The sequence below is a fragment of the Tamandua tetradactyla genome, chromosome 2, assembly GCF_023851605.1.
Source record: "Tamandua tetradactyla isolate mTamTet1 chromosome 2, mTamTet1.pri, whole genome shotgun sequence".
In the NCBI taxonomy this organism is placed as follows: domain Eukaryota; kingdom Metazoa; phylum Chordata; class Mammalia; order Pilosa; family Myrmecophagidae; genus Tamandua; species Tamandua tetradactyla.
Genome location: NC_135328.1, coordinates 221,366,823 through 221,485,177, shown reverse-complemented (window position 1 = coordinate 221,485,177; position 118,355 = coordinate 221,366,823). Strand labels below are relative to the sequence as shown.

At 48.1% G+C, this 118,355-nt stretch overlaps 3 protein-coding genes across 6 annotated transcripts; 1 reads left to right on the top strand and 2 right to left on the bottom strand.

Annotated features, from left to right (window-relative positions):
- Positions 1-1,982: 1,982 nt before the first annotated feature.
- CEP104 (centrosomal protein 104) lies at positions 1,983-47,861 on the bottom strand. 3 transcript variants are annotated; one of them, XM_077151518.1, is made up of 22 exons: positions 47,765-47,861; positions 43,311-43,437; positions 38,651-38,824; positions 38,115-38,253; positions 36,717-36,779; positions 36,336-36,412; positions 33,643-33,811; positions 32,997-33,152; positions 31,655-31,876; positions 29,673-29,873; positions 28,933-29,100; positions 28,103-28,276; positions 25,739-25,915; positions 19,140-19,346; positions 18,638-18,745; positions 16,153-16,186; positions 15,866-15,932; positions 15,143-15,251; positions 13,240-13,378; positions 12,563-12,630; positions 5,611-5,701; positions 1,983-4,731 (listed from the first exon to the last, which is right to left on the bottom strand). In XM_077151518.1, the coding sequence occupies exons 2-22, from the start codon at positions 43,421-43,423 to the stop codon at positions 4,616-4,618; spliced, it is 2,772 nt and encodes a 923-aa protein (XP_077007633.1). In that variant the 5' UTR covers positions 43,424-43,437; positions 47,765-47,861; the 3' UTR covers positions 1,983-4,615. The 3 variants fall into 3 exon arrangements, with proteins under 3 accessions (XP_077007633.1, XP_077007632.1, XP_077007634.1); XM_077151517.1 differs by lacking the exon at positions 47,765-47,861 and adding an exon at positions 47,552-47,651; XM_077151519.1 differs by lacking the exons at positions 1,983-4,731; positions 5,611-5,701; positions 12,563-12,630; positions 47,765-47,861 and adding an exon at positions 47,552-47,651 and having other exon boundaries at positions 13,256-13,378; positions 15,162-15,251.
- A 66-nt stretch (positions 47,862-47,927) lies between these two features.
- On the top strand, positions 47,928-78,271 carry DFFB (DNA fragmentation factor subunit beta). Of its 2 annotated transcripts, XM_077151515.1 has the most exons (7): positions 47,928-48,197; positions 50,365-50,491; positions 55,273-55,461; positions 55,977-56,056; positions 58,194-58,364; positions 59,043-59,143; positions 74,451-78,271. In XM_077151515.1, the coding sequence occupies exons 1-7, from the start codon at positions 48,075-48,077 to the stop codon at positions 74,683-74,685; spliced, it is 1,026 nt and encodes a 341-aa protein (XP_077007630.1). In that variant the 5' UTR covers positions 47,928-48,074; the 3' UTR covers positions 74,686-78,271. The 2 variants fall into 2 exon arrangements, with proteins under 2 accessions (XP_077007630.1, XP_077007631.1); XM_077151516.1 differs by lacking the exon at positions 50,365-50,491 and having other exon boundaries at positions 48,080-48,197.
- A 4,393-nt stretch (positions 78,272-82,664) lies between these two features.
- Positions 82,665-88,914, bottom strand: C2H1orf174 (chromosome 2 C1orf174 homolog). The gene is made up of 4 exons (XM_077151514.1): positions 88,795-88,914; positions 86,235-86,348; positions 84,370-84,846; positions 82,665-82,997 (listed from the first exon to the last, which is right to left on the bottom strand). Exons 1-4 carry the CDS (start codon positions 88,807-88,809, stop codon positions 82,887-82,889), a joined length of 717 nt encoding a protein of 238 aa, XP_077007629.1. The 5' UTR covers positions 88,810-88,914; the 3' UTR covers positions 82,665-82,886.
- Positions 88,915-118,355: the final 29,441 nt, after the last annotated feature.

Sequence of the window (118,355 nt, the reverse complement as noted above, 5' to 3'; positions counted from 1 at the left end):
GGACAACCTCTAGACTCTATTTGAAATCTCTCAGCCACTGACACCTTGTCTCATTTCTCTCTTCCCCCTTTGAAGGTTTTCTCAATCCCTTGATGCTGAGTCCCAGCTCATTCTAGGATTTCTCTCCCACGTTGCCAAGGAGGTTTACACCTCTGGGAGTCGTGTCCCACATAGAGAGGGGGAGGGCAGTGAGTTTGCTTGTTGTGTTGAGAGAGAGAGGCCACATCTGAGCAACAAAAGTTCTCTGGGGGTGAGTCTTAGGCCTAATTTTAAGTTAGGCTTAGCCTATCCTTTGCAGGGTTAAGTTTCATGAACAAACCCCAAGACTGAAGGCTCGGCCTCTTGATTTGGTTGTCCTCACTGCTTTCAAGAATATCAGGGATTCTCCAAATGGGGAACCTGAATTTTCCCTTTCTCGCTGTTCCCTCAAGGAATCTTTGGAAATACTTTTTCATTCACTGTTCACATCACTCTGGGATTAATTGGTGCATCACTCTGGATAAACCTACAAAATCTCATGCCCTATCCAAGGTTCCATGTACTTATGGTGTTCAATTAAACTGTCCATATAAGTTATATTAAAAAATGTACTAGTCAAAATATAAATTTTGTACCAAATAAACATTTTTTGCTTTAGACTCACACATAAGTTAAAGTTTTAAAATATGAATTGCCATCTATTTTCAACACACCGCAATACTGACATTCCTTTGTTCTTCCTCATGCAAAAATATTTTTTAATTTGTACATTAAGTCACTCACTGTACACCCTAGGCATTCCTCGATTATACCATCTCAGTCTTTGTCTTTTCTTCTGATTTCATTTCAGCCTCCAGCCTTCCTCCCTCTGTCATTCTCACATTCAGCTTCATTCGGTGTACTAACATTATTGTGCTACAACTAGGTAGTATTGTGCTATCCATTTCTGAATTTTTACAATCAGTCCCTGTTGCACAATCTGTATCCCTTCAACTTCAATTACCCAATATCTACCCCATTTCTATCTCCTGATGGCCTCTGTTCTTAACTGAAATTCTACAAATTCATTCATTGTTAGTTTATATCAGTGAGACCATACAGAATTTGTCCTTCTGTTTCTGGCTAAATCTCACTCAGCATAATGGCCTCAAGATCCATCCATGTTGTTACATGCTTCATAACTTTATTCTGTCTTACAGCTGCATAATATTCCATTTATGTAAACACCACAGCTTATTTAAAGGCACTCGTCAGAGCTTCTAAGTTCTTTTGTTGAACTCAGAAGTTCAACAAGACTTTTGAACTTTTTTGTTGCTCTTCTCCTATGAGTGTGGCCCTCCAGCTGCCGTGTCTCCCAGCCTCTCTGTCCACTCCACACACCACCCACTCTCCCTCCCACAATGCAAGGGTTCTATTTACCAGGGTAAGACACATCTTAAAGTAATTTCTGCTGTTCAAACTGTAATGCCTTAAATTTTAACATACTATATGTATGCAAAGGACAACTGTATACACTGTAACTTCAAAATGGAAAGTGATAAAATCGTTATCAAGAGACATAAATGTAACAGAACCATATTACAAATCCACACAGAACATGCTGCATTTTTACTTGTTTGAACAGCAAAACACACTTGTTGACTAGTAAAAATCCTCTTCTGAAGGATAGAAAGACACATGAAGAGGTAAGAGTATAATTCTGAACTGTGCAAAATTAGAGAATTTATAGAACATTTTGAAGTTATTCTCCAGATAAAATTGGTCAATAATTTCCTCTAATTTATATTTAGCTTAAAATCTTAGCTTCTTCAGCAGTAAACCCATTTTGACAAATATTTTAGGAACCGAACTCTCTTATGGCAACAACATTTACTCCCTCTTTTCTTGGCAATCTTCAGTCTAATTTCTTAGGTCTCAGAGGTGAGCTACAGCTGCAGGTTAATGGAAATAAATGTAATTCACAAGTTTCTTTTTAATTATAATCTTGAAATAAAAATGACAAAACATTTAGTCATCTTTTTATTCCATTAGTATACTCAGGATGAATTAACCCCTAAACCCTAAGAAAACAACAACAAAAAATATATTAAATATTTTATAATTCTGGTATCTGAAATAAAGACAAATGGAAAACTATGTTAAAGCTTTAAAAAGTTGCAAATTGTCATTAAAATTATTTACATTTATATTGCAATGCCAGATTTACAGGTACAATTCTTTTAAATTAGATTAATAGAATATTTTGATATGAAAATAATATAAATATTAAATAGGCACAATGTATTCATGAATTGAAAATTCAATTATAAATGCTCCAAATTTAGATATTGGTGGCCAAGGGATTTTATGGTCCTTTTATATTTTTAATCCTTTATTCTTAGTCCGTTACTAGTGTATAACTCTGGGCTTTTAATAGCAACTAATCACTGCCAGTAATCATGTCAATGTAGATGAGTCTTCCGTAACTGGCACAAGACGACTGTTTAAAATGCACCCAATTTTGTTTTTCAACCTCATTAAAATTTAAGTATTTTTACCAAAATCTTCTTTGAGTTTCTAATAGGTAGAAAATATTATACATAATATATAGATATATTTTTAAAGTTTTGACTGGAATGAAAAGAATTCCTTGGCTTTCTTCATCATTGTCCCATTTAAAGAAGTATTTTATTTTTACTTTGAAAATAGATTAGAACTCATGGATTATATTTATTTGACACCAGAAAGGATTATTTTATAAATATCTTGATATCTGAACTTTGCTTTTGTAAAGCTGTAAGTTATTTCACCTTCCCACACTAAAAAGATTTTTAATACAGTATTTTTAAAGGTAATTCTCTTAGTAGGTTTTATTCTTGCTCAATATTTTGAGTCAACCAAATGAGGTATCAGTTAACCAAAAATGGAGATGGACTGCTACAAGTACTCATGGTTGCCCACGCATCCAGGCAGTGCACTGCCCAGAGTTCTTAGTTTTTTGTAAGCTTTGTTGTTTCACATGGTTGAGAATTAAAAAACTGTATTGATATTAGCTGTGTAACACAAATGCTGTGAATCCCACCCATCTCTGCCTGGCCTCTGGAAACTGCCCACATGACAGTGGGGGAGGAGGACGCCCCGTTCCCATCTGTCATGGCCTTGGCACTTGGGGTGCACAGGCACTGATGGGAGGACCCCAGATTTCTAAGCCACCCTGGCATGGGCTCCTTCCCCACAGTGATGCAGGGCCTCCCAGAGGCTGTGAGGTTTGGTTTCCCCTGTTAAACTGCAGTTTGGTGTCCTAAAACCATCTGGAAACAAGTAAACGTCCAGTTCCCTTTACACATGGACTTGAAGTGGGCAGGACCGCAAACCCAAGCCCAGCCCTTCCGAGTCTGCAAATGCACGTCCAAGACCCTTCTGTGCATCTCAGATATGCTCAGAAGCTACTCTGTGTGGAGCAGAAAGCAAACCCACACTCTGAGGTTTGAGCAAAGGGCTGGCTCTCACGTACACGTGTGTTCAGGTGAGCACACAGAAAGTCATTCTGTAATTATGTTGAGAATGACACAAGGATAGTGCTATTTAAGAAAGTTCTGGAAGTTGACTGCTGAAGTGGGACCAATTCTCAGTCGCTACTGTTTTGTTAAAATTTTCTTTTTTACTTTTATTTCTCTTGAAAGTGGGAAACACATGTTCCACAGATACTGAAAATGCTCGTATCCTGAAACTGAGTGTGCTGGGCAGAAAAGCGAGCACACAGTGCCTGTGGGGAGAAAAGGCAGTTAGACTGTGCAGCCAAAGTCCTGGTGAAATTCTACCGGGGGGGGGGGGGGGGCCAGAGGCAGATCTACAGTGAACTTCCCATGATAATCAACTTGTACAATTAAGAAAAGAGGCTTCTCTGCTCGTGTAATCTGATCCTGCCCATCAACTGCTTCCATTAAGCTTCCTGGGCAAAGATTTCTGATTCTATTTAAACAGAATGATTACGCTCCTGTTTATAATGAAAGCCTGGGAAGTCAGAAACCTGAAAGCTTCAAAATAGAGAGCAGGTCCTAACTCCGGGATACAGGTTCTTTGGTCAGTTCCACGCATGTCATTTACACAAGAGCTGACAGAGCACCAACAAGTCAGAGGAGGGGTGTAGCTGGAGGGCCATGGACAATGGGGTCAGAGAACGGGGACAGCAGGGACAGAGAATGGGGACAGCAGGGACAGAGAATGGGGACAGCGGGGATGGAGAACAGGGACACCAGGGATGGAGATGGGGACAGCGAGGTAGGAGAACGGGGACAGTGGGGACGGAGAACGAGGACAGTGGGGATGGAGAATGGGGACATCGGGGATGGAGATGGGGACAGTGGGGAGACAGTGGGGATGGAGAACAGGGCTGGGGGATGGAGAACGGGGACAGCAGGGATGGAGATGGGGACAGCGAGGTAGGAGAACGGGGACAGCGGGGATGGAGAATGGGGACAGCGGAGACGGAGAACAGGGACAGCGGGGACGGAGCACAGGGCCAGGGGATGGCGCATGGGCACAGCAGGCATGGACACAGGGTGCACATCCACAGACGGTTTTTACAAGCTTGGTTTAGATTCAGAAAATCTGCTCAGTCACTTATGGAGACAAAGGAAAGAAAATATTTGTCATGTCATCGTTTTGCGAATGTCCTGTTAGAGGTTTTATTCAGGCCTCCCTTTGGGGTGGGGATCTTGCTTCCAACTTTGGATCCTGAAGCACCTGATTTGATGACTGCTGAGCCTTTACCTGCAGCGGAAACACAGACAGCAAACATGGGAGCTGTTTCAGAAAGGACACACACAAGAGCGAGGGCCCAAAAAGGACAGTGGCAACACCAGGGGCCAAGTCTCGGGAACAGAGATTGAGGCGCTGGTGGTGAGTCTGTGGCCCACTAGGGGAGTCAGATCCACATCCACACCTGAGTGGAAAAGGCGAGGAGGTGAGGGGAGCCAGGCAGCTGTGAGGGGCGCAGCAGCGGGGAGGAACTAGAGGAGCCGGGAGTGAGGACAGCTGAGCCAGTCAGCCGTCTGCAGCTTGGGGGTTCAGCTCTGGAAAGGGAGAAGCAAACACCCTCAGGGCTGGCTGTTAATTTGCTGGCTGAGGACCTTGGCACAGGCTGCCTCTCTAGGAATTCTTTCCTCATTGTTAAGGGTCGGGGAGGACTGAACTAACCCATGCATGGTGCCCAGCAGACTGAGCACTCAAGAAACACCAGGTCCTATTTCACCATTTCATTATACAGGCATTCCTCCTAAAATAAAGATATGTGTCCAAAGGTCTTTGGGCCAGGAATAATTTTTTAATAATAAATATCAGCTTTTCCTGTAAAGAAATTTGGCATGAAATAGCTAACACCAGGGCTCAGCAGTCAGCGGCAGTGTTCTGGGTCTGAAGACCAGGGGCCACACATGTGAAAGGGCGAGGACACCCTTCGTGTTTGGTCTGGGATCCCTGAGTTCATGCTGCCCTGAGACCTCGAGAGAGCAGCATAGGGGTGCACGGGGAAAAGCATTTTAGTCCCATGGTTTCTGCCTGCTCACTAAAGAGCCACAGAGGTGGCAGAGAAAACCCTGGTGGGAATGGAGCAGGGACGCTGGTGGGCGCCCGCCAGCAGAAGTGCCTTACCCGGCTGTAGCGTTTGGGTTCTGTGCAGGAGGTGTGTCTTGCGCAGGTTCATGGTACAGCCAGCTGGGCCCATGAGGTGAGCTTTCCACGCCTGAAAGTAAAGAAAAGGCCTGTGCATGGCGACCTGGCAATGGAGGGGGACTTGGGAAGCCTGGCTCACCATTAAAGACAAAACCTGAGGCAGCCACCCCAGCAGGCACTGGAGGAACGGCTCAAGCTCGACAGACACCTGGGGTTTGTGCCCTCTGCTGCCCGCATGCAGTGGGCAGTGGGCACCAAGTGGGCATAGACGCCACCTCAACAGTCACTCTGGGTCTTATAATCTGTCGAGCCTGAATTCCAAACCAAAGCCCAGCAGATACAAAGGGCTTGGGAGTGTGCAGCTGCAGAACGGTTTGCAGCACAGGAAGGAGAGCACCCCGGGAGCACCCTGATGTGAACAGAATACCCCTGTCCTTGGGAACCCTCAAGATCCCCTTTCCTCAGTGCCTGGCTGAGGCTGCTGCCCTCCTGACCCCTGCTTACTGCCGGCACCTCAGCGTCTGCAGATAACCCTAATGAGCATGCTATTATGAGGTTTGGCTTGGAAATTTCTGCCCATGGAATTATACTGCATGTGCTCCTCCTATTACCTGCTGCTCTCACACAGGGTCACGTGTGTCTCTGTGCTGACATACGGAGCTGATCTCTGATCGCCGCTGCAGAGTTTTCCATTACATAAATAAACAACAATTTATTTATCAAGTCTGTCCCCATTTCCCCTCCTTTTCCAGGTAGCACCTCCTGAGGGAGGACGCTCCAGCAACTACCTCCACGTTTTCTCCTACAGCGTCAGTATCGTTCTCTACTGGATCATCTTAAAACAAAACTACCTGTCATCTAAACTTAGTTACTGTGGTAATCTATTGTCCCGGTTTGACTGTTGTGTACCCCAGAAAAAACATGTTCTTTTAATCCAATCTCACGGGGCAGACCCATTGTGGAGGGACCTTTTGAATTGGTTGTTTCCATGGAGATGTGACTGTGCCCATCAAGGTGGGTCTTAATTAGCTTACTGGAGTCCTTTAAAAGGGAAATCTTTTGGAGAAACCTCAGACACAGACATCTGGAGATGCTTGGTGAGCCGACATAGAAAGCCACTGTAATCAGAAGCTGAAAGTAACAGCAACACAGGAGCAAAGGACCAGGAGATGCAGAAGGAAAGCCCCTGGCAGAAGCCAGAAGGACCTACCAGTGCTATGAGAGCCTTTCTGAAACCAACCCAGGAGAGAAAGGTCAGCAGACACTGCCATGGGCCTTTCCCTGTGGCAGAGGAACCCAGATGCTGCTTTTCCTCTGAGAAAGTGTCCTCTCGGTGCCTTGATTTGGACATTTTCATGGCCTTAGAATTGTAACTTGTAACTTGATAAATCCCCTGTTGAAAAGCCAACCCGTCTGGTATATTGCAATCCAGCAGCTTTAGCAAACCGATACACCTATCTATATACAACACTAGATTCTCACTGAACCACTTTGAGGTTACAATCCAGTAAACATCGTTGCTTGCGCCCACATGCATGACCTTCAGCTGCCCCACCTCTCTTTGTGCCCTTCTCTGCATACCTGGGGATGGCCGCCTGCACTCGCTGCCTCCAATTCTTCTCCCTTTGCCTGTTCCTAAGCCCCCCTCAGTCAGGCCTTCACAACCACTGCCAGCAGCACCTGCACACCCACTCATGCCCTCCTCCTTGGTAGCTTACCCACTACACACCCAGGCCCTGCTTCTTCCTGCTTCCCAAAAAGGGGGGAGCCTGCATCTTCATCTGCTGAATCTGGTGACTTGGGACTTAGCTCTGGCCAGAGGGACAAAAACAGATACAGAGCAGGTTTGAAGGGGCCTTGCTCTTGCGTCTGAGTGTCACACCCAGGCTACTATTTGGTCAGAGGCATGGGGTACAGGCTGCTCCCACCAAGACTCTCCTAGCTCAGCCAACAACCAGTGGCCCCAGACAGATGCATGAGTCCAGCCAAGAGCAGCAGGGCCCCTGCTAACCTACAGCAACTGCAGAGGCAGAAGCAATGGGGAACCCTGCCGGCTCCTGAGCTCAAGGTCCTTGAATGACGTAGGCCCCTGAGTTTTGGGACTGTCTGTTACACTTGGTGACAATAGGTCTCTGACATGCTCCTCTCTGACGTGCTTGCTCCCTGGGCTCCAGAACACAGCACCGACACGCTCCTCCCTGACACAATTGCTCCCTGAACTCTGGGACACAGTACCAACACGCTCCTCCCTGATACATACACTTCCTCAGCTCTGGGGCACAGCACTGACAGACTCCTTCCTGACACGCTCACTCACTGGGTTCCAAAACACAGCACCAATATGCTCTTCCCTGGACTCTGGGACACAGCACCGACTTGCTCCTCCCTGACACACTCCCTGGGCTCTGGGACACAGCACTGATACACTCCTTCCTGAAACACTTACCCACTGGGCTCCAAAACAGCACCGACACACTACTGCCTAACATGCTCGCTCCTGCCTCCAGGACAGCACTCAGCCGATTTCCCTCCACCTCACTGGTGCTCTCACAGCGGTCTCTGCAGTTCTTCTTCCTTGCCCCTACCTTGTAACAGGGGGCCCCGGGGCTTAGCCCTCAGCCCTCTTCTCTCCCTACTCTTGCTTTTTTGGCCATCCTATCAGCGTTGTGCTCTTAAATATCACGTATACGCTGACAAACTCCAAACTGCCATCTCTGGCCCAGACCGCTCCCGACTCCCCAGTTGATCTCACACTCCAGGGCTACAGGCTGTGTGCCAAGTCTTCCCCTACAACCTGCTGCCCTGGGGAGGCTCCTCTCTAAGGGGTGGCAAGTCCATCCTTCCTGCTGCTCAGACCAAAGCCCCTGATGCATCCTGACTTCAGTCTCTCTCTCATTACCTGGGCTCCATCAGGATATCCTTCCTGAGGACAAGATGTTCTCCTGCTTATAACCTCTTCTAAAAGCTTTATGATTTTACTTGTCACACTTAAATCTCCAATCTACCTGTAACTTTCTTGTACACAGCGTGGAGGGAATCTAATTTCATTACTGGCCCCTTCTCACAGGACTCACAGAAACTCCTGATTCTGGAATGAGCAGACAAAGACTCTAAGGCAGATATTATAAATATGCCCAAGCACTTCAATAAAGAGATGGTCTGACTATCTGTCAGTAATGAATGGATAATTAAAATAAGGCCCACCCAGGCAGCAGGATGATCTCTGGCAATAAAAAGAGATGAGGGCAGGCAAAGGTGGCTCAGTGGCAGAGTTCTCATCTGCCATGCCGGAGACCCGGGTTCGATTCCCGGTGCCTGCCCATGTAGAAAAAAAAAAAAGGAAATGAAATACTATCACACACTACAACATGGAGGAATCTAGAAAACATCATGTCAAGTGAAACAAGCAATCACAAAAGACAACATATTGTATAATTCTATTTACATGAAATGCCCATAATGGAAAAATCCACAGAGATAAAAAGGAGACTGGTGGATGGGGAGAACTGGGGGGTGACTGCTAATGGACAGGGGATTTCTTTTTGGGATGATGAAAACGTCCTGAAATTGTGGTGACAGGTGCACAACTCTACGAATATACTAAAAACCACTGAAGCGCATGCTTTAAAATGGATGAATTGTATGTTATTTGAATTGTATCTCATAAGATTATTTTAAAAAGCTGATTTTAATGAGTGAACAGATGTTAGGTTTCAACAGAGAAATAGAAGCTATTAAAAAAAAAGAGCCAAATACAAATTGTAGAAATGAAAGCATAATATCAGAAGTGAAAAATTCAGTCAACAGTAGGCTGAAGGAAGGAAAAAGGGCCAATGGACCATCTAATTCGAACAGCAGAGAGAGAAAAGAAGGGAAAATGAACAGAACCACAGTGACCTGAAGTCTAACATCCTGCTTGAAGGTGGAGTTCCAGTAGAAGACAAGGGAGAGGAAGGGGGAGAAAACATATTTAAAGGACTAGCGGGAAAAAACGTCCTAGATATGGTGGAAAGAACCTTGAGGCTAAGTGCTGACGCAGATCTGAAGCTCTGGGGGGGGGGATGGGGGGGGGGGCAGGCACCCCAGAGAGTGACCCCTAGTGAGTCACACCTGTGCAGAATCCCCTGCCCTGGGATCTGGCTTCCAGCCAATTGAACATGGCAACGGCGATGGCACAGTCAGTGGCTGCCGTGATTAGGTAACTAGGTAACGTAAGCTAAGAAAGACTCCAGAGTGGGAGCGTCTCCTGGTAGCCTTGGAGAAGTGAGCTGCCCCATGAGGGCCTGTGGGAGGGCCATGTGGCAAGGAGCTGAGGGCAGTGCTGGCTCAGAGAGAGTGAGAAGCTGGGGGCCTCACAACCCCAAGACACTGAATTCTGCCAACAATCCATGGGTGCTTGGAGGCGGACCCCAGTTCCACAAGGGAACGCAGCCCAGTCAACATCCTGCAGCCTGGGAGACCTCAAGCAGAGGACCCAGTTCTGCTGACTCAGGCTCCTGGCCCACAGCAACCAGGGAATTATAAAGGGGTGCTGTTCGAAGCTGCCGCTCATGGTAATTTGTCATGCAACAAGAGATATTTACTAGGTGGGGAAAGGAGATGAAAAGTAGAATGAGCTTGTTGATTACCTTGCAACTATTAACTGTGAGTAAACGGCTATCATTCGCACCAGGTGTTGTGGGATGTGGCATGGAGAAAGAAAAGGTGGGTATTGCTCACAGTAAGAAACCAATAAACAATGACCACAAAAAGAGGGAATAGGGAATATGGCTGTGATATGAAAGTAGTGGTGCAAAGAAAACAATTACAACAAAAATACAAAATTTCTTAAATACTAAAAATAAACAGGATGAGCCTGGCCCTGGCACCGTGGGATCAACAATGCCATCCTGACCAAAAGGGGGAAAAGAAGTGGAACAAATGAGGTATCAGTGGCAGAGAGAGTTCAAATATAGAGTCAAAAGGCTACTCTGGAGGTCACTCTTACACAAGCTTCAGTTAGACACTGCTACCCAACACAGCTTGCAAACCCCAATCAAAACCATTCCAGCCAATCCTAAAGAACACCTAGGGTATGATATGAGATTCTACAAAGGTTCCATGCATTAGGGTAACTTTCCAGAAACCAACAACTTCCAGTGGGTCCCTGGACCAGACTAGTCCTGAAATGCTGAGGGCCCAGCTTCTCTAGAACATCGAGCAGTTCCATCCCCCTATCTCATATTATCAATAGCCCTTTTCAACATGAAAAAGCTAGAATGGGCATAGTCCAAATACCCCTAAAGAGTGGGAGAAAGATCAAAGGTAATGGTGGAATTATATAGAGAACATCAGGTTTAACAAATGAGTATGATTGCTGAATCATTATGATATCTCTTTCAGTCTCCAGTATCTAAGAGCAGCTAGAATTTAAACCTAAAATTGTGGAATTATAACCCATACCAAATTCTGAAATCTGTTCTACAACTAATTGTCATGATGTGCTTTGAAATTCATTGCTTTTTTGTATATATGCTGTTTTTCATAAAAAATAAAAAAGTTGATTGTGATGGTAAATGCACAGCTATGATGATATTGTGAACCACTTATTGTACACTTTGCATGATTACATGCAAAGTGAATATATAATATACATAAAAAAAGTAAAAAAAAATTGAGAGAGAATATGTGTGTGTGTGCATGCTGCTTGTGTTAAAAAAAGTAAGGATAAATCATAAAATTAAAAAAAAATCAATCTTACAAGTGGAGGGAGTGCATGGTGATGGGGATAGCGGTAATACTTCTCTCTTGTCCTCTTTGAACACACCTTGTTTTATAGACTTAAATCATATAAATATTTTATATAATTACAGAACTTAATTTTACAACGGTGGCATAATGAATGGAACCCTTCCAAATGATTTTACATACAATAATTTGACTGTACATCCTTAGTGGAATATGCTGGGGGGCAAAAGCATTCAGGAAACAGTTTAAACAACTCTCATCATCTCACTGCTGGTGGTGCTGGTGTTGCCACTCTGAGACTGCCCTACGTGTCACATGGGGCAAACAAGCAGTCTGTGGCTCCAGAACCACACCCAAGAAGGTCTCGACAAGGAGAGCCCAGTGCTAGACACACAGTGAGCAGACTACAGGTGACAGCAGCTAACGGGGCTGAAGCCAGACATCCACAGGGGGCACTGCATGGTGGGTGGGGCCCATGGGGGTGCATCTGATGCCTGGCACGGGGTGGGTACTGCCAGCCAGCTGCCTTGGCCAGAGAGCCAGGTGAAAGGAGTCTTTCACTTCTTTGATCCCCAATGCCAGAGGAGCCAGAGTACATGGGAAAGGAGAGGAAGGGTACGGCAAACTGTGCCCTCATCACACCAGCACCATCAAGTCACAGGGGCAGCTCACAGTGGGGAAGGAAGACACCTTTGAATAGGACATGAAATAGCATTTTAAAACCAAACTAGGCTAAGTATTTTTTATTTTTTTAACATGGGCAGGCACCGGGAATTGAACCCAGGTCTCTGGCATGGCAGGCGAGAACTCTGCCTGCTGAGCCACTGTGGCCTGCTCCCAAACTGGGCTAAGTTTTATTAATCAAGAGGGACCAGAGTGTTACAGAATCTGACTAATATATAACTGAAAGCAATGGCTAGAAAACATAAAACCATTTCAAGCTTATATACTAGTGAGTTGAGATTTCTCAGATAAACCATTTATAAATGTAATAGAAAGAAATCATGTGACTACATAAGCAAATGGAATAACTATTCAGAGAGTTCAACTATTTCCTCAAAAACTGTGTCCTGAGAACATAAACACAGGAAATTTTATTCCTGCACACAGAGTATTTACTCTGGGTTTAGCACCAGCAGTGGCAGCAGCATTCGAAAGTCACTTATTTAAATGTTAGGCCACATCCATGGCTTAGACCCCTTACCTCTTCTCCAGGTGTGAAATTCTCGTGGCATAAGGGACACCGGTTAGCCACCTTTTCTGATTTGGCAGCTGAAATGATTTCAATAAGACAAGATTTAGTTACTCCTAGGAAACTGAAAGAGCACTTGAGCGAGGAGGGAAAGAGACCACACCAGCTGCCTGCTAGGTGGACACTCCCGAACCCCAGTCAAGCCTTGCCGACATGCCTACCTCAACCACATAAGATCACAGAGGAGGGTTAGTCAAGCCCACGGTACCGAGGGGTGGGGGTGGTCACAACAGGAGCCTGCTGGGGCATGGGCCCGCAGACCCACTTATGGACTCAGACAGGCCTGCAGACACACTTACGGATACAGTCAGGCCTGCAGACACACTTACAGACTCAGACAGGCCTGCAGACACACTTACGGATACAGTCAGGCCTGCAGACACACTTACAGACTCAGACAGGCCTGTAGACACACTTACAGACTCAGACAGGCCTGCAGACACACTTACGGATACAGTCAGGCCCACAGACACACTTACAGACTCAGACAGGCCTGCAGACACACTTACAGACTCAGACAGGCCTGCAGACACACTTACGGATTCAGACAGGCCTGCAGACACACTTACGGATTCAGACAGGCCCGCAGATGCACTTACGGATTCAGACAGGCCCGCAGATGCACTTACGATTACAGTCTTTGGTTTTTATGTGTCTGGGCAGCTCTTCCTTTAGAACAGCTTCACTGCAGCGATAGCACTTCCCAAACTCATCCTTTTTGTCACATTCTGTCAGCAAGTGCTCTGTCAGGCTGGCTATCTCGACCACCTGGATTCCGAAACACAGAATGAAGCATGCTGCTGAGAATGCTGGTTTCCTGCCCCCGCCCACCCACATCCCATGTGTGCTTACTCCCTAAGCCTGTGAAAGCCCAGGACAGCCAGTCTGTGTCCCTTGCATGTGGAATCAGGTATACATGATTACCACAGGTGCTGATTCCCAGAGCTTCTGGAGCCTTGATTGTTCTAAAGATATCCATTCCTTCTTTTCACGTTACCTGTAAAGGCCTTTAAAGTACCCTGGTAAAGGCTATAGTTGAAGGGTGGGGATGGGTGCTAAGTCAATGCGAATGGGAGACCTAAGCTAGGAGGCAGATGATTAAACATGTGGCTTCTGGGTCAAATCCTAGCACCCACTTCTTTCTGAGAATGTGAACAGAAATATGATCATGAAAAGGAACATTACTGAAGTCTCTCGCTACTTCAATATCTTGGGCATGAATGACTCCCACTGTCCTCAAGGCTTCATGTCACAGACGTTTACCCGTTGCTGAAGATACTTGCACCCGTGCCCATTCAACTGCACTGGCTGCCAGCAGTCCACACTGTCAAGCCAAGAAGCGACTGCTCAGAGGGTAGGCCCTGTCCATTCTATTCTCTAGAAGGTTGAAAGAGTCCGAAGCCAGGGAAAGAAGTTCTTTCTCTAAAGTTCTCCTTTTTTATTGAAAGGAAGGCCTATTTTATCAGAGAAAGGATTAAAAATAGGACTTAGGTGGAGACTCCTTGAATAGGACACACAAAAAATTAACCATAAAAATGACTGGGGTGGTGGAAAACATTAAATTAAAAACTTCTGTTCATAAAAGACATATTACGACAATGAAAAGGCAAGACAGAGTGTTGAAGAGAGTTGCAATACAGACAACTGACAAAGACTCATATCCAGATATATAAAGGTTTACTATCAATCAGTGAGAAAAAGATCAACAACCCAATGTAACAAAAAGGGTGGGAGATGACAGCAGGCTCGTCACAAAAAGGGATGGCCAAAAGGCCAAGGAGCAAACGGCCAGGTGCTCCTAGCCACTGAAGCGCACTGCACACACATCAGAAGGTGAAAAAGTTACAGACTGGCAGCAGAGGTGCTGACAAGGGTGGAGTGCTGCCTTTCCAGCTGCTGAGGGCTATGAAGTGGCACAGCCACTTGGCATTATCTGAAGTCCAGCGTGTGGACAGCCAGCAATCCTGTTCCTAGGTGTGCGCCCAGGAAACGTGCTCACAGGAGCATCCGAGGAGGCTTGTTCGGCATTATTCCTAACAGCCCCAAACTGCTCCAACCTGAGTTTCACAAATGGTAGAAATGGTGAATTCAAACAACGGAATACCATAGAGCAAGAAAACAAACTATAGCATGGGGCACAACACAAAAGAGTTAGAAATTGTATAATTTCCTTTTTATAAAGCTCAAAAAAGCAAGAAACACACACTGGTGGTGTTGGAAACTAGCCGAATGATGATGGGGGTGGGGGCTGAGGGATGGTGGCCCTGCTGTCTTCCTTGACTGGAGGAGTGCGGTTACACAAGGGTGTTTATTTTATAATTCATTGAACTGGAACACTTATGATTTTATACAATTCTACTTCAATAAAAAAGACCAAAAACAACCAAATCAAAATGGATGATAGCTCTTCAGTTACTTTTTCCAAAACTATTCCTCTGAAAGCAACCAGACTTTGGGTATTTGGTGTGGGCCTCTCAGCAGTTGCTCACTTGGGCTCCACAGTGGGCCTGGCCCACCCAGGCAGCCCCTGACCTGTTTGCAGTGGTCGCACCTCGCCAGCATCAGACAGTGCTTCCAGTAGTGTAGATCGAGACCCTCCTCGGTGAAGGATTCACTCCTTTCCCCGCAGAAAATGCATAAACTGAAATAAAACAGATAGTAAAAAAAGGATGCAGTCATCCTTGTTTGGCCACATCCATTTTGTTCCAGCTATCACGAGGAGATGCCCCTTTCTCCAGCTCAGCAGTGGCCTTTGCCCTCAGTTTGCTCTGAGGGGCGGCATCCTTCCCTGGAGGCTGGAAGGGTCGTCTGTTCAATGGCCAGAAAACCAGATTCCTCACCAACCCGGTGTTGGAAACACGTCAGCGTAGGGTTCTAACTGAGCTGGCAAAATCAAGCAGCAAGGAAGTTTTAAGTCTCAAAAAAAGATAAGACTAAATCATTTCCCATAAATTCTTTTTAGGTATATCTTGGCCACTGCACAGTAAAAATATTGCTCTGGTACTTTGTGCCTGTAACAACAATTTGACAAATACGTTGCTATCTTCTGCTGGGATAAAGAGAGGAGAAATTACCTTGACTTACAGTTAACGCTGATGATTTAGAAAGCAATTTTATTAGCTTTAAAAATAACTGAAAGAGCCTACTAAATTAAATATTCATAAAGAATGAATGACGGAGAATATTTTACAGATTTTTAAAATGTGATTAGTCCCTTTAATCATTATATAATGTGTTAAAGACAGTTTTACTCACTTATCTAAATAATGATTATCTGGAATTCCTGGAGCATTAGGTGAGGCTGCTTTTCTTCCTGGAGTGTCTGAGGAATTAAAAAAATCGTTTTTGCAGAACTTATTTTCAAATTTTCAGCAACTTAAAAAATATTATATGTTAAAAACATATATTTAGTAAGGACAGTATTATTTTACATTCAGTTCTAAAATGTCTGAAATATAGTGGGTGTACAACAAATATTTGCTGCATGAATAAAAGTAGCTTCTACACAGAGATTTCATGACGTGCATCTTACACTTACATACCTGGATTCTTTGGCTTCACAACATCATCTTTTTCCTTAGACATAAAAAGATAAACGTTAGGGACAAACGGTTGCAATAGGATGTTACAAAGATAATGTCCACTAAGTTTATAGAGACTTAGATTTTTAATGATAGTAGCTTCTCTCAACCCAATCAATGAATATGAAAAGAACATCCCACACAATTTTAGAACTGGAAAAGGACTTAAGAGATTAACATTAAATTTGCAAATTGGGTTTGCATGATTTATATACCTACAGAGTAAAGAAACATAATGGGATTCTAGGGATTCTAGGTCTTGAAAAAAAATTATTAATGAGAGAAAGTTTTATATATTTTGCAGGGACACAATATAAGCAATATGTAAAATGCTAAAGTTTTTAAATTTCACTTTACTTATGCTTTAAACAGTTTAGAAATTTAATTAGCAATTTTTTTATACTCTTTTCTTAAAACTTGGGCACAATCAGGCAATTTAAAAATATTGTGAATTTCTCACACCAGAACCTTCTCTAACAATTGCGTGGGAACTAGAGGGTATGCCCAGCTCTTCAGCTCTGCCTTGCACACTTCTCAGCGCCATCCATGCTGGCACGCGAGCTGTTGTTTTTTCTCTCACTGTTGGCCTCCTCCTCGGAGCCCCGGCTCTGTTTGTTCCCTGCTGCAGCTGCAGAGCCCACACTGGGCCTGGCACGCAGTGGCACTCACTAAACATGACACGAATGACTTAGAGCTGTGATGCCCCTTGAAAAAGCTGTCTGAGGATAAACAGGCCCTGTCCCCTCAGACTTCCCATGGGGAATAGTCTTACTCGCGTCAGGGACTGACCAGAAGACTGGAACTGAGCGTCAGCCACTTCTCAGCTCTATGTCCTTGACTATGCCACTGAAGTTTTCCATATTTATTTCTTCATTTGTATAGAGGGTCGCTGTGAGAATATGAATCTATGTGAAAGCTCTCACTGAGCCACGACTTGCCACACAAACATAAGGAGTTATCACCAGCCTGTGCCCCTACAACTCTTTCCCATACACTTTTTCCATTCCCAAACTACCTTTTTCTTTCTTTTTCCTTTTTGCGATTTTAAACTCAAGCCTTTAGTTTAAATGTTTCTGTGAATTTTTTCTCATATTTTTTTCAATATATATTCAGTCATATTTTCTTTCTTTTTGAAATAAACTTTCTTTCAAATTAAGGAACTTAATCACAAAATTGGTGTTATGGAACTAAGTGAATCACCAAAGCGGGGTATTTTAGAAGGTAGTTTATGCTGGTTTGAAAGGATGTATGTCCCCTAGAAAAGCCATATTTTAATCCTAATCCCATTTTGTAAAGGCTGCTGTTTCTTCTAATCCCTATTCAGCATGTATGCTCGAAACTGTAATTAGATCATCTCCCTGGAGATGTGACTCAATCAAGAGTGGTTGTTAAACTGGATTAGATGGCAACATGTCTCCACCCATTCCAGGTGGGTCTTGATTACTTTATTGGGATCCTATAAAAGTGGAAACATTTTGGAGAAAGCAAGAGATTCAGAGAGCAGAGAGTAACGACAGCCACGAGAAAGTCACAACAGAGAAAGCCGCAGAATGATGAAGCAGAGAGTTCACCAGCCAGCAATTTTTGGAGATGAAGAAGGAAAATGCCTCCTGGGGAGCTCCATGAAACAGGAAGCCAGGAGAGAAAGCTAGTTGATGACACCATGTTCGCCACATGCCTTTCCAGATGAGAGAGAAGCCCTGACTGTGTTTGCCATGTGCCTTCTCACTTGAGAGAGAAACCCTGAACTTCATCAGCCTTCTTGAACCAAGGTATCTTTCTCTGGATACCTTAGACTGGACATTTCTACAGACTTGTTTTAATTGGGACATGTTCTCGACCTTAGAATTGTAAACTAGAAACTTATTCAATTTCCCTTTTTAAAAGCCATTCTGTTTCTGGTTTATTGCATTTGGCAGCTAGCAAACTAGAACAGAAGGGATGTGTTCCTGGTCAACCAAACCCTCTCCGACCATGCGACCTGACGCCACCTGGGCCTTCTGAGTTAGGGTTGACCCCACCTTCCTTTTTTAATGCACTGAAATCAGCTCTCCACATTCTAATTTATTATGTCCCTGGTTCTCTGAGGAGGCCATGACACTAAGGGGAGTGCATTTCTCTTCTCCCCCCGCCTTTACTTAACTCCCGTCCACTCCTGTGCACTCTCCAAGCCCCAAGTGGTTTCTCTCTAAACACCCACAGCCACTTGCTCTAATCCCTACAGATGAAAAACATGGCTGAGTTGACAACAGATAATTTACACTATCTAATGGAGGATTCATTTTATTTATCCCAAAACTAAATTAAAAACAATAAAAATAAGAATACCAATCTGCACAATCTCATTAAAAATATTTCAGCTGTGGTGAGCACCTCCACATGAAATAAACTGTCATACAATTTCCACTTGAATTGTACTGATACAAGACACATGAGCCTTTCCAACCTGGACTTCGACCTGCATCTCCTTTAGTGCTGCCAACTGTCCTTGTAAAACTTTAATTTCTGCTTTCTTTTGTTTTTCTACTTCTTCTGCGGCTGCTTTTCTCTGTGCCTGTTAAGAAAATGATATTTCTATCAGTCTTAGAAATTAAAAGACAAGCTACAGCATATAAATTATATTTCATCTACGTTATAATACTTATAAGACATGATGTGACTAGAGTTAAAAGTAAATTCTTCAGATTAACTTTAACAATGTTTATTGAAAGAGATAACTGTAAATGTCCACATGGCAATCATCATCCCTATTTTGCAGAAGGGGAAACTGAGGCTCACAAGCAAAAGGTGGTAGAGCTGGAAGGTGACCCTGGGGAGCTGACATTCTTAGCTGTGCACTGTGCTGCCTGTCTGTGCAGCTTGCTCCTCGGAACAATCTTTTACTTTGTTCATGCACCTAATAATTTTAAGCATATGATTAGATCATAATTCCACGAATATTAACTTACCCTAATTTCAGCATCTGTAGGTTTGCCATCTATTTTAGCAAATCCCTCAAAAATGGTTTTATAGAGAACATTCTTGCGTGTACTGCTGTCGTCTGGAGGAAGATACTCTAGAATAAAAGTCCGGTGCTGTTTATACATGTCCAAAATAATTCTTACCGCTGTTTCTCGCACCTCAAACACTCTGTGCTCCAGGGCACTCACTGAAAACTAAAAATAAGGTTGGGAGGGTGCTTTTGTTATTGATTCTTAAAATAACGAGGCTTAATTTTTCTAGCACAGAAGAAATACAGATACATTATGAAAATCTGAGAAAGAAAAGAAAAAACACAACGCACACAGCATTCATATATTAAGACAAACAATTTTTGTTCATCTTACATAATTTTGATCATGTTGTGTATAATTCGTGATTTGCTTTTTTCTACTTAACATGTTAAAAAAAACACTTTTTAGGTTATGCCCTCTCTATAAACTTCGTATCAAATAAGAAACATTTAAACATTGAGAAGTGGAACTACAATAAACCCCCATGCGCCCAGCATCTGGTTTTACCGGAGTTACACTTTCGCCATGTTTGTTTCAGATGTTCTTATTTTTCAGAAATAAAGCGTCAGAGCTGTAGTGTAATCTCTCGCATGTGCCCCTAGCCCCCCTGTCTTTGTGTCCCTCTTGGCAGTGGTCACTCTCCTGAAGCAGATGAACACGCGCCTCAACCACATTTTTCATTCATGACAAGGTATACGTATCCTTAAGTGTGCATATATGCACACCGTTTCTCATTTTGACATTATAAATAACATGCTATACTTTTAATTCTGAAAATTTCTTTTTTCTACACAAGAATACATTTTTAAGATCTCTTCATATTCCTTTGTTCTCATCTGTTTCTCTCATTCTAGTGGCTCTGTGATGCTCCATCCCATTTCACCCTGCTGGTAGCATGCTCAGGAAATCTGGCATCCCATGCTGGTCCCCTGAACTTCACACCTGTCCATCCTTGGGTATCCTCATTTCTGACAGCCTCACTCGGCCTAGGCCACACATCCTGTCACTCCCAACCACTGCACTGCCTCCAAAGCACTGGTGTGAGGATCCCAACCTCTGCCACCTCCTACCTGTCCAGCTTACTTTTTCTCCTACCGTTCCTCCTCCTGACAATTATTCAGCCCCACTGGGACCACCAATCCATCCACACTGCCCACGGCCATCTGTCTCTAGCCACCCCTCCCTCAGGTCTTCATATGCCTGTGTGTCTGGCTTGGATTATATGGTCCAACATTACAATCACCTCCTGGCATATATAGACACACCCTCGAAATCCTAGACTTTTCTCCTTCTTGTGTACACATCAGGCAAAGGTGAATGTGACGGAGCACTCAACGATCAGGCTGACTGGTCTTGCCTTAGACATACTGCCATGAATGCCCTGGGGACCCTCAGCACTGCCCAGGAACCTGGTCTGTCTGCTCTCCCAGCCTCTAGGGGCCACCTCAGAACCCCCACTCTCTTCTCTACCCTTCACCACCTCTCTGGGCTTTGTGGTGGCACCCTGCAGTTAGGAGGATGGCTTGACCCTCTCCAATCTGAGGCCAACCCTTCCATTCTACACAGATCTCAAGACTTCTGGCCTTCTCTCTTGCGTTCTCATTTCCTCCCTCTTCTTTCCCCCTTTCCAGATCAGTATCACCATCATTCAGACAGACTCAATTGATCGTGTGCAAACCTGCTTCCCTTTCTTCCTTGGCACAAGGCCACCTCTACTACCTGGCCCTTGGCATTAGCTTGTGGCCATCTTGGTCAAGGGAAATGTGGGTGGGAGTGGCTAGGCCAAGTGAGGCCTCCCTCTCACAATCCTCTAGACCATCTCCTTCACTCAGGGGCAGGGGCCATGAGAGGAGTCTGGTGGCATCATCCCTGAGGGAACACGAATCCCTGCTTGATGCGTGGAGCAAGCGTGATGAGGCCCGGCGCGGCCCCACTCAGCCCTGCTCACAATGGGTTACAGGAGGCAACAGCTTTCTGCTGTTTGTCCCTAAGTAAAGTGGACTGCCGTCTGTCCCTCCCGTAGGTCCATTCCTAGTTCCCCACGCTTTTACATCCTTCTTAGGGCAGGACCCGCACTTCCAGACACCAGCAGGAACTTCATCATAATGAGCAGACCACCGGCCCACTGAGCTGGCGGTGCTGGGAGAAATGTATGCAAATATCAGGGCATCTGTGGTTTGGCTACAACTGGCTGCCTTTGAACAGTTTACAAAAGAAAGAGATGAGCTCAGGAAAGAATTGGCAGTTTGCAGTCAGACACAAAGACTGTGAGGTAGGAAGAATGGGCAGGCTTGGGCAGAAGCGTGACATGGCCTAACACTTACTCCGCAGACATTTCACAGACTGCGGGGAAAGACGGAATGGAACGTCCACTCAGGAGTCTGTTAGAGCAAGCCAGGCTGGAGATGATGGCGGGTGGACCTGGGTGGTGGCAGCAGAAGTGGTAAGAACCGGTGGATGGAGCCCACAGCATTTGCTGATGGAGGTTTGAGGCAGAGAGAAATCAAAGTTGACTCTGGCCCAAGTGTCCATCAGCAGATGAATGGGTAAACACAAGGAATATTATACATGCAAGGGAATATTATTCAGCTGTGAAAAGGAATGAAGTCCTGATACAGGCGACAACACGGTGAACCCTGAAGACATCACGTTGAGTGAATTAAGCCAGACACAAAAGAACAAATATTGTGTTTTTTTTGCAACATGAAATATCTAAAATAGGTAAATCCATAGAGTCAGAATTTAGAATACAGGTTACTACGGGATGTGGTAGGAACAGTGAATGGGAAGTTAAGACTTAAACTGTACAGGGTTCCTACTTGGAACGAAGGAAATGTCTTGGTAATGGATGTGGTGATGGTAGCACAACATTGCAAATGTAATTAGAGGCACTGAAATGTATATCTGAATACGACTAAACAGGGAAACGTTAGCTTGTATATATGGTAACAGAATAAAAATTAAAAAAAAAAAAATGAATCCATGGAACCATGCTACACAGTGAATCCTATGTTAAACCACCAGATTTAATTAACAGTATAATTATAAAAACATGCTATCATCAATTGTAACAAATGTTCCACATGAATACAAGGTGTTGGTGGTGGGTGGGGTATGGGAATCCTGTATTTTATGCTTGCTTGATCTGTAAACCCACAGCTTTTTTCTATTTTATTTTTCTGTTGCATTTTTTGGGTTTTGTTAAAAAAGGAAGATTTTTTCTTATTTATTTAGGCATGTGCAGGCTCTGGGAATTGAACCTAGGTCTCCAGCATCGTGGGCGAGAATTCTACACTGAGTTACCCTTGTACCGCCCCCACAGCTTCTTCAATAAAGAAAAAAAAAGATGACTCTGGGCGGTGCAATGGTGGCTCAGTGGCAGCCAGGGACCCAGGTTCGATTCCCAGGTCTGCTCAAGCCAAAAAAAAAAGGTGACTCTGAGGTGTGAGGCCTGAGCACAGGGAAGAGGGAGTCGCCATTTGCTGATAGGGGGCAGGTAAGGGAGGAGCAGTGGGAGGGCCAGGAGTTTGACTCGGGCGTGTTAAGTCTGCGGTGTACTGACATCAGGCAGTGACTGCGTGCGAGGCAGATGCTCAGGCAGCGGCCCGGGCTGGGTGCTCAGATTCGCACCTGACATCACAACCTCGGGAAAGTCAGGACCATCAGGCACATTTTCATTCGGAGGTGTGATTTAGACCTACGTAACATCTAGTGAGCAGAGAACTTTGAAACAAGTAGCCCTGTTTGAAACCCTTTTCTCCACTCGGCTTCCAGAGCCCTCTCCACACTCTTCAGAGTCCCCCTTGCCCTTGGCCCTGTCGTCTGGGTCTCTTGAACCAACCTTCCCCACCCCCCTGCCTTCCACACTGGAAGGACCCAGACATCCTGGCCTCAGCTGTGTGCACCTAGGCCTTTGGTGGTCCTATCCACTGACTACAGACTCACACACTCACACCTAAAGTCGGGAACGAGACAAGGATGCCCACTGTCACCGCTATGATTCAAAACTGTACTAGAAGTTCCAGCTAGAGCAATCAGGCAGGAAAAAGAAATAAAAGGCACCCAAATTGGAAAGGAGGAAGTAAAACTCTCATTATTTGCAGATGACAGGATACGATACTTGGAAGATCCTGAGAAATCTACAACAAAGTTACTTGTGCTGATAAACAAATTCAGCAAGGTGGTGGGATATAAAATTAATGTGAAAAATCAGTACATTTCTATACACAAGGAATGACCTAACTGAGGAGTCAGTTAAGGAAGAAAATTCCATTCAAAGTAGCAACTAAAAGAATCAAGTACCTAGGAATGAACTTAACTAGGAATGTAAAGGACTTGTACATGGAAAACTATATAACACTGCTAAAAGAAATCAAAGGAGATCTAAATAGGAGGAGAGGCATTCCTTGCTCATGGATAGGAAGGTTAAATATAATTAAGATGTTAATTCTACCCAAATTGATCTACAGATTCAACACAGTACCAATCAAATTCCAACAACCTACTTTGAAGACTTGGAAATGTTAGTTACCAAATTCATCTGGAAGGGAAAGAGACCCCCAAATAGCTAAAAGCATCCCCCAAAAGAAGAACAAAGTGGGAGGATTAATACTTCTTGATTTTAAAACTTATTATAAAGCCACAGTGGTCAAAACAGCATGGTACTGGCACAGAGATAGAAGAATTGACCAATGGAATTGAATCAAGAGTGCAGAAACAGACCATCAAATCTACAGTCTACTGATTTTGACAAGGCCCCCAAATACACTGAACTGGGACAAAATAGTCTTTTCAATAAATGGATATGGGAGAACTGGATATCAATAGCCAAGAGAATGAAAGAAGACCCTTACCTTATACCCTATACAAAAATTAACTCAAAGTGAATCAAACACCCAAATATAAAAACTAGCACCATAAACCTTCTAGAAAAAAACGTAGGGAAACATCTCTAAGACCTAGTAATAGGAGGTAGCATCCTAAACCTTACACCCAAAGCACAAGCAACAAAAGAAAAAAACAGATAAATGGAAACTCTTCAAAATCAAGTGTTTCTGTACCTCAAAAGACTGTGTCAAAAAGGTGAAGAGGCAACCAACTCAATGGGAGAAAATATTTGGAAATCACACGTCAGACAAAGGTTTGATATCCTGTATACATACAGAAATCATACAACTCAAAAACAAAAGAACAAACAACCCCAATTATAAAATGGGCTAAAGATATGAGTAGGCATTTTTCTGAAGAGCAAATACAGATGGCTCAAAAGCACATGAAGAGAAGCTCATTTTCTTAGCTGTAAGGGAAATGCAGATGAAATCTATAAGGAGCTACCACCTCATACCTATAGGAATGGCTGCTATTAAACAGGAAACTACAAATAGCAGAGAGGATGTGGAGAAATTGTGACACTTAAGCCCTGCTGGTGGGAATGTATAATGAATGGTACAGCCGCTATGGAAGGCAGTTTGGTGGTTTCTTAGGAAACTAAATATTGAGTTGCCCTATGACCCTGCAATAGCACCACTTGGTATATACCCAGAAGAGCTGAAAGCAGTGACACACAGACATTTGCACACCGATGTTCATAGCAGCATTATTCACAGTCACCAAAAGATGGAAACAATCAACAGACAAGTGGATTAACAAAACGTATATACATATGATGGAATATTATACAGTAGTAAAACGAAATTATGTCCTGAAGCACAAGACAAGATGGATGAGCCTTGAGGACATAATGCTGAGTGAAGTGAGTCAGACACAAAAGGACAGATACTGTATGATTCCACTTTTACGACCATAGTAAAGGTAAAATTGGAGGCTGATAATACAGAATATAGGGGACGCAGAGATACATAGCCGCTAGAGATGGATGAATGGTTAGCTAATGAGGTTGAACTCAAATGTAAGGGAATAGACAGAAGTGAAAGCAATTCACTAGGGGTCTATAAGTAACATTACCATATTGAAGGTAAAATATGACTGAAAGGGGTTGTCTAGACCTATATGTCCCACTAATCAACACTACAAATAGAAATAAGTTCTTGCATGAACTACAAAAGCAAAATTCCATCACAGCACAACAAGACAGAAAGGAACACAGACACCGAAGTGTGAGGTGGACTGAGAACATAACATTTGCAAGTGCATCTGATCTCCAAGGTTGGCCAAGATGTTGGCTAAATGCACAAGTCTGTGTTTCCAATATATTTGAAATCTGAAATAGGGAATTTTTAATTGGCAGAAAACTTCTCTCCTATAACTTCCATGGTTTAGTTAAGCTGTCCAAAGCACAAAAGATACATCAACTGGCGTACCTGACAGTCTCTACTGTAACACAGGTGTCTGTCACAAAAAGTACTCTTTATAATCCCTGTGCCACCTCTGAACACTGTGTGGAATCAGCAGTCGCAGGGAGGCTTTAGATGCACTTGCTTGGTAAGTCTTACAGTGACTGTTTTTCGAGAATCATCCAATTATTCAATAAACACTGACGAGACACTTACGATGTGCCAGGCCCCATCTGCAGCGCCACCACAAGCTGAGCTTACCTTCATCACGTTGTCGATGGTGAAGCCTGAGCCCCCGGTGCCCAGGTCCCTCAGCAGTCGGGCCAGGAGGTCTGCCTGACTCATTGCCAGGTGGGTCGAGGAGTTTGCTTTTAGTGGCTGTACCAAGTAAGTTGGAATAATTTGGAGAGACTTAATTTCCTTAAACAAGGCCATTTCCTATAAAAACCAACATAATTTGTTAATTTGTACTGGAAAATACTAAAGGCAATTTAGTCTGATTCTTAAAGTAAATACTGGGGGAAAATAATAAGGAAATAAATGACAGAGGCAAGTGGTAGTAAAATTCTTAGCCTATAGGCTCATGTTCCTACTTAAACCATAATACCAATCAAAACCAAAAGTCTCAAGCATAACAAATAAAGCCATGGTTATATGGAGACTGATGAGAGCTACAAAGAAACCATAATAGGAACCTTAAGATTTCTGTTCTCAGTATTCTCCAAACTCAAGAAAAAGATTTTCTAATTTTTTTAGGAAGTGAAACCACAGCTCTGCTGCTTTTCTATTATTAATTAGTATTTATGAAAGGTCAACCAAGAGTATAAAATGTACAAGACCCTAGTTAAAATGCTCACTGATGGCTTTATTGGTTTTTTTTTGACATGGGCAGGCTCCAGGAATCGAACCTGGGTCTCCGGCATGGCAGGCGAGAACTCTGCCACTGAGCCACAGTTGCCACTGAGCCACAGTTGTCGCCTTCACTGATGGGTTTAAGATGAAAAAAATTAAGTACCATTACTTATTTTAATGTCTCTAAACTAGTCTTTCTATCATTAAGATACTTATTATTTTCTTATTTAGGTATATAGAAAGAAAGAAATGAGGAACTATTGAAGCACAGAAGTTGCAATATAGAAAGAAATCAATTTATGTAGGTCTACAGGGCATACCTTCTAAAATAATCTCTAGTTGTGCTAGGATGACTAACCTGCATTTGTGCCTGTGAGTGACCTTCTATCAAAATATCAAAGAAGATGAATGACAGCATTTTTTAGAGCAGTATGAACATAAACAGAATTGCAAATATTTGTATATTTCAATGTCAGCTACTTGGTACGTTGATGCACAAAATGAATTTAAATCCTGTAATGTATTTCCATAAGATTATTTCAAATAAAGAGGAAATTTTAGCATTACCAAACTACTTAGAACTTAATATGGTCTAAAAATAATTAAATCAAGCAGTAACATGTTCTCATTTTCAAAATATCTTTTGAAAGAGGACATCCCCCCTACCCTGAAATAGCAGGTGGCATTTTATAAGAAATAGGAAAGTAGAGGAAATACTTTCTCTGAATAAAAACTGCTTATTCACAATATATGAAAACATTATTTAAAATTAACCTCTTTTGAGTTTGCAACTGTAGTAAAGAAAGAGAGTTTCTCCTTTTTGCTTTATACCTCAGACGGCTCTCTCACTCCATTTCCAATTTATTACATGATTGAGTATCGCCTAATTTTGTCAAAAAGCTTAGTAAAAAGTTTTTCCTTTGCTAAAGGCCTCTATTTCTGTCCCATTAAATAATCAAGAATCATTGGACTTGAGTAATCTCTTGTTGGAAATGTATTACTTTTCTGAATTTCTTTTCCAGAGGAGCCTGTAATTTCTAGAAAAATAATTTTAAGCCATATTTAGTAACAAGGAATATATTATAGGACCTTGTATTACTTATTTTTCCTTATTCATTTTCCCTGAAAGTTTATTTTTAGTTTATCAAATGAAACTTGATCAGTGGTGCTTTATATTTTGGGGAAACAATCCCTTTGAGAAACTTGAAAGCTTTGGATTCTTTCCCAAGAAAGTCATGCAATTTTGTATTAAGATTTCAAGGAATTCACAGACTTGTGAAGTAAGTTAAGAAGCCCTAGAATGTATATTTTAGATAATTTAAAGATAGAAACGTATTTTCACACTGCTCAGTGTAACTGTGTGCCAAAGGCCTGAGACCATTTACTTCTGCCTTAGCATTTCCCAAGCAGCTGAGAGAAGGTTTATGTTCAACGAATAAAAGAAGTTAGATAAGACAGTTGTTTGTTATTTCTTTCCCCTTGAAATTTTCCATTCTGATTTTACTTTCCATATATTTTTTGCTTATTTAAAAAATTAGTAGTATATGTTGAGCAAGAGAAACACGGGAAAAGCCAAACTATACGTTTTAACACAGTTTATGTCTAAAACAAAGTTTCTTTTAAAGCTTATGGGAAGTATGATGGTGAATTGGGAAGGGTAATTTATTATGCTGCTGAGTAGAGACAAAATCTTGTAGGGTGGAAAGAAAGTCACATACCTGTAGGAATGTGTAAACACATTTTAAATTCAAATTTTACAAGTGAAGTTCATACCTGAATAAAATTTGAAGCTATAATACGGAGGCGAGCAGAAGAATCTCCAGTTCTGGTGAGCAAAATGGGAATGGTTCTTTCCACGCAGTGAGTTGCTTCAAGTTTACCCAGTTTATGTTTAGGAATATATTGTGTAATTATCATTTTCAACAATTTCAAAGCAGCCTGAAGCACCTAAGAAAAAAGTGATGAAAAGGAGGAGGTATTATAATCGAATTCCACCAAAAGTAATCATGAATTTACTATACAAATCAGTTGTACTGAAAATTACACGCTTTCTGAAGGGCTAAAAATGCCAAATTAAAAACTGCTTTCTGGATACAGCTCTTTGCAAATATATGTCCTATTTCTCTGTGCTGTAAGTCCTCAGCATTTTCTCTTGACAAAAAGCTTACATTCCCGTTTGAGTAAGTGTCTTTACAAACGGAGACAATCATGTGATTGTGAAATGTTTATTTTTTAAGGCCCTTTCAGTTAGAAAATGCAACAGTAACTCTCAAATTCCTCAGGCTTCATGAAATATAAATATAAACCGGACGTTCATCAACAGTGGTGAATCAGGCCTCTGTAAACCCTGCTTTAAACTGCATGGAAGAGGCAGGTGCTGCTCAAGCCAGGAAGGACTGACCAGCAAAGGCCCTTTGCTTACACTCAACCAGTAGAATGTGTTTCTTGGCTGGTGAACTTTAATTCCTAGTTAGAGCAGTACTGTGTAAGGGCTGACACAGACGCATCTGACCAGACTCTCTCTCAGGCTGTTATGGTCCACTATGGCCCAGGACAGCACTCCACCCGGAGGCGCCAGGGCCCTTCCCGGCCAAGGGACTCACTGAAGTCACGATGTCTCGTGCGGCTCTTCTAACGAGAAAGACGGACGCACGCAGCACGCTCTTCAAGTCTTCCTTTGGCATTCCGATAGGCATTTCCATCAACTTCTTATACAAAGCAAGCAACGCATCTTCTCGATATGACCATGTCTTGGAATAGGCTCCAGCAACCTAACACACACACAAAAATCTTATTTTGTTTAAAGAGCCAGCATTTTAGTGACATCGTACAACCACCCTCCAATACTATATAATTTGAAGGCTTTTAGTTTTTAATTAAGAGGAATCTTTCAAATAACAGGACCTCTATAGAGTAAACATGAGTATTTGGAGATGTAAATTTCCCAGAAAGGAAATTTTAAGACTATATTAAAGTATGGAAAGTACTGAAAACTTGACCAAGCTGGGAACTGGGAGGGGGGTGGAAATCCACTGAGCTCATATCCATAAGAAGGTTATCTTTCAAGTTTTGTTTTGTTTGGGTATCATCCTTCTCTCAGTTAGTGGATGTTCATGGAAGGGAGTTGATTTTCATTACTAGCTCCACAAACATCACAGAGAAACACCCAGTCTTAAATGACAACTAGTTCATAAACTCTTACACTTTTACTGTTTCATGTAGCTAACTACAAACCAAAGCTTTGGGGTGCACCTCCCTTCTTCCTTCTTATGCACATACACACAGATGTGTGTGTATGTATACATAGGTGTGTGCATGTTTTTTTTTTTTGTTTTTTTTTTACCAGGGATTCTCCTAACACGTCAATGGCAGAGCTGGCCTCTCTCAAGGCTTTCTCTGATAGGGGCTCTGGCTCTCCTGAAATGCCCCTTTCTCTGTGGGCATCGCTGACGTCTGTGCTGTGCATCTCTGACTCCTCGCCCACTCTCCCCTGCTGTTTGCGGATGGCTGGAAGAGGCCGCTCATCGTAGGGCACTGACTCAGCCTGGAAGGGAGAGAAGGAAAGCTTCTATAGGGTCTCGGCAAGACACTCTGCCCACATCTGCTGAGCTGTGACTCCTGCCCTCTTTACGCACCAGGTCTGAAAGATGTGGCTTTGCTAAATATCAGTATTATCAGATTAGAATAATTTATACTAATAGAATGTAATTAACAAATTTGTATTAGGGCTTCTATTCCTACGTAAATTCATTATCGACCTAATAAAAAAGTAGTGTAGATTCTGTCTCAATTATTATTCAGGCAATTTCAGTTCAACTGAAATGTGAATTACTAAAGTTAAGGTTCCCCCTCCCCCGACAAAGTCTGATATTTTCTTACTTTATTGTTTAAAAATAAGTATCAAGCCTTATTTTAAATATTTTCATTATGAGGTGGTTTTATGTTTAAAACAGGTAGCCAAAGCTTAATAATCTTTAAATAAACTTTTTCCTGAACACCTAAAAAACCTAGGATAAGCACTTGAGTACTCCATTCATTTATGTCAACAAACGCTTCCTGCCAAAGACTGTTCTTGGGGCTCCACATACAGCAGCGACCAAGACAGACTTCTGTGCTCTCCTGAGGCAGTCAGAGGGACACAATGTAAAGATGTGACAGAATTTCAGGCAATTCCATGAGATCAGAGGGAGTACTTCCTGACTCAGCTTTCAAGGCAGGTGTTCCTGATATGGAAACAGACAGGGTCACTATCATTTCATACTTAACATTTATTGAGAGTGAGCCATGTATGAGAACACATTTTTCATATTCTGAAATGAAGTGAGAGGAGTAAAATACTTTGAGGTGTTCAAAATAGAAAAAATCCAAGTATTTAAAAATTGACGTACCATGTAATTTATAAAAATTAAAATGTTACAGGAAGGGGTTATAGTGGCCAGGCAGAGATGTGCGCTGGAGAATGAGGATGTGAGAATAACATGACGCTGTCTGGAGGCACTGGCATACCATCTTTTGAGCCTCTAAGTCCCCAGGGTCATCTGTCATGCAGCAAACTCTTAAATGGATATTCCTGGGAGAGTCCAAACCCCAGGCATTGCATCAGAGGCTGGAATGCAACTGAGGCTGCTCTGACCAGTGGTGGTTTCAGAACTCCCTACTATGGGACAGATGTGCCTTCTCCAGGTGGGATGATGTGCAGGTGTGCAGCTCAGAGCCACTGTGAGTGGCCAGCCCTGGGGTGACAGGGACACCATGCAAAGTAGAGCTGGTTAACAGGAAGAAACCAGGATTTTGATGACATTGTTTAGCTACTGAATTGAACTGACCCTGAAACCCACATCTCTTAAGTTACAGAAAGCCAGCAAATCCCCCAGTTGAAGCAGGCTTCCTGTTACTTAGAACCCAGATGTTCTAACAGTACACACAAAATCCTTATTGCATTCTACCGTGGGTAGTTCATGGCATTTTACAAATCCAGTCTCATCTATCTCTTGAAATAATCCTTTGAGGCCAGGTATTGTTTATCCATTTTATCTGAGTGGTGAAGTACATGTCCCAACAGTAAGCTGAGGGACAGAGGAGTGGCCTGGCCTGCACAGCCCCTGAAATGGCCCCCAGCCGAGAGGTTGAGCATGCCCACTGCAGGTCTGAAAGTGGCTACCTCACCTAAGTGGCTGCATCCTTCTCCCAGAAGGCAAGCTCTTGGAAAGGGGCTGGGCTATTTTGTATCTGGCATATCTCCTACACCTGACTGGCCTATGCAGCCCTACATAACTGAGGGCTGAGAAGACAGAATACAAGCTTAAACTGATTCTCTCCACTGACCTTGGCATGAAGATCTGGGGCAGGTGGTAATTGCGCTACAGCGGAATGCTGAGGAGAAAGCATTAGAAAATGCGAGGAAGGCTTTTCCTGGAGGAAAGGTTCTGCAAGCCGTTTTTCTGTTGTTCTTTCTTCTTGTTGTGGAAGCGAGGGCACTGGTTTTCGATGGTGAGGACTGCCAGGGTGAACAAGGGGCTGAAGGGGCAAATCAAAAGGTCTTCGCGTCTAAAGGGACAGAAAAGGGCTATTTAACCCCAAATGTGCCGCAATACCTGTTCCATCCATCCTGTTCCCCCAAAGAATAAGTTCAGGAAGCCAGTATTGGAAGAGAATCTATGCACAATGAAAAGTTCCACTGTAAAAGAAAAACTGTAATGGAGAGTTGTAATCTACACCAATCCCGTAATATTCCCTTAGCTGTCTCTCCTAGGTCACTGCGTGGACTACCAAAATGACATGTGTATTAAAAAGATCCCGTGATGATGGGCTTTGTGCAGGGGCTGAATCCAGGCTGGCTTGTGATCAAATCCTGGTTCTTTACTCTGTGTCTGCAAAAGCAAGTTATCTAGTACAATCCTACTGAGAAGAATTTACGCAGCAGGAAGTATGTACTCAGCATGGTACAAAGTGCTTAGACCAATTAGCTCATTGACTGTCCAGTTTTTACCCCCGTTTTAAATGTGCTGGGGAACCTGAAGCACAGAAGGGAAAAGTAATGCCTGAGGCCATACAGCTCATTGATGGAATATTTGAACCCAGGCAGCCCAGCCCCACCCCCCGAGTCTGCAGCTCAACCCTATTCTGTGCCTCTCTATGCCTCAGTTTCCTAACCTGCAGTAGAGGACGCATGGCATCTGCCTTGCAGCGTCAGGTTAAAGGCAGTGTGCTTACATGAAACACGTCCTCAATTAGCTGATGCTGTCAGTCCTGCGAGTATCTCATTTTCTCTTCACAACACTCCTGAGGGGTAAGGGGAGCAGGGGCTATCAATTTATTTCACAAATGAAAAAACGGAGAGCTGGGGAGATGATGGACTTGTTGGCAAAGGTGGTAGAGCCATATCTTCCTGACCTGGACTCGTTTCTCTTCTTCTCTACCCTGAGTCCTGAAAGTGCTCTTCAAGGTGAAAAGCTACCTGGTATGGGCATACAAGAGCTGAGCTTATCCATTACGATGGTCACTTGACCTTTACAAAATGCCTATCTTACACTGACAAAGTACACTTTCTTCCTTTAAAACTGGTATTATGGAGAGAACACAGCAGAATCTCTTTTCTTGCAGACTCAGCCTTGGCAGTGAGCATGCCGGCCCTGGGCAGCCCTGCTTTCCTGCCGCTGCAACCCACCAGCTCGGCATGCATCAGGTCGTGCAGCTCCAGCTGCCGGTACACCTTGGAGCGGTACTGCTCCATCTGCTGCTTCTTCTCTTTGGCCAGGTCGTAGTCTTCCTTCTCCACGGCACAGCGCTTCTCCACTTCGTACCTCCCAAGACGCTCACCAACCTGAAGCACAAAATTTTTGCTTTCTGTTTCAAATTTTCGCCAACTCACATCAAGGGCAAAGATAGTTCTTAAAGCAATTTTTAAACAACAGCAGTGGAGACCACTTCTGTCTCTCTATGGGTAGAAGGAACTGACTGTACTTGTCTGCAAGGTGCTGCATGCTGCTTTACCAGCTCCTAATAATGCTGAGCTCATGGTAAGTTCTGAAAGATTCACGTGTTTCTGGCATTTTTTCATGACTAGAGGGCTTACAGAGTGACACGGCACCTGATGGGTCCCAAGCGTGGGTCTGAGGAGGGGTAACATGTCCTTGAAGTTTTTATTCAGGTGCTCAACTGGTCATAACTTTATTCTGTTAGATCTCTGAACCCATACTAACTTTCAAAGCTTTTAGCAACCTGTTCACTTGTTTTAATGGGCAGTTACGGTCATTCTACATAAAAACTACCACAGGCATAAGACAGGAACTGTTTTTCTCCAGAAGTAATACCTTTTGCAGATCAGCAATAGCTTGTTTCAGTTTCTTGGCATAGTCATAACGTTCTTTGTGGACAGCTTCACGTTTTCTTTCATCTAATTTGCGTATAATCTGCGCAACTTCTGGATCTTGATACATATCAAAAGCTAAATCATCTAGGGGAGAAATATAGTCTGGCTTCCTAAAGGAAAGAAATCAGTATTTCAGAACTAATTTCAATCTCTGTAATGGTCTAGTGTAGACGTTTCCCCGTGAACCAGGCAAGAGGCATTTCCACCTTTCCACCTTTTTCAGTGGAGGGAAAGACACCAGCACCCTCACACCACTGGGCATTTCCTGCAGGAGCCAAAGGAAGTGCAGGGAAGCCATTCGCAAGCTTTGGGTCACACAGCTCTGAAGTGTGGGCTGCTCCTTCTGACTCACCTGTGCCCTTAACCACTGATTAAACCAACTGGCATTTCAGGGCATCTGGATCATTCCTTCATCCATCCATCCATCCACCCATTCATTCATTCACTCAACAAATACTCAGTGCACACACTCAGCGCCAGGCTCTGCTGTAGTAGGATAGGGTTAGGACAGGGGTGAGCCATTTCTAGAACTGGGGAAAAACCAAACAGACAAAACAATCAAATGACCAGGCCCAACCCTAAAGAGCTTGATTTAATGAGTCTAAGGTGTAATCCAGGCATCCTTATTTTATAATACCACCATAATAATTTTGATGAACATTAATGACTGAAAAGCTTTTACCTCAGACTGTCAATGATATTAACCACCAGATTCTATAGGAAATCAGAATTTTTTTTAGGAAGTATATGACCTTTTATGTTACCTGAATAACCCATTTCTGATTAAGCATCACCTCTGTTCTTCTTTCCAAATCAGTTTTCTTCTGGGTCTAACCTTTAGAACAATGACGCCTGCTTAACTACTCAATATACATTTTAACGGGAGGCCCAATTTCCAAGTATCCCCTTTTGTTTGCTGTACTATGTGAAAGAGGCCACTTGTTAATGGTAACTTGGATAGTGTACATATAGGTAAATTTTTATTAAAATATTATTTGTCATAAAAACTTTGGCTGGTAAATTTGCATACTAATACATCCAAAGAGAACATGGGACTACGTCACCTTTGACAATCACTAAGTGTACCTGTAATACTCCGTGAACTCACAGCACTTTGTTCACAGGCACCACCCCCGGGTACAGTGGCCGGGTTGGCTCCGGCAACTGTGGACAATCCCGGTTCATCTCAGATTTGCCAAGACAGTGACACATTTTAGCTGGTTTGCAATGTCACTTTAGCTACACTCTTAAGTCTAAGTCTGTTTGCCTTGATGTTACAGAGATGACAATCGAGATTTTTCACTTGATTATAAAAATCCTCCAAAACAAAGACTCTGAACCATGGAATCCTGGTGGGAGCTCCAGGGCAGCTCAGTGCCTGGAGGGGATTCCGGCACTTCCCACGCAGCGCCCCCTGGTGGTCACCAGTGGAGTTTCACACCTAGCAAGTTCAGCTCCTCACTGTCTCCACAAACCCTCCCCTGAACCTCCTGAAAACCCTAAGGGGTAAAGCAGAGGGGCCTGCCTATAGCCCGCCATCCCATGCGGCTGGTTTTTCTTAAGTTAACTTAAATTATAAATCAAAATAACGGAAAGAACTTCTATTGGAGATAATAAAATGAACTGTCAATTAGTTTTGAGACTGATGTTGTGTTAGCATGAGCTTCAATAAGGGTGGAAGCCAAGGTGCAGTCACCACGATGAGGTCAGGAAGAAGGGGATTTACTTAGCTATACTTTAGCACTTTCCCCACCCCCAAATTTTCAAATCACCACCTTGAAAGATAAGAAGGGTTACTATTACTACTTCACTAGGCAAAGGAAGAATTTGAGGTAGAGACTTGAGAAATTAGTTTAGGTTGCATAAATAAGTTAGGATTATCATTATTGTTATTATTTACAAATACTCTAAGCCCTTGGTCCTCACAACCATGCCCTGCCCTGGTCCATATGTCCTCCACCCCACAGGGCTGCCGGCAGGGAAGGCTGAGAGGCTCTTAAGGGACCCAGCCTCTGAGGACAGGGCGGGCCTCTGCGAGAGGAAAGACTCCTTGTCTACAGGCAATAGAAGGCGACTGAGCAACTGCAGGAAAAATTGACTCCATATTTTTTTGCAAATAGAATAAACCAACTTAAGCATGAGCTCTTTCCCATCGGTAATCTGTGTGTAGGTGCAAGTGGAATTACACCAAAATTGTGGATAAAATTCCAAACCTGTATAAAGATTTAAGTGTTTGATCTTTTCTTTATTGGGAGGCTATTCTCAGAGAAAGGGAAGAGAATATGGTTGTGAGTTCCTCTCTTCTTTCCATCAGGACACCTTAGAAGCATGGATCCTTACTTTCATAAACATGGAACACACTGCGGGCACTAAGGACCTATTTGTACCAACGAGAACCTTTTGGTAGTATCTGACTACCACAAGAAATGGAGTGATTTCTGAAGAGCACTGAATGAAGGTGCACTACATAAAACAGCGACCTTAATCTTTTAGTTAAGAAATCTAATCAGTGGCTGACCAAACTGTAAACGGAATTGAGAGGCCCTCAAATCTAAAACCCTTTGGAAATGACTCACATGTTCCTGACTCTAAGAAGTTACAGAATTTCATCGCCTCGGGAGAGTATCTTCTTACCCCGTGTGCGTTCCATCTAGAGCTGGGTCCTCCGTGTGATGCCCAAGGTAATGGTCAATCAGCGTTTCTCTACAAGACTGAACAAGACACACTCTCAGTCTCTCAGAGAAAAAAACTACAGAAATCTTAACTAAATGATAGTTAACTAGAATCTTAACAACTTGATATAAAGATGTCAGCAAGTTCAATGATCCTAGTTTTTTCAAGGGGCAGCTAAAATTCTTCAGTAAAAGAAGTTTAATATACTACAGCTGCAAAAATTTTATAGTATTTACCTTTTTATAAAGATTTTTAAGATGGCACTTTTTGTGATACAAATAAATTATCACATCCCTATTAATGATCACTTTCCTCCTTAAATATTAAACTTTCCAAACTTACAATGTTGCTTTCATCGCTGAAATCTGCAGGGTCTCCAATGATATTTACTGCAACCAGAGCAACCTAAGAGAGAGTTCAATAATCAACGCAAGTTAAGAATAAAATGCCTGAGATGATTTTATCTCTTGATAACAAATTGTCAACCTGTACTGTTATCACATGGGATAATGTGTCAAAGTGCATTAATTGTAAAATGTTATGTGAATGAATAGACTTTTTATTAATTTTATAAATTATGTAAATTAATATTCTAATGCTGAACTATGTGGCTATTTTAATTGTTTAAAAGATGTTGAAACAATAAGATCTAAAAATCCCCAAAGTTTTAAAATAGCCTCACAATGAACCTTCCTCTCAAGGTTAAGCATGGAGGTTCATGGTCTTTGTAAATTAGATGATGAGATAAAAAATGAAACTAACATAGCTTAGTTTATCTAAGTCAGTGATTCTCAGCTGAGGAGAAGAAACCTTTCCATACTTCTCCTTCCTTGAGGATTACTGCAGCCTAACTCTGCAGCCAGAGTTACTGGCAGTCATCAGTGTGAAAACGTGCAGGAGGGCTCAAGAGAAGGTTCAAGGCCATTCTTTCCGTTTCCTGCCAAGTGATGCCGCAATGCTGCTATAGACCAAGCAACATGACCGTACCATACAGCCCGCTTTTGACTCATATGTTCAGTATAAAAATCTGATATTTTTGAATGTTTACATTCTTTTGGGAGGGGACAGGCAGTATAGTAAATATTTGTGCTAACTAACAAGATTGCTTTGAACACAACTGATTTCTATCAGTAATTATTAAAAAAAAAAAAAGGGAGGTAGAGAGAGGGAGGAAGAGACTGGGAATTAGTTAGCATAGAGCTGGAGAGACTCTGGATTACATGTAATATCTAAACACATTCCCAATTTCTACCAGGAGATAAAATCTTACAAAAGTTTAGTGGGTTTATCTGTTTATCTAGAGTGGTGTTGTCCTTTATAAATATAATGTGAGTCGCATACGTAATTTTAAGTTCTCTAGTAGGCACATTAAAAAAATTAAAAAGAAGCAGATGAAATTAATTCTAGTAATATATCTTAATCCAGTATTTCCAAAATATTATCACTTCAACATGTAATTGATATAAAAGTTTTGATGAAATATGACAAACTTTCATTGGTCTTCACAATCCAGTGTCTATTTTACACTTGTAGCATATCTCCCTTGGATTGGCCACCTTTCTAGTGGACACTAGCACATGCGGCCAGGGCTATTGCACTGGACAACAGAGATCCAAAAAAACTCATCATGTGTCCACAGAAGATACCATTTTAAAAGTCAATCTTGAGAATGCATGTCAAGTACATCATCACACAGAGAGGGTGGGACCCAGAGCCAAGGTGAAGATACATTAATCTCACCTGATTATATATGTTGTATTTATTGACATGGTTTTGGTGAAAAATCAGCTTAAGAAACTGTCCTACGGCATCCACATAAACCGATTTCAATTCCCGGGCTTTGCATCCCGTCTTCTCATTATCACAGAGAGAGACATAACTGAAAGAGACAGACACAGCTGAGGATTCATGTTTAAATGAAAGCATGTCTCATAAAAATGCTCCTCTAACCCTACTGAACTTAATTGGTTTAAATAAAAGCGAAGTTTTAAAATGGGGTAAAAACTAGGAAAAGAGCCAGCATAAAAGTCAAATCTAATCAGTATTCCTAAGAAAAATTTTGCTTCTGAAAAGTAGAGTTGAACATTATGGATAAAACGATAACACTGCATATGAAGCACATTCTGTAGTAGGAAGCAGGTGTTAAGAAATGAGAACTGTAAACCAGAGAAATCATGTAATATATAACCAAAAGAAAAGGCCCATTCATTTGTTTTTAATTGCTTGGAGGTAGATCTAGGCAGGTTGAAAGTTAAAATTTCAAACGTTATTCTTACCCAAGTCTCCGAAACCGTTCTGCTTGATATGGTACAAAATAATCAGGCAGGCTTTCACTAATGTAGAACTCGATTTTACTTGAAATCATATATTGGTGAGCAAGCAACTGTAGTTTTCTTATTCGACATCTTTCTACCATTTGAAGAACTATTTCTTGTGGAAACTGGCAAAATCTGAAAGCAAACACATTCTTGTTTTTTTCTGAACAACCCCTGCAGAAGATCGCTCGATGCCAGTACCCCATTCTGAACATTTGCAAGTGTCTGCCATGAGGGGGGTGGTTTGTAGACATTATTCCTATTTGCTCAAGCTCTTCACAGGTGGCACTGGAGCCGGGAATTAAATTTAATTTGGTCTACCCACCACCCAATGTGAATCATACTTTTGGCAGCTAGTTTAAGTGGTTTAAAGTATAACCTGAAGTTCACCATGTGCTGAACGAAGCAATCTGCAGGGGCTGTACTAATGGAAAAGTCAGCACCTGAGGATTTTCCATAGGAAGCTACAGGTCTAAAGGGCATCCTTGCTTAGAGAGTCCTGAATTGGGAGCTGGGTGCAGCCATCAATATCCAGTGAGTGCCCACCATGCCTGCCCCATGGTGTAGGAGAAAATCTACAATGTGGCCCATGTTGGAGCTTCTAATTTTGTTTAGAAGCGACACAGCACATTAAAGCAATCACAACACATTCACATCAGAGAGCCACAGCAGCCAGCAAAGGTCTCGCACTGCAACGTGTCCTCAGGATTGAGGTCAACACCACATGCCTAGCAGGCAAGCACTGGGTTAAGGACACAGTGGAGGTTCCGGGCCTTCAGGTGGGGCGAGCACTGAAGGGTGGGACAGTCAGAGACAGTCAGGGCAGGCCCAGAGAACCATGCCTCCCCAGGCCCTCAGGTTGTGCAGCATTCCTGTGGTCCTGCTGGCTCCCACGTGTGCCTTCCCACCTGCCCCAGGCAAGGTCCAGTCTTCTCCTATCACCTGCCCTGCTCCTCCCCTACCTCAGCAGCCTTAGCTACTGAAGATGCTCCTTGCATGTCACTGAGAAAACGGAAGCACTCATACGGAGCCTCTTCACAAGCTCTTCCCCAAATGCAGCTGCCCCTACTCGCTCCTGCTGGACAGCACTAAGCCATCTTCCATAGGCACGAGGCAGACTCTTCCAGCTATCTCGCAGGCTCTGCTCCTATGGGCAATCCCCCTGACCTCCGTTCTGCCAGGTCATTCCCATCAAAGCGTAGATGTGCTCTAGAAACCTCCCTTTAGAGAGAACCCTCCTGTGGGCCTGCATCCATCTTCAGCTCTCCCCTCAGCCAAGCATCATGCAGGGGTTGTATGCGGTCACCTGGCCTTCTGCCCACCCCACTCCAGAAGGGATTCAGGTCCCTCACTTCCCATAGGTGACTCTTGGGAAGGTCAACACCAACTCCTGTAGGCCAACCCTGACATTTGCTTCTTGTCCATACCTCACCCAGGCCCTGGATAGAGTCAGCATGACCAAGCCCATTCCTGGAAACCCTCTGCCTGAAGCTTCCAGGACATTGGGCCTGCAGGTCCTCTCCTAACTTGGGCCCCCTCTCCTCTGTCTAGCTTCCAAAGGTGCCCTGGGCTGGGGTCCTGGCTCCCTTTCTCTTCTCTAGCCACATTCACCTTGGGTGATCCAATCAGCCCCACGGCATCAAAAACCTCTTGCTTACAAGGAACCCCACTCTGCATTGTCCTGATTTGACTCCTATATGCCTAGTTCCTATACGACTACCTGCCATCTCCACCTGGACATCTAGAAGGTGTGAAACATACCAGGGACAAAATAGGCATCTAGACCCCAGGTCCACTCTGCCCCCACTGGTGTCCTCAGCAAGGGCACTGTCACCCACTCAGTGGCCACACCAGCCAGAAATCCAGCCTTCTCAAGTATCTTAAAGGAAAGCCGGGTCTTTCTCTGATCCGCCTGGCCTGATGAAGCTTTCAATGGCCATTCCTCTTCACTCACAGCTGTGTCTACCACTGCCGCTCACACCTGACGTACCCAGTAATTGTCAGTTGAAAGAACAGAGGAATAAGGGACGGGGGAAGAGAGGAAGAACAGGTGGGATGGACCTGAGTCTCTTCCAAAAAAAGAGAGATGGCTCTGGGGCAGGAGGCCAGTTAGAAAAGCGGGTCCTGAGATGAATGCTCCTCACAGCCACATGCACGGGTCTTCCCTATTGGCAAAGCCCTGTTTCAGGCAGTGAGGATATTTACTGTTTCTAAATGCAGGATGCATGTGATAAATAATCTGTGGTAAAAGCATTATAGACACAATGACACTTAGTAGTCTATTATTTAAAAAACTGCAATCTATTCCTTAAAAAATAAACAAACACAACTCCAAAACCATCTAAAGAAAAGTAAGATAACTGACAAAATAAAGATGTATATATTTTTAAAGCCTCTGATTTGGTTCTTCCAATGTAGCTAATAAACAGCTTGTAGAGGAATCTAAAAATACTCCTTAAACTGTTACAGAATAAAATATATCTAAAAAGGCTAGTATGTATCTATTCTTTTAAAGATAAAACTAGCAAGAGGTTTCTTCTTGAATACAAATAATTTGGCAATAAAAATCTAATATCAGAGGGTAGAGCTGCTGGTGCAAACTTCATGCCCTCTTGGAGCAGCTGGTCTCACACTGAACATTTTAAGCTCTTTGAACCTTTGGGCTCTAAGGATGGTCTTGGAGGAACTTCCCTGGCTCCCCACTGTAGCCCCATCTCTTTGTGCCCTGGGCACACCTGCTTTCACCTGTGGTTACAGAGTACCTGGTCCTGTTTTTGGGAGACTTGGCTTGAGGATGTAATGCTTTTGCCTTCCTGGGACGCACCTGGCCTAAGGGGAGACGTCTGTGTTAAACCAGGCGCTCCCCAGGTAAGCCCAGCACAATCCTGGGTAGCAAACAAGGGCATATGTAGCTATGTAGCCTTGACTTCGGTACAAGGCCTAGGAGCTACAACTGAAACGAGTATGGGTCAGGCCTTGAAACAAATATCACATCAAAGCTCAAAAGCATCGTGTTAACATTATTTTTATAGATATCACTCAAAGGAGCTCTGCCTAATACCGTGTCTGCATATTTAATCCCCTCTGCTCCACCCCTGAACGGGGGACAAATGAGACTAGGACCAGGAACCTCTGCTGCGTGGTTGCCCTGCCCTGGGAGAAGGTGTGGCTGCGTGGACCCTCTGCCTGCATGGACTCTCTGCCTGCATGGACCCTCTGCCTGCGTGGGCCCTCTGCCTGCATGGACCCTCTGCTGCATGGACCCTCTGCCTGCATGGACCCTCTGCCTGCATGGACCCTCTGCTTGCGTGGGCCCTCTGCCTGCATGGACCCTCTGCTGCATGGACCCTCTGCCTGCATGGACCCTCTGCCTGCGTGGGCCCTCTGCCTGCACGGACCCTCTGCCTGCATGGACCCTCTGCCTGCGTGGGCCCTCTGCCTGCACAGACCCTCTGCCTGCATGGGCCCTCTGCCTGCATGGACCCTCTGCCTGCGTGGGCCCTCTGCCTGCACGGACCCTCTGCCTGTGTGGACCCTCTGCCTGCATGGGCCCTCTGCCTGCATGGGCCTGTGGCTCTGTTCCTCCAGGCGGCCTTGACCTTGTTGATCTGTGGTGTCTGGGGTCAGCGGGAGGCAGTGCCTATTGTGGATAAAGCCCTCCTTCTCCAGTAACAGCTTTACCAGTAGAAAAGGTGCTATTTCATCCCCATCTGCCTACTCTACTGTTGCATTTCTTAGTTCATTCAGAACTCAGACAGGGAAGGGAGTCTTAGTCATTGGACCCCCTCAAAAACTCCAATTTTCCATGTGATACACACTGAACTTTTCAGCAATACATCTTCTGAATAAAAGCAAGACGTCACTAAATGATTCCACTGAAAATGTCACATACATTTATGAGTTAGGAATAAATAGGAACTTCTACTCTGGGTGGGAAAATAATACGTTATATACCCCTGAGGAGGTGACAGAGACTGGGCGGATGAGTCATTTCAGGCTGCTGAGGGTGGAGGAGTGGATACCAATGAAGGGCCCCAAGTTGGATCAGGCTTTAGACGACTCAGCTATTGCTTACATCCCTACCTCTGCTTAAGAATGGAGACTTCTCAGAAAAAAGTAATAGGGCTAAAATAATTCTTAAAATATTTTTAGAAAATCATAAAACTAGCATTCAAATAACAAACATGTTTTTTAAAAAAATATACACATATTCAAGGCAAATCTGAAAGAGATTTTTTTTTCTTGTTAAAGCTCAGGGTGATATGGAAGACAAACTCAGGGAATGTGGCTAAAAAGCTACAGGTGATACTTTTTGTCCTTTCTACTCTTCGGTGTTTGTACATTTTCTTAGGTGAGCATAGGCTACTGTTAGAAGGAACAAAACTCCAGCAAACCTTCTTTACAAGCACATGGATATATGATACTGTAGAACCACCTGACCATCTGGCAGTCAGAGTAAAATTGGCAGCTTAAGGGAAAGGGAACAAACATTCTCTTTAGTTGTTCCACGCTGCCTCTTGGAACCCCCCTTTCAGCATCTCTCTTCTGGCTCCCAGTACCTCAGGAACCTCCATGCTGCCCCCCAGCTTCACCCCAGCATCTCTCTTACAGCTCCCAGTACCTCGGAGACCTCCACCCACTGACGGTCGGTGCGTGGATCATCAGCTCCCTGGCACTGAAGCCATCCTCGTGTCCAGATGAACTGACAACGACAAATCCAATCTTGTGGGGCATTCTGCGCAGCTGGGCTATTAAAAGCACAATAGATTTCTTTAAAATAGAGGAATTTATAAACATATTAAAACATTTCCTATGTTAGCTGATGCCTTGCCCTGACATCCTGGGTAATTCACAGTGTATTCAGAACTTCTCCATCACTTTAAAGAGTCTTCAAATTTTTTGTTAAACATTTTTTTGGCTGCTCTAATTTTACGTAAGATATCAGTGAAGTAATTGTGACTTTTCTCAAATTCGTATCCCAAAAGTTGGATCAGTGTGTTAATACATTATATATTAAGATGCAAACAAAGAGCTGTTTAGCCACTAGGATAGTAACAAGTACCAAAACGGTAGGCGGGCAGGAGAAAAACATGCAGGGACTGCAGGCCAACAGAGCAAGTGTAAAAGTGTTGAGGGAGCTCGGCAAGTGACTTACTTATACGACATGTTTAAAACTTGGCTGAGTGTTTTTTTTAGGTCATGATTTTTCTGGTGAATCTGTCTCTGCTTATAGTTGAATCTCATCACTTGGAGGGTGGCTGTTGCAACGCCTATTTTTTGCCTGCCAGATACCCATCCTCTCCTCGTTTGAAAGCATCAACCTCCTGATTTTCTTTTGATGGTGTGCCCCCACCTCCCCAAACCCGGTTTCGGTGGGACTGGCAACCCACCTCGCCCTGCATCTCTCACCTCCCTGCCTGCGGTGGGCATATCTCCCAGGCCTCCTGGGTCCACGAGTTCCACCACCCTGACCATGGTAACTGCCTGCAAGGTGGGTACATGAGTCCGACTCAAACTGAACAAATGAGACCCCAAATCTGGACTCTGCTGGGACTACGGGGAAGGAGAAGCTTTCTTTCCACTGGGACTGCTAGAGTAAGGCCAGTATTTGGTTGGGACTGCTGGAAGCCGCCACGCAAGGAGCAACTCCAGAGCCTGAAGCTAACCAAGGAAAGCAGAGCTTAGGGATGCTGAGAGAGAGCTTTTGAGCCCTTAGATTCAGCCACATGTAAAGCCAAAACTGTTCACAGACTTATCAGTTACTTTCCAGCTGCTAAATCAATGAAATTCATCTTGTTTAAGCCAGTCTGAGGTGGGTTTACATCATCTGTAGTCAAAAAAGTCCTCACTAAAAACCTAAAGAGGAATTGACCAAAGAGTTCTTGGAGATATGGCTGGGATGGTATTATGTTCCCCCAACAAGTATGTTCAGGTCCCAAACTCAGGTCCTGGGGTGTGAACCCATTTATAAATTGGACCTTTGAAGATGTCATTAGTTAAGACGTGGCCAAACAAAATCAGGGTGGACCCAAATACAGTATGGCTGAAGTCCTTATAAGCAAAGGAAACTGGACATGGGAAGGAAGCCACGAGGAGCAGCCAAAGCCTGGACGTCAATGGAGCCCAGAAGAGGAGAAGATGCTGCCGCATGTGTTGCCATGTGACCGAAAAAGGAGCAAAGATCCCCAGCAGCCAGCCCCAGAAGGCCACAGCCATGGGGGAAAGCACTGCCTTGCTGATGCCTCAGTGTCGGACTTCTCCCAGCTTCAAAACCATGAGCCATTAAATTCCAGCTGTGCAAGCCAGACCACTGTATGGTATTTGTTTCAGCAGCTGGCAAACCAATACAGATAGGATAGACTATTAAATTCTCAAAAGGATGCCATTTAAGCATATCCCACATGAAATTTTGCTTATTTTAACATGCTTAATGCATGATCTAGATCTTTCTTTTACTTTCATTGAGAACTTGAGGAAGTCCATTTCAATAAATTATTAGCTGACACCTGAGATTGTTTTTGGAATGTATGAATGAATGCCTTAAGAATAGAATGATAAACTATTATTACGGATCCTAGGTATTTTTTTACAAAGTTCACTGTAGGATGTCACAGTATGATGAGAAAATTATAGAAAGACTAAAATTAGAGGAAAACTAGACTAATCTAGTCCAGAAAATAATGAAAAGCAGGTGAGGCACAAAAAATTTGAATATGATTTTATTGTCTGCTGGACAGCCCCACCTGTGTTCTGAGCACCCTATGCCATAAACGGAGTTCATGCTCTCCCTCATGCCCTGCAGCTCCTCTCCCATTTCCTCTTTCTGTGACCAATCCCTTTTTCTAGGTCACTCGGGCTCTGAGCCTGGAGTTACTTTTCCTTTGCTACCTGCCCCTATACCGCCCCACTCAATTTAGTGCAAGTCTCACTGAACACAAGGCCTTCTTCCTTGCACCCCCTGCCTTTCACAGACAGCTACAACTGCCTGGTCTCCTTGCTTTTTGAGACCTCCCCCTCCACTCATCCTCGTACTCCTGACCGATAAGCCTTCCTAAAGCCCGGCTCCAAGAAGCTCCATTCATGTCCTGGCCCAAGAACTTTCAACTCTCCATCCTGACCCAATCTGCTTTTCAACCCTTACCTTTTGACATGGATTTTAAAGTCTAGACAAATATAACCAAAGTTAAAGTTCTATTCCTCTGCTCTAAAGTCTCCAAATCCTGTGATCATCATGAGCAGGGCCTGCTGACTCTCTATCCCACCTTGAAAACAGAAGGTATCTACTAGATGTTTTCAGGTGAAGATGAAATTGTAAAGATTTGAACCATGATTAATGTTGCTTGGCATCTGTACAGCACTTACTCCTTTACACGGCACACTGGCTAACACACAAACATACTCTTTACAGCATTTACCACGTGCAGGGACTATTCTCAGGGCCTGACATCTGCTTACATCTTCAGAAACTTGATGGCACAGGCATCACTATGACCCCGACTCTAGAGATGAGGAAACGGAGGCACTGGATGGTCCGTGCCAGAGGCCATAGAGTTAGTCAACCAAGTCAGCAGGGTTTGTTCTCAGACAGGTGGGGCCCAGAATCTATGATCTTGACGACTACACTATGCTACAGAGCTAAGGATGAAACACAGGACTTTCAAGGCCAAAAGGAAGCATGTTTCCGCCATATGTTGTTGCATTAATGCCCCCAAGAAATCCCTTTATGAAGCAGTTAGGGGAGCACATGGACACTGCAGAGGCACCTAAGTGCCCAGTTTGGGTATCTGAAGAGGATCCCCTTTTGGGCCAACCTCCTCCCCAAGGTTTTCCACCTTCCACCCTAGGGTCCCCTTTGTATAAAACTTCAGGTATGACATGTGATATCTGGAGTGGCACCTACACATGCTATTTTTAGGAACTATAAAAATCATCAGTAAAAACTAGGGAAGAACAAAAGCTTTGTGGAATGCTCAGCTGTTAGTCTTCCTGCCCCACAGGCACATGGGATCCCAGGGGTACTTGCAAAGCATCCTCAAGGCTACCGAGCGCCAGATGGCCTTTCTCACTGAACAGTAACTACTCCACCGCCCCCACAGCGCACTTGTGCTGGTGCAGCTGCCGGTAATGGTCAGGCAGGGGTTCCTCGCACCTTTCGGTGTGCCTCAACTGTAATGATATTTGTAATTTAAGTTGAAAACGGAACCTAGCAAACTGCCAAACATTTTGCTACAAGAACAGGAAATAGAATTCGCTTCTAGTTTTCGTCTTAAGAAATTTCAAATGTCGAACAATTAAATCATGATTTTTGGTCAAGTAATCTTAAGGGCTCAAAGCGCCTCAGAGAAAATCTGAAACTGAAAAAGCACAAAAAAGGACCAAACTTTAGCCACTACGGGAGCAGAGCAGCAGCCTTCAATCTTCCCATCAGCAGAACACGTCTGAGATCAGCCGCGGAGCTGCGGTTCATGCTGTCCTGCGTTCAGAGCAGGAAAAGCAGGAACGTGGAAAACACACCTACGAGGCTAAGTACGGTCAACCCAGCGGGAGGAAGGGCGGCAGGGGCAGCGTCCGGGCGCGCTGCGGGGCCGGGCTGCGGCCGCCGTCCCGGCAGCGCCTCCGCCCCGCCCCGCCCCGGTGCCATGCAGGAACCAGCGCCTCGCGGAGGACCGCGCTGGGCCTTCGGGGACAGAGCCCGAAGCCTAAACCCACAGAGCCTGGGCTCGTAGGTCGCGCGCGGCGGGTACCTGCTGCCCCGCGCCGCGGCGGCCGAGCAGGGCTCCGGCGGGGTCCCCACGGGCACCCGGGGCGCTGCGCGTCCGCGCCCCCCGCTAACAGGCCAACCCGGGCACCCGGCAAAGGTACCTGGTCGCGACGGAAAGTGCCCCGGCCGGGGACTCGGGGCGCCCGGGGCCTGGGACCTCGCGCACTGCCCCGCCCCGCGCCGCCCGGGCCGGGCCTCAGCTCCCGGCCACTGCCACGGCGGACTTGCCGGCCCTCCGCGGACGCCCTCGGCCGCCGCGTCTCCCGGGGCAGACTTCAGACAGCGCCTCGGCGTCCGCCCGGGCGGCCCCGCACCTCAGAGCCGCAGCGGCGGTGGCAGCCGAGGAGCAGCGCGCGCCGCCTCCGCCCATCGCCCGCGTCGCACCGCGTCTCTCATGACAACCGGGCCGGGCCCGGGCGGGAGGGCCCTGCGCGTGCGCGGACGCCGCGACCCGACGCCGACCCCGCCGCGCCTGCGCACAGCGCGCCGCCTGGGCTCTTCTGGGTAGTGTGGTTTCCCGCGCCCGGCTTTCGTCCTGGCTGCCCCCGAGCTTCCGGAGCGCACGGCCGGCCAGCGCGGTGGGGCCAGCAGATACAGCGCCCGCGGGGGCCACAGGTCGCGACCATGTTGGCAGCGTCTCAGAAGCCCAAGACCTTCAAGCTGCGGGCCCTGCACACCCAGAAGCAGTTTGGGGTGGCAGGCAGGAGCTGCCAGGAGGTGCTGCGGAAAGGATGCGACAGGTTCCAGGTGGGCCGGTGGGCCCCTGTCCCCGCCCGCTGGGCCCTCCGCCCGGTAGCCGGATCCCCCGGTAGCTTTTGTCTCTCCGGCCAGGGGAGAGCGTGTGGGCCCTTTGCGGGCGGGGTCCGAATGAGTCCAGGTAGAGGCTCCCAGACAAAGTGCTCGCCCGGGGTTGGGGATTTGCTGGACACCCGAGTCACAGGTGTCGGCCGCTTCTTCCAGGAAGAGGAACTAAGTGTCTGCTCATCTTCCTGGAAGAGGATGGAGTTCCTCTGGGGAAACATCTCTCCACCGCTGTGGTCTTTAGGGATGGTGCTAGTGCCCATGGTTGGTTTTCCCCGCCCCCAGGGGCCATACGGAGCCCAGACTACGCCTGGTGGACACACTATATCACGCGGCCTGGTGGACACACTGTATCACGCGGTCCCTTGCGGAGCCCCAGGGTAAAGCTTATGTCCATTTCACAGATGGAGAAGGTGCACAGTTTGCATGCTGTGCCCTACCCGCGTGGCAGGCTGTGTTCTAAACTCTGCGTGGACTGTGCTATCCTGTCCACAAAACTGCTGGATGAACTGGGTGCGGACCCTCGGTTTACAGATGGGGAAACTGAGGCATGGAGAGACAAAGTAACTTACCCGTAGTTACTAACAAATGTGGGCTGCTTATCTCATTCTGAAGCCTGGCAGAGTTGCTTAGCAGGGAGCAGGGCTGGTGCGAAAGGTTCGGGGACCAGCAGGAATGCAATGCTGGCTTGCTTGAGAGAACTGCATTTTAGTGAAGCTGCTTCCCCAGCGTTCAGGGGCTGACCCCCCAGCTGGGGAGAAATGGAGGGGATAATAGGAGGGTGTGGGCCGATGTCTGAGGTGGGGGAGGTCCCAGGAAACCATCATTTAATTGGCCTGTAGCCACAGGGGACCAGGGCCCCCACAGCCCATGGACCCCAGACCCTGGGGCTTACAAAGACCTTCCTTTAGCTCTTGAGTACAGTTTTCGGGAGCAGGTGGGGTTTGTGGAAGGGGTCTGGGAAGACACTTTCCCTCTTCTGACTGTCAGGGTCACGGCAGCTCTGGACTGGCACTCAGGATACCTGGTCCTGGTGGTCTGTGTGCTACAACTTGTGTGTGCTGTTGGGGACACAGCGGGGACACAGCCACTGTCAACTCATGTGCTGTTGGGGACAAGGCCACTGCCAACTCGTGTGCTGTTGGGGACACGGCCACTGCTAACTCGTGTGCTGTTGGGGACACGGCCACTGCTAACTCATGTGCTGTTGGGGACATGGCCACTGCTAACTCGTGTGCTGTTGGGGACACAGCCACTGCTAACTCGTGTGTGCTGTTGGGGACATGACCACTGCTAACTCGTGTGCTGTTGGGGACGCGGCCACTGCTAACTCGTGTGCTGTTGGGGACGCGGCTGCTGCCAACTCGTGTGCTGTTGGGGACACAGCCATTTTACCTCTCTGGGCCTCCGTTTCCCCATCTGCAAAGCTGAGGGGTTGGGTCTAGAGGTCCTTGTGGCATTTCCATGCTAGGGATTTAAGTCCTCATCTGATTCGTTTTCTTGAATGGGCTCTGACTGGTCCTTATGTTGGGTTGTATATGTATACATGTGGGGAGCAGCAGGGGTGGGTGCAGGGTTGCCATAAAAATGCCTAAAACTGAGCACTGTCAAGCAGCAAAGAAGCAGGGCCCTGTGAATTTAGGGAACAGTGTAGTCACACTTGTCTAGACGAGGCCATGAGTCCCTTTTGGTGTGGTCGTCAGTGCCTATGACAAATGGAGATGCACTGAAGCGGGTGTGTCCTGTAGGGCTGCCTAGTGGCAGGTGGTTATTGGCAGAGACGTCGACAGGCTTCGTGGGGGCAGTTAGGCATCCTCTTTGAAATATTTGTTATTTTACGTGTCCTCAAGGAGCTCACTTTTAGAGGATCTGCGTGGGGAATCTTGAAAAGTCAGCAGTTGCTGCTTTGCACGTGTGTGTTTGGGACTTTTTATATTTTAGAACGACTTAAAATCAACCCACTGACTTTGAGGCACTGTAGGCTTGTCTCAGGTGTCAGCCAAGCCATAGCATACAGCATCTGCAGTCTGAACCTTTGTATGAAAGCTCGAGCTCGTTCTTTGTGAGGAGGGTGGATGAGAAATCATAGGTTGCCTCCCCTCTCTGCTCCCAGCTCCCTGTTTCCAGCTGCTGGCTGTGCCTATATGAGGATGGCACTGAGCTGACCGCGGACTCCTTCCTGAGTGCTCCCAACAACTGCGAGCTCCTGCTTCTCGCCGTGGGCCAGACCTGGCAGGGCTGTGAGTGGCAAAGCCCTTTCAGGTGGGGGGTCGGGAGGAGGTGGCACCACTTTGGAGGTCCTGGGTGCTGGACCCGGAGTGGAAGGCAGGGGAGGGTAAGAGTCCTAACTTGGCTCTAAACTTGGCAAGTCTCTTGGGTCAGAGGTGGGTGATGCCACTTAGATGACAACGTCCTCATCCTCTTGCCCAGGGACTCTGCTGGAAGGGTACGGAGAGGAGAGTCGAAGCCTAATGCCCCTGCCCCTGGCCACACCGCCTGGGGCTTTGGGTCTGCAGAGGGGGGCCGGCCGCTGACCTGTGCTCACAGGCCCCACCTTATCCTGGGGCAGGTGGCTGGGTCATGGGTCACTGTGATGCCACCTGGTGGCCCCTGGTAGGAGGTGGCTTCTGGGCTGGAAGATGGCTTCTGTTTTGAGAATCTCTGGTTGCTTCCTTTTCTTTCCCATTTCATGGTGTAGCTGAAAGAGGTTAGCCAGGTGGCACTCCATTCCTCTCTCTGTCTCCCTCCCTCTCCTTCTTTCTCTTCCTTTGTCTCCCTCTCCCACTCTGTGCTGGTTTGGAAGTATTATGTACCCCAGAAAAGCCAAGTTTTAATCCTGATTGAGTCTTGCGGAGACAGTTGTTTCTTTGAATTCTGAGTCAGTACCGCTGGTTGGAATCTTCTGATTCGATCATCTCCACGGAGATGTGGCACCCAATTGTGCGGGTGACCTTTTAATTAGATGGAGATGTAACTGTGCATTCAAGGTGGGCCTTGATTAGTTCACTGGAACCCTTTAAAAGAGGAAACGTTTGAATAGCACTTAGAAATAACAGAAGCCTCTGAGCCTACAGAGAGCGCAGATGTAGACACTTGGAGAACAGTTGCTTCAGAGAACAGAGACACGGGTGTTTGGAGATGCTTGGAGCCCAGCAGACGTCACCATGAGATGTTAGGCAAGCCAGAACCTGGAGGGAGCCAAGGGAAGCCAAGAGATGAAAGCCAGCCCTGGAGAAGCAAAGTGAGGAGCCCCCGCCGCAACAGAGGCTGAAAGCACGGAGCCCAGGAGCAAGGGACCAGCAGATGCCAGCCACGTGATTACGCAGCTGACAGAGGGGCTCCCGACCTATCAGCCTTTCTTGAGTGAAGATGACCTCTTGTTGGTGCCTTAATGTGGACACTTTCACTTCCTTAGGACTATAAACTTATAATGTATTAAATTCTCCTTTTTAAAAACCATTGCAGTTCTGATATATCGCATTCTGGCAGCTTCCAAACTAACATACCCTCTTTCTTCTTTTTCCTTCCTCTCTTCTTCCTTGTCACTCACTATCTCCCTTTCTGTTCCCAACTCCTCTCTTTTTCCACTTCTCTCTTCCTCCCTCCATCCCTCCCTCCTTCTGTGTCTCTCCCTCCCTCTCTTTCTCTACTACTTTATCCCTCTCTCTTCACTGAGACCACTAGTCCTTTCCCTCAATAGACTTCTTTTTTTAATATCAAAATGTTGAAATAATGACAGATGCACTGAAGTTGCAGTGACAGTCAAGAAGGCCCCGGGTACCCTCCTAGCCCCCAGGGGTTGTAGCTCACTCACATAACTCACCTAAAACTGGGGAGCAGTGTGGTGCCACACACGTGTTTTTCTCTCTTGTCTGACCATGTGTCTGGATTTGTGTCATCACACAGGCTCGAGACTCGGCACGTACCATCTGAGCCGCAGAGCTGGAACCCCAGCACCCGCCTGTCTGCTTTCCCTCTCTATCATTTTGTCGTTTCAAGAATGTTAGATAAGTGGCATTACACAGATGTGACCTATTTTTTTTAACTGCAAGAAGTGGGGGGCTGTTTTATGAAGCAGATGGGTGCACTGTCTGTAAATGGTTGCTCTCCTTCCTCCCCGCTGCCCGGCTCCAGAGGCCACCACTACAGCACCTCTTGTTCAGTCCACGCAAATGCCCTTTCAGCAGCAGTCTGGCGAAGATGCTGGAGAGGAGTGCAGCTCTGGGAAGAACCCAAGTGGGATTGTGATCAGGGCGAGGCTGTGGGCCTCTGGCCAAGGCTCTGCTCACAGGCCCTCCACCTGCTCCTCTGCTCTCGGCAGGAAACACTTCAGGCACCGAAGCTCCAGAGCATGAACTTGGGTCATATTGCCCATCTCTCTTGGAAGTGTCTCTTCCAATTCCATCTGACCTGCAGATCTAACTGGCTTATCTGTAACTTCTTCAAGAAATTCAGCCTGGATTTATATCTCGGCTAATTGGCCATCTTTCTCTGAGCTTCAAACAAAACAGAAGAAAACAGAACCAAAACAAGAGCTGTAAGTTTCAAAAGGGTGTCACTTGAGACCTTTTATAGATAAAACCTGCTGCCTAGAAGTCAGCTGGCCAAACGTGCGAAGCAGGTGACAGCGGGTGGTGTGGAGAGTCCACCTGGAGGTATCTCAGGCACCCTGTTTGATCCAGTTATGGGGGGTCCGTGGATTGAAAATGGCCATCACCTCCGAGGAACTGATGTGCCCCTCGTTGCTTAGTTGAGGCTACTCATGTGTTGATCCTGAAAGTTCAGACCTTCAGGTCTTGGGTGAGTTTTGATGACTCTCAGGACCTGGTCTGGGGCCACAGGAGCTCTTCCCCCCAAGGTCCCTGCCTTCCTGCTCCTGGCCAGCTGCGAGGCGCTCTGCCCACGAGGGCGGCTGGTTGCATCTGTTCAGCATCGTGGGCCCATCGATGCTTCTGGAGTTCGTGCGGTGAGCTTGTCCCTTTCCTCCACGGGCATGTCCTTAAAGGCTACCTGGCTTTTTTTGTTCTGAAAGGGTATCAGGTAGCCGGCCCCCTTCAAGAATGTTTCCAGAGGAACCACAAGAGTTTCCCTGCTTGTGTTACTGTGTCCATCCACTGGTGGACACTGTGGGTGCCGCCACCGTGTCATCAGTTTTGCACATGATGTGGTTGGAGGCTTCTCTGCATGCCTGAATGGGCTGCAGCAGTGTCTGGTAAAGTCCCTGCATCCCCACCCAGGGTGGTGGAAAGTGACTGGGATGTGGCACGATGTAGGGTACACTGGGCTTGGGTTTGGATTTCTTTTCAGAGGAGGTGTTGGCGATCAGAGCCTCTGGGGAGGGGGGCACATGTATCCCCAGCACCCCCATGGGGGGGAGGGGGAGCTGCCCTAGTCTCAGATCCACTGCGATTCCTTCAGTAAAGAGGCCCGGGCACTCTGGTCTCGCCTGCGACCTGTGAGTTGGGCCTTTTCCCTCAGTGTAATGCCCTCGCCATCCCACCGAGCTGTGGTGCAAACCTTTCTGTTCTCTGCTGAGCCGGGTCCACGTGCCCCCACAGTTGTTTCAACTGCAGCCCCTCTGGTGGCTCCCAGTTTGTGCTGTTACAAGGAAAACTGCTGTGAACAGGCGTGTGCAGGTTTTTGTGGGGATCTAAGTCTTCACTGTTCTGGATAAGTGCCCAGGAGTGCAACTGCTGGGTCGTAGGATAAGTGCATTTCAATTTTTTTAAGAAACTGCCAAACCATTTTCCAGGGTGGCTGCACCACTATATGTTCCTACCAGCCTTGTGGGAGGCTTGGTTTCTGCATCCTGTGTTTGGCGGTGTTACTATTTTTAATTTGAGCCATTCTGTTCCACGTGCAGCTGTATCTCATTGTGGGCGTCACGTGCATTTCCCTAATGGCTGATGGTGAACGCTTGTCAAGTGCTTCCTTGCCATCTGAAGATCATCTGCAGTGAAATGTCTCTTAGAGTCTTTTGTCAATTCTGTTTGGATTGGCTGGCTTTTGAGTTTTGAGAGTTTGTAGACATATAGTCTAGATATCAGTCCTCTGTCAGTATGTGGTTTGCAAATATATTCTTCCACTCCGCGCTTGTTTTTTCATCCTTTACTTCTGCTCCGCGCTTGTTTTTTTCATCCTTTTCTTCCGCTCCATGCTTGTCTTTTCATCCTCTTCACAGGGTGTTTTGCAGATCAGAGTTTTTGTTGTGTTGCGATCCAGTTTATTGATTTCTTTTGGTATTGTGTTTTTGGTGTTGAGTCTAAGAACTCCTTGCTGAGCCCCAGCTGGGCACAAGGTCCTGAAACCTGCAGCACTGGGGCCACTCTCCCAGGGCCAGGGGGTAGAGCAGGTGGTCTGTGAAGGCCCCCAGACCCCTGGGCATGGGGGACACATCCTGTGCCTTGCCACCTCCCAGGAGGACCTGGACAGGGTCCCGTCCACCTCCCAGGAGGAGCCAGGGCTGCTCCAGCCTCCAAGGCACAGACCTGGGACTCCCTTGGGTGATGGAGGCTGTTGACTTCAAACTCAGGGGGAGTGGACAAGACACCATCCCGCTGCCCCAGCTGGAGGTCTGGATGCCTGAGGCTGATGCTTGGCTCTCCCCCATCTGACCCAGCACCCTGAGAAAGCAAGCCCAGGCGCAAGTGCCTGCTGAGGAAGCGCCCTTCCCCTGACACGAGAACGACGACTTCTGCCTCCCAGTCGCAGGGAGTCTCTCATGCCTGCAGGCACTTGAGGAGGACCGGGGGTGCTGGGGTGGGCGCCTGTTCCCACTGTGGCTGGAAAGCACAGGCTTCCAGAACGTGCCCTTCAGAGTAGCTCAGGGGTGGATGGCAGCCTGTGTCGGTTCTGGGCGAGGACGTGGCCCCAGGAGAAGTGGCGTGCCCTGACTGGGCATCCCCTGGACACCTCAGCCTGGGCAGCAGCTCAGGGGAGACACAGTGGGAGCCTTTCCTGACGGCAGGGCGGCTTTCTCAAGACCAATCGCTTTTCTGTTTGTCTCCCCTTTGGGTGGCAGACGTCAGCGACATCGGGCGCTTCCTCAGCGTGTTTCACAGGCCCCACGCGGGCGTCATCCGGGCCGCACGGCAGCTGCTGTCCGATGAGCAGTCCCCGCTGAGGCAGCGGCTCCTGGCGGACCTCCTGTGCACCGTGAGCGAGAATATTGCCGCTGAGACCAGGGCTGAGGACCAGCCGTGGTTTGAAGGTTCGTGTGGATTTGGGGCTCCCCGGGAGCGGGCGGGGGCTTCCTCAGAACCACTGACGCGGGAACAAATCGGTCCAGAACACACAAGTCCAAGGTGCCTGTGAGACAGTGGCGGGTGGGTCGAGGCTGGGCTGGGGGGACACTGAGCAAAGCGCTGCTGAGCGGGCGCTCCCGGGGGCTTCATGGGAGTTTACCCAGCAAGGCTTTGGAGCCTGCCCGGCACCAGGTGGGTCAGAGTCCAGGGTGGCCCCCTGGCAGGAGGCAAAGCCCCAGGAGGCTGCATCTCTCGGAAAAGGAGGTGCCAGGCTACCAGCCTGGCATAAGGCCCCCTGGTATTGTTGATGTGCTCTGGGAGAATCCTCCAGTGCTGAAAGCAAGCAAGCACAAATCCAGCAGAGGTTCTGTGCACAGAGCTGCCGGGACTTTCCCCCTGATGAAGGAGTTCGCCCTCTCACCACACCATCCCACTGGCCTGCTTCCATGGACTCCACCAGGGTCTCCCCCAATTCCTCTAGGCTTGGAGTCCCGATTCAGGAATAAGTCCAGCTATTTGAGGTACAGCTGCGAGAGCCGCATCCGGAGTTACCTGAGAGAGGTGAGTGCATGCTGCAAGCCAGGTGTGCAGGGTTGAAGGCTCCAGGCCCACAACTGCCCTCGTTTCCCAACTGCCGGTTTCTCTTGTAGCTTTTGCGTTTGGCTTCCATGAGGGGTTTGGCTTCCATGAGGGTGGCACTGGCACCTTACCTGGAGCCTGCTCCCCTTTGATTGGGATTGCCAGTTTCTAAGCCAGGGCAACTCTTCCTCGCCTTCCGTTTTGCATGTAATTCTCCTTATAGCTCTTGAGACAAATTAATCCCGAATGTCTGTAAATCAGGCAGTTTAGGTTTTGAGATGAACTTCTCCCAAATGAGCCTCTTCTGTCCACCCTTCGCCTTGACAACCATCGACACGTTGCCCTTCCCGAGGATTCCCATCTTTCCCCTCTCCTGTGGCAGAGCGCTGCCATCTGACCCCTGAGAAGAGTGGGGCAGGGCTGAGTAAAGTTTGTGGCTGGGAAAACGTTCCTGAGGCTTTGTGGGGCCCAAGCTCTGACTTGTGGACTGAACAGAGTAATTCCTGCCTCTCTGGGTGATGTGACAAGGCGTTTGCTGTAGATGTCAAGTTCAGGTGTGCACGGAGGAAGCCTGTGGGTCCATGAAGAAATGCGTCTGTGGGTCCATGGCCCCCACGTGGTCCCTACTGTACTGCCCAGTAGAGAAATGAAGTTGAAAGTGAAAGCGGCAGGGTGGTAGCTGAGCCTGCCCTGAACGGAGGGAGCACCGTACCGCTTGGAAGGTAGCTTAGTCGCGGGGCCTCTGTGCAGCTCCCCTGGGAAGAGGAGGGGTGGGTCTAGAGGTTGCACTTGGAGCCCACGGCCTGGCAGCAGGCCCCCCGCGTCTTTGCCCTCTGCCCACCTGCCAGCTTCCCTGGCCTGGACCCAGCAGACCCAAGAGTCTGCGCCCCTGCCTGGGCCTGGCTTGGGGAACGGCCAGGGCCTTGGGCAGCGCTGGGGCACGAGGCTGTGGGATGGTGGGCAGGGCATGGGCTGGGAGCACCAAGCCGCAGCCTGTGGGGTTTTGTTTGTTTTGGGGGCCGTGGTGTGGGTGTGGTTGGAAATATGTCCCAAGGTGCCTCGTCCTCTCCACCATATGCCCCACACCTCGACTCCCCAGTACTCGGCCATGCTTTGGGACCCCACCTTCACTTTTGTGGTGCAGAACCAAGCTCCTGTAAGTGACCCCTGGAACCCATTACCCAGCTTGGCACTGGTGGCCCACTGCCGTCCTCCCCTCCTGCCTCCCTATAGTCCCGCCTGCCCCCTGCCCAGCTGTGCCCCTCCTGGCCCTTGGCTCTGGGCCAGCTCCTGCAACCTTCCCACAGCCTTACCCTCTTCTCTCCAGGTGTCCCTCACAAGCTGTGGTGGTACCAGCTTGTGTTGTGGTCCTGTGTCACCCCGAACCATGGGCCCCTTAAGGGGACCACAAGTCCCTGCCGCGGTGCTCGCCTGGCCCAGCGGCCTGACAGTCGTCTCTTTCGACCAAGGCCTGGGGCAGGAGGGGGCGCAGGGGGCTGCTGCCCGGCCAGCCATCTCCTGTCCCACGTGTCCCCTTGCAGAGGCGGGTGCTAGGGCAGGCTGCAAGAACAGCCAGGATGTGAGTTCGGCCCTCCCCTGGCTGTGAGAGTCCCCCCACTGCGACTGTCCACAGGGCCCCACAGCTGTCTGCAGCTCTGAGGGGCGGGCTGCGTGCACCCCCCAACCGGGAACATGGCCCCTCTGGGGGGGTCCCTGCTCTGCCTTCTCTTTCCCTAAGATACAGCTGGCTGGGGGACCCCCTTGCCCCTGATTTCTAGTTCAGTAACCCTGGCCCTAGGAGGGATGCCACAGGGTGTCATGGGCACATCTTCTCTGGTACTTTCTTGTCTCCCCACTACTGTGGTAGTTCCATGCTCTTTACTGTTTGTTTTCTATTTCTCCCCAAACCTCCTTTTCTTTCTCAATTCCTTCCCTCACCTAGCAGCTACAGCAGCATGGCTCTGACCACTCACCACGTCATTTCTCGAGTGACCCTCATGCAGTCCAAGGCTGTGTGCCATCACTATCCCTTCCTGGTCCCTGAGAGCTTATGGGGTCCTGCGGCCAGTCGGTGGTGGAGCAGGGTGAGCACAGAGGCCCTGAGCCTGCTGTCTTCCAGGTGACCTCCTATGCCTCGGAGGTGGGCGCTGGGGTGCAGGAGGAGTATGCCAGGATCGTGGGCCACATGGCCCAGAAGCTGAGGTCTGCACAGTACAATGGCAGCTACTTCGACCGGGGTTCCAAGGCTGGTGCCCGGCTCTGCACACCCGAGGGCTGGTTCTCCTGCCAGGTGAGCACACGTTGAGCCAGGGTGAGGGGTCAAGGGGTGAGGCCATCCAGGCCTGTGCCCACCCTGGCAAAGCCGCTGGGAGTCTGCCGCCTTCAGGGTGAGGGCAGGTGACCCAGGCTGGTGGGGCAGTCACCTGGAGGGCTTTGGACACTCGGCCAGTTTTTACATTCAGCAGTTTGAAGTGGGGCCTGAGACTGCATTTCCAAGGTCCCAGGTTTGTGCAGTGCCAGAAATGGGTCAGAGGCCCCACTGAACCTGTCCTGGATGGGGAGTGACAGTGGCTGGGGAGAGCTCTTGCCCTGGGTGATAGGACTGTGTGAAAAGGGTGATTGCAGTCATATGGGCGGCCTGACGGCACCATTCCGCAGCCTCTGAAAAGTGCCTTTTCCTGCTGGGCTGAGATTTCTAGATGACAGAATTCAGGTTCTTCAGACTGGGTGTGACATTTTGGGCCCTTGTTAAAACTCGACTGCCTGGTGTTCACCCCAGCTCCCTTGCAGCCTTCTGGAACAGCCACTCAGAGCCCAGAAGACCGCTTTGTCCAGGGCCCACCTGTGCAGAATGGAATACTGGGTGGGGGTGGAACGGGTCCAGTTCCAAAGGCCAGACCTGCCAGGCAGGTGTCCCAACTTCAGGGACAACCTGATGGCATCTGTTTTGCTCCCTCTCGGCACCCAGGGCCCTTTTGACGTGGATGACTGTGGGTCCAAGCACTCCATCAACCCCTACAGCAACCGGGAGAGCCGCGTCCTCTTCAGCACGTGGAACTTGGATCACATGTAAGTGACGTCCCAGAGCCTTGCAGGAGTGTTTGCCAGCAGGGCGAGTTTGCTGTGTGGTGTGGTGGCTGCTTTGCCACGTGTGTGCCCGGGCCGTGCAGTCATGGAAGGTGCCGAGGCACTGTGCACCCAGGCCTACTGGACGTGTGCCATTCCTTCCGCCCACGGTGAGCTTTTGCCATAGTAATGGGGTCAGCTCCTGCTTCCTGGCTGCCAGCCCCCAGGAGGGGTGGCCTGGACCTTTGCATGAAGGGAGCTAGCAGGGGGTTGCAGCCTCCCAGGGTGCCTGGGAGGACTCGTAGGGGGAGGGGGACTGGTGGGGGAGGAAACTCGTAGGGGAAGGGGGCTCATAGGGGGAGGGGTCTTGCAGGGGGAGGGGGACTTGTAGGGGAGGCCTCTCCAGGCGGGCTCTGCGACCCGGGCTGCCGTGGCCATTGGGCTGGGTGTGGCTCTGCTGACCCCAGACTTCCGGAAGGGCAGTGCTGTGCCCGCGGCCTGTGGGGCTGCTTCTGCGTGAGCACAGGAGCCACAGGGTTGTTTTCACCCCTGTGTTCCTCAGGGACAGCCCACTCTAAAGAAAGAGCAGACGTGGGAAATCTTATTTTAACCAGAGATACTTTCCTTCAATACAATTGTATACTTGCCCCCTGCCTTTTTTTTTGTCTTTCAATGCAATTTGAGATATATTTGCATACCATATAATCCATCCAAAGTATACATCAGTGGCCCACAGTATCATTGCGTAGTTGTTCATTCATCACCACAATCAATTTTAGAACATTCTCATTATTCCAAAAAAGAAATAAAAAAGAAACCTAAAACACCCCATATCCTTTATCCCCCCATTATGATGATTTTTTTGTCTTTATTTTATTACTCATTTACCCATACAGTGGATAAAGAGCGTGTCTGTTGCTAGGTTTTTACATTGCATGGTCACATGATGAAAGCTGTAGAGTTATACAGTCTTTATCAAAGATCACGGCTCCTGGATTACAGTTCAGCAATTCCAGGTATTTCTAACTAGTCCAATACACTAGAAACTAAAAAGAAATGTCCTTGTAATGAGTCAGTAGACATAGTCATTTGTTAGATTCTGATTTTTCAGTTACGTCTCCTCCCTCTCATTTGATTATTCTTCCAGTCTTCAGGGATGTCTGAGCAATGACCATTCTAACTTCTTCATGCTGGAAAGAGGTGTTGGCGTGGAGTAGAGGAAACGTTGGTTGATGTCCTTGGAGAGATCGTACCTCCGGGTTTAAGGGCTTGTCTCCCTGCCTTTTTTTTTTTAAATAATTTTTTGTTTGAGAAGTTATAGGTTTACAGAAAAATCACTCAGAGAATACAGAGTTCCCACACCTCCCCCATTATTGACGCCTTGCCTTGGCGGGGCACCTAGGTGACACTTCATGAGAGAAAGTTGTTGTAATCGTACTCCTAACTGTAGTCCATCGTTTACATTACAGCTCACTCACTGTGCTGGCCAGTGCTGTGTGTGTGTTTTTGTTAGTTTCTAGTAACACGTATACAACCTAAAATTTCCCCTCTGAACTGCATCCGAGTACGCGGTTCAGCGGCATTGGTGACCCCCACGCTGTGGTACAGCACCCCTCCGTCCGTGACCGCAACGTCTCGTCACTCCAGACGGACGGTATACAGTCTACGCACTGACTCCCCACTCCCTGCGCCTGCCCCGGCCCGCTGGCCTCTATTCTTTCTAGCTTCTGACTCTGCGGATTTGCTCATTCTAATTGTTTCATATTCATGAGATCATATAATATTTGTCCTTTTGTGTCTGGCTGATTTCACTCAGCATGATGACTTCGAGGTTCATTCCTGTCGTGTGGCTCAGCTCTCTGTTCTTTTTTAGGACTGAGTGATACTTCATTGCGTGTATAAGCCACATTTTATGTGTTCATCTTTGATGGACACTTGGGTTGCTTCTGTTAACTTGCCCCCTTTTATTATGAAGACAAATGAAGATCTTCAAATACCCCTTAAATGGCTATATTACTTTTTGGACTCAGATTTTTTTCGAGGGCATTAAACATTGTAGATAGAATCGAATACCTTCCTCAACGCAGTCTCCTTCCTCCCTACTGCACAGGGGTAACCACTGTGCTGAAATTTGTGTGTCCTTCCCATGCCTGTTTATATACCTTTGCTCTATATATATATATATATAGATAGATAGAAAACATTTTAAAATATATAAATGGCATAATATTCTGTCATTCTGCAACTTAATTTCTCTCTGTCATTCTTTTAGGGCTGCAATTGTAGATTTGGTTCATTCATTTGAACAGGCGCAGGCACTCCATTTTTGGATAGAGTGTAATTTTAATATCCATTTCCACACTTGCAGGCATTTAGGATCTTTTGGATTCTTCACTATTGTAAAACTCTGAAACGATCACTTATCTGGTCTCCCGATTCCATGCTATTTAAAGTGTGGTTTATGGACCAGCAGCAGCTGTGGCAGGGGCTTGTTAGGAATCAGATACTCAGGCCCCACCAGCCCACCCAAGGCCCGTGGCACTCGGGGCCCATCCAGGTGGGACAAGCAGGCTGGAGCCAGGGCTCTTCCTGGGGGAGTGCCGGCTCTAAGGCATGCCTGCTTCCTCTTCCCCAGCAACAGCCTGGGTCCCCACCTGAGGCCCCAGTGTGCAGGCTCGCCCACGGCTCCGGGCCCTCACCTGAGGCTCCAGTGACGGCTCCGGGCCCTCACCAGCACATGATACCTTGTCCTTGTTGAATTTTCTACTCAGATGTGTGAGGCACAGATTCCCCTGCTTTTATTTCCATTTTCCTGACAAGGAAAGTTGGGTGTCTCTTCGTGTGTTTATTGGCTGTTTACTTTTTCTTTTTGCTGGCTGTTACTTCCTTTGCTCATTTTTCATGGGTTTTTGGTCTTCTTATTTATTTGTAGGATTCTTTACATATCCTGGATATTAACTCTTTTCTGGCTATTTGTGTTACAAATTCCTTTTCCCAGGCTTTGGCTTTTGAAATTCTGTAATGTCTTTTACCATGGAAAGTTTTAAACTTTATTGCATTCAGATGATCTTTTCCTTTTTATGTATTAAGAAATCTTTCCTATCCCATTATTGTAAAGATATCTGTGTTCTTCTAGATTTAAAAAACAAAATGCAATTTTTCCATTTAGGTCTTTAATCCCTGTAGATTTAAAATGTTTTGTATCAGGTCAGGGCCTCTATCAAGTACATATATTTAAACATTTTGTATATTGGGTTTTGATTTAAAATATCATCAAAGAAGTTTGAAAAACGCTAGTCGGTTTGTTTACCCTACACCACAGGCCTTAGGCCTGCCCCTAACATTTGTGTGGTCTTCAGGCCACATGTTTCCATACTGAAAACTCCAGCTAACGAACTAGTAGATAAAATACCCGGTACCCGCCTACCTTGAGAAATCTGTGGTCTTGGCGTGGAAGGCTTCTTGGAGGCTGCTTGGAAAAGAGGCAGGGCCAGGGGAGCTGGTGGGCCCTTCTCCCCACCGCCGGCACCACCTCCCATTTGGGGGCCTTTACATAGGCATGCCCAGTTCCAGACCAGCTGCCCCCGTTGGCATGGGGCGGGCACCGGGGTGGGCACTGGGGCGCAGCCTATCCCTCGGGGGATGGGCCAGGGAAGAGGCCTCTGCAAGCCCTGGCAGTGGCACCAGGGACATTTGGGCAGGATGTGGGAGGCTGTGGGGGCACGGTCTCTGGGTGGGCCGCCTGTTCAGCAGCTGTCTCTGTGGTAGTTGCCCTTTACCACGACATGCTTCCTTCGCAGGTGTCTTCGTTTATAGTCCTTTCCTTAACTTCATTAGCCTTTGCTTTTTTTCCTTTAACTTTTTTTGTTGTAGAGTATAGCATATATACAAAGCAAAGAAATAAAAAAGCAATAGTTTTCAAAGCGCTCTTCAACAAGTGATTACAGGACAGATCCCAGATTTTGGTGTGGGCTACCATACGATCCTCTCTTTTTCCTTCTAGCTGCTCCAGAATATAGGAGACTGGAGGGCTTAAATACTTTATCATCACAATCGATTTTTTTTCCTTTTTTTGTGAACAATAACATGTATACAAAAAAGCTTTAAATTTCCATGCACAGCACCACAATTAGTTGTAGAACATATTTCAAACTTTGACATGGGTTACAATATCACAATTTTTAAGGTTTTACTTCTAGCTGCTCTAAAATACTGGAGATTAAAAGAAATATCAATTTAATGATTCAGCATTCATATTCATTTGTTAAGTCCTATTTTCTATGTATAATTTCACCATCACTTTTGATCTTTCCATACCTCTCTCATTGGGGTTGTTTGTGCTATGCTATGGCAATTCTAAATTTTTGATATTGGAAGGATCTGTTTCTACTATGGGGTAGGGAGATGGAACTATCTGATGTTCTGGAGAGGCTGGGCTAGGTTTCAGGACTTATCTGGACCAGGGACCCATCTGGAGGTTGTAGGTTTCTGTAAAGTTATACTAGTGCCTGGAACCCGTGTGGAATCTTATATATTGTCCTAGGTGTTCTTTAGGATTAGCTGGAGTGGTGCTGGTTGGGGGTTGGCAGGTTATGATAGGTAGCAAGGTCTACCTGAAGCTTGCCTAAGAGAAACCTCCAGAGTAGCCACTCGACTCTATTTGAATTCTCTCTACCACTGATACTTCATTAATCACACATCTTTTCCCCCTTTTGGTAAGGATGGAATTGTTGATCCCATGGTGCCAGGTCTGGATTCATCTCTGGGAGTCCTCTCCCATGTCGCTAGGGAGACTTTCACCCCTGCATGGCACGCCCCACATAGGGGAGTGGACAATGATTTCACTTGCAGAGTTGGGCTTAGAAAGACTGAGGGCACATCTGAGCAACAACAGAGGTCCTCCAGAAGTACCTCTTAGGCATGCCTATAGGTAGTGTAAACTGCTCCGCTACCTGCATAAGCTTCACAAGAGTAAGCCTCATGATCGAGGGCTTGGCCTATTGATTTGGGTATCCCTAAAATTTGACACAGTATCAGGGGATTCCCTGATGGTAAGGTTTAATAGTTCCATATTCTTTCTCCCCTCCCTCAGGGGACTTTGCCAATACTTTTTGGTTATCTGCTTAATGTACTCTAGGATGTTTCCAGGCATTACAATAATCTATACAGGATTAAAGGACCTCTTTCTTATTCTGTGCTTCCTGTGTTTCAGTTGTTCAAATGAGCTTTACAGATAGGTTGAATTAGATTATGCACTACAGAAAATTTCAGCTCCAGATCAAATAAACCTTTCTTCCATTGGTCTCAGAGTATGTGTGGTTCTAAAATATAGACACTGTCTTCCTTACCCCTGTGTTCTGAATTACCTATGTTCTGAATTACTTTAACCCCAACCTGTTCGGCTTTGTTCTTATTTCTAAATATCAGGTTATATATATAAAACAGCCGCACAAAATCCAGAAATAATAATCACTGCTTTGGATTTAATGTATCTGCTCTAAAAGCTCACAGTCTAGGCCCCTGTTTTCTTACAAGCGTTTTCTAAAGGTCACCATACCATTGTTGCTTTTTGTTTCTGGCTTATTTTGTCTCACCAAATGTCCCGCATGTTCATTCACATCGTTGCATGCCTCCCAACTTTATCCCTTTTTGTGGCAGTACAACCTTTGTTCATAAGTACACACCATCGTTCACCAATCTACTTCTCCGTCAGTGCATCCTTCAGCCACCTGCATTCATCGGGCATCACGTAGAGGGCCCAAAGTCCACAGTCCATCAACACTCTCAATTTTAGATAATTTCATTGTGCCCAAGAGACAGAAAACCAATAAACACACCCTCACAAATAGGAAATCTAAACCTCCTCTTAACTCTTGTCCTTCACCCCATTATTTACCTCTGCTGTTGCTGTGGTAGTGCTGATGGTTTCCTTTTGAACATAGCTCATAGCATGCAATAGCAGTTTTCCTCCTGTACCCTGGACTTAAACAGTCTTTATACAAGAATTATATCGTTGGAGTAATTCTTATGAGAACTCATTCATAATGAGTCAGTGGGACACATAGGTCTGTACAGCCCCTTTCAATCTTGTTCATCTTCAATATGGTAATATTACTTCTAGACCCACTAGAGAATCACCTTCGCTCCTATCTATTCCCTTACGTTGGAGTTCAACCTCATTAGCTAATGCTTCACCCATTTCTAGATTCTGTGTATCTCTAAGTCCCCTATATTCTGTATTATAAGTCTCTAATTGTACCTTTATGCTGGTCATAAAAATGGAATCACGGTATCTGTCCTTTTGTGTCTGGCTAATTTTGCTCAGCAAAGTCTCATTCATCTTGTCATGTGCTTCAGGATGTCATTTTGTCTTACTGCTGCATAATATGCCATCGTATGTATATACCACATTTTTTTGATCCATTCATGTGTTGATGGGCATTTGGTTTGTTTCCATCTTTTGGCGATTGTGAATAATGCTGCTATGAACATCGGTGTGCAAATGTCTGTTTCTGTTGTTGCTTTCGGCTTTTCTGGGTATATACCAAGTAGTGCTATGCCTGGGTCATAGGGCAACTCAATATTTAGTTTCCTAAGGAACTGCCAAACGGTCTTCCCTAGTGGCTGCCATTACACATTCCCACCAGCAGTGCGTGAGTGTCCCAGTTTCCCCACATCCTTCCCAACATGTATAGTTTCCTGTGTGTTTAATAGCAGCCATTCTCATAGGTGTGAAGTGGTATCTCATTGTAGTCTTGAGCTGCATTTCCCTTATAACTAATGAAAATGAGCATGTCTTCATGTGCTTTTTTTTTCATTTTGCTTGGACAGGCACCGGAAATCGAACCCAGATCTCTGGCATGGCAGGCAAGAACTCTGCCACTGAGCCACCATGGCCCGCCCTCTTCATGTGCTTTTGAGCCATCTGTGTATTTGCTCTTCAGAAAAATGCCTATTCATATCTTTAGCCCATTTTATAATTGGATTGTTTGTTCTTTTGTTGTTGAGTTGTATGATTTCTTTGTATATACAGGAAATCAAACCTTTGTCCGATATGTGATTTCCAAATATTTTCTCCCATTGAGTTGGCTGCCTCTTCACCTTTTTTGACACAGTTTTTTGAGGTACAAAATCAAAAGCATTTGATTTTGAGGAGTTCCCATTTATCTATTTTTTCTTTTGTTGCTTGTGCTTTGGGTGTAAAGTTTAGGAAGCTACCTCCTAAACTACCTCCTATTACTAGATCTTGAACATGTTTCCCTTCTACATTTTCTTCTAGAAGCTTTATGGTGCTAGTTCTTATATTTAGGTGTTTGATTCACCTTGAGTTATATTTTGTCTAGGTTGTAAGATAGGGGTCTTCTTTCATTCTCTTGGCTATTGATATCCAGTTCTTCCATGCCTAATTATTAAAAAGACTATTTTGTTCCAGTTCAGAGGATTTGGGGGCCTTGTCAAAAATGACCATAGATTTGGTGGTCTATTTCTGCACTCTCAATTTGATTCCATTGGTCAGTGCTTCTGTCTTTGTGCCCGTACCTTGCTGTTTTGACCACTGTGGCTTTATAATAGGTTTTAAAGTCAGGGAGTGTTTCTTCTCTCACTTTGTTCTTAAAAAAGGATGCTTTTAGCTATTTGGGGTCTCTTTCCCTTCCAGATGAATTTGGTAGTTAGCTTTTCCAAATTTTCAAAGTAGGTTGTTGGAATTTTGACTGCTACTGTGTTGAATCTGTAGGTCAATTTTGGGAAAATTGACATCTTAACTATATTTAGCCTTCCTATCCATGAGCAAGGAATGTCTTTCCACCTATTTAGATCTCCTTTGATTTCTTTTAGGAATATTATGTGGTTTTCTGTGTACAAGCCCTTTACATCCCTAATTAAGTTCATTCCTAAGTTTTTTATTCTTTTAGTTGCTATTTTGGAATGGGATTTTTTCCTTACCTGACTCCTCAGCTAGGTCATTGCTTGTGTAAAGAAATGTTACTGATTTTTGCACATTAATTTTATATCCTGCCACCTTGCTGAATTTGTTTATTAGCTCAAGTAACTTTGCTGTAGATTTCTCAGGCTCTTCCAAGTATAGTATTATATCATCTGCAAATAATGAGAGTTTTACTTCTTCCTTTTCAAATTGGATGCCTTTTATTTCTTTGTCCTGCCTGTTTGCTCTAGTTAGACCTTCTAGCACAATGTTGAATAATAGTGGTGACAGTGGGCATCCTTGTCTTGTATCTGATCTTAGGGGGAAAGCTTTCAATCTCTCTCCATTGAGTATGATACTGGCAATCGTTTTTTCATATATCCCCTTTATCATATTGAGGTAGTTACCTTTGATGCCTATTTCTTGGAGTGTTTTTTATCAGAAAAGGATGCTGAATTTTGTCAAATGCTTCTTCACATCGATCGAGATGATCATGTGATTTTTCCCTTTTTATTTGTTAATGTGCTGAATTACATTAGTTGAGTTTCTTGTGTTGAACCATCCTTGCATTCCTGGTATAAACCCTACTTGGTCATGGTGTATAATTCTTTTAATGTGCTGTTGAATTCGATTTGCTAATATTTTATTGAGAATTTTTGCATCTGTGTTCATTAGGGAGGTTGGCCTGTAATTTTCCTTTCTTATAGTATCTTTACCTGGTTTTGGTATTAAAATGATATCAGCTTCATGAAATGAGTTAGGTAGAGTTCCTTTTTCCTTAATTTTTTGGAAAAATTTAAGCAGGATTGGTGTTTGTTCTTTCTGGAATGTTTGATAAAATTTCCCTCTGACGCCATCTGGCTCTGAGCTTTTCTTTGTAGGAAGATTTGTGATGACTGATTGACTCTCTTTACTTGTGATTGGTTTGTTGAGATCTTATATTTCTTCCTGAGTCAGTGTAGCTTGTTTGTATGTCTCCAGGAATTTGTCCATTTTATCTAAGTTGTCTAGTTTATTGGCTTATACTTGATCATAGTATCCTCTTATGATTTCTTTTATTTATTCAGCCTCTGTGATAATGCACCCCTTCTCATTTCTAATTTTATTTGCATCTCTTTTTTTCTTTGTCAGTCTTGCTAGTGGCCCATAAATTTTATTGATTTTCTCAAAGAACCAACTTTTGGTTTTATTGATTCTTTCTGTTGTTCTCCCATTCATTTATCTCTGCTTTCATCTTTGTTATTTCTCTTCAGTTTGCTTTGGGGTTAGTTTGCTGTTCTTTCTCAAGTTCCTCTAGGTTTACTGTTAAGTCCTCGATTTTTGCTCTTTCTTGTCTTTTAATATGGCATTTAAGGCAATAAATTTCCCTCTCGCACAGCCTTTACTGCATCCCGTAAGTTCTGATAAGTTGTATTCTCATTTTCATTCATCTCCAGATAGCTACTGATTTCTCTAGCAATTTCTTCTTTGACCCACTGGTTGTTTAAGAGTGTGTTATTTAATCTCCATCTAATTGTGAATGTTCTCATTCTTTGGTGGTTATTTACATACAGCTTCATCCCATTGTGATCAGAGAAAGTTCTTTGAATAATTTTAATATTTTTAAATTTAGAAAGACCTGTTTTGTCCCCCAGCATATGATCTGTCCTGGAGAATGTTCCATGAGCACTAGAGAAGAATGTAAAACCCTATGTTTTGGGGTGCAATGACCTATATATGTCTCTTAGGTCTAATTCATTTATCAAGTTATTTAACTTCCCTGTTTCCTTTTTGATCTTCTGGCTGGTTGTTCTATCTATAGAGGAGAGTGGTGTATTGATGTCTTCTGCTATTATTGCTGAAACCTCTATCGCTCCCTTCAGTTTTGCTAATGTTTGTCTCACGTACTTTGGAGCTCCTTGATTGGGAGCATAAACATTTATGATTGTTATATCTTCTTGGTAAATTGACCTTTTAATTAGTATATAGTGTGCTTCTTTGTCTCTTATGATGTCTTTACATTTGAAGTCTATTTTGCCTGATATTAGTATAGCTACTTCTGCTTTCCTTTGGTTACAACTTGTGTGGAAAATCCTTTTCCATCCTTTTACTTTCAATCTATTTGTATTCATGTGTGTAAAATTAGTCTCTCTTAAGCAGCATATAGCTGGATTATGTTTCTTAGTCCGTTCTGCCAATCTATATCTTTTAATTGGTAAGTTTAGTCCATTAACATTCATAGTTATTACTGAAAAGGCGTTCCTTGATTCCACCATCTTATGTTTTTTATTTTATTTGTCAGATCTGTATATTCTTTTCCCTCTTTCTCTTTGTATTATTTAAATTGCCCTTAGTGGTACTCTTCAATTCTGTGCCCTCCTCCAGACCTCCCTCTCCTGTCTTTTTTTTTTTAGCTGGCAGAATTCCTTTTAGTATTTCTTATAGGACAGGTCTCTTGTTGATAAATTATTTATGACTTCTTTGTCTGTGAGAACTTTACTCTCTCCCTCAGTTTTGAAGGACACTTTGGCTGGGGACAGAATTCTTGGCTAGAAGTCTTTCTCTTTCAGGATCTTGAATATATGATACCACTGCCTTTTCCCCTCCAGGATGCTAGTTGAGTAGTCTGATATCAGTCTCATCTGATTTCCCTTGTATGTAGTAGATTGTTTTTCTCTTGCCGCTTTCAGGATTTTCTGCTTCTCTTCAACATTTGACAGACTAATTAGTATGTGCCTTGGGGAAGGCCTATTTGGATTTACTCTGTTTGGAGTTCTTTGGGATTCTTTGACTTGTATATTTATGACCTTCGTGAGGGTTGAGAAGTTTTCCCCCATTATATCCTCAACTACTCTTCCCAGCCCTTTACTCCTCTCCTTCTGGGACACCAATGATTCTCATATTTGTATACTTTGTTTTGTCTATCATTTCCCTGAGTTCCCATTCAGTTTTTTCTGTCTTTTTTTCCATTTGCTGTTTTGAGTCTTTGAAGTCAATTATCCTGTCCTCTATATCACTTATTCTTTCTTCTGTCTCTTCAAATCTGGTGTTGTGTGCGTCTAGTATGTTTTTTATTTGGTCAACAGAGTCTTTAATCTCTGTGATTTCTGCTGTTTTTCTATTTATTCTTTCAAATTCCTCTTTGTGCTCTTCTTCTGTCTTCTTGATTTCCTTTATGTCATTTGCTATCTCACTTATTTTATTAAGTAGAGTTGTATGCACATCTTTGATTAGTTATTCCAACATCTGAGTCTCCTCAGGTGTTTTAATTTGGTCATCAGGCAGGGCTGTATCTGTCTGCATTGTGATATGCTTAGTGATCTTCTGCTATCTTTGTGGCATGGAAATATCTTGATTGATTTACTCTGGGAGTTGATTTCTTTCATAGTCTAAGGCCTTGTGTTTGTGGGATGGTTGTACAGCAGGTAGCAGGGCATGTGGTGGGGCACTCAGTATGGTGATTTGGTTCAGGGCAGGTATGGACGCAGGTTGGGGATGTTACGCTGATGCTTGTAAAAGTGGGTGCCCAGCTGCCAGGGAGGATGTAGCTGTGTGGGTGCACCAGTTGAGAGGGGCGTAACCCTGGTGTGTGCTGGTCTAAGGCACGGGGCACTTTGCGCATGTTGAGAGCTGTGGCAGCAGGTTGGCATTACACCTTCATGAATTGGGGGCAGATGTGACCTGGTTGCACAGGTCGGCACTTTCTCAGAGCTGGGAAGTGAGGCTGGGGACTGTGCACATGTGTGGTTCTGGGACTGCTGTAAAGTGCAGTTCCCAGAGCTGAATGACATGACTGGGGGCCTGTGTGCACACGTGGGCCTGGGCGTGCTGTAAAGTGATGTGCTGAGCTCAGGGAGGGTGGGGTGAGGTTGTGTGCCCCTATGGGCAGGGGCGGGGGTGGCCTAGGTATGGAGGTGAGTGCCTTTATGTGCTGACAACAGCCTTCAGGGACCAGAGAGGGGGCGGTAGTGCTCGGGAGGGTGCAGGAGAGGTGGGTTGGCGTGCACTTGGGGTGGGGGTATGGGGCAGGTATGTGCACTAGGGGCTGGTGGGTTGGGGGTGCCTGGAGCGTGGGGATTGGGAGCGGGTGACGGGGGGGTGCATGGGGTGTGGGGTGAGTCGCTGGTCATGGGGCTCTGCTGGTGAGGGTAGTGCACCCAAGGAACATGGCCTGGCTTAGTTCTGAGTCCCTGGCTTCCATCCGTGCACTCCTGTGGGCTCCGTACCAGGCTCCAGCTTTCTGCCTCTCAGTTCCTCTGCCTCCACAGCCAGGTCAGCTGCACTCCCGAATTGCCGCCTCAGTCACCCTCCTGTCCCGTCTCTCTTCCGTGGACCAGGACTAATCTCATGCTACTCTAGTCTGCCCTCTGCCTGGAAGTCAGAGTCTCCATCTTTTAACAGGCCTCCTGAATCCATTACATCTGTTAGGATTGCTGCTCTCTGCACTGCGTTATAAGCAGTTTGAGGACAGGAAGTATGCTTAACTGCATTCCGAGGGTCCAGGAAAGTGCCTGGCACAACCTAGCCATTTGAGAAATATTTGTTGGGTGAATAAATATATTTGGATTTGTTTTAACTACTTTATTTTGGATTTCTATGGAATGTGCCTTGACTTGACTTTGATTTGGTTTCCTTTATGTTTTCTGTTTATCTAATTGGATTTTCTTCTCCCCTTGCCTATCAGTCCACCATTTACTGGTTTGGAAAAGAGATTTTATTTCTGTTCTCTACATTGTGTCCCTCTCCTTGAATATCTACAGTTCTGATCTTTATCTTCCTCACTCACATCTTGTCTCCTTCCCATCCTCCAAGTTATTTTGAGCCCTGCACAACATGCCTGTGTGTTTTTATGGTCAATATTTATAGTCACCAACAGATTTACCTGTTACTCTGTTCACCATTCCTTCTTGCACCTCATTTCTGGTTTGATTTCCTACTTCTGATGAACAGCCTTTGTTGGTTAGCTGATGGCTGGGGGTAAGCGGCCGTACTGAGTCAGTCACACAGACACAGAGCACACAGCACACGACCCAGGAGACAATGCTCAGCGGAGAGCAGAAGGCGTCCGCTTTATGGAGGAAGTGCACCGGCTTATATAGGCTGGGAGCATGCGGGGACACGTGCCGGGCTGGGATTGGTCACCGTTGTTGCTAGGGCAGAGGGCAGATTTCTGGGATTGGTCACCGTTGTTGCTAGGGCGGAGGGCAGATTTCTGGGATTGGTCACCGTTGTTGCTAGGGCGGAGGGCAGATTTCTGGGATTGGTCACCGTTGTTGCTAGGGTGGAGGGCAGATTTCTGGGATTGGTCACGGTTGTTGCTAGGGCGGAGGGCAGATTTCTGGGATTGGTCACCGTTGTTGCTAGGGCGGAGGGCAGATTTAAGGTCAGCCATGTTGTGTCACCTTGCATCTGCCACGGCAGCCATGTAGGCGATGTTTTATGGCTTCTCCAACAATCCTTTAGTACTTCTTCCAATGACAGTCCACGAGGGGTAACATCTCTCTTTGAAAATATCCATTTTGTATCTATTCTTGAGTGATTATTTAGGTGATACTGAATTCTGGGTTGAAAGGTGTTATATTTCCAGAACTTGGATGATATCAAGCATTGTCTTCCAGCTACTGTCTATAGGGAGGCTGCTGTCAGTATGGCATCTGCTTTTTCTATTGGCGATTTTAAATTTCCTCTTTCTAAGAATGTGTATGTAGGTACCAATTAAAAAAAAATTTTTTTTTTTAATATTCTGACTAGGACTTATATTCTTTGCTCCGAAGTTATGTTTTTCTTTAATTCTGGAAAATCCTCAAGCACTTGCTAGGTCTCGTTTCTCTTGGATACTTCCTGGCCAGTGTCCCTGGGGCTCTCAGCCGTGCGTGGTGCCTGCTCGCTCTGCGCTCACGTGGCACCTGCTCACTCTGTGCTCACGTGGCTCCTGCTCACTCTGTGCTCACATGGCGCTTGCTCGCTCCTGGCTCTGCTCGGTACTGCTCTGTGACATTGGGGACGTCCTCTACCCTCCCGCTCACTAATTCTCCCTTCAGCTCTAGTAAGTTCAATCTGTCCGCTGAGTTTGTATTTGATAGAATACAATTTATTTTCTAGAAGCGCTTTTGGTTCTTTTTCAAATAGGTCTTTTGCATACCAGTCTGCCCTTCACTGTTTGTTCCGTTCTAACCACTTTGCTCATTCATGGTGAGCACATTAATTCTGGGGTCTGTTTCAGAGTGTTCCAGCGTAGGTGGCTCCAAGGGGGACCGTGCCATCTGCAGTTTTTATCTGCAGGCATCCTTAGCACACTGGCTCATCAAAGGCTCTCCATAGAGCAGTTGTTTGCGTTTCTGCCAGTGGCCTGGAGCCCAGTGGCTCAGAAGTGGGGTGTATTGGTGTCTTGCCTATGGCCCTGTGCCCATTCTAAGTGCAGACTCTCTGCCTGGGTGAGATGTCTGCTGTGGGCTCTGGTTTTCATAGGTGGCAGTGAAGAAAGGCCCTTACTCTTACAGCCCCCCGTGCTCCATGTGTCTGATACCTGTGCCCTTGTGCGGGGACCCCCATGCTGGATTCAGGCTTGGCCGTGTGACTCCAGCACACAGGGCGCACATGGAGGCCGGATAAGTGCTTGCGCATTGGGTCTTGTCCTGTCTGAACACACCACTGCCCACTGAGAAAAGCTGCCCTAGCCTTGGTGCAGGTCCCGTGGGGAGAGGAGCCCATCCCCAGCCCACTCTCCAACAGAAAGCAGCCACAGGTGGGCCCAGGCCATCCCACAGAAACCACCATGCTTGCTGCACAGCAATGGATAATTGACCACTTGGCCTTTTCCTTCCTCCTACCCCAAGCCCGGGACTCACCCCAAGCTTCTGGTCCCTTCCCTGGCTGGTGCTCCCCTGCCTCTTGAGGGTAACTTGGGCCTGTTACCCAGCCTGGGGTGTGGCTTCCCCTTAGGGTCAAGCGTGAAGTTCTCTTGGTTCCTGGGTGCTGGGGAGCCCTTTTGGTATTTTTTTTTTTTTTTTTTGCATGGGCAGGCATCAGGAATCGAACCCGGGTCTCTGGGTTTACAGGCAAGAATGCTGCCTGCTGAGCCACCATGGCCTGCCCGCCCCTTCTGTCTTTTGATCCCAACTGTGTAATAATAACTTAAAAATTGGGGACTTTTTATTCAGCATCTTTGTTATTGCAGAGAAGAGTCTGTTTATGCCAGTCAGTCCCCATTTAGCTACAAAGCCCCTACTTGTGGAATTTCTAAATCTTTCTTGTCAGTTTATAAGTTTTTACACTTATTTTTGCATGGTCTTTTAACCATTTATTAGTGAAACAAATTTATACAAAGCCACCTTGAGGAAAAGTGCCCGGGCAGCTGGCTGCTGGTGGGGTTGTGACCACACATGGCCCTCTCACCTTGCTTTGCAGAATAGAAAAGAAACGCACCATTGTGCCGACACTGGCTGAAGCAATCAGGGAACAGGATGGAAGAGAGATAGACTGGGAGTATTTTTACGGCCTGCTTTTTACCGTAGAGAACCTAAAACTGGTGCATATTGCATGCCACAAGAAAACCTCCCACAGTCTCAGCTGTGACCCAAACAGAATCTACAGACCTGAGCCCAGGCCGAAGAGGAAGCGGCCTGCCCGGAGAGGCAAGTGACCCACAGGCACCCCAGCCCGCACCTTTTCATGGGTGCTGGCTGTGGGCCATGACTTTGGCAGGTGCTGTTTATTGCTTTTTTAAATTCACTTCTGGAATAAATGCTGGCCTTTAAATTTTTTCTACAAATCTTTGATTTTGGTACTGAATCTGAATTGTTTACTACACCTTTGGACAGCCCAGATTCTGGAGCACACCCTTTAGTGGTTCTACTAGGCATCTGGCAGTGCCTAGGGATTGGTTGGCAGCGATAAGGAATTATTCTTTGACCTCAGGAATTTTCTTGCTCTGTGACTGTACCAGTATTTTGTCTGTTTATGGTCTGCAGGCTAAGGAGCCCTGCCTGAACTTCACCGCTCTTGCTGAGGGCCAGAGTGTTTGTTTGCTCGTCAGCATTCTGCTGGGTCTCTAAACCTGGGACAGACAGAGCGCTCCGACCTACAGATGTTTCTTAAACGCTCAGGAGTTCTGACCTTTGGGGGTAAAACGTGAGTGCCCCATAAAGGACATTCACTGCAGAATTGTTTTAATGGCAAGAAAATGGGAGACCCTCCCACCACCCAGTAGGGAATGGCTGGGATGGCGTTAGCTGAACCATATAAAATGGCTGTTGTCAAAAATGGTCAGATAACGTTCATTTCATCCGAATGAACCTAATAATACAGCTACATAATGTAAAACTTTCCGGCAGACTAAATGTTTGAGATAAACTGAAACGGGAAGCTGCTAAGCATAGAAGGCGAGGGCTCGACTGCCTGCAGAGCGTGAACCTTAGAACAGGTGTTGTGTGCCGTATGTATGTTCTAGTGCATGCAGCATGTTCTAGAAGGAAACATACCAACTGTGAACAGCAGTAATCCCAGGCGGCCTGTGGGGCGTATTGGATTGCCAAGGACTTATTTTCTATGTCATAAATTTTATATGTGAATTTTTTGAAATGAACATGTATTTCATAACATCTAAAAATTAACTTTTTGAAGTCGTGTATTTTCTATTTCAATTTTTACATTTATTCTATAATCAGAAAAACAATAAAGATTTTTCAATAATAGACATGTCAAAAAGTTTGTACTCGTTGAGAAAATGATGACCAAGGATAAAAATATGGGAGCAATGACTTTTTAAAAATAGGCTCAGTCTGTTCAGCTATTCTCTAAACTGAAATATGGGAATACCTCCCAGCGAGCTGCTGCTGTGTGGAAATGTCAGCAGTTAACTCGACAGGACTGGCCTGCTCAGACCTGCACATCCTCGAGAAAGGCCTGTCTTCAGGACTGGCCCCGGTTCCTGCTGGGAGACCACTCTGGGCCCTTGGAAAATTCCACCTGAGCAGCTTGCGCCCTAGGGAGGCCTGGATGGTGCCCATGTGGTTGGGTTGACCAGTTTACCCTGCCCTGTGACTCGTGAACACTGCTATGGATGCCCCAGGCCCTGGGCCCCCCTGGACCAGCTGCCCCACTGGGCAGTGCTGTCTGCCCAATGGACCAACCCCCAGGACAAGGGCTAGACACTGAGGCTCAGGTGAGCGTTGGTGCTGCCTGGTACATGATGTCACAACCATAGCTGGGAGAACTGAGCACATCCCTGCGACTGCACTGGGGGCAGACCCTGGGAGCGTGGGTCTCATTTCTCCTGGACTCCATCCACCCCGGGCACCTTTTCTCTTCACTCATTTTAATGGTCACCTCTTTTCATTGTGATAAACCAGAACCATGTGTGTGATGGCTTTTCTGAGTCCTGGGAGTCCTCGCTGCTGACGCAGCCTGATGGCAGTCTTTGGGACCATGACACAGACATGCCTGATGGAGTAGAAGACAATTTAAATTGTTTAATGTCAATCTCACAGGTCTGTGTTTTGGTATATAACACAAAGAATACTTAATAGGGTGGATCTGCTAATACTCTTCTATACTGCTCAAGCACTTGTATATAATATTCCAAAGACCTAACATTAGAAATCATTTCTAAGATCTCACGTTGTATTGCATCCGCCCTCCTGCAGTAGACTGGGCACTCATTTTAAATGCTGACAGATTTCTGGGCAAGGTGTATGGCTGGAGTGCTCAGAATTAGACTATAGTTTTACTATATATTTTAATATACTCTTTGAAAATTTATTTTGTTCCTAGAGCTTAACGTATATACCGTTTGTATTGCTAGATATTCTGAATTGGCCCCAGTCTAACTTTTCAAAAGGCATATTCTCTGTTGTACTGTTTTGCCCTGAGCACACGGAAAGGATTTTCTGCTCTCTGACCCCTTTACTCCTTCAGCAGACCCCCAGCCCAGCCCTGAACAAGGCCTCGGAAACCCTAACTCATCTCATCGTCCCTTTGTGTGGGGCATCTTGGGTCTCCTTGTTAACCTCCCACACTCACTGGACGGTAACCCTCGGGGATGTGTTATTTGGTGTCCCTGCCATGCTCTCAACACCTAGGAGATTCACGGGATTTTCAGTACGTCGAGAAGATTCTTCTCATTGCCACAAGAGATGGTACATCTTCAGCTTTATGAAGCCAGCTGATACCTAAGGCAACGGAAAACCTTGCTGTCTGTAAGTTGTATTATGAATTACAAAGGGAATAACCAGCACACATTGGGATGTCCAAAGAGCTAGTTATTTATAAGTTGTTAGACTAGGAAAGTACTGCCTGGTAGTGCACGTCAGTTCAGATTAGAAACTGCAAGGAGCAGGGGTTGTCCCAGGACCATACGGGTATCTAGTCTAGGCTTTCAGGGGAAATGTCACACCACTATCTTTCTGTAGGTGTGCTTTGACCCAGGACAGTGCTTCTCACTCAGGTTAGCTTATAGGGAACAAAATTCTCAAATCTGAGGCAGCTCAATCACTAGTGCCAGGAGCTGTGATAAATAGCCACCTCCAGGCAATAATCTAAAGCTGTAAGTTATTTTATCGTAAAGTGATTTTTTTTCAGTTCCAGTAAGTCTTTATTTATTCATTGTATTATCCCAGGGAAAGCAGGGAGGGGGAAAGGGTCAGCATGTTACAAAATGATAGTGGAAGGTAAAGTGCCCAGTACAAGATCAACCATCAAAAACAATAAGTGACAGGGTCACCACAGTCCAAGGGGACTCAGTCTTCTGGGCTCAGGAATGAGGGGAAGGGGGTAGGGAAAGGACAGCTACCTGCTTTCCTACCCTCCCTTCCTCCCCATAAATTCAAGGTTCCACACAAAGCTTTGGTTTCCAGCAGTAAACATGGAGTTGCATTCTTACATCTCCTGTTAAACAATCTTATGGCCATTCGACATAAGTTTCTTGCACCTGCATGAAAGTTCCTGAATTTCAGAATTTCCTGATTCAGATATATATTCATTTTCTCTTTCTTGATCTCTCACCTCTACTTTCTAAATGGGAACACCCCTACTCCATTTTTTCTCTCTACCCTAGGATTGATGATTAAGTAGATCTGTCCAATATAAGTACAGCAGTATTAATCTTTTGGCACAAACCACATAGAGGAGTTCTTAACTCAAAAGGTTGGGTATGAGGGATGGAGTGTTCTTAGGTTCTTCAGGTTTTTTTCAAAAGTCATTGAAGAATTGTGGAGATAACCTCCAGATTAAATGTGTATGGGGGTGGGGTGTTTGGGGGAGGCAGAGCCAGAGAGGGGCAATGGGGTAAGATTTTAGGACAGAAGATCTAGTCCAAAATAGGAAATAGGGGAACAAGAAGGAAAGGATGGTTTAGATCCCCACTTCCAAGAGAGGCCCCCAAGCATGTTTCAGATCCTTTTGCCTGGGGCAGTATCTTCTGTCAAAGATGCTTTGGCTATTTTTCTTCCAACACACAAAAAAAGAAGTTTGTAAACAATAAAAACCCCAAAAGAACACGGAGAAAGACCAACACATTACATTTTCACAAATTAGGCCACCTAGCAATCACCAAATCAGTGACTCGTGAAGTCCTACAAAGCCCAGACAAATACATTAACTAGAGGGGGGCAGCATTTGGGGGAGACAAGAACCTAGGATCAGACACACATCACCCAATGCATTCTATTGCATTTGTCCCGTTTCAACACAGTGAGGTAGGTTTGCAGTGATCCCACAGCATGTAAATGAAACCCCCTTTCTCCTTTAGCTACTGTGCTGGTTTGAAAGGAAGCATGCCCCCTAAGAAAAACCATGTTTTAATATAAATCCCAGTTCATAAAGGTAGAATAATCTCTACTCAATGCTGTATGTTTGAAATTAATGAGATCATCTCCCTGGTTGATGTGATTTAGTCAAGAATGGTTTTTAAACTGGATTAGGGGACGACATGTCTCCACCCATTTGGGTGGATCTTGATTGGTTTATTGGAGTCCTATAAGAGGAAGTATTTTGAAGAATGAGATTCAGAGAGATTCGGAGAGAGCAGAGAATGCTGCAGCACCACGAAGCAGAGAGTCTACCAGCCAGCGACCTTTGGAGATGAAGAAGGAAAATGCCTCCCAGGGAGCGTCATCAAACAGGAAGCCAGGAGACAAAGCTAGCAGATGACACCATATTCACCATGTGCCCTTCCAGCTGAGAGAGAAGCCCTGACTGTGTTCGCCATGTGCCATCTCACTTGAGAGAGAGACCCTGAACTTCATCGGCCTTCTTGAACCAAGGTATCTTTACCTGGATGCCTTTGATTGAACATTTCTATAGACTTGTTTTAATTGGGACATTTCCTCGGCCTTAGAACTGTAAACTTGCAACTCATTAAATTCTCCCTTTTAAAAGCCATTCCATTTCTGATATATTGCATTCCAGCAGCTAGCAAACCAGAACAGCTACTGTGACACTACTGTCTCTACTGCAGCAGGGTAGGACATGGGCTTTGGGTGCCACAAAGAAGCCTTCACTTGTGGTCTCTCTGGAAGCCAAGCAGGAACAGTCCAGAACTTTGAAAGGTTAAGGATTTTAGTCTTTGCTTCATACATCCATCCTTGGACACACACACACACACACACACACACACACACACACACACACACACACACACAGTGCATGGCAGGCCTAATCCAGTGAAGGAGGGACATGATGTACCAAGCAAGTCCTGCGCCCTAGGATTAAGAGGCTGGGACAGGAATCCCTTATTACATATATAGGTAACTCTTACCTAACCTTGGCTTCTTCTCTTGACCTGTAAACTGCCCAGCTCTCCTCACCTCTCTGCACCATCTTCCCATTTAAACTAATTTCCAATTTTCCAGTAGGAGATCAAGTCATGGGACAACCCAATTAAAACCTAGTCTCCGATGAAAGGGAGGTATTTCAAGAGGACACTATGACAGAAAAGCCCGTTCTAATTGGCAAAAATGAGGTAGTTCAAATAGTTGTTCTTTGTAATGATAAAGCAACAACAATAAACAAGTATTCCTGCTGTGCAGACCTGGAGCTGCTGCCGGACTTATCCCTGAGATTGCTCATGTACCTGAGAACACAGTGCAGGAATGAGGGCTTAGATTTAAATATACAAAACCATTTTATATTAAGGAAAAAAAAGTTAAAATGCACAAGATATGTCATTTGCACACAGCTAGTGCAGTTGGCATCCTGGAGAAACTGGGACCCAAGGTACAGTTATCCAAGGGAGCAAATAAATAAAATCAGATTGGCCCAGAATGGGGTAGAGTGAGCTTAGGAACAGTAGGTCTGCAGCTGTCCTGCCACCCACCCCTTTTGTCTGTTATTACAATCCATAGTTTGGGACAATCCCCAGCACCCTGCCTCAAGCATGGTTTATGAGATAAGACATGGAAAAATCCTGCCCTAACCCTGAGAGATTCCCTCCACAATGTAGTGGCTCATGGGTTGGGTCCATCAATCTGCTCTCATACTTAATCTTTTCACTCTGGCATGAAAAATTTTTATAAATCCTCTTTCAAAGGAAAGCAGCTTCCCTATCCAGGCCAATGTCAAAAACCTGGAAATTCGGGATATTTCATGCAGGCTTTGGGGTATTTCTCCTGAAAGCTCTCACTTGCATTTGGATAGAGCATGGTTGGAATTCCTTTGCCTCACCCTTTTCCCCCACCAAGATGGAAGAGGAGGTGAAGCTATGGACCCCAGCCTAAGATACGTGGTAGTGCCAGCTGCCCCCTACCCACCCTATCCCACTTTCTCCATTTTGCGGATTGATGCCTGCTCTTTGGAACTTCCTGATTGCAAAAGGATTGCCCCTGTGCACTGTGGCTCGATTCCAGGCCTCTGGCAGCAGGGCGGGGCTGTGGCTCTCTTCTTCCTCCCGTAAGTAGGAGGGTTTTCCCTGTGAGCTGGGGCCTGCTGAGCTTTCAGTGGACATGAGGCCACCACATGGCTGATGTTCTGGCAGAAATGGTACTTCTTGGTCTGGGGTGGCATTTCATTCCTTGGCGTGATGGTCTAGACTCCACAGCTGTAGCACCTGTCTCCTTTTGAGCTACACTTCTGCATGTTCTTCCCCTCTGGCTGCCCCTCACTCTCAATACAGAACCTCCCCCCAGGACAGATAAGATTTCAGGCCCTTGGCAGACTTCTTAAAGGTGAACTCCACTGCTTCACCTGCCTTCCGACTCCGGAATCCCTCATGTGCAGTTTACTCTGATGCACAAAGATGGCCACTGGGGACAAGCGCAACCCCGTGGCAGGCGGTCAAGGACAGGAACCCGAACCCCATCCGCACGTTGAACCACTTACAGATGGCGGCACCTCGAGCAGCGGTGGCTCCTCTGCTCCCCAGCCGCGCTGTCCCGTGGCTGCTGGTTGGTCACAGAGCCCATGGTCATCGCCGGAGCCCGCGGCCCCAAGCCCCTGGTGTGGCAGCTGCTGGCCCGAGAAGCCCGGAGGCAAAGGGTTGTAAAATGATTTTACAACCAATGTTTTCAGATTATTAAATAATGAGTAACTCATTGGTCAGTGAATCACAAAATTATTCAGAGAAGGTGAAGCTGATAAAGCAGCTGATAAAGGGAAAATGATCGTACTGGAAACAAAGAACATCTGCTGGGGAAAAGTAACTTTGAAGGAGGGCGAGTTTTGAATGGTAGAGTTGAAAATTTTCTTACAGGACAAACAACTACATTTTGCTCCCAATATTATATTAAGTATTTATTCTTTGTTTCATAGGACATTTTAACGGGGTTAAATCTAACTGCCATTGTAACGAAACCAAACATGTACAATAGCTGATAAATGGTAAGACTTGCTTACTCATGAAAAACCCCAAAGGGTCTTCCTGCATTGAGTGGCTTTTCCTCCTTGTAGTTGGCCATCTGGGGACCCTGGCCCCTCCTGGCTTCTCTACCCGTCCCAGGGTCTCAGCATCACCGTCTGCACAGAGCTGGTGGCTGGAAGAGGCAGCAGAGAAAGGCTGCCTGTAGCCTCACCCCATTGGAAATGCTGCATCTGGTAAGGCTTCTGCACCACACAGAACATCCCTGCTGGGCAGCCAGCCACCTCTGACGTAGAGGCATGAGCATGCCAAGTACTGAAGATGCTTCTCCTCTCCTACTGCAAAGCCCAGCAAGGAGCCACGGACATCGTGTCAGAGCCACCTGGGCCTAGTGCCGCACTTCCCGGGCTGCTCCGTGATGTCACCTGCCTCACAGGTATAAAACTCAGGACAGGATTCATCTCCTTTTCCTGGCTCTCCAACATTTAGGAAAGGAATACAGTCTTTTAGGGACTTCCTTAAGATTACTTTTAAAATATACTTTATTTCTTTCCTACATGTGTTCTGCAAAATTTCCAATGTGAACATTAGCATCATATACAGAAAAGCAGAGTTCTTTAAGAACTGGCATTGACTTAATCTCAAGAAGGATCAAAATCTGATAATGGAAAATAAACTAGCATGTTATCAAAACGAAATCTTCACTTAAAACTATTTAAGTGAAGATTTTTCTTAACAAAAGTAGCCATTATTTCATTATTTAATCCCAACCCCCCTCAGTTGACTCAAACCATCATTTTATATATACACATACAAATATAAGCAAACACAGCAACATGGAGACAGCAGCTTTACAATCTCAATGATTGTTACAGCAGTTCAGACAAATCTGTCACAGGTTATTTTATGTTTTGCATTATTTGTTGACTTCTATGGATCAGTTCTTGATTAAGAACAAGTTCTCTTGGAGATAAATTGTATATGAATCCTGTAATTTGGTAAATCGTTGACTTGTTATTGGATTAAATATGCAAAGAAATTATTCTATTTATTATCTACATTTCCGCATCATCATCATCATCGTCATCATCTTTGGCTCTGAAATGCATCTTCCTGAACTCTCGTCTGCTCATTGAAGGACAAGATGAAGACACTGGTGGAAGGTCCTTAGGGGAGAAAAAAAATTAACTTCAGTAAGAATTAACACATTAGCATCTGTAATTTGTCCAATCCGCCTGTTTTTGGTAGTGTAGAATGGTCCTCCCTTTGAGGCAGGGGAGGCCTGAGTCATAGCACTTGTTTTCTTGAACTTGGGTTGATGGAGTGACAGAGAAGGAAAATCACTGGGTTAGAAACGAGACTGTGTGCATCACTTTCCCTCATTTTCTTTCTCAGAGAAAAGCACTTTCCTCTCGAATGGCTGGAGTTTGACCTTTTGGCTGTGTTCTTTCTTTAATGTTCTAATGCAAAAGGATGTTATTTTAAAAAGAACGAAAGAAAGCACCTGCAAGTACTGGGTAGATATATAAAAAATCTACAAATATAATTTCATAACACTGCAGTGAAAGATCCAGAATCACAGTAAAAAGCATCCACCCAGCATGCCCGAGGGTCGTGGAACAATGCTCTCCATCCCCTCATGACCCGCCACGACCCTTCTCGCCATGGAAACATTCTCGACCTGGGATGGGGTGGCCAAGTGCCTGAGTAGCTAATGTTTTTTATTTTTTTCTCTGGGGTTAAAATTATTATCATCATTATTTTATATTTTAATTTACCACCAAGGTATTATTTAACTAGAAGTACATAATCTGAGTGGACAGTTTGCTAATGAGTATTTACAGAAGAGGACAACAGTTGTTGGGGACTGAATCACACTCTCTACTATGACAAATTCAAGTTCTGAACCCTGGTGCTGGTGGTGTGAGCCCAGGTGTAAAGCGGACCTTTGCAGATGTTGTTAGTTAAGGTAAGGCCAGGTGGATCAGGGTGGGCCTTAATCCACTGTTTCTGGAGCCCTTAACAGTAGAGGAAATCTGCACACAGTAAGGGGAAGGGCAGGGTGCATGGGACAGACAGAGACTGAGCTATGATTGTGGGGGGGGACATGGGACAGAGACTGAGCAATGACTGGGGGGGGGCGCATGGGACAGACACTGAGCTATGATGGTGGTGGTGGGGCATGGGACAGAGACTGAGCTATGACAGGGGGGCATATGGGACAGACAGAGACTGAGCTATGATTGTGGTGGTGGGGGCATGGGACAGAGACTGAGCTATGACTGGGGGGGCGCATGGGACAGACAGAGACTGAGCTATGATTGTGGTGAGGGGGCATGGGACAGAGACTAAGCTATGACTGGGGGGTGGTGGGGGCTACCACCAGAATGCTGCAGACTTCAGAGGGAACACGGCCCTCCTGACACCTTGATTTAGACTTCTAGTTTCCAAAACAGTGAGAAAATAAATTCCTGTTTAACCAACTAATCTGTGGCACTTTGTGACAGCAGCCCTGGCAAAGCAAGACATTGGTCTTACCTGCATGAGCTCAACATTTCCAAAGAATCGGCTCACTGGCATTGGCTGATTGCTGTCGTCATCCAGAAAGACACTATTGTCCATCTGCAGTGGTGGCTTCTGGACTTTCTCTACGTCTGAGGCTGACTCCTCCTGCACTGCGGAGCTGCTCTCAGGTGCTTCTGCACTGGCTCTGAGTGACAGGCTGTCTCCAGTCTTTGCTGAACAATTGTTGTCCACAATTCTGTGCTGACTGAGGGGAAGGCCTTCACCTTTATGTGGCATGGGGGCACCAGCTTCATTTCCTGGAAACAACACACTGCCTCCAGCCAACTCTAGAGGCTCATTTCTACCAGGGGCCTCAGGTGTGATTTTTGGCAAGGGAGTGCTATCACTTTTAGTGACTAGTTTCTGTAACTCTGACTTCACAAGATTATCTCTGTCACACTTCAACTTCTTGGATGTTCGCCTCTCAGCAGCTCTGTGTGATGAGGAAGTCTGTCAAGAAAGAAAAATGGAGGGAAAACCAGAGACATTTAAAAAGAGGATAGCAAATGAAAAAGTATCAACCCCAGAGGCTAATATTTCTTCTCAAATCTTTTAACAACGTAAATTCTAAAGTCAGAACTGATTATAAACAGGTGTTTCACTGTTCTACCACTGAAGGAACAGAATTCAAATCCACAGCTGGGAAAGGGCTAGAAACATATCCAAACATTCCCACAACTTCAGTTTTCTTAAGGGTGTTGTATTTCATGAGACAAATTCAGATGCATATGCTTACATGTTTATGTAATTACAATGTAAGAACCAGTTTTCATTCCCCCCCACTAGAACTAAGCACCCTGAGGGCAGGGATCTTTGGCTGGTCACCAAACACTACTCAGCATATAGCAGGTGCTTAACAAACAACTGTTCACATCAACTCAACAAAACTGCAGCAGGCAACTTATTATGAATGAAATACTGTACTAGTTGTGGCACATGGCCAAGCCCCAGTCAGACCCCCGAGCTCTGCTTCGACTTGCTTTAGGAGTTAACTGCATAATTCCAGATATTAAAACTCCCTGGAGACTGGGGCTGTGAACTTAAGACTACAATAGCTTCCTTTTCCTGGCCTACTTAACCTTTTCCTTAATGCTTCTGGGGTGAAGTACTGTGATGGTTAGGTTCATGGGTCAACTTGGCGAGGTGATGGGGCCCAGTTGTCTGGTCAAGCAAGCACTGGCTTATCTGTGGCTTATTTGTGGACTTAAATCATCAGCACGTTGCCTGCATCTATGGTTGATCACATCTGCAGCTGGCTAAGGGGAGTGCATCCTGCAACTGCTGTTTCATCTCATCAGCTGAAGGCTTTCAAGGAGAAGCCAGAAAAAAACTCTCGGCTCCGTCCAGCCAGCCAGCCAGCCAGCCAGCCAGCCAGCCAGCCAGCCAGCCAGCCAGCCTCTCCTGGGGAATGCACTGAAGACCTTCACTGGAGTTGCCAGCCATGGCCTCCTCTATGGAATCTGGACTCGTGCATGCCCGCAGGTGAGTGAGACGTATATAAAATCTTGTATTTACAGATACCTCCTGCTATTTCTGTATCCCTAGAGAATCATGACGACCACAAACACCAATATCCTTCACAAGACTACACTAGAAGGTGGACTAGCCGTGTGTGTTAGAGACCGGTCCTGAGATACACACACGGGTGGGCGAACACTTGGAAAGCAAAGCCTGATCTGAACAGTGTCCTTTTCTGAAAATACCTTTTCCTCTAAAATAGTCCTCCGCCCCGTCACATAAACCACTACCAACGGTTTCTACTATAACATATCTTAGTGTGAAAATTTTGTGTAGAAATATACACAGGTCTCCTGTTCTCCATTCTAACGAGGCCTCACCAAACAAGCTGTTTTGGCAGACTTGGTGCCGTCCACTTCCTGCGCAGAGGCCAACCCGGCTGCTGAGCAACTCCTGCCTCTCAGGCGTGCTGAAGCGCGCACTCCACCTGTGAGCTAGAGTCAAGCAGAAAGCCTTGTCAGAAAACGCTGTTACAAAAAGAAACGTAAGCACGAGATGAAGACTACTTGAAGAAAAAAATCTGATATGAACCAAGATTAGCCCCTTATTTTAAAGACAACAGCTCCCCACCAACATTTTTATTATCTTTATGGAAAGACTCCTGTGGTTTAAATGTACAAATTCAAATAAAACTCTTTTTGGGTTTAAGGTACAGGATCTGCTCTGTCCATGGTGATGAATGCCATGATGATTGTGATACCATTTATATGAAATATGTAGAATAAACATATTTATTCAATGTGGTACCCAGTGACATGCAGTCCAAACAAGGGTGTAGGCCAAGGAAGCATCTACCAGCAGGGGTGCAGCTGGGGCTGGGCTTCCATCATCCCCAAGGGGAAGGGACTTGCTCCAAGAGCCCTAACAGCAGTGAAGGGCAAATACACAGAAGGAATGGGGTCACACAGGTGGCATAACTTGCAAAGAACTGCTATGAATGTCTCTCTCATCACCTACTCCCAGTTCCAACAAGCATGTCCCCCTAAATCCTTATCACTTTTAGGGCAGAGAATCAACCTTTTTTAGTCCAAGACCACCATGACAAATCCCAACACTCCTATACGTCCCGTGCTAGGCTCTCTAGGGGAAGCATGGCTCCAATGCCAGCTGCTGTCGTTTACTGAGTAGTGATGTGCCAGGCACTGTGCTTGGTGTTTCAACAGACTTGAAAGGCAACTGCATTCCCATTTTATGTGGACAGCATGGGTAAGAAAAGTGTTCAGGGTTACACAGGTGATATTTGGCTTGCAAGTCCCTACTCCATCACCACAGTTCACCCTGGACATAATTTCCTGAAGTCAGCCCCTGCAACTGCCCAGCTGCTTGTGACAGGGACTGAGCTAGGGCAATCTTGGGCCCATGACTCTAAAACAAACAGGCTCTTTCTATAGTAATTTGCTTGTAAATGATATTGCACTCCAAAGCAGCAGTTCTCAAATTTTAAGGTGCAATAGGCTCAATGGGCTTTATCAAAAATTCAGTTTTCCAGGCTTCTCTGCAGAAATAAACTTCACTGGGCCCAGGGCCCAGGTGGCTGAGGGTGTTAGAAGCCCCTGATGCAGGTCATCTGTTATCCACTTATTTTTTCAAACCTTATTTTGGTAATGTATACATGTTACATAAAATATGCCATTGTAAGTGTACTTTAATTACACTTAAAATTACAGTGGTTTTAATTATATTTACAATGCTGTGCTACCCTCACCACCATCTACCATCAAAACTCTCCCATCACCCCAAACAGAAACTTTGTACCCATTAAGTAATAACTCCCCGTTCCCTCCTAATCTCAGCCCCTGGTAACTCTGGTCTACTTTCTGTCTCTACGAGTTTGTTTATTCTACATATTTCATATAAGTGGTATCGCGATATTTGTCCTTTTGCAGCTGGCTTACTTCACCTAGCATAATGTTTTCAAGGTACATCCATCCACATTGTACCATGTATCAGAACTTCATTCCTTTTCAGGACTCACTCACATTTGACGGTATGTATTTAACACATTTTGGGTTTATCCATTCATCTGTTGATGTTCACTTGGGTTGCTTTCAGATTTGGCTATTGTGAATAAATGCCACTAGGATCATCAGTGTACAAGTCTGTCTGTTTGAGTCCCTGTTTTCAACTTCTTCAAGTGCATACCTAGCACACAGACTGCTGGTCTTACCAATTCTTGTCACTTCCTGTTTCTTTTCCTTAAACTATCGCAGAGGGTGTGAGGTGGCCGCTCACTGTAGTTTTGATTTGCATTTCTCTAAGGGCTAATGATACTGAGCATCTCATCATGCGCTCTTTTGGCCATTCGTGCTTCTTCTTTGGTGTAATATTTATTCAAGATCTCTGTCCGTTTTCCAATTGGTTCTGACTTGGCGTGGTTAATGTCGTCCACTCGATTTGCAAGAATCCAATCTGGTAGCATTTTGCCTTCAGGCTCATCATGGATAAAGCCACCTCCGAGGTACCAGCTACTACACATTTCTCCGATTGGGGCAGCTCCTGGTCTCCAACCGGGCAACCCGGCTTGGCCGCGCATAAACAACCCCAAAACGAAACCCCTCTTCGTCGTCGAGGTCGTCCTCCGTCCGAGCGGACTGTGTCAAGTCTGGGACGTGGGAAGCAGCCTGCGGCTTCCCAAAAAGGGCCGTAAGGGGAGCGGCTGGGCTGGCGGGAGCGGGGCACACCGGGCAGAGCCACCCCTGCGCGGCCCGGCCCGTCCTTCCCGCCCCGACGCCGGCGGGGCTCACCTCGTGCACCCGTCACCGGGAAGGAAGCCCTCAACACCCCCCTCCTCCGGGGATCGCCACCCGGGCCGGCGGGGCGTGGCCTCGGCCCTCTCCCTGGGCCCCGCAGGCCCCACGCAGCCCCTCCCGACTCCCTCACCTTCCGGCTCCTCATGAGGGTGAGCGGCGCCCTCGCCGCCGCCGGCGCAGGCAGCAACACCGCGCGGGGCCTAAGGCGTCTGAGAAGCGAGCTGGTGGGCCTGAGCCCGCGTCGCGACGTCCGACGTGATCAGAGAATTGGCCAATAACAGACAGGCGTCGTGGTCACGTGACCCAAACGTGGGCTCCTTTCGTCACAGGCGGCGCGACTCAGCGCGCGATGGCCTGGTCTCGGGCGCTGAAGCCGGCGGGGCGCGCTGGCGGCCATGTTTGTGAGGGGCGCCTGCCAGGTGGCCTCTGCGTCCGCCATGTTTAAGAGGGGCGGACGGCCGTGTTTGCGAGGGGTCCGTGTCCTTGGCACCAGTGTGGTCGCGTGCGTGGAGGTGGGTGGGGAGTCGTTTTTCCATGGTTTTGCAGTGTTCCCGGTCCCCTGAGTGCTGAGGGCCGGTGAGCATTGTTACACCAGCGCGGGCGCGCTCGGGCCGGCCCTCTTCGCTGGCCTGGGTGGGCGGCTCGTCGGGGCGGCTGGGGCGGCGGGGCGGCCCTCGAGGCCGTGGAGGGCCCCCAACCCCGCGCGGTGATGCGTGCCTGTGGAGCTTTGCCAGCGTTGGAACAAGACAGTGTCGGGGGTCGCTGAGGTTACCCCCGACGGCCCTGGAAGAGGGTGCTGCGGTTAGCTCGGGCTGCAGGGGAGGAAAGCCAGCCGCCGAGAGCCAGGTCCCGCCGAGAGCCAGGTCCCGCCGAGAGCCAGGTCCCACCGGCGACCCCGAGTGGGACAGGCCACGACCCAGTGCCCCTCTGGGGCGCCTGTGGGCCTCTATAATGTCTGCCCTATTGACAGCTGGCTAATTGGAAAAATGCTCAACCTAATCCTTTCGCTGGAAGACGCTTAGTATAGTGTTTAGTAGCTAGAAGTGTTGATTGTAGTCATTACACTCACGAAGCTTTGATTCATATTTCAAGCCTAAAAGTCCTTGCTGGCATTATTTGCAGCAGTTACTCTCAACAGTTTACTTTCTGTCCCTAGTTAGATTAATGAGACCGTCCAGCTCTGCTTGCAGGAATAAGATAACACCCAAAGCAGGAGGCAACCCATGTGTGCTACCTATTTGCACCTTTCCCCCTTTTGAAGGATAAGATCAAAGACAATTCATGTCAGCGAAGACCTACCAGGTAGCAGGCTGTGCTGACCAAACAAAATGGACCAGATGACCATTACTCAATTTTTATGATTTCTGTGACTCAGTTTTTCTCATTTTTCTACTTTCTTTTGGACCTTTGCCATTCCTTTGTCTTTTTGAACTAAAAGCTCAAATCACCTTTTTCACTTTGAACCGGTCTTGGAAAGATTTTCTTCCTCCAGTTCCTTGTTGATGCATCTCCAATAAAACTCACCCTCTCACCAAAGCAAAGAGAGGGGCTTCTCTGATGTGGAATCAGGTGGGCCAAACTATATGGGACCATGTGTCTGTGACTGTTACACTGTGAATCCCCACCCCTTAACCTAGACCTCATTCTCCTCAACCTCTGGCACAGCCTCTTTCTTGCCCTTGGTGGACATGCAAAGCAGCTGGCCGCTCTTCCAGCTGGGCTAACTCCCCTAAGGTTTTACATTCTTCCATGTGATTTAATCCTTCAACCCCGATTTTCCCTCCTCAAGCTCTCTTCTGCCCTAGGGGCTGTTTGGAGAGGGTTCTGGTTCTTTTTCAAATCCCCTGACAAAGTCCCTGGTCTTGTCTGCTCAGAGAGTTGGCCAGATGACCGCTTTTCTGTTTTTAAGAGTTTTAAAAATATGCTTGAGGCTCCAGATTCTCTGGGCTCTAGGATGTGTGCCCCAGAAAAAGACATCATGGGCTATAAAGCCATTTAAGAGCCGAAGGAATACTGGCTGCAGGGGACTTTCAGACGTGTGTCCTTTATCTAACCTCAGGTGCCTGGCAGTCTGTCTAGTGTTTCTAGTAGAGATCTTCCAATAAAACACGTGCCACAGCCCCATACTGTGCCTTGGAAATAGAGTGATATTTCTTTACTTCATTATTATTTTTTTCTTACAGGTGGGCACATTTAAATCAGGCAGTTTTGTCAGAAGCATCAGCTTTTCAGTTGAACGAGAAAGGCTGAAAAGTGAAGTATGTTGAACTACTGTTTCATATACTGCTTGAGGGTCCCCCTGTGCATTGTTCCATAGCAGAAATGTGATTCATGTTCTCTTCCAAAAGCATGAATGATCTCTGCTCTTATGGAATGACTCCCTCAAAACCTAAAAATACAGTGGATGCCTCTTTTTAGTGCAGAAAAAGTGAGAGTGTTGCCCGATCCGGCCAGCTCTTCAGTCTACAGACTCCCTTTCTCTTCAGAAATGCATTATTAGGTGCTTGGGTGGGATGCCTTCAGTGAGACTACACGTGGAGTTTTGCTGTCAGCTGTGAATGGAGGCACATCAGCCTTAGCGTGCACACACACACACACACACACACACACACACACACACACACTCACTTCTCTACCTGGCTGTTGTATCTCTTTCTTTCCAAGCTGTGTGCTTCTCACTGTGCTATTTCCCTGGTGTACATGGAAAGGAGAAGACAAATGTGTGGCTGGTGGGAAATCCATTTGTAAAAGAAACTATTATAATCACTGCCAGCTGTTGAGAAAAAACGACGTGCTACTCTATTAAACACATAACCTGTCCCATTTTCACTGAAATTGGCTTTATAATAAGCTTGGTTCGGTGGTTTTCTTTTTGGAATCCTCTGGAGCTCTAAGTTCTCGTACGTTAGGGATTGATTGCTGAGAGCCGGTTTTTGGCTCTATAGGTAGTTGCTGTCCGTGTCAGTTGGTGGTGAACGCGGCGTCACTCGAGTGGGCCCAAGTAGGGCTCGGGCCTCTCACTGCCACTCATGTTCTACATCCTAAAGGGGTCTCTTGATCTTTCTTCATAAATGTGCTCTGGGGTCCCCCACACTCCCCAATCTCTGTCACTGTCATTTCCAGCCGTTCACAACTCAGACCTGCGTGCTAGGGACTCTCTCTCTCTCATCACTTATATCCAATTGCCCTGATTCCTGCTACTTCTAGGCTGCAAAGCCTCCCCTTGTGCCCAGACTGTCCACAGCTGGTGTGGGTAACCAGAGTGGTCACTTGTCAATGCTGACCTGCTCCCCTACTGTGCAGTTCTGCAGTGCCACCCCACTGCTTTTAGGGTCAAGACCTACATCCCTCACTTGACCCATTAGGCCTGGCATACAGGAGGTGCTCCATAAATGTTTGTTGAATGAGTGGAGGGATGGCCCTGCATGCTTGGCCCCCACTATCCTTTCTCTAGACTCATCTGGCTCCACTGGCTCCTCTCTGCCCTTCTGCTGCCCCACTGCTCTCTCCTCTCAGGCCTCGGCTACAAAGCCCCCTCCCCACTTTGCACCCTCCTTCCCTAGCCCCCCACCTGCCCCCATTTTGCCTGGCTAATCCCCTCTTCAAACTCCACTTGGCTAAAGTTTCGTTGTCCCCAGGGAGGGGGAGGGGAAGGGGGAGGACTCCCTCCCCCACTCAGTTAAGCCTGCCCATTGTAGCTTTCTAGCATTCTGCTTTTGTTCCTTTAGGACACGGTGGCAGGTTAGGTCCTTTCACTCTTTCACTCATTCAACGTATATTTGCTGGGCTGCCATGATGGGCCAGGGGCTGGACTGGGCTCTGGGGTGATGACAGTCGGGAGTCAAACAAGACTCCACACCTGCCTGTTCAGCACGGATGGTCTAGCGGGGGCACAGGCTGTCGTGGAGCAATCTCAGAAAGGATTGTAAGTCTGCAGCTCGCTGAGCGCTGTGGGGGCAAAGCCACGTGATGTTGTGACAGTACATGGGGTGGGGGTGGGTGGTCAGGGCTATTCAGGAGGCCAGCTCACACTCCTCTCGGCGTCACCTCCTCTCTCCTCCACCTCCAGGACCCACCAGAAGGAAATGGGCAGGAACTCTTGATAACTAACTGACGTCTAGGGGAGCCGGAGGCTGGACAGATGCCACCTCTCCTGGGGAGGTGGAAGCTTGCCATGGGCTGGGGAGCTGTTTTAGTTTCCTTGGCTGCTTAAGCAAATGCCATGTAACGGATCGGGTTCAACAGCAGTTTATTCATTCATGGTTTGAGACCGGAAAAAAGTCCGAAATCAAGGGATCGTCAAGGTGATGCCTTCCGGAAGACAGGTGCTCTGTGGCTGGCTGCTGGGGGTCCCTGGTCCTGGGCTCCTCTGCCACATGGCAGGACATATGGTGCCGCTCCCGGCCCCTCCCTTCTCTTCCAGGTTTCATTGAATTTCAGCCTCTGACTGCTCCCTCTATGGCTTTCTCTGAGCCTCACTCTGTTATAGGGAGCCCAGCCACAGGGCTGAGACCTGTCTGGTTTACATGGGTCACACCCTAACTGAAGTCACATCATCCACAGGTCCCACTACGATGGGTTCACACCACAGAACGGATTACATTTACAGCACGTCTCTCTGGGGTCCGTGCAGCTGCAGACCACCACAGGAGCCATTCTCAAATCCGCCCCTCCACCCCACTCCCAAATGGCCTCAACTGGATTGCTGTAACATGAGCTCATCCCGGAGGGAAATGAAGGTGACCCACACTGAAGCTGACCCCTCTGCACCTTGTTTATAATTTGTGATCACCCGTGTTCTGTGCTCTTCCGGGGTCCAGGCTGGGCAAGAGGTGTCACCTGGCTGCCAGCGTGTGGCGTCTGTGTTGTCCTCGCGTGCCAACCGTCCTCAGTCGACAATAAACTCCCAAAAGCAGGGACTGCGCTTTGCTCACCGTCTTGGTCCCTGCCCCCAGCACGGAGGCTGGGACGTAGCAGGGAGTCAAGACCACCTGTTGAAGGGATGGAGGGTGGTGATGATGCCGACGAAGAAAGGGGGATCAGAGATTCTGCGAACTTTGTGTTCTCCACCCCAGCCCTGACTCTGCTTACGCAGAGTCCACACCCAACCCGTGCTCACCCTGTGCAAACCACGCAGGGCGGCCGGGAGGGCCAAGAGAAGGTGCCGCCGGTGGGCAGTCGGTAGATGAGGCCACCCCGCGGGGCTTATTGGGTCTTCCCGCTGGACAGGGCCAGTGTGATGTGGGTGGGCTCTTAGCCTCCACCCTTTGTATTGAAAAGAAAGCTGTAGTCTTTGAAAAAGAGAGAGAGTGAGAAATTGAGAGAGAGGAGGGAAGAATCACCACAAGCAGTAAAAAGCTTGCAGCCTTTTTTTTTTTTTAATGTTCTCTTTTGATTGACCTGAATAAAAGTTTTCTCCATAGCGTACCCTCTTCTCCTGCCCGACTCTGCTGGGCAAAAATAGCCCAAGAGTAGGACAGTTGTCTGCCTGGGAAAATATTTTAATGCTTCAGATTTTCATTTTGGCTCATGGGAAATGTCATGGGATAATTCAAAAAAAAATTTGCCTGGGTCCTCGTGGGTGCCAGATGTGGTCAGGAGCAGCAGCGAGGGCGGGCGAGGGGTGGTGAGACTGGCTGCGTGCGGGTGGGGCACCCACAGCCCGGCGTGGGGGCTCCTGGACGGACTAAGTCAAACGGCTGGTGGCGTTCAGCAGTTTCAGAATTACCGGGCCATTTTCTGCTTCCAGTAGCCTCGACCTGCTGGGATCTGGGTCCAGCTGTGGACCGTGCTTCGATAAATTCGTGATCCAAGGAAAGGAATTAGCCATTGTGTGACTCGATGGTGCATCCGCCCACCTGCCCAAGACGCCCTCCTGAGCTCACGGCTGTTCCCAGCGGTTTTGTGCCCCTTTGACAAGGAAACTCGGAGCTCTCTTTATCCAGAAGTTCTCGATACTGTTTTTCCTTGCTCACATTTCTTTTAATTCCTGGCTTCTTTTATCTGCACTTAATTGTGCGTGTTCAAAAAATCTAATTGTGCTTCTGTCTCTATTAAGAGCAACCGCAAATCATTTTGAGGCAGGACGAGAAGGTTTACAAAGGGAAATCTCCACATCCCTCCCCATCCACCAACATGGTCCCATAGAAATACACCAGAATAACCCAGACAGTGCCTCCGGCCATCGCTCGACACCCTGTAACTACTGCTGGAACCCATTTGTTTCATTCATCACGTATTTGCTGAGCTCTTTGTGCTTCCACACTATAAGAAATACTGTGCTGGGAAGTGAGAGATGCGCGTGTCTAACTAGAGAGGCAACCATACACGCAGGGGGCACGCAGGGAGGCCCCGCGGGGACGTGGAGTTTGGGAGCTACCGTGGTCTGGTCTGCCCCCTCAGCACAAAGAACCGTTGGATGTTGATGACACTGCCATCGGGACGGGGCGCGTAAACCTGACATCATCAGGCACAGGCGCTCCCCGGCCGTTGGCCACACTGCTGGTCCCTGGGGCAGCCCAGGTGCCTCGCAGGTTGAGCAAAACGCCTGGAAGCTGCAGAGCCTGGAAAAGGCTACATTTCCAGCTAGATTAACAAAGCGCTATTCTAGGAGAGCCCTTGGGCAGGCAGGGAGAAAAACACCAAGATGAAAAGCCCTATTCTGAGAGCTCCTTCGCCTTCTAGCGAGGGTGGGGTGGAGGGCTGCGAATCAGCCTGCGATCGTGTTCACCGCCAAGCCAGGCTCAGGCTGCGAAATGGAATGTGCGCATTAGTCTCTCGCGGCAGATTGCTTCTGCCTTCCACACACACGTGCTTCCCTGTCCCCTCCCCTTTGGCTCATCTGGCTAAACATCGTGACACGTCACGCCCGTCAGCGTGATGACCATTAGCTGGGGGTCGCGTCACCATCAGTGCCTGGGTCAGGTTATGAGGGTGTGTGCTCAGGAATGACGAGTATTTGGGGACTGCCTGGGTCCCGTGGAACGGGGCAGCCACATACAGCACTGTGCCTGCAGACCCAGGAAGACCCCCCCAACAGCCACACTGGATCTCCGGCAGCAGCGCCTGTTCTCACTGCAGTTGCATTTTGGTGGGACAAATTGCCGAGGGGCACCGGGAGCAAGTGACCTCGGGCCAAGGCCTGCTCCCATGTGCAGCCGCCCACCTCCTTGCTCAGCCGTGGGCAAAGGTGAAGGCCCTCCCGGGGCATCATTGCCGTGGGGAGCAGAGAGGGCAGTGAAGGCACTGGGCGCTGCAAGCCGTCCTCCCGCAGTTGGGGCTGGAGTTTTGCCTTCAAGGTGGGACTCCAGGGATTTTGAGGAAGCAGCATTTCCTTCTGGGAATGCGCCAGGGAGGGGGGAGCCCTGCGGATTTTCCCAGACCCCGTGGCAGGCGGGACGAGGAAGGAAGGTGCTCGTTAGGGAGGTAGGGGTCCCTGCTCCAAGCAGGACCAACACGCCTGTGCGTCAGCAGGGGAAGCCGCTGTGAGCACCTAGGATCCCCCTCTACCTGAGCTTCAGGTGGGCTCCCCAACATCACCGTGGGGACAGGGCACAGAAAGGCGGATGAAGGCTAGCTCCTCTCACGGAGCAGTGCATGGTTCCCTGGAGGGCCTGGGCCTGCTGATATCCCTGCAGCCGGCCTCCCGGCCCCGAAGTGTCCAGGGCCGATTCAGATCCGTGCGTTTCGAGGCAGCTGCACGCTGGGTCAAAGGCCCCAGACGTCAGTGCAAGGACAGGCCCGCCCTGCTGCCCACGTGTGCAGCCAGCAGCTGTGGACGGTCACAGCGTGCCTCGGCTCTCGGTGCTTTGCCAGGCTGGCCTGTGCCCCCGTTCCCTCCTGGCGGTGTGGTTTCCCCTGGCCTTGCTGCGGCATCAGCTCCCTCGGCACAAGTGGAAGGCAGGGTCTACCCCTCCCCTGGTCCCACAGGCATCCACTGGTTCTTGGGGGTGTTGTTTGAAGGACAGGAAACTGTCGACGGGACGTGGGCCTCGTCTTGGGGTCCATGACTGAGCCACCTGGGACCTGTGGGCTTTTCCAAGCTAATTCAGCTGGAGGGACCGAGAGGTGGAAAGGTGGGGTAAACTTTTCCCTTGGATTTGGCAGGCCCGGACCACTGTATGTAATGCCAGCATTGCAGAAGACGGCATTCCACCCGATCAGGAAGGGGCGAGCACGCACTCTCCTTTCTCATGTGCTGGTTGGGACTTTCTTATCTCCTTTTACATGAGTTCTGTCGAAAGCCTATTGTGTGTACCTGATTACAAAGAAAACGGTTTTATAGAGCTTTCTGTTTCCTCCAGGGGTGGGGAAAGGCACCCCTCCTTCTTCTCAGTGAGAGAGAGAACTGTTCTTTTGAATGATTTTTTAATTTACTTCAGTCGTTTGATTCTGTGCTGAGGGAGGCAGCCTCCCCGCGGGGACGCACGCTGTGCCGTGGCCGGGGGTCTTGGTGACAGGGGCCGGTCCCCAGGCCATGGGACACATGAGGCCCCCTCCGCCGCACCGAGAAGGGTCCTGGCACCTCCGCGGACCAGAGGCCGGGCGTCCCCACGGCATGACAGTCCATCCTTACTGCCATGGAGCGACTTCGGTTGTTGCTACTCATTTACCCCCCGGGGCTTCAGGCATAAACTCTGTGAAGGTCAGCGGAGCCCTGACGGTTCCCTGCACCTGCTTCGCCCTGCAGTGGCTCCAGGGCCCTGTGGGCCTTTCCTACAGTGGCTTGTCCAGCACGGCCAGCATGGCCAGCACCAGGCAGCGCCGGTCCTCTGGGTCAGCAGGGCCGCTGTCGGGAGCCTCAGTGCAGGGATGGGGGTTTCCTCGTGCCCCCAAGTTCTCTGCAGGGGACACTTCTGAACCCTGGGGCCGGGGGCCCATCGTCGCATCCATGGGCCGGGGCTGGCGGTGCCAACAGTGGGCAGGTGGGCAGAGCGGAGGCTGGGCAGTCTCCCGGGAACAGCGACCTTGCAGACGTGGCCACCCCATCTGGCTGGCATGGGGTCTCGCCATGTCCCCTGGGGGCGGGGTGGGCGTCCACCTGCACAGATGCCAACACCAGAGTGGGCTGTGGAGGGACAGGTGTGAGGAGTGAGGAGGCCGCCGGCCATGTGGGACATCGTGGCACTTCACCACACTCCGGTCGAGGTGGTGTGACCCCCACAGGATTTGAGATCACCCCTAGTGCCTTGTGCTGGTCTCAGCCTCTTTTGTGAGTTATCTCATTTGATTCTGACCACAGCCCTACCAGCCAGGTTCTCTCGATGTCCCTGTCTTGCACCTGGGGAAACTGAGGCACACAGTGGGAACAGAAATTGCCCAAGGGCACAGCAAGGACGTGGGACCCATGCACCCCTATCTGCTTCACCACTGCACCGCGTGGTCTCTGGGGGGAGGGCACGCCTATCTAGGGAGGGGGTTGAGAAATGGAGGGTGCTGAGTAAATGCGGGCGGGCACAACCAGCTGGAAAGCCCTTCCCTCGGCCTTCTCCCCGAGAGCACCAGGGGGCAGGATGACACAGGACAAGTGGTGGCGAGACACTGCGCGGGCTCAGCTCAGGCCTGCCTTTTCCCCAGATGCCACTGCAGCCCCACTCGACCTGCCAGAGGGAGATGTCTGGGGCGCAGGGCAGGTAAGATGGCACAGGGCAGGTGAAGGGGACACAGGGAAGGTGAGGGGACACAAGGTAAGTAAAGGGGGTGCAGGTAGGTGAGGGGGTGCAGGGCAGGTAAGGGGGCACAGGGCAGGTGAGGAGGCGCAGAACAGGTAAGGGGGCACAGGGCAGGTAAAGAGGGTGCAGACAGGTGAGGGGGCGCAGGGCAGGTAAGGGAGAGCAGGACAGGTAAGGGGTACAGGGCAGGTGAGGGAGAGCAGGACAGGTAAGGGGGCACAGGGCAGGTAAAGGGGGTACAGACAGGTGAGGGGGCGCAGGGCAGGTAAGGGGGTGCAGGGTAGGTAAAGCGGGTGCAGGGCAGGTGGGGAGGATAGCAGCTCCTTCCCTAGTGACCCTCAGAATCTTCTGGGCAGGATGGGATTGCAGTGAGTGGCAGCTGCCTCTTTAGAAAAGGTGAATTTTTGGCTTCCCGGATTCTCAACAGCTTGGCAAACATTAGGAAGGGAACTCAGGGTATTAAAAATGTATTAGTGAGAAGCAGCAGCTGCTGTGCATGTGGGGTTTTTCTTGAAAGGGATGTCCCTGCTGGGCTGGGTGGCCTTTCCCCCCTGCAACCCTCCCAAAATCCCAGCAGGGAGGAGCCCCTGCATGTCCACAAAGTTGGCCTGCCGTCCCATCTGTCCCTGCCTCCCCCAGCTGGCTCTGTGCTGGTGGGGCCTCAGGCTGGCTGGGGTGGAGTCCATGTCGCTGCTGTGGGAGGCACCAGATGACTTTGATTCAGTTCGAGCCCCTTTTTGCCACTTACTGTCTGGGGTCCTGGGACATGCCACTCAACCTCTCCATGCCTCAGTATCCCTAACAGTGAAGCCAGGGTAGTGTCAGTGCCCCTCCTATGGTCATGTGGGAGAAAATGAGCTATTGCATGCAAAGGATTCAGAATGGGATCTGGCACAAAGGAAGTGCTCAAAACTGGTTGGCTGCTGTATGCCCATTTTATAGACAAGGAAAGTGAGGTGTGGGGGTTAACAGCTTGCCCAGGGCTACATGTGGCCTGGATTCAGGCCGTGACACTGGCCCCTACTCCCTCAGTCACTCCCCTGTGCTGCATCTTCTCGGGGTCGCACACCTGGAGACGGACCTCAGCGTCAGGCTGGATGGGGGCCATTTGGGTGGGCTCCTCCCCTCCGCCCCATGACCTGCCAGGGTTCGGGCCAATTGCTCAACATCCTGGCGTGGGTTAAGGGGTAGATTTTACCAGAGGGAGGAGAAACACACAGAGGCCGAGTCAAGCAGAGAGAGGGATGCCAGGCCCAGTGCAGCTGGGTCTGCAGAGCTGGTCTGTGTTCCGGAGGAGGGACAGAGAGCATGGTGAAGGAGTTACCCCTGCCCAAATAGAGCTCTGGCCCTTGCCCTTGGCTGCTGGCCCCTGCTCATGCCTGATGGCGTCTTCATCTGCCTGGGGACCTTGGGCCAGCCAGCCAGGAGCACATGACTTAGGTGGGGGAGCTGCGGCCATGCCAACAACGTGATTGAGGGTGGGGAGCTTTCAGTCACGCCGTCTGTTGTTCTGGAAGGGCTGCGGGGCAGGTACCCCACGCTGGTCGGCTTAACTACAGGGACTTGTTGGCTTGTGGTTTTGGAAACTAGAAGTCCAAAGTCAGACTCTCGACAGGCCGTGCTTCCCTTTCAAAGTCTGCAATATTCTGGAGCTGGCTCGCCGCAGCCCTCGGGGTTCACTGGCTTGCACTTCTGCCTCTGACACACGGCCATTTGCTTCCTTGGCCCCTCCCGTGGTTTTCTCTAAGCGCCTGCATGAAATTTCCTCTGCTCAAAGGACTCCCATTGTATGGGGAAGGCTCCTGATTCAATCTGGTCTAGTCTAAACAAGATCTTCGAAGATCCTACTCAAAGGTCCTCTTTACAAATGAGTTCACGTCCACAGGACGGGGGGCAGGACTTGAGCATGTCTTTTGTGGGGGGTGTGAGTCAATCCCCAACATGGGGCTCCAGCCTGACCTCCAGGGGGCCGGACCCCAGCTCAGCTGTGGGGCAGTCTCTGTACTTAAAAGACGGAGCCTGATGAAGACTCTGGAAACGAGCCCTGGGGGGTTTCCCTGGCCGCCAGTCCTCTGGGTACATTGTCACAAACCAGCGCTGGGGGTGCAGCCTGCGTGAGTCCGTGAGGTGAGAGTCCCACATCCAGTCCTGACTGCCCCCGGAGCTGCTCCCCTGCTGGTTTTAACCTGGGTCTGCTGGTGCGTCACTGCAGTGGCTTCGGGAACCCTCTGAGCTTGAGTGGGTGCCACAGGGACGGTGGGCTTGGGTGGAAGCTGTGCCTCCCAACTGACAGTGGGTTGACCCTGGCACAGACCCTGCCTGGCCATTCTGGCTCCTTATAGGGTGTGTGAGGGGAACCCACCTTTAATTGGCCGCAGGTGGACCTGGAAATGTCAGCCCCCAGTGCAGGAGGCTTTTGGGCCCTTGGGGTATATCTGGCCCCTGCCCTGGGATGTACCTGTGGGAAACCTATTGGGGAGCAGCCCCTTTGCAGGGAGAAGGGGGTGCCCTGTCCCAGCTGCCACGCTGGTGGAGAAGTCAGGGTCACTTTGGGATAGTGCTGCCCGGTGCACTGCACGCTTGCCTGGAGGTGGCAGAGAGGATTACGTAAGACACTTGCTGGAGTTGGAGGGATTAAGGAAAGTTTGAAGTCATTACAGGCATCCTGAGAGCCGCTGGCTGGGCCCCGGCTTGGCCTCTCAATGAGGCTGTTTGAAGTTGGTCCTCCTGGGGGTTTTGCTGGAGAAACTGACCTCAGGGCAGCTGCGAGGAGCCGGAGCTTCCCCACTGCCCCGCCCAGTGGGTGCACATGCCGCCCGCACCTGCGCACAGGTGTCCTACCTGGGCCTCGGCGTCGGCAGCCCCTAGCTAAGCCCACACTCTGTGTTCCCTGCTGCGCCTCGGACCGCGGCCCTCCCCTCAGCTAAAGGTGCTTGGTCCATAGGGCCCGCCAGGCCAGAAACCCCTGTGCCCCCTCCCAGCTCCTCCCCGAATCAGCTTCCAAATCGCTCTGTTAGCTTCCAAAACAGCCCCCCAGTCGGCATCCTCCCTTCTGGGGCTCTCTGCTGGGGGGTCCTTAGGAAACCAGTCGTTGTCTCCTGAATTACAGCAATTTGTGAACCCCCCTGCCTCCACCTGGATGACAATGACCTTCTCAGCCGCCACCTGGAGGCCTTTCCCGTCCCTGCAGTGCACGGCCAGGCTGTGTACCTGGGAGGTGACTGGCAGGTGACTGAGCTGCCTGGGCCCAGCTCCACCCTTCTCTTCTCCGGGGAGCCCTTCCCAGCCCCGAGGGACAGTGGGGACCCCTCCCCCGGACCCGCGCTGCCTCCAGGAGTGCTCGCTTGCCACTTGCTCGCGGTTTTTTCTGCAGCTGGTCTCGAGCGTCTCAAGAGCGGGGGCCGAGCCTCGTCCCTCAGGCACCCCCAGTGCTGGGCAGGCCATGTCCATGCTGCGTGCTGGGGACGTGAGGGCGTGATTTGGAATAGGGGGCTCGGCCCTCTCGCTCTGAGGTGGGTGCTGGGGCTGGGAGGAAGGGGCGAGCCTTCCCGTATCCTCCTTCTGCCCACCCAAGGCCACTGCCCCCTTGTCACTGCCCAAACCCCGCACAGGCCTGCTCCCCTCAGCCTTGGTGAATGCAGCCAGGCCATGGGCGCTGCTTTCATCACCTGGTTCCCTCTTCCCAGAGGCACCACCTTAGATGTGTGGTGACGTAATGTTGAAGATATTCCCATCATGCTTGGGAATGTGCAGGTGCCGCGGTCCTTGCTTTCCAGGGTGTAGCCTGTGTGGTTGTCATGGCGCCCAGAGAGGTGGGGGTGCTGCAGATGGAGTGTACCCCGTGAGTGCTGCCCCCCAGGACTCTCCTGATTTTATGGGGTGGGGGGAGAGCTTGGACCTCGAAGCCAGCGGGTGGGACACGGAGGGCCTGGACCCCATCTGGAGAGGAGCAGAGGCAGGCGTGGATGAGAAGGCCACTGTATGACCTTCCCGTTGCCCGGCTAACGATAACCACACATTTAGTGGCTTGAGGTGACGCAGGCTCATCCTCTCCGGGTCTGGAGCTCAGCGGTGGGTCCCGAGTGCAGCGTTCCTTCCAGAGCTCTGGGGGAGAGTTGCTCCCAGCTTTCTCCCGCTTCGGGGGGCTGCCCGCAGTCCTTGGCTCGTGGCCCCTCTCTCCAGCTTCAGAGCCGGCAGTGCAGCTTCTGTCCTCTTCCACCTCTGCTTCTGTGCTCATGTTTCCTCTCTCCGCCTCAGACCCGCCGCCGCCTTCTGATGAGAGTCCTTGTGATGACCTGCCCCCACCTGCTAACCCAAGATGATGTCCCTGTCACCGGGCCCTCAATCTCCACTGCTGACTATGTCCCTTTTGAGGTACCATATTCGCAGATTCCGCGGGTAAGGAGGGGGGCATCTTTGGGGCTGTTCCTGGGCTGGCCACAGTCACCGCGGGCTCTCCTGCAGCATGCACGATCGTCCCGCGTTCGGGGGCGTGGAGGGCATGGGGAGACCCCCTGGCAGGTGCGGGCTTGCTTCGGCTGAAAGGCCCACCTCCCCTCCGGCGCGGGCCAAGGGTTAGGGCAAAGTCTGCACACCAGGCTGTGTTGCCTGCGGAGGTGAAATTCCTCGCCCCTGTGGATGCTCCCGCCCCAGCACCTGACAGCCACAGGCGGGGCCGCCTCACAGGAGCCTCATTAAAAATGAAAACATGATGTTGATTTCCAGGAAACTTAAATTACTTAAGCTAGTGTAAGTGGGTAAATATGTCATGCTGCAGTTTATTAAGTCCCGACCGACCGATGTTCCGTCTGGCTGTGCAGTCAGGGCCTCTCTGGAGGCCGCGTGGGCTCTGCCTGCTGGCTGGCTGGGGAAACCCGCTGACGGCCCAGCCTTGAGTCTCGGGGTCCCGGAGCTGCCCTGGGATGGAGCTGACAGGAAGTGGGTAGTCACTAGGATCCAAAGAAGAGGGCAGTTGGCAGAGAGCATGAGGAGGGCGCCGTGGCCTGTGGTTTGTTTTTGCTGGCGAGGGAGATTCGAACCAGGGGAGCTTGGAGAGCTGGGTGGCCTCTGCCCTGCCTCATGGGCAGATGGGCAGTGGGCAGTGCCCCATGGCCTTAGGTGGCCCGCTGGCGGCTGGGGCTTTCCTCTCTGGTGGTGGCGGGGGATCCCTCCTGAGCTGTGGCTAGGAAAGTCCCCGGCCCTGGACACCCACAGCTGGCACTCCAGTGCCCATCTCAGCTGGGCTTTCTACTCCCCAGGGCAGTCACCAGAGACCAGCCTGTGTTCTGAAACACTACGAAGGGCACGTTTCCCCCCAAAACAGAGCATGAAATAGCATGAGAGGAAGTTTAGGGTGGGAGTGCCCAAAAGAGCAGCAGCCCATCTGTGACCCTCCATGGACCCCACGTTCCTAACGCCACCCATCAGTGCTGCTTTTGGATGGAGGCACATGGCGGAGCAGGTCCCAGCCCTTGCCAGCCCCAGGGGGCAGACCCTTGGCTGTGGCCCCTGCACCTCCCTTTCGCTGCTGCCTCCGGCAGGAGAGCTGCCATCTCCCATAGGTGAGCTGTGACTCCTGTAGGTGAGCTGCCTTCTCCCTCAGGTGAGCTGTCGACTCCCTCAGGTGAACTGCTTTCTCCCACAGGTGAGCTGTGATTCCGCAGGTGAGCTGCCGCTTCTGGTGCCCACCTGATGGAGGGGTTCCAGCTGTGCCCCTTATTAGCTCTGGAGTCCTGGGCAAGTGGCTCTGGTCATCTCCCTGTCTGGGTAGGTGTGAGGACTTGAAGAGGCCCTGCCCGCGAGGGGCTTCCAGGGCCTGAGGTGGGGTTCCAGCATTGTTTCTTTCCTGTCACCTGTTTAATGTATATTTGCTACTGGATATTCTAGGCTGTGTCATGACAAAGAGCAAGGTCCTGGGGTGACAGGGCTTGAAACTGGGGAGGAGAGGGGTCGGGGTGCCGTGGGGGCGTGCATGGACTCAGAGACCTGTGTGCCTTCATCTGTGAACCCTGAGCTGTGGCGGGAGCCGAGGGAAGGCAGGTTTCCGCTCCAGTCCCCAGGCAGGCTGTTTCTAAGGCGGGAGGGGTGGTTCCCGTGGAAGTGGTTGTCCTGACCTCAAGGGCAGGGGCTCTGCGTCCAGGTTGGCGGTGAAAGGAGCAGGACCACCGCCCCTCCCCCATGCCTTCTCAGCCCTTTCTGTCCACTCTCCTCCCAGCGGGGCTAGGCCACCCTCTGGACCCGTTTCCCCCTTCATGCCGACAGGAGGGACAGGGAAGGGGGTCGAGGCACGCGACCAAAGGGTTGCAGGTCTGCAGCCAGCTGGATCACCGCTTTTGAGGGCAGGGGCTGGGTTAGACCCCATGAGTGGGTGGCCCCCTGTGCCTTTGCCAGTTCTGCAACTTATGGGTTTGGCCTTCAAAGGACCTGACTCCGGGGAAACTTCCCTCAGGCCCCAGGTAGGGAAGGGGCAGTACCTGGTAGGTGGCTAATTGTGTGTCCACTGGCAGGGTGGTGGCACCCAGCGGCCGCTCCCATGCTGAGCAAGTGCTGCACAGACGTGGCTGACCGCTCCCATCCGGGGATTGGCGTTGAGGAGTCGCCCCGGGGAGTGGTGGCCTCGCACTGTCAGTCCGCTGGGGCCGCAAGAGCACAGGACCGAGGCTTCCTGGAGAAGCACGGGGATCCCAGCCGCAGAGCGCAGCACAGGGACCCATCCAGCCGTGCGGCCCCTGCCCTGTGGATTTCCAGGTGAAGCATCTAACGTCACCTCCTCCCGGGGTTCCCAGCCGGCACTGTGGGGTTCAGCCCGCCAGCAGCCACACCAGACAGTTCCTTAAGACAGGTCTCTTACTACATGCACTTTCTCTGGAGAACCCACGTGGCCCACCAGGTGCCTCTCCCCACCTCCCAGGTATGACTGTGGCCCCCTTGACCTTCGGGGACACTTCTGCAGGGCGGGGCTGAGGCCACCCTCCCGGGACTCTAACATCCCCCTGCCCTGTCCATTTCCCTCTCCTGGGGTTCTCTCTCCTGGGAGAACTCGTGCCCCCCTCCTAGGGTCTGATTCTGGGACCCCCGATCTAAGACCACCACCATCAGGCTGTGAGAGAGCTGCTAAACCTCTCTGGGTCTCCAGCCTGTCAGAATAGAGATCAGAGTTGTATGAGGTTTGAGAGCTGCAAATTACTACAAACTCGGTGGCATAAGACAGCAGAAATTTATCCTCTCACAGTTCTGGGGCCAGAAGTTCAAGATCAAGCTGTGGGCAGGCCGTGCCCCCGAAATCTCCAAGAGAGAACCCATCATCGCCAACTCCGGCTCCTGGCCGTGGCTGTCCTTGGAGGCCTTGGCTGGGGCTGCTTCGCTCTGACCCCTCCACCGTCACACGCCTGACTTCTCCCGCTGCCCTTGCTGCCTGCCCACGAGAAAGTGCTGGGAGGTGACTGCATGCTGGCTGGGAGGGGATGTTTAAGCCCCAAGATGGCATGTTTGGTTTTTGCTCTCTCCTCCAGGTGGGAGGAGAGGGTCCAGATGTCTCTACAGCTGAGGTACGACTTTGGTTGAGCCAAAAACATAGGAGGTAAAGTTTGCTTCTTGCTCCCCTCCAGCAGTGGGAGAAAGGGTTCAGCAGCTCCCAATGCTGGCACAGGGCTTTGGGTGAGCCTGTGACATTGGTGGTTGAGCCACAAGCAGCCGCCACGTTGCTTGAACCTGAAATTAATGTGTCTTGCCCCTGAAGCAAAGCCCCAGGGGGAAGAGGGCTGTGGAGTGCAGGGACAGCTGAAGGCATGAAGGAATGTAGGGTGAACCATAGTGGCATGGGGGTGGGGAAGGAAGAATGAGCTCCTGAGCCGGGATATGCTCTGAACACTGGGGGGTACACAGGGGAAGAGGCAAACCCTGGGATGAGGCGCAAACAAGGAAAAAAACATGCCATGTTCCCCAGAAAAGCCATGTTCTTCTAACCCAGTCTTGTGGGTGCAGACCTATTGTAGGTGTGACCTCTTGATTAGGCTATTTCCATGGAGATTTGACCCACCCAATTCAAGGTGATTCCTAATCCTTTTACTGGAGCCCTCTGTGAAAGAATAAAAGGCAGAAAACAGAGAGAGTGCGCAGAGTAAAGAGATGAAGCCAAGTGAAGACCACAGAGGGAGAGAGATCCTTGGAGGCAGATAATTCCCTGGAAGATGCTAAGGAAGACAGGAAATCCAGAGTTGCCCCAGAGAAGCTAAGAGAGGACCCTGGAATCAGAAGCGGAAGCAAGAACTGGAAGTAAGGACCAGCAGATGTCAGCTGGTACCTTCCTAGCTGACACAGGTGTCCCAGATGCCCGCGGCCTTTCTTCAGAGTGCAGGTATCATCTTGTTGATGCCTTAATTCGGGCATTTTCATGGCCTTAGAATTGTAAATTTGTAATGGAATAAATCCCCTTTATAAAAGCCAATCCATTTCTGGTATACCGCATTCCAGCAGCTTTAGCAAACCCAAACACTTGGCCTTTGCTTCCTTCGCCCCACTTCTCGCCGTCTGGGGGTAACATGATCTCCTGGCAGCTGGGACTATAACTCTTAAAATCAAATTTTAACTGATAGGGCTTGGGTGAAAAGTACAGTAAAGGAAAACAAAGAAGTGAAAGTTATTTTGCAGGTATGGCCTTGTGGGCCAATTCAATGCAGTTTCTATTGCTTCTCTATCTGGATGTACTGTAGGAATGAATGAGCTAAGTTAAATGCTTGCAATTCCCCATCTCATTTGTGCCAGAGGGGATCATTCTGATTAGGGGTGTGGTAGGTTGGAGCTATAGGTACCCCAGAAAAGCAGGTTATTAAACTTAATCCATTCCTGTGAATGTGAAGACACTGTAAGTGGGACCTTTTGAAGGGGTGACTTCTGTTAAGGTGTGACCCACCTCTACCAGGATGGGTCTTAATCTTGATACTGGAGTCCTTTGAAAGGGGGATGAAACTCAGACAGTGAGGGAGAAAGCCACAGGAAGCCAGAACTGAAGGTCAATGGACTTGGAAGAAAAGGAGGGGCCAGGAGAGGCCGCCATATGCATTGCCATGTGGCTTGGGAGCTCAGAACCAAGGACCACCAGCAGCCGTCCCAGAAGGCCCACCTTCAGGAGGAAAACTTGATTTGGACTGCTTTTCTTAACCTCAAACTGTGAGCTAATAAATTCCCTTTGTTTAAACTGACCCATTAATGGTACTTGTTTGAATAACCTTGAAACTAAAACAAGGGGAGGTTGCATTTCTTTGGGTTTATCCTGTTTGTGTTTCTCTGAGATTCATCAATCCGTAGGTAATACCTTTCACCAAACTTAGGAAACTTCCCAGCCATTATTTCTTCAAACATTGCTTCAGTACTGTATCCTACCTTCCTACTCTGATGAAAGACCTTTTACAAATTGTCTCACATGTTTGCGGAATCTCGTATTTATATTTTTCAATATATATTGTCTCTGCGGTTAAGATTTAATCATTTTTGTCGATCCAGCTTCAATTTCAGTTACTCTTTCTTCTGTTATTTCTGATCTCCTTTGGGCCCATCTATTGAGCTTTCAATTTCAGTTATTGTATTTTTCAGTTCTAAAATTTCCATTTGTTTTTTCTTTATATCTTTCATTTCTTTGCCAAGACTTTTCCCTTTTCTTTTTGTTTCAAGAGTGTATTTGTTGGAGCATTTTTTGTAATAGCTGCTTAAAGTCTTTGCCAGATCTTTGCTAACATCTCTCACACCTGTAGTGGCATCTATTGACTATCTTTTCCCATGTGATTTTAGATTTTCCTGGTGCTTTGTGTACTGTGTAAGTTTGGCTTGCACCCTGAACATTTTGAATATGATTTGATGAGAATATTTGTTTTGTTTCAATTCTTTGGGAAATGTGGATAATTTCATTTTAAGCAAGCAATCAACCCGGGGTTGGGTTTAAGCCACATGTTTCAATCCTTTTCTGCAGTTATGGTTCCACATCAGGTTTCAAAGCCTTTGCAGTGCCAATCAGATCCATTCCACAGGTGTCCCACGTCATGATCAGCCACTGAACTGGGAGGTGGATCTGCCCTCAAGTCTTTGGTATTTGATATTATGATCAGATTCATGCTGGGGGGCAACTTAGGGGTGAGCCCACAGGTTCATAAACAATTTTATGGGGTTGCTGTCTCCAGCTTCTTCCTCCCTGAAATCTGTGCCCTCATCTTGGGCCAAGTGGTGGAGAACAGCAAGAGATAAGAGAGCGACGGGAGCTTGCCTCACCCTCTTGGGATCACAGGTCCACTTAATGGAGAGAGAAATTCTGCTCCCTCAGAGTTTTGGCTTTCATGGATTCCCGCTGGGTCTCTGCACCATTATTGTGGGGTTAATTGGGGGCTTGAGTCTGAACAGAATAGAGAGAAAAAATGTGGGATTTCTGTATTAGCTACCTTGAGCCAGAATTACAGGCTTCCCTACGCTCTCTCTGCCCAAATCATTCTGGGCATCACACTAACCTGTGCAGATCTTGTTGGTAGTACTTTAAGGTATGGCTTTCTTTCTCAGTATGTCTGCTACAATTTAATTTTCATAGTCTACAAGTAATTGCTCCATGTGTATGTCTAGGTGTTACAGCTGCATGGAGTGCGCTTACTTCATTTTATCTGGAGTTGGAACTCCTGCCATTGTTGTTGAATGATAATTTCACCGCGTATAGAATTCTAGGTTGAAAATGTTGAGGTTTTCCTTTAGTACTTTCAATATGTTGCTTCCTTGTCTCTTTGTTTGCATTGTTTCTGATTAGAAATCCCGTTATCTTTGTTTCTCAGTATGTAACATCTTTTCTGTTGGCTATTTTCGAGATTTTCTTTTTTATCACTGGGATTATGCAATTTGATGATGATATGCCTGGAGTAGTTCTCTTTATGTTGTGCTTGAGGTTCGTTGAGTTTCTTGGATTTGTAGGTTTGCAAATTTGCAATATTTTCAGCCATTATTTCTTGAAATAGTTTTTCTGTTTCCCCTCTTCTCCTTTGGATTGGAACTACACATACCTTAGGCTGCTTCAAGTTGTCCCCCAGATTATTAATTCTTTGTTAATTAAAAAAATATATTGTTTAATTTTTAGATGCTTTCTATTGTTACATCTTTAATTTCATTCATCGTTTCTTCTGCAATGTATAATATGCTATTAATCCTATCCAGTTTATTTTCATCTCTGATAGTGTAGTTTTCATATCTAGAAGTTCAATTTTTAGTCTTTTCATGTTTTCTATGTTTCTAAATAATTTTTTGAGCATATAGATTACAGTTATAATAAATATTTCAATGTCCTTGCCTGCTAATTCTAACATCTATGGCAGTTCTGAGTCAGTGTCAATGAATTCATTTTTCTTCTCATTATGAGTCGTATTTTTGTGGTTTTTTTTTTAATGCCTGGACATTTTTGATCAGATAACAGACATTCAGTTTTACGTTGTTAGTTGCTGGATATTTGTGTATTCCTATAAATATTCTTCAACTTCGTTAAGGGCACAATTCATTTCCTTGGAAGCAGTTTTATCCTTTTAGATTTTGCTGTTTTAAGGTTGTTAGGTGGGATCAGGTCAGCATTTACTCTAGAGAGAATTATTCCCCACTGCCGTGGGAGGAATCTTCTGAGCTTTCTACCCAGTGCCCCAGTGAATTATGAGGTTTTCCCGTCTCGCTGGCAGAACCGATCACAACTCCCGGCCCAGTGTGACACTGGGCACCATCCCCTCTCATACGTTGGGGTGCTTCTTTCCTCAGTCTTGAGTGGTTTCCTTATGCACACGTGATTACTTCTCAGCTGAATTATTGAAGGGACCACCGGTAGGTCTTCAGATTCTCTCTGTGCAGCTCTTTCTCTTTGGTCCTACGTCCAGCTGTTCCCCCACACTCAGCACAGAGTCCACTGGGCTCGTCCTGGGCTCCCCATCCCGATGCAGCAAGCTGGGATGATTGTAGAACCCACCTCATTTGTTTCCTGTGGCTCAGGGATCACTGTGCTTTGCTGTCTCATATCCTGTGGCTTGGAAACCATTATTTGATGTTTTTTTCCTGTTTTTGTTGTAGTTATTGTTGAAGTCGGGAAGTATATCCAACCCCGGTTATCCCATCTCTGCTGCAGGTCATGTCATTGGGTGAAAATCTCTAGAAAATGGTACTGACGCTTAGCGAGGGCTTCTACCTGCAAGACACAGTGCTAAGCCCCGTAGTTTTCTCACCTCTGGAATCCTCACACTGATTCTCTAAAATTGGCGCCATTGTCAAATCGTACTTTCACGTGAGGTAATTTAGCTCTGCAGATGCTGCTGAGCTGGCAAGTGGTGATGTCAGAACTCGAACCCAGCTCAGCAGGGCCTTTGGCCGCCCAGTTGTCTGGCCTTCCTAGAGCTCAGTCCTTGGCCTCTAACAAGCAATGCCCTGGCAGCTCTTTTCAAAGGTCCTTCCAGGATGGTGAGGGCTGTAGCTCAATTAAATTTGACAATGCTTTGTTTGGGTCTTCAAAAACTAGGGTGACTTTTCTCAAGAAGCTTAGAACATAATTCTGGTGATAACCCTTATTTGGTCATTAATTTTTTCTCCTTTACGTCATTGTCCACTCTTTGAGGGCTTTGAATTTTTCCCAGGCTTGGACATTTGAGGGGCCATGGAGGTCTGGCCACAGCTGAGTCTCTCTGATCTCATTGGGGAGGCATTTTTCAGGAGTCAAATGACCTTTGGGGCTGAGGGAAATAAACCAATCACTGTCCACAGGACTCATGAGATGTCGGTTTGCTGTGCAGCATGGTTCAGCAGAAGTGAGATCCATTTCTGCATGGAACCTGGCCAGGTGCCTCCCCAAGAACTCCTTGTTCCTGTGAGTGCTTGGGGCAAAAGGGTTTTTCTTATTTGGATTTGCATTCCTTGTAGGATGGAGGGTTCCTAGATGTATTAGGTCCTCAGTGAAGGTGGACTGACTGACTGACTGACTGACTGAATGAATGAATGAATGACTATCAGGCTTGCATCAGTGAGGACACCTTAGACCATAAGTAACAGAAGAGCCAACTCAAAATGGAGCTTAGCCATAGACAGATACATTGTCTCATGTAAGTGCAGGTTCCAAGGCAGGGCGGGCTGCAGGCACAGTGTGATCAGGGCTCCATCTCACTGCTCTGTGACTCCCTTGGCTCTGCCTCTCCTGGTCCTCGGGTAGCCCTCCCTCATGGCTGCAAGTTGGCCACAAATAGGCAGTGGGAGGTAGATCGAGCCTCTCTCTCAGCCCTGGAGTCTAAGCTCTTCTCATCTCTCTTGGCCAGCCTGGGTCATGGGCCCACTCTGGACCTTTACTAACCACCAGAGGAATCCCATGAAACATCTGTGGGCTGAAATGTCACCCCCGGCAAGGAGGAAGGGAGACCGTGATTGGCCAATTGGTCCCCGCCCCAGAGGAAGAGATGGGGTTGGCTTCTGAGATGCATGGGCAGAGCAGCAGAGGGCAGGTGCCAGGCCTAAAGTCAGGCCCAGCTGGGCAGGAGGGAGTGGGAGAGGCACGCTGAGTGGGCAGCCAGTGGTGTGCCCTGCAGACCTCGTCCAGGATGCCCACGCCCTCACCACCAGCGGACCATGGCTGTGGTTTCTGGGGGGACCTTGGGGATGGCCCCTTGTCAGGGAGGGGCAATGGCCGTGGACTGTCCACCCCAAGTCAGGCTCTTTCTTCCACTTGGAGCTTTGAGCAGCTGATGGAGACACGGAGCAGGCTGCTGGTGGTGACGGAAGCAGCCGTCCCCTGGGCCTGGGTGAAACAAGTAGGTTGTAGGAGGCAACTGGCGTCTTGGGCACAGGCTCGGCATCTGTGGCTCTGAACCAGGAGCTCCATGTGCTCAGCCTCGCCTCCAAGCGCTCACCTGCCCCGTGGGAAGTGCTATGATCACCCATTTTTAGGGAGAAGTTTAGAAACTTGCCCAACTGAAGTTGTACTGCCGGCCAGCGGCAGCCATTCTGCCTAAGAAGTGACCACAAGAGCCTTCCCGAGGTGGAATCTTCTCTGTGGCTCCCAGAGCAGTGGAACCCGCCCCATCATCCTCCCTCCCTCCTCCCCAGTGCCCTGGCTGTGCTCAGTCTGTGTCCCCTTCTCCCTCCTCCCCCAGTGGGGGCAGAGAGCATGGGGACCCTTTGATGCTCGCTCAAGCACCCTTGGCCCATGCAAGAGTCTTCAAAACGCAGGTGACCCTGTCACCCTGGAAACCAGGGCCACCCACCTGGCTGGGGTGGAGGAATGGGGGCCTCCTGTCTCCCCATCCTTTTCGCTTGCCCCCTAATTTAACCCCCGTGGGCCTGGCCCAGGGCCGGGTGACTGAGTGGCCTTCAAGAGAATGTTCCATGTCGGACCGAGTGCGTTAAAGCTGACGAGACATGGGCAATTGGATGGTGAACAGAGGCAAGCTCACAAATGAGAAAAAGGAAATACCAGAGCAAAGTCAAAGCAGAGGCTGGTGCACCCTGGGGCAGTGTGTGGGGGGGCTGTGTCGCTGATGGGGAGCTGAGCAGGGCCGTGCTTCCCTGGCGCCATGGAAACGGTAACATCCAAATAACCGCTCTCGTGGTGGCACCCTCATCGCAGGTGCCCATCCGTTCAGCAGGCATTTCGTGGGTGCTAAGCACATGCCAGCCACTCTGCAGGCATCATCTCATTAAATCCTCATCGTGGTCCGGAAAGGGAGGTCCAATATAGTTTCCCATTTACACATGAGGACAATGAAGGTTCAGAGGGGAAGCAACCCACCCAGGAAGAGGATTGGAACCAGGGTCTCCCTGCCCCAAAGCCTATGCATCCTCAGGAACTCACCCCCTTCCCAGCCCTCACTCAGGGACCACCCACCCAGCACATGTGGCCGCAGCTCTCATCTGTGCCCCGGGAGCCAGGTGCTGTGTTCCTTCCTGGTCCCTCTCCTAATTGCAGTTGCGCAGGCCAAAAGGGTGCAGACAGCTGAGGTCCCCCTCACCACTTCCTGCTCCAAAATTCAGAACCTCCCACCCCTGCCGGATCCAACAGACGCAGCTGCGTGTGCCACCCGTGCCTCTCAAATTCATCACCCCACGAATGCCTGGAAAAATGCAAATGAAAGTAAGATTATGGTATTTTTCGTAAATAAGCAATGTAGCAACTCAAATCTGGTTTGGGCCGTCAGCCGAATCCACCAGAGAGGTCTGGATGTTGAAATACTTGCGTCTGTTCTCATGGAACATTTATTGTGGAACGCTGGGCTCCAATAAAGCTTCTATATAAATTATTCATTATGGAATTCAGATGAAACGCCAAAAGCCCTCCCACCGAGGGACTGCCTTTTTTCCCCCTTCTTTATTACCCGGGCTACCCTTAGTTAGAAGCTAATGCTATCGGCCAGGCAGGCGGTGTGATTAGGGAAAAAAATGGATTGGTCTGGAGCGACAGTATTGACCTTCTGTGTGTGTCTCAAGGAAATTCCACTTTCCTTAAAGGATTTTCTCTGCTGGCAGACGGTGTGCTAATGTCCTGCCTGGGAGCTGCGGTTCTCTGAGGGGTGCTGCAATATTTGTGCCCCCCCCCCCCCCCCACTGTTCCTTCTTGTGCTTGGAGAGGGAAAACACAGGCTTGCAAGGCTCTGTCTCAAGCCCAGATCTGCAGATCCTCACATCCGCTCTGGGAGACGGCGGGAACCAGCCCTCCGTGCTGCTTTTTCAGGTATCATCCACTCCTGCTTTTTAATGGGTACACAGCGCAAAGCTCAGAGATGAAGTGGCCTTTCAACGTTCAAAAATAGTGGCGTGGGATTTGCGCGCTCAGCACTGCAGCCTGCCGGCATCTTCAGGCTGGAAGAATCAGAAGCACGCGCTGCAAAGTGGCCCAAGAGTCTGGGCACATGAGGGCAGTGCTGCCGAGAGGCCCCTTCCTCGCTGCTTCCCTCCAAGAGCTCTGCACAGCTCTCTGTAAACATTTGTGGTGTTGATTTCAAATGCACAATGAATGAATGAATGAGCAGATGGGTCCCCCTTGCTTGGGATGACACCCCCAAATCCACACTGCTCCCATCACCAGTCCTGTGTGTTTGGTGGCCAGGACGTGTCCAGGGGCTCAGGGCCTCCCCTAGAGCCTGGGTGCAGCCCCAGCCCTGGGCTGAGCAACCACATGGGACCACTGGCCCATCCTCTGCCATGACCAGGAGAAGCCGGCTCCTTCCAGACTCCAAAGGTCAAGGTCAGGAGCAGATTGGGCTGGCCCTTCCAGAGAGCCCCTGGTGCCGGAGGGCAGCCGCTGCTGGAGCGGAGGGTCAGGGAGCACCTCACCCAGAGCCATGGGGAGAGCCACCGGGGCCCCACTTTCCCTCGCCAGGCTGCTCCAACCCAAGCGCGGCCCCGCCCCACAGACTCTTCCCACATACCTCGCATGGCCTTTTGGAGATATTCCATTCCCGTGCTTTAGCATTATTAATAAGTTCTTTTCTCTTAGGGAGAAATAGGCTGTGCATTACAAAAAAAAAAGTGTTGGATTTATGCTGAAAGTATTAGTGGTTCGCAGAGGAGCATTTGGTCCCGCTGCCCTTGTCCTCCTGGTTTCGGGCTGGGACCCACGTGCTGCAGCAGTGGCTGAACACGGACCGAGCCTGGTGGCCCTGCCTCAGCAGCCGAGAGGATGCAGCCATCACCTTTCCCAGAGCCCCTCGGTCCCTTGGAACTGTTGGCTGTCCTGTCTTGGTGCCCTCGCCGAGTGACTCCTTCTGGGGAGAAGTCCTGACGCCCACCCTATTTCTGTGCAATGGGGCTGACCCAGGCTTTAGGGTCCAACCCAGGATTTAGAATTTGACCCAGGCTTGGGGGTCCTGCCTGGGCTTTGGGGTCCTACCTGGCTGTCTTGCTGTCCCCATTCATCCCGGGTGCCATCTTGGAGGGCCACCCGTGACACCTCGCCTGCACCTCCGACACCTCACCTGTACCCCCGACACCTCAACTGCATCTCTGACATCTCACCTCCACCCCAACACCTCATCTGCTACCCCGACACCTCACCTGCACCCCAGACACTTCACCTGTACCCCCAACACCTCACCTGCACCCCCGACACCTCACCTGTATCCCCGACACCTCACCTGTACCCCCAACACCTCACTTGCACCCCGACACCGAGTCCTGCGTTGAGGAAGTTGCCAGGCCCTGACCTTCCCCACTGAGTCTGTGACCTGGTCACCCAACTGAGCTTACTTCTGCCTCCACCCTCAGGCTCTGCCCCTGACCAGCCCCAAGATCAGCACTTAAATGAACAAGCTTTGGAAAGAACAAACAACAACGTTATTTAAAAAGTCCGTTCATTTGGTGTTTATCCCTTGTCTCTGGTGGTTCACACTTTCCCCCCTTTTTCCTGCAAAGAGTGGCATTTGGGAGCGAGGAAGCCTTGTCTCTGGTCTTGGAGAAATCAGGGATGTGTGACTGTGTGGACAGCTCACCTGGCTCTGCAGGCACCTGTTCTCACGTGCATAAATATGATAGCTTCCTGGACTCCCCTTCCCCCACCTGCTGCCCCCCTCTTTGTTCTTTCTCTTTCCCAATGTGGGCTCAACCCTCAAGGTGGGCTCCTGGCTGTGATATAGACTGCAGGTGTGTTTGGGCGTGCCCCCAGGTTTAGTGTCCTGCATTTGCAAAGCAGCGGGCAGCACGGGCCCAGCTCCCTTTCCCGCTTCTTCCCGCTCACCAGTAGCCGCACCATGTGTGGTTTTGGGTGTCTGCGACCCTGGGATCCTAGGTGGGCCGTGGTTCCTGCCCCCCCCCCTGTGCAGAGGCGAGAGCTGGGGCCCAGCGGGGTACTCAGCAGGGCATGGGGCAGGGCCAGCTCCCGTGGCGCCCTCAGGCCCCCTGTCCTGACAGCTAGGACCCCCTTGTCTGTGCCTTGAGGTTGGCGTGCCAGGCGGCTGACACTTTCTGGAACCGTTCTCCTCTGAGCTGCCCGGCCCTCTGGGAAGCCTTTGCCCAGTATGGCTGTGGGCTACAGCGCAGGGCGGCCTGGCAGGAGGGGTCCCGACTGCAATTGTAAATTGTCCTCTCCCTCTTCCTTCCACTCACAGTGCAGTCCTCTGACGCCTTCCAGGGGCCCTGGTGGTTTGTAGAGAGATCGTGGGGAGCTTGGGGTGTGCCCTGGGGGCTGGGTGGGCTGGGATAGGGGATGGCCTTGGGTTATTGGCTAGATCCATTCCTACAGGCCCTTAACTATAGAGGCCTCAGCCACATCACCTGGACATGCTCCAGAAGTAGGTGAGAACCTGCTGTTACTGTAACACCTTGTTACCAGGAGACCTGTAGCTCTGCCCCCTGGAAAGGGCTCAGTGGCTTTGGCTCTTCAGTGGACGCTGCCTCCAGACTGGCTACTGCATGTTGCCTGAGGAGCCGTGGGGTGGGCCGATGGAACCCTGGAGTCCCCACCCTGTTTTCCAGAGGACCAACGATGCTGCACAACCACAATTGTACAAAAAACACAACTCCTGGAGCTGTGATTGCCTGAGTGATGTGGTTAGAACCTTAAGAGATGCAGCTGGCATGAAGGCCTGCTCCTGGGGGGGTGGGGGTGGGGGAAACACCATATATAATACGGCAAGCCTAGCACCACAGCAGCTTAAAAAAAACCTGTGCGTTAACTACGTGCTGTATCTACTATGTTAGTTTGCTAAAGCTGCCGGAATGCAATATACAGCAATGAAACAACTTTTATAAAGGAATGAATTACATTACAGGTTTATAGTTCTAAGGCCAAAAAAAATGTCCAGATTAAGGCATCCAGGAAAAGAAGAAGGGCCAAAGTCTTTCCCATGGGAAGGCACGTGGCTGGCGTCTGCTCATCCTTGTTCCCAGTTTCGTGCTTCCAGTTTCTGATGCCAGTGGCTTCCTCTCTAAGCATCTGTATATCTTCACTTAGCTCCTCCAGGACACAGCTCTGGGTTCTGGCTTGCTGAGCATCTCATGGGCAGGCACATGGCGATGTCCGCTGGGCTCTGCCTGGTCTAGGCATCTGCTCTCTCTGTCGGCACTCCAGGCATCTCCAGACATCCATGTCGGTGTCAGCTCTGAAGCAACTGTTCTCCAAGTGTCTGCAGCTGAGGTTTCTCCAAAATGTCCCCCCTTTTAAAGAAAACTAATCAAGACCCACCTTGAATGGGTGGAGTCACATCTCCATCTAATCAAAAGGCCACACCCACAATTGGGTGTGTCACATCTCCATGGATAGAGTCCAATCAAAGTTCCAAAGTCGTTGGGTGACCCCAGCTCCGGGGGGAGCAGAGGGGTGTCCCAGGTCCCAAACTCAGGCCTGGGGACCACGTGAGCTTGGGGCAAAGCCACGCGGGACAAAAAGGCCACGTCATGCGGTCGGAGCCACCACGAGCTCGAGTCGGCCCTGGAGAAGCCGGGTCTGGATTGACGGCAGCAAATGAACCCCCTCTCTGCGCTCGGTTTTCTCCTCTGTAAAAGGCGGTGGGGCTAGAGTGGCAGGGACGTGGGGGCTCTCTGGAGAGCCTTTTGCACAGGTCTGTGTGCAGAGCCCAGGGGTTCCATCACCCAGGCTGCCCTTCGTGGACTCCGTCCTTTCCCTTCCTAGAAGAATCAAAAAAGCTTTGACAGCAGGGGGATCTGGGTTCGAGTTCTGGCCCATTGGCCAGCAGTGTGAGCTCAGAGAAGGCACCTCAGCAGCTTCGCAGGCTCCGTAACGTGGAGGTGGATGGAGGGCTGGAGAGGATGCCGTGGGCAGGACCGGGCCCGTGGCATGTGCTCAGTGGGCGGCAGTGGCAACAGCAGTCACAGCTGCTCGGGCTTCTTCTGAGCAGCTGCTTTGCTTTATGGCGTCCCTTGTCCAAATGTTGAGTTTGGACAACACCAGCACGCGCTTAGGGGTCCACTGCACACACCTGGGGCTCTGCGGTCTCTGCTTTCTTTTGCAGCTTGACCTGCGGTGCGCCGTGCCCCGGCCTCCTCTGGACGCGGGCTGTGTCTCCCAGGGCCAGAACACGGTTCTGAGGCT

What these genes read in the sequence shown, in the direction of transcription:
- CEP104 (XM_077151518.1), bottom strand. Translation starts at nt 43,423, where the DNA reads ATGCCCCACAAGATTGGATTTGTCGTTGTCAGTTCATCTGGACACGAG. An exon ending in AGTGGGTGGAGGTCTCCGAG is followed by an intron (nt 38,825 to 43,310) that starts GTACTGGGAGCT and finishes GTTTGCTTTCAG; the next exon opens with ATTTTGCCAGTTTCCACAAG. An exon ending in TGTGAAGCCAAAGAATCCAG is followed by an intron (nt 15,933 to 16,152) that starts GTATGTAAGTGT and finishes TTAATTCCTCAG; the next exon opens with ACACTCCAGGAAGAAAAGCA.
- DFFB (XM_077151515.1), top strand. Translation starts at nt 48,075, where the DNA reads ATGTTGGCAGCGTCTCAGAAGCCCAAGACCTTCAAGCTGCGGGCCCTG. An exon ending in AAGGATGCGACAGGTTCCAG is followed by an intron (nt 48,198 to 50,364) that starts GTGGGCCGGTGG and finishes CTCTGCTCCCAG; the next exon opens with CTCCCTGTTTCCAGCTGCTG. An exon ending in TCCGGAGTTACCTGAGAGAG is followed by an intron (nt 56,057 to 58,193) that starts GTGAGTGCATGC and finishes GCTGTCTTCCAG; the next exon opens with GTGACCTCCTATGCCTCGGA.
- C2H1orf174 (XM_077151514.1), bottom strand. An exon ending in CTGCCAAAACAGCTTGTTTG is followed by an intron (nt 84,847 to 86,234) that starts GTGAGGCCTCGT and finishes CTTTCTTGACAG; the next exon opens with ACTTCCTCATCACACAGAGC. An exon ending in GAAATGTTGAGCTCATGCAG is followed by an intron (nt 82,998 to 84,369) that starts GTAAGACCAATG and finishes TTCTCCCCTAAG; the next exon opens with GACCTTCCACCAGTGTCTTC.